Source organism: Anabas testudineus, chromosome 24 (genome assembly GCF_900324465.2).
Source record: "Anabas testudineus chromosome 24, fAnaTes1.2, whole genome shotgun sequence".
NCBI classification, from domain to species: Eukaryota; Metazoa; Chordata; class Actinopteri; order Anabantiformes; family Anabantidae; genus Anabas; species Anabas testudineus.
Window position 1 is genome coordinate 7634800 of NC_046632.1, and position 130201 is coordinate 7765000.

Genomic DNA, 130201 nt, shown 5'->3' on the forward strand with positions numbered 1-130201 from the left:
AACAGAGACAGTACACATTGTACTGTGCGCCGTTTGTAACTATGAAGCCAATGAATAGGGAGGTCTCCTGTAGTAGATGATCATATACCATATGTACTCTGTGTCTATGGGTAAACAACAATGACCCCGTCGTCCAGTAACATGTACAACATTTAGTGGTTTTGTTCAGTGTGCTCTCTTGTGCTCTTGTGCATTAAAATGCAGGTACTGGAGGACTGACAGGAGAAACTGGGCCAGCAGCAGCCTGAAGACCAGAGGAACAGACGTGTGACTAAATCGTCTGAAAAGTCACAACTTTCTGGGAAAATCTAGAGAGGGTAAGATGGATGACGGATTCTCTTCCATCTTTAATTCATTTCACTGAGCAGATCAGGGTGCCTCAGCGGTGCCTCTCTGTGCGAGTGTGCCTACGCGCCGCATGTGGCTGGAAATGAGAAGAGTCGCCTCATCAAAATGAATAAGTATTAAAAAAAAGATACTCTAAAATGTCAAAACTCAACAAAGCTCACTTAATATAATGAAGCCAAATTTGATAAAGTAAAGTTAAAAGCACTAAAGCTTCACAAATGTCTTGAGATATTGACAGATATTCAACGAGCCTTTGGATAAAGTTGAATTAGTTTAATGTAATTGTACAGTGTGTTAGTGAATCATGTCACATAAACTATTCAAAATTACTTTTTTTTGGCTGCTAATTACAACATCTGCAGATCGTATGGAGTAATACAGTATAGGTGGAGCTGCACCAGGTGAGACCTCTTGTTAAAATATACACCTACAGTAGAATATTATAATTATAGGTGTGGGAGAAACAGAGGACTCTCCCATTCCCACAGTCAGTGTGACCGTTGTGGTGCAGTCCTGATGAAATACAATTTAAAATCAGAATAAAAAAAAAAAACGTTCTGCTATAAGAGCAGCAGTGGTTCCATCCAACAACACCTAAAACGCTTCGCAAGCTCCAACTCCAACTGCCTAAATAAGTATTTAAGTTACACAATTCTCTGATACATTATCTGTGGAGGTTTCTCAGTAACTTCCTCTATGCTGCTGTTTGGAAACCACGGACATGCAAAAGTGTGGCTCAGAAACTCTCCACACTCCATCCACTGTGTCGCCCAACCGGTGTAGCCGTAACGCGCTCGTAAAAATAGTCCAGCAAAGTAGATGTTAGATAGATGTTAGATGAGTCCGACATGTGCGAAACCCACAAGCAGTGAGAGCAGCGGGATGGCGGCCGCCTGTAATGAAGTGTCAGACTGGAGGGAAGGCTGGCTTGACTTGGCTGCTATCGGTCGGGTGAAGATGTAGGGGTGCTCCTGCAGATGGCAAAGGGGAAAAAGAGAATCTGGGCACTCTAGATGATGCATTTTGAGCTCATTAGTTACACATTACTGGAAACAAACTTTTTCAAAGCTGGAGTTTTGGTTATTTGTATATAGATTTTGTTTTTCTATGATTTTACATTCATTCTCTACACTCAGTATTATATTCTTATATCACACTTAACACTGAATGCCATTTGGTTTTTGTTTGTGTTTCACTAACAACACATGATACCTTTCGGGTTACTAATGGCTGCTCTGGACTCGACTTACCATAGGTGGACAAATGAGACTAATGGGATCAGAGAAGCTGCTTACGATCATCTTTCCTCCCTCAGGCTGAAACTGTGCGCATGAGACAGAGGACACGGTTGAGATTAGAGGGACTTGTTTTGGGATCACCCCAAATCATTTTTGTGTGTACTACACCTTAAAACCTTAAAATACACTTTGTCTTTCAAATCATGTTTGCTTTTCAAACACTAACACCCCTCATTTATCTATTTTGAGTTTTCTATCAGGTTATTTCAGGACATTTTTTCACATAATCGCTCTGGAAGCCAATGTGCTCAAAGTTGACTCTTGCACCATTCAGTCAAATAAAAGCAGTGTAAGTCATTGTTCACCATGTTGTTCCACAGTCCCTTAGCCAGCTCCTCGTGTCCCTTTATGGTGAAATGGAAGCAGTCGTGAGTGAAGAAGGTCATATCTACCTTCCCGTTCTGAAGAGAGAGACAAAACAAGCATGAGATTTAGTCAGTGAAGCACGACTTCTCTCCAATGTTATACAAGAAAACCAAAAGCTACAAATGAAAACTATACTCAGGATCCTAATGATTCCATCAATACTTGTGTGGAGTTTAGCACTGGTTTCTCTCCTGAAAGTAGAAACTTAAGCCATGTTAAAAATCGCTGGGGCCTTGGAGGATGAGGGAAGATTACCGGGAGGCGGGGAGGGTCAGCGTGTTTGAGAAAGGGCTGAAGAACAACAGCGAAGTCATCTCTGAAGAAACGGTCGCTGTACAGCAGCTCCTCGAGTCTTCTCTAGGAAGCAACGGGAACATGAAAATCTATTTATCTGCCAAATATTTCTGACGCTGGTCCATGGCTTGAGAGGTTCTGTATAAAGTTCACCTGGAACTCCAGATTGACCTGCACCAGCTCCCGTAGTTCAGGAGACTTTGCTACTGGCTCTATCAGGCACGAACAAAAAGACCTGCCAGGGTGTGAGAGTGCCAAATAACATAAGACAATAGAGGCAGGATCCTGTTCTGACAGAAAAATCAGGTGCAAAATAAAAACCACAGCAACTAGTTACTAAAACAGAGGCTGAATGAATGTACAGTTGTAAATCCACCAGCTGCACGGTTGGATCTCCTCCTGTTCATGTGTGCACAGATAAACGATGAACACCAACTCAGCTATACACCCTTTTTTTCCCACAGTCAGGGTCAAACTGAAGAACAAATAGTGAAGCATATTTTTGAGTGGATGGGATCACACATGTACACGCTCACCGCTGCAGCAGGCACCCTGGGGTGGGCTTTTGCACCTCCCTCAGAGTCTGCATGGGAAGGATCTGGACGACGTTGACGATCATACGAGGAACCTTTAACACAAGATGACATCCAGCCTGTGGTGAAATCCGGCACCACATTATGAACCCTAACTAACGCAGTATCAATGCAAATGTGCTTCCTTTACTTTGACTTTACCTCATTCATTAGCATTTCCAAGGAGAGAGTCACATAGTGAATGAAGTTATCCACTGAAAAAAGAGCCTAGAGACAAGATGGAGACTCTGCAGAGGTTAATAACACTGTATAAAGAATTGTTTCAATTACATTTTCTATCTATCTATTTCTATCTATTGCATAAAAAAAAGAAAGAAACAAGACAGACTTTATCTTTGCAGTAGTCACAGATGTCATTCATCCCCATGAGAATGGTCAAAAGCTTCCAGTCCTCCTCGAAGTTCAGACCCTGGAGGAAAAGGAGCAGCTTGATAGATTGACATGAAGACAGCTTGTCTAGATGTTTATAATAAAGTCATTACCGTACCTCATAACCTCTCAGTGTGTCAATCAGATGTCTTGTCTGGCTGGGGAGATTGCTAAAAAGGAAACACCAACAACACGCTCAAGCACAGTTGTTGTGTGCGAGACATTGTCTGTTTTAAATGAAGCATCATATTTGAAGGTCGAAAACAGTGCACATCACGTTAATGAGCCCTCACAAGGTGTTGTGTCCAGTCACAGCCAGGTTGAAGCCCGTTTCGCTGATGTGAGCCTGCATCCCGTGGACAGTCTTGCCGGGAGAAGCACCGAGCAGATTGGGATTGAACAACTTGATAATATCTACGGCACAGAATAATGAAACAGATGAGTGAGTATGTTGACTGTGGTTTATATGAAACAATGATGAGGTAAGAGAAATATCATCAGATTGAAACATCTTACTTGCCAAAGTAATGACATCCTGAAATGACCCGTAGCCTCCGATGCTGCAAGATGAAGTGGAGGAGAGAAAATATCAGCAACAGAAAAGAAAAGTGTCTATTCAAGCTGAATACACGAGAGAACAGAGCAAACCCCAAAGATCCATTACTGGTTTCACACATGATATCTGTCACCTCCATGACACATGACGAAACTCAATGGGAATCCCGAGGACAGTGGTGGCGTTGGCACCGATTGCCGTCTGCAAAGGAAAGACACAGCACCCGGTGAGGGTGTGCTGTCACTGCAGCATGTGTATTTATCCATCCTGCCCCTGGGCTACATCTTCAAATCCACTAATAACTGTATGTAACTGCTCAGTGGGATATAGCATGTATGCAAAGTGGATGAACGAATGGATATTTTTGCTTGATGTTACATACAACAACAAATAACACCTACTGTCAGAGAATCACCCAGGGCAGCGATGACTTTGATATCAGCCGCCTTCACAAATTCAACTACAGCAAAGAACGAAAGGAGAGATGGTGGAGAGGGAAAAGAAGCAGAGATGAGATCGGTTGAATCTAGAGAACAGATCAGTTTTGGGGCCGATCTGGATGTTGACAGACCTGAAGAGGGGACAGAGGGAGAGGGACTCATGTCTGGACACTGGAAGTCAGGATGCTTGAAGCTCACGGGTCGAGTTTTCTCTGGAAACTCCTGAAGATGTAACGAGAGAAGTCAGATCACGAACACTGCATCTTTTATTCACTCGTACTGATTAAACCCATCTACTGTCTCTTGATTTTATTATTTCCACATTAGGACGTCACTTTACCAACTTCTTGTATCATTTTTAACAGGCTTTTAAAGTGTTTCGCTTTATGTCTGTGTTGATCTTGTTGATATTGTTGTCCGCAGGTCTTGCTTGAAAATGAGATTTGGAATCTCTTGTCATGTGGTTTGGTCCGTGTTCAACCCTCCTCGCATCCTAGGTTATCCACTAGTACGTGCACCGTTTCCCTGTTTTCAATGTCTTCAGTTGTGTTTCTTTACACCAAATCTTCACTGAGGGTCGTTCGGTCTTAGTCATAAGTTCTCAGGACTGTTCACACACTAAGTAAAATCTGCTAACAAAATGATGCTCTGTCAAGGAATACATGTAAACAATGATATTTTGTGTTCAGTGATACAACCAGGTGTCAACAGTACCTTGTTGAGGGCCTCCTTGCTGTAGTGTCGTATTCCCTCTTCATACTCCCACCACCAGTCGTTGCCTTCGAGGGCAGAAGAATTGTTTCCGTTTCCATTTCAGATGTTTTAATTGGCCCAATAAGTCGCCTCTTAACACGTTTATCATGTAACAAGTTCTCATTTACACACAGAGTAGGATCCCGGCTAGCTTATATAGACTAAAAATGATTAACTTAGATCTTTATTTGTAACTGTATGTTAATTTTATATGAACCACAAACATTCTGCCTGAAAAAAAAACAGGCGTTTCAGAGGCTGCTGGAACAATAAATACAGACACACAGCCTCACGTGTCCTCTGCCCTCCTGCTTATTCCAGCACTTACCTTTGACAGAGCCGCACACGAGCACACATGTTGCCACGGTGATCCAAAGCCACTCCATAGTAGTGCGTATAGGCCAGTCAATGGGTCGCCCCTACAGCCTGCACAATGTGATGCTTCGTTTTTCCAGCACTGTCACTTTGTGTCGCCCTCCCTCTAAAGCGGAGTGGCAACCTGCAGGGCCAGTGAGCACGTCAGCAACACAATACAACAGGTTACATCTGATTTTTAAGGGACACTGGTCTAAAAATCCTACACTGAAATGGTAACAGTAGCATGTCTCGTCATGTTTTCAACATCATAAGGCATCACCAACAAATAACAGTCATTATTTAGATGTTAATAGCAGCAAAGTCTAAAAGTCAAATGACCTGAAAATCATTAAATATTCATCTGTCGTTTATTCATTTCTTTACAAACTCGTATTTGTGATGGTAAAAATGCAATCAACAATCTCGACCATGTTTCGTTACAGACAAAATGTGAGCTGTGTGGGCAACAATATGTGGATGCAGGAAACAAGTTTGTAAAAAAACATTTTTCTTTCCATTTTTTGTTTTTAACTTACTTCTCTTCATGCAGATTTATTAGCAGACGAATTCTCTCAGTCTAACAACAAGCACATATTGTGGAATCGAACAAATGGACCTTCAGGAATAAAACCGCAAGTGGCAAAAACTGAAGTGCTCACGTCAAATCCTCAGTAGCTTCATACAAAGCCCAGATTTAGGTCCATCTGAGCTGAGACGTCTAACCAGGCCTCTGCCTCGGACTTTTGGTGAGGGGACAGAAATTCTCACAACAGCTGAAGTTGTGCAACTATAAACATAAATAGCTCACTTTAATGTGAAAACAACCCAGAGTTGAGGTGCTGCTATCTTTAAGGCTGCTCCACTTTCAACCTCAGCCAAAACTAGGCTTAAGAGGAGGGGAAAAAAAAAATCTAAACTACTAAATTATCTTCCAAAAACAACTCCCTAGAATGAAGAATTACTGATGTTTTTTATATTAATGTACAGCAAACCTTCAAAAACTGTTCTCTACTTCCTTTCAGTGGCCTGTATGCATCCATTTTTGCTCTTTAAAATGAACGTTTAAAAAAAAAAAAAAAAAAAAAAAAAAAAAAAAAAAAAGGCTGTGCTCTCTGCTTTGACCATGGTTGGATGGTGAAAGACGTTTCTGTGTCAGGGATTTTTGTGACAGCTCTGTTTTGCCCGACTTCAGCAGCTTTCCATTCTTTCTAGGTGTCCGTCACGTTTATAACATGGTTTGTAATGTTATCAACCTGTGTCCTCCATCTTTTCTATCATTTAAAGTTTATTTATCAGGTCTCTTTTTCTTATACTAACAGCATAACATGCCTTAATGCACACCATTGCTTAACTGTCTTCCTCAGTGAATTGCAAATATGCAGTGGGAACATGTCAATTAAACAAATTACTAATGGAAACTTAAATGCAACATTTGTCCACTCAAGTATCTGGAAAACTTAAATTCTGCAAAATAATCTGAGAAAACATGCAAAAAATGACTCAGCAGGGCTAAGGTTAAGAAAAGAAAATTACTTAAGTTCACATTTTCCTGTCTCAATCTTTTTTCTAAATACTGAGCAAAATTAAGATTTAAGCAATTCAGTTAAGGGAAAATGGAAAAACTCTAATTTGCATATCAGATTCCAACTATTCTGACTTGCTGATTAGTCGAGTCTAAAACACCTTTGATCAGGCAACCGCAGGGATATTTCCATGGAGTGGATGTGGGTGCTTCTGGCAGCTTCCTGAGTCACAGACTAACAAGTCCTGAGTCTGTGTTATCCTCTTAACACTCGTTCTGTAGCACTGTCCACAAACACCCCCACTGTCTTGCTCTCAGCATTGGACCAGCATATTTTAAATAGAGGAAGGGAGTTGAGAGACTGAACCATCTTAGTCCTTTTTTTTAGCATTTGGAGGAGAGCAGGGAGAGTGGGAGTGGTGCTCACACCAGCAAGTCCTCAGCGAGGAAGCAGCAGCTGCTCCTTGCAGCACGCTGGCAGCCTCTGTCTTTCTTTTACTGCCCTCGCTCCATCTGATTTATTTTACTGCTGTTCCTCTTCCTCCTGGGCCGCACCCTGGGCTACTGTTTCTTCCTGTTCCTGTGGCTCGGCCTGCGGTTGCGGCTGGTCCTGAGGTGGTCTGGTAGGGGGAGCTGGGGCGGGGGCAGGAGGACGAGGGGGTACTATGATTTGGTGCTGGCGCTGTCTGTAGGCAATGACTGTGCCCAGCAGCAGGGCAATGACAGTCATGAGGTAGAGGTCCCACTCTGGCCCAAGAAGCTGGTCGAGGTCCACTTGAGAAATCAGCTCCTTCAACTGGCAGAATTCAAATCCAGACAGGGTGGAAGACAGAGTGATTAATTTAGGTTGCCACTAAGGAAGAAGTTTTTATCTAGCTTCAATTACTATTCTGAGTTTCAAAGTCACATTGTCACACACAGTACTCACATTAAAATCCTGCAGGTACTGCAGTGTGTAAATCAGACCCAGCTTGCACAGAGCCAGGAAAACTGGGACCTGGGCATCAGGACTGGCTTCGGCAGCCATGTCATAGAAACGCTTGGCCAGATGGATGTCCTGCAGAAAACAATTCTTTATGACAAGCCTCTCTGTGCCTCGTAGATGTTGAAACCAAAGGATTAACATTAACCATGATGTGCATTTTTTGTATACTGTGTGGTTTAAAAGCACGTGTGTGAAAAAGGCCTGTGACTAAGTGGATATCTGTCTCATCAGTGAAACGTTTGCTCACCTGTTTGATGCCCAGGCCTTTCTCATGCATGTAACCCAGGTTGAACATGGCCTGGGCACTGTGTTGCTGTTCTGATGCCAGTCTGTAGTGGATAACAGCTGTCTCATAGTCCACATCTGTCCCGTAGCCATAGAAGTGGTAATCCCCCAGTTTTATTCTTGCCACAGTGTAACCTGAGAACGAAAACTGTTAATATCAACTTTCATTCTACTCGTAGGTTTGGTTCAAATCAAATTCAACTACTTGCAATTGTAATTGTAATATTGTAATTAAACATGGATTTCTGATAACAAAGAAATGCCAAGATGTAAAATACATGAGGAAGTCACCTTGAGCTGCAGCTCTTGTCCAGTGGAGCAAAGCTCGAGGATATGTCTCATTCTCGCTGATGATCTTTGCTCCTCCTATTTTTTTACAGTGCGTACACACATTCAACAAAAAGAAACATTCAACAGTTAGAATAACGATTAGTTATCATTTCCACCGCTTGTTTGGTGATCGATAGAAAGATCGATATTATATATATTAAATATATAGTTTATAATATATTAAAATTTGTTCCACGAAAGATTAGATAGAAGTGTTTAAAAGGTCAATTTCACAGGTTTTCAACTTGATTCCTATGGTTCTATTTCAGGAGGTATATGTGTATAAATGCTATTAAACTTTTCTCTTCTTTTATCTATATTCAAATATCCCTCTATACTAGCAGAAAACTCCTTCAAGGGCTGTCATCTGGTTGCCTTGTACCTCACATGTTAATTGCTTTGGATAAAAGTGTCTGGCAAATGACTAAATGATAAATGTAGTACTAGTCATTTACATGTGCTCCCTAGACTAGACCCATGAGAGAGAAATTAGTGCAGTGAAAATGAGAAAGGATTTTTTGTTTTTTCCTTTTCTTTTCTTACTTTGGTCCAGAATGAAGGCCACGTTGCTCTGGGCCACTTCATAGCCCTGTTCAGCCAGCAGCAGATACTGAACCAATGCAGCGTCCGTTTCACCCTCCTTAAAGCTACCGTAGGCCGTCATGAGACGCTCTGACCAGCGGCCACGCTCACACACGTTCTTAAAAAGCTAAAAAGGTGAAGATACAGGTACTCAATGAAACATACTAAAAAATGATTCTGCACAGTGGTGTAACAGTAGCTGTTTTACGTTTTGTGTCTTGTATATGATATCACATTCAAACTTGCAATACCCGAGTGTAAAGAAAGATCAATAGGACACTAGAAAGGCTGATAAAGTCATAAGAAGGGATGAGTAATTCCATTCTCCTTATTTTAGATTAAAAATAAACAAGCCGTTCAAGTGGCTCACCTCCACAGCAGTGTGGCAGGAGCGCATCACACCAGTACCAGTTGCATGCATCTGGGCCAAGTTGTAGAAAGCCAGGATGTGGCCTGCCTGTGAGGCCAGGTTGAAGAACTTGAGTGCCTGTTTGTAATCGCGCTTCACACCAATACCATCTGAAGAACAGGAGGTAGAAGAGAACGAGAACAGACACCGAATCAGATGGAGAAGAAGCAAAGTATTCTAGTCATCAAAAGGCAAAATGAATGAGAAGGAGGGCTAGTAAGAGAATTTCATTATACAAACCACCAGACACAGTAACGGGATTTACGCACACGCACTCCTCAACACTCACTGTAATACATGGTGCCCAACTGGAGTTGTCCATCTACCCAGCCCTGCTCTGCTGCCTTCTGGAAGTATTTCAGTGCCAGCTCATAGTTCTGAAAACACAAACGCAAACACATAAGTCTCAAATGCATCTTCTGATCAAGGGTGACACACAATAGAGGTCTTATTCACAAAACTAAAAGATTTATATTTCCCCACATTTCAGCCTGTAATCCTAGAAAGTGTAGCTGCCATGTAAGAAACAGCAATGTGGGTTCATTCTATTGCAATATAGAGATGTTTGATAGGGACTATAAAGTTGTAAAAGTGTTCTTACCACTTGGACACCTCTTCCATACAGGTATGCCATACCTAGGCCACTCTGTCCCACTGGATTACCCTGGATGAAATAGAAGCAAAAAGCTAATGACAACGACAGCATCAAAGCAACCAAGGACAATAAATGGCAGACTTGAGGGGAAAATGATCAGTTCAGAGACAGATGAAGACATAATTCTACAGCTTCAATCTTACCAAGTCTGAAGCCTTCTTGAAGTACTGCAGGGCTGTCTCATTGTTCTGAGGGAGAAACTCACTGCCTTCTGAGTACATCTAAGGGACAGAAGAAGTGACATCAAGTTTTTCAATGCACTGCAACAACTCCAATAGAAATGCACTACCCTCTGTGAAAATAGCAATGCCAAATCATTGGCTTTATTTATTTTGGACTGAATTTAGATGGTCTTGCTGTTTTGCAACTCACTGACTGTTTGTATTACACACTATAGGCTACATAGTCACAATGTTTGCAAACTTTAACAGCTATCAAAAAAGAAAAAACACAGCTCTTCAAGAATGTGAACCTATTGAAAAAGTGAACAAGGTACTTTTAAAGAATATAAAGGAATTGATAAAATTGCTAAAGAAAGACGTGTCACACACCTTGCCGAGGAAAGCCATAGCATGCGTATTTCCTGCATTTGCAGCCTGGGTGAAGTAGTCGTATGCCCTCTGTTGAAGGGGAAGCATGAGATATACATTTAGCAAATCACAATCCCAAGAATACTTTTTCCTTTACTTTTTTTCCTTTTCTTTTCAAGAGTCACCTGATGGTTTTGTTCTACACCACGTCCTCCATGCAGGTGTAGCTGTCCTAGTCCCACCTGTCAGGGGACAAAAAGAGCTCAGTGACACATAATGCAGAAGAAGGAGGAAAACTACAATTACATTTCAGATGAATACATTCACACAATATTTTAATTTAATTATATAAATGCAATATATTTTAAGTGTATAAGAAAAACTGCCTGACAACTTTCCTCTTATGCTGTGTATACCATTAGTTGAATGTACAACTTGACAGAAGTCACAACTACGAGTGACTATAAAGTCTATCAGACCACTAGGTATTTTTCTTTATTGCTAGCTGTCATGACAACCTACTTCTTATACTAAACCTCTACAAATTGATTTTAAAAAAATGATATAGTCACCTGAGCTTGTACATCTCCCTTCTCAGCTAAGAACTGGTAGTACTGGATTAGGTCCTCCTCCAACATCCCACTGGTGGATCCCGGGTTCTCCACCTCTTCTTGGAGCCTGATCCTCTGCACTGCAGAGCCCCCTGTAAGGGACACATCACTGGCCACTAGAAATAGTGAGGGAGAGCAGAGTGTAGGAAAAAATTTTTTTAAAAAGAAAGATGTTCAATCATATTAATTAATAATAATGAAAAACATCACATCTTGATATTAGATTAAAAATCTTCATTAATTGCAGTAAATTCTTACCCTGATTTGCCACAAGCCTGTAGTGTGTTAGTGCTGACTCACAGCTCTGGGGAACACCCACACCTCCCCAGTACCTGTATCCCTAATACCACAGAAACAAAGCATTTTATTATATTACTTCATTTAAAAAAAACAAAACAAACAAAAAAAGAGAATACAATGATTTTGTCATTAAGGCTCTTGTAGACATATCAACGCACCAGAATCATATGAGCTACCAAGTTTCCACCAAGAGCACCAAAGGTGTAGTAAACCAGGGCCTGCAAAGCAAAGTTTGTAGAAAATATAGTATGTGAGCAATGGTTGAGAAAGTTTTTAGGTAGTACATAAACAAAAAATTATTTTTTTGTCAAAAGCAAATTAAAAACAAGTGACATACATACAGAATATAAAAAAAATACCTTAGCTTGACTTGAGTTCACTCCAAGTCCTGCAGCATACAGAAAGCCAAGAGCCTATGAAAAAAGAAGAAATATTACATCTCCTAATTCCAATAAGAGAGTCAAGTTTAGTATAAACCAAAGAGTGGAAGATGTACCGTTTGAGCTTTGGGAGAGCCCTCGATAGCAAGCTTCTCAAACATTTCTCTGGCCTTGGTGACATTCTGGTTCATATAGTCCCCAAACAGCATAGCATATGCCACCTTCTCCATGGCTTTCTGATGGCCCTTCTGTGCCACCTTCAGCAACTTTTCGTATAATCTGAGAGAGTCGTTGGATAAGCAAATATGGCATGGGTAATTGAACTGACGAAGGCATGATAAAATAGCACACACAAATATACTGTGACACCTAAAACAAATAGGGACATACTGAACCAAGTCACATGGTAATAGAGCACACACAAAAATAGATATAGACCAAACTAAATTTATACTCACATCTGATACTATCTGATAGGTAAACAAGGAGATTTAAGCTACACAATAAAAACGATCAACCAAAGGCTAGGTAAGTGACAGACACAAGTTATAATTTGCTCCATATTATAAGAAAGGCTGAGACAACTTTTTCCCAGCTTCTGTGAGCTTGGTGAAAAGAACATCTGTGTGGTTTAACCTGTCATACTGCTTCATTTTCACTTTCTTTTTGAAATAGTAATACTGTTTTCATCTTTGTCAGGTTTCAAATTTCCTCATCTAATCATAGTCTGGGGATAACTTGTACCTAAAGGTAAAACTATCATCATTATCAACTAATTCAAATGCCCCCAACAATCTAAATGTTTTTAAGGTTAGAAACTCACTCTTTCCTCTGGGCTCTCCTTGTGGTGGCATTGAGCATGTGCAGGAGATTCTGATACTGCTCCTCAGCCTGCTCTGCCTGCAGTCTCTGCTGTGCCTGCTCCTCAGCTAAGAAAAAAGAGACAAGAAGTCAGTAAGAGCAAATCTGTTGAAAATGAAACCAGGATGATCTCTAAGAGCACTTTCCATAATCAGTTTCAGGTACTGTAAATAATTGGCAGGAAATAAATTGTATCAACATTTTCTATGTTGACTTTGTGTCTACAGCACCTAAAAATAATCAGCCCACCACTTTAGCAAAGACTTTACTGTTTGCTGCTGCATGTCAGCTTAAAACACCGATACTAATAATAAAACTAATAGTAAATTAAGTTACTCCATAAAAGTTAAACTCCTGAATTGAAAACTTACTCTCACAGAAACCCCACTTTTTCTCTTGATCATAGTCATATGTTGTGGCACACCACAGCCGTCCATCCCCCCGTCCATCAGTGGTACAATCGGAGTACTCCTTTCCCTGGAAAAGGAATGGGAAGATGCAGGGCTCTCCATGGGCTGTACCTCCATTCACCACTGGAACTGAATTATAATAATTAACAAAAAACAACCCAATATTATTATAATTATAATACAAAAAAACTACAATGAGTACTGCAACTAAACAACCAGATATGTTGTTATAATGTATGGAGGAAATTATGTCAACTTCAATTTTTTTTTCTTTGAACCAATAGATTCATAGAAATGTAGACTTCATATTAATTAAAAAATATGTAAATTCAATACAGTTGCAAAAATCTTATAAAGATTTTTTATAACAATTGTGCAGCAAGGCAGTATAAAAAACTAATAATACCCAAGTAAAATGATGTAACTCATTGCAAGAGGAGCCACAGGTGCAAGTCACAGTTAATTTCTCATGGGGTTTAACCTTTTTCCCCAGTCTGGAACTGCACTGAAACCACATATGCCTTTCGCTCAGAGTCAGCAAAGGTGAAAACAGGTTAAAACTCAAAGCTCACAAAATAAAACATGATACGCCTTTTTTGGAAAAAAAGACGCAATTTAAGACAAGATAAAACTTGGGTGTAAAGCTGACAGATTTTGACTGCTGCTAGCCAGAACTGCTAATAAAAAAAGTTTCCATGCTATTGTAAGTTCAGTTTCGGAGAACCAGAAAGATGCCGCCTTTACTCCAGAGCTAAACTCTGTCTTTTCTTTAACCTAAAAATATAAACTTTATACAAGTTTATAACTGCACACATGCCTAGTGGCTCAAGAAAAGCTCGTTATGCACAGCTACAGTCTGTAAATCCTTGTAATGAATAGTGTAGTTTCATAAACAACTGAAATAATCTTCTGTAATAATCATGACACATTACGAGCAAAGCTAACTTTTAACATTAAACCTCTCCCGCTAAGTTGGTGGTGGAGTAGTCTCACAGTCATTGCTTTGCTTCATCAGTTTCTTGCTGTAAATTGGACATGTAAAACACTCAACATTCAACTGAATTCAGCCTGCTTCCACTGACAGAAGGCATGCCAGCTTGTGGCCTATGTCTCACACAGACATTTGGAGTCAGACACCTACATAAGCCAAGAAGACAGACTATGGCTAGAAAAAGCACCAAGTCATTTCAGTAGTTAAAAGAGGGAAGCATAACAACTTATTCTGTAACATTTAACACACTTTAAAAAGAAATAGAAACATGTTTAGGGACTTTTAGGAACCACACTGTACTGTATGCATGCTCAATGACACCAAAACCACACAGTTCCTACTCTAAGGTTCATTAACCGAGCTGCACTATTTAAAGCTGCCGTTTAATTTTCAAATGTTCTCTTTACCCTCTTTAGGTTTCTCCTCAGCAATAGGAGGCTGTTCAGGTAGGTCCTCCTTCTCTTCTCCCTCTAGACCATCTCCAGGTGACTGTTTCTCTTCTTCTGCGTGTGAAACATCATGGCCAGAGATAGCATCTGCCACAACTCCTGATGCAACACGTGCGTCTTCCTCTTCAGAGTCTGGGTCATGATAAGACTAGAGAGATAAGACATTTTTGTAAATGAACAGCTGAAAGGAGGGTTATTAGAAAAAGAAATGTTGTGAATTTTTACTTTTATTTTACTTTTATTTACTTGTTATCTTAACAATAATCTCCCCCCAAAAAACTTACTTTAAACATTCTCAATTACTGTTTTAGACTATTTTATTAAATGACAGAATAAAAACTACCACCACCAAAATGTGATTAATGACTTATGCATCAAGGTAACATATACAGTTTTACAAACAGATTGTATCCAATAGATTAGACCATCTTAAAAATAATCCATATAAACAACATATGCTGGGCAGAATGGGCAGTGATATGATGTTATGTAAAACAAGCCAGTAAAGACACTTTGTTGTAGCATTAGGTACCAACAACCAGCTGTGTTTGTTTACTTTCTAGTTTTGCTATCTATCTCTTGCATTTACAACGTCTAAACTAAATAAAAACATTTTAATTTAATTGATATGCTAACTCTGTGTGAATAGTTAATGGAGTACCTTTAGCTCTGGTCCGTCATTCAGTTGTTCTTCATCTGAAAAGTATCAGTAATGCAGCAGTTATCTAAACATACACAGATAAAATACCTTCTTCCAAAACTTTAACAGTCACTTCTGTCCGTGCAAGTGTTAGCTAATTATACAACAAACTCACATACTTACCAGCTGTTATTCCTTTGATGAAGACTAACAGGATAATGGTCATAAAATAAAATGTTCTTGTCGTCTTTAAACACCTCTTACAGCCCATTGTCACTATTCTGTAGCTAACAATCTGTTAGCTGTAGCTGCTGCAATATCTATCGCCAAACATTCAGATGCAGACGAGTCCCACTATGTCAAATAACATGCATTAACTCACACACATGCCCGTCAAAACAGAACCTGATCAGTCCTGGATACCAGCCTGGTTAATTTTAGCTCCCCTACTGTCACACAAGCTAGCAAATTGCAATGCTAAGCTAGCAGAGTAGGCAGTGTCTGAAATGACGTTCAGCTAACAAGGTCTGGTACCCAGCCACGCAAAAGACCAAACGGCTCAACATAAAAAAAAAAAAGACGCAAATCCTCGGTCTAAAAATTGAGTTGCCGAGTACCTATTGCTAACTGAAAACATACAAGTTTAAGAACGACATACAAAAGCTTCAGCGTTTGATTTATAGTTAGCTACCCATGTTAAGCCCCTACTACTGATCGGCACTTCCTATTCTCACAATTTGACCAATCAGAGAGCCTTTAGTCTGAAAGCAGCCAATGAGCGAGGAGCGCAGACGTGTCGACGAATCAGGTACGTACACAGTTGTGTTTCTGGTTGAAGGGCTTGTCCACGACACCACAACACACAAGTTTGTAGTGATCATCTGCAGGCTGCTGGTGGCTGCTCTACATCAGAGGCACCCCCAAGCATGTTAATTATTAATATGGCATGGATATAAAAGTGATACAGATCACAAAGAACCTATGCAAATTTCAGTACAAGGTCAACATTGCAAGAAATTGTTAAGACCAGAAACCAAGACTAAAAGTACTGGGTGCTGTCTGCATGTGCTTCTGAAGGATTAATGTTTTACTCTGCACTCTGTGACACCAAAGCATGTTGCTGCTATGAAATAAAAAGTGCCTTGAGCCCGGCAAACTTAATCTTTATGCCCTGTGGCTTTGTATAGATTTGCAAATTGCAAGAGCCTACATTGTAAGAGATCTGTCCACACTTAAGGTAAAAGTGTTACTAAAGGTCACAATTTGTCTTAACTATCTAATTCACCAAACTGTTTTGAAAACAAAAGTAGAGTTTGAATTTACTTTAAATTGGCAAACTACAAAAATGTATATTATACAATAAACAACAAGAGACTTGGCATATTACTGTACATGTTTGTTTTCAATATGTTTTAAACAAATATCCTGATCATCTGCCATTAATCTGCAATGGCTTCAGCATCATTATATTAATAGAATAATCATTTAAAATCCTAAACATTGTCACTTCTATGCTGCATTTTGTTTGGTGTCTGTATCACTGATTCCATTAGCACATCTGACCATCTGACTAGCCAGGGTCATTAATAATCACAAGAAATTAGTTTAATGAACCAGCATCAGTGTGGTGCTTTCAGGTGTTATTGGAGAAAATAAAGTTACTGTAAGGACGTGTTGGACGTAATGACAAAAATCTATCCAAATTTTGCAACTCTATAGCAGTCACCAAAATTGTTTTCATTATGCAAGCACTTTGTAACTGACTTTACAAAAGCAGTCATGCTGGCAGATGTGGTAATTAATAACAGTAAGTTTATTTACATGTTTTTTGAGTGGTCATTACAGTCACAGGCATAAGACAAATACATAACTGAATGGGGAGGTAAAAGATAATACAAGGCATGACAGACTCCGTTCAAAAACTGCTCGTACAGCGACACATTTGTTGTTTAATGCTCCAGCTTTCCATACAACAAAAATTCACAATGTTTGAGTTGCAGATATGATCCTCCACAGGCTGTTGAAAGTGTGAGAAACCACACAGAATGAGATTACACTTGTTGAAAGCCAAGAAAAGCACAGAGAAATGCCAAAAAGATAAAATAGAGATTTTATGTTCTTAGCTAAATAAAACTTTTGCCACTGTACTGATAACTAGAGTGAAAACCAAATCAATAAAAGCCAAATGTATTTGTGCCCAGATAGGGCTTCTTTGTGAGAGTGTATCATTTCATCAGGCCATTTATAAAATCAGCAATTTATATCATCAAAATTATCATTGAAGAGGCACCAATCACGGCAGCACAGGAACAAGCTCTAAGTACAAAATGAACAGTTGCTGGGGTCTCCCATCCAGGTGAAGGCTGTGCAAAGACGCCCTTGACACAATCCGGCACATAACAGCAGGGTGTAGGATGCAGGCAGGGCATACATGGAAAGCAATAACTAAGTGGCTGGCGGGTACATGTGTGCTGAGTATGGACTCCCATTCTGGGAGAGCGACTCCAGCAGACTCCAGGAAAAACATCTGAGATCTCTGTCCAGAACAGAACACTCCTAGGAACAGGATATGTCTGGTTATCATGAAAACGTGAGACCTGCAGACGTTTGACCAGTTTGTGCTGTGAAATACTGCATGTTAAAGTAAAGGGCACCACTCACTCCCTACATCGTTCATTCCTTCTTTCTAGTGAAGTGCTTCCATACAGGGACATTACATATTGTAATCATATGGGTTGGAGGAGAAAATAGACATCATGATACAATTTTAATATTCTTCCAAGCTATATTATTTCATCTTATTACTGCGGGCACAACAAAGTGATTAGTGGTAATAAATCACAGTATACAATTGCAATAATTATTCCTTACATTATCCAGAAATATTAAGATTCACAATAATGTGGCTCAAGTGCTGAGAAAAACTATAGGAAATACTATGCTATAGGAAATATTATATTTCCAGTGTTCAAAAGTGGTCTACCAGGATAACAGAAATGATGTGGTCTTGTCAAACAAGTGGTTTTCTTTCACCTGCACAACTGTGCTGTACTTCAGACTAGTCGTACCTGAGGTACAAAATTACAGTAAGAAGCATAAGGCCAGGTGGAAAACATAATGAGAGGGTTGCAATCCAAGGTTATTTTTACACACACTTTGTAATTTTCCTGCCTCAGTAAAATAAATCTATTACCACACCTTTCACCAAATGAATTTTCCTACTATAGGTCCCGTCACTGAAATATTTGCATTCTTTGGTAGAGCTAATTTATAAAACCATCTTACAACATATATATAAAAAAACCAACTGAATGGTTTGTGTGTAAAAAAAACAAAACAAAACAAAACAAAAAAGCAGAGAGAACCAGATGATGTAACTTCTAAGTCCAGTTGGCCGCTGGTGAGAGCAGCATCCCAGGGAGGCATGATGGTAGGAAGGAGTTTATCGCTGCACAGGTTTGATGACCCACTCTGCTGTAGGGTTGAGCTGTAAGAGGGCTTTCATATAGGTTTCCCCATCTAGACATCTCTCCTCTTCGATAGCAGGAGAAACACAGAAAGAAAGGAACAGAGGCATATGAGATACTGTAGTTACTCACTGAGTTGTCTGTATTGAAGTGAAATAAAAAAAATAAATTGTATGAGCACAACTTACTGATGTTTCCACCAATCTCATAGAGACACAGCTCTTCTCGTTTCACTGTCACTGAACTGGGAGGACAAAAAAATAAAAAGAGCAACGGAGAGAGAGATAAGAAAATATGGGTGGATATAGATATAAGAGAGGATAGGGCTTACATTGCCAAGGCAAGATGCTGTATGTATGTATTTAGGCCAATGTATGATGAGCTGTATTTATACCTATCTTGACTGAGGAAGCGTGTTAAGACGTCAGCAGCTTGCAACTCTTCAGTAAGTTGAACTGCCATAGAAATTTTACTAAACTGAGGTGCTTGGACTCGAATAAATCCCTGCGAACCCTCCTGGTTTCCAAGCCAGAGACACATAAACAGAGAGAATGGAAGAGAAACATGTCAATCACGCAGCCATAAAACATACGAAATGAGGTCATCCTCCAAAACACATTCCTCATTAAAACACAAACACTCACAAGAGAAAGAGGCCGAAGAGGACTAAAAAAATGCAGACTTGGATACATTTCTGTTCTTCTGTTTAATAAACTTGAGTCGCTGTCTGGCCTTGTGGCACTTACAGCATACAGGATCAAGTGTGGCTGTAGTTACTCATTCAGCAACAGATCCATATTAATATGCTGCTACAACACAATAGCCTGTCGACCTATAGTAAGGGGGCATTTTGCTGCCTTAAAGCAAAAAGACTTAATGGTAGTGAGAAGGAACAGTAGGCTGGAAAATACATATTGATGAACAATTAATCACACTGTTACACTCAGCACTGGCACCTTAGGGGAGACGAGGCCTTTTACCGATCTGATGTGAATCTTGTTTGATATAAAAAAAGGACTGTGTGAACCCCACAATGATTCTATTAGACATATGTGACATTTTCACACTTTTAGGGCAGATTGGGCCATTACTGTTCACAGTTTCTGAGAACTAATCACTTCACATCTTATAAAATGATCTGCCTTTAATGTCTCAATGAGTGTTTACACAGAAACGTCATTCTTATATGGCACCACTAGGTGTCGCTGTCTTAATAGACTCTATATGTCCAGTGATCTGTGCATTACCATGGCCACAAAAAGATAATTTGACTGTGATAATTTAAGTTATTAATAGGTTTAAAGTGCAGCAAACTTTGCTGTGGCTCTGACCCTTAGTACCCCTACTGGTCGTCATGTCATGAGTATTTTAAAGTAATTCAAGCTGGATATGAAGGCCAGCTAAATGATGAGATTCCCATCATTACATATGGCCTTATTTACACGCTTCTAAACTGGCCTTGTAAACCCAATGTGTAATAAGAGTAGGCATCTGTTTAGGTAAGCAAAAAACTATGACAAAATAAATATATAGTTACACTCTCTTATTACCACATTTCTTCGGAAGGTTATTTCTCCAAATAGCTCTCTGACATAGCTATGAAATTAAATTCCTACCTCAGGAACAGCTTTGTCAGATGGCTTGTCAGTGGTAATCTTCTTCAGCAGCTTTCTTACAGCTCTGTCTTTATTCTGTTTCTTCAGACTTTCCATGTTTTGTTGTCTGACCTGGGTCACAATGAACTTGGGTATCTGGAGAAAAGATACACAAACAAAAGTGAGCTTTGCTGCACTCACTACACACCGTACCATCCTCCACCATCACTCCATGGAAAAGTAACACAGATCCTTTTGTGAATAACTTTGCCTAATAAGGATGGCCTGACATATATTGTTGACACTGACACAAACTCAGTTTTTATAATGATGACTGGAATGGTGGGGAAGCTAAGGGGCTCTTTATGTTTTGGTTTTTTTTTTATTCTTACTGTCCATAGAAGATTCTGGTATCTTATCAACAGCCGGACGATGTTTGCTGTGCTAGTTGCCATGGAGAACTCTTGTTGTTCTGTAATCTTGGAGCGAAAACCTTTGAACATGAAGATGTTGGGTGCCATGACAACAGAGACATTGTTGAGTGTCATTTTATTTTTCTCCTGATGATCAATCACGCGCTTGAAAAACTCCACTAACGCCTGCGAACACAAAATTTAATTAGCAAAAAAAAAAAAAAACAATAAAGAATTTCTCATAAAGTAAACATTTATGGAAGCTGTACGAAGAACCTTTTTAAATTGAGTGCACATCCTACCTTCAAAGTATCCTGATTGGCCTCAGGCAACAAAAGGACCAGCAGGTTTAAAGCTTGCAGCTGTTGCTTCTTTGTAGGGAGCTCTGAAAACACACACAGGAGTGCCAACTTTAATGATGTGGCTGCAGAGTGCGTGTGAATAAGCATATCTCTTTATGATCCAATAGTAGACCTACTGTTGACAGCTAGAAATGCATTGAGGTATTCCACAGTCAGTAACGGATGAGGTAACTCCCTGATGAACAGCTTCAAAAGGCTAGCAGCATCATGCTGTTTCAACTGTTGCCATGGAAACATCCCATCGTAGAAAGAGGACTCAAGCTCCTGGCACAGTGTCTAAATGTGGGACAGACACAGCAACTTCACAAACTAGCGACTGTCAAAAAATCTGTCGTGGCGGTGATGGTGACAGTCGAACATTTTAACCAACCTTGACTCGAGTGGCTGCTCCAGGGATCCGCAGCAGCCCCTCTGTGTCTAATCCTTCCTCCTCTATATGATTAATAAGCTAGGAAAATGACAGCAAGATCAAGGTTAGGTATGAGTAAGTTAGATGTGTTAATATATTGCAGCTAGTTAATCAATTAATACATTTCCTCTCATTACTGCTGTATTGGTACCTTATCCGTGTCTTTGACCTGACAATATCATCGGCTAGAACAGTGCTCACCCTTTGAAGTATGAATGGCACTTTTGTCCCAGGAGCCCGCCTCTGGTCCTGATCCAATAAAGTGGCAAGGGGAACACCAAACAGACCACTTTCTGCACACAAACAGACACATAATTAGTCCTGCCGGAGTCCCTGCTGCACTACACTAAATATACATTCACCTCAAACTTTATCTGACTGTGAATACAACTAACTGCAATCTCTCCTCTTCTCTCTCTTTCCCTCTCTCTTTTCCCTCTTCCTGTCTCTCTGTCGAGCTACACGTCATTCCACCCTTTGCCCTCTGGACCTGTCTGACTCGTCCTGATGCCCAACTTCTGGCTGGAGATCTCGTCGCCTGGATCCACCGTTTGCCCTTTGGGATGCGTTTGGAGACTGGATTGGTCACAAGCTACTATGATGTCGGTCCCGGCCTCGGCGGACGTCGGAAGCTGTTTCTTGGAGGTCTCGACTCAACGCTCGATAGTCAAGGAATGGAACTAGTCTGCCTGCAATAACTAACTGGACTCCATATTAACTTAAAATACTTTAACTGTTATACTGGACTGCTGCCTACACAGCATGTAATCACCCATATGAGGATGGGTTCCCTGTTGAGTCTGGTTCCTCTCAAGGTTTCTTCCTGTTGCCTTCTCAGGGAGTTTTTCCTTGCCACTGTCGCCCTCGGCTTAAAAACAGTAGTATAATATGTTTACCTGGAAGGAATCGTAATTTGTATAGAATTCAGTTGTTTTAATGACTGTGTGTGTGTGTGTGTGTGTGTGTGTGTGTGTACCTTTAGTCTTAACTTTGACAGCTTTGTGCGCCTTGAGATCTATCCCAGCTGTATCAAACAGAGCGGTCATCTCCACAAGCACCAGTCTACGCACCTGACAGAACATTAAAACATTAAATATTATATATCTAAGGCATGGAAATTTAAATAATGACTGCATTTAGCAACAACTGTAATAACTCGTCTCTAATCGTGTGTCTTAAACATTTCTCACTGTAATATAAATATTTACATACGTGCATCCACAGATCAAATAGTATCACTTCCCCCTGTAACATTCACTTTATTTACCTTTTTCATATCCTGGGGAGACAGATCTCCTATTCTGGTCTGACCTGTTTTATCCCGGAGGAGCTTAAAGTTCTAGAGGGAGACAAAGAAACATTGCTGCAGGAGAAAAGTAAGCACTGCACATTGTTGTTTTTAACTGTGTCACCTTTTATATTCAATGATGAATGCGCACTGACTAATAGTGAAGTGTACTTTAGAGAGAAGTGGAAATATTTCATATACCAGCCTCCACCACCAGATGGAAGTACACACCAGCAGTCAAACAGCTCACACACAAGTGAAGCTTTGTACAGATGCTCTCTGCAACACAATGTGCGTATGTACTGTATGTGCATGTCCATGCTCTGTATATATACACACACATAATAATGTAATATATGCTGCTGGATTCTACATATCCTCATCTTACATCACAGGTTCAAATTGTTGAAAAAATAACAAATAGCCTGACTGTTAATAAGTTATTAGTACAAGCTCTAATATAACCCTGTGCTAAGGAACACCCACAACAAGAAAGCAATAAAAATGAGTTTTGCATAGAGGTTTATGACCCTCACCCATGTATCAAATGAGTGCATCCTGTTTCACTATAACTACGACACTGAACACTGGCTCCTCCACAAGTGCAGACATGCTCCGAGTATCAGTAAAGAAATACGCCTTCTGATGAAGCGAATGTACATATAGCCTTTGTGTGCGTGTGTTTGCAGGAATGTGACTCACTGGTAGCTTGTCATCAGGTGAGTTAGGGCTGGCGGTGAGCTTTTGATGGTCGTCCCTATAGGTGAGCGCCTGCTCCGAAAATGCCACTTCTACGTTCAGTTCCGTCTCCGTTTCTGTTATACACACGAAAGGGAAATATAAGATAGGACAGTCTGTATGAAAAGTACAGTCAGAGTCAGAGTGTTAATTTTGTTTTCATTTAGTTTGACCTCACAGTGTTTGAGTCACACTGTAGAAAGAGGAAGACAGGCCTGCTGCTTCTTCAGTACTTTTAAAAACCCCACTGGAGTTTTGCACCCATTTTTAAAGTGATGTAAAAATTATAAATATGTATTTACTGTATGAACCACTATAAATATAATTGTATAAGGCAGAAGTTTATTTGTGTCACAGTTCGCCATTCCCCACGCTGAGTCAAACTTCATGTCAAGAGAGTATTTTACACATACCAGCCAAAGTGCCATCTTTTTGTCCTGTCTCACTTCCTTCTTTGAGTTTATTAGAATCCACATCCTGCAGCACACAGAGACATGTAAGGGTACAACACACAGTCTAATGTTCACCAAGTCACAAATTGACACAGTGCTCCCTCGCAGTGCATTTTTTCATGTTACATATTAGCTTGTCTGTTAATTAGTGGACAAACTAGGTGACTACATAAAAGAAAATACAAGACCTGTCTTTGAAACCACATGCTCATCTGATTGGAGTAACATGGGACAACAGTAGTAATCACATGTTTATCCAAATCGCCCATTATGTTTCCTAGTATCTGTTCAACAGCAATCAACCTCATGTAATCTCAGTATAATGTATTTAAGGGACTTGATTTTGCAGCGATAAAAGGGCTCAACAGAGCTACAGGCAGCTTGGTAATTAGTAACTGATTTTACATAGGGATTGAAGAAGTTGCTACAAATACAAAGTACGCAGAGTTGTGACCACTTCCTCTGTGGTCAAGAAAAAAAATAATAAATCAGAAGTAAATGTCTAATTCATGAACTCTGAGTACCTATAGTACAATATACCTTATTTTCCTGAAGCTTCAGTTTTATAATCTCAAATACGCTTACTCTTCATAAATGTTTGTGTTCATGTGTGTTGGTGTGTGAGAGACCTAACCTCTTTAGGAGGTCTGAATATATCCCTAACATCAGGAACGTGCTGTCGGTTTCGCCGCCGTAGCGTCTGCTGCAGTGACGTCACGCGACGTTCTACAGCCGCCGCCTGAGTTCTGGTCAGTGTGGACAAGAACACGGTGCTGTCTTCTTCCTGTCAGTCCATCCATCCGAATCAAACATCAGTCAATTAGTTTAACGTCCACTTAACAACCTCTTGAGTCTGTTTAATTATATTGTGACCTAAACAACAGGTTTCAATGGTAAATGATCATTCATAGATCTAAACTACAAGGAACCAATAAACTATGACTCAACTTGGACTCAGGTCTCACTAATTAAATATAGGATAAATGATTGACACCTGATCGTGGTCGGCTGCCAGTGAATCATCAAACAGCCGTGCTAGCCCCGCCTCTGTAAGCCACGCCTCCTCCTGCTCTCCTTCTGAAAGAGAAATCATCAAGTTAGAAAGGGAAGATGACAGATGAATTTAATATTGGTTCCTGAGGTGATGTGTCCCTTGTGCCTTTTGGTAGTTTAAAATGAGAAAAAGAGGAGATCAGTATAATAAACAGTGTAGGAAACGGGGACATTGTTAAACTTAAACGATTCTACAGGTACAGGAAAGGGAAAGGAGGGACCATATTACACAGGAAGACAGAAGTAAAGACACATATTACACAGGAAGACTGCGTTTGCCCCAGAGAATAATAGCTTTTCAAAACAGACTGAGTAAGACTCCCAGAAATCACCCAAGAACCACATTTCTCATTTTCATGGCAACACAGGACCAGTCTGCACATGTCTGAGCTGGCAGGAACTGTCACTTCAGACCACTCTACCTCTGATAGGACTCTACTTTGCAGTATATTGTTTGTCAGCCATTTGTTGTTTTACAGTTTTGTGGGCTCACAGACTCACGTCTATTCTTTTTTTGTCTTTACTTTAATATCAGGTTGTTACTGGATGCATACCAGACACACAGGATCAGGGGACCTTAGCCACAGGCTCTGCATGCGATGAAAGTTACAGTTTCTTTTTGAAAAGTCACAAAACAAGTGGACATGCAGATGCTGCAGTCGTTTTTATGTACCACGGGTGTGTCACGTGATGTTCAGGGAGTCTGGAACCAAACTACAAACTAGCTTGTAATCAAACTCTGCCTCTTGTCTAAGCAGAAGGCTCTAAATCAACAAAAAAAATGTCCATGTCCATGTACAGTAGCATATGTTTAGAGAAATATCTCCTTTTCAAGTCAATTCGTCCCACAGTGTATCTACCTTCAGGAATTTTGTGCTGCTCCTCTTCTTGAACTTCCCCTTCTCCTCCACCTTCTCCTCTTCCCGCTGCTACTCCTGAACGAGTGATATTCTCTACCTCCTTCCAATAGTCGTCCATCTGCAGCTCATCCAGGGAGTCCTACAAGACGGGCAGACACGCAAATACTGCATGGGAACTTCCTTATGAAGAGTTTAAAGTTTTCCCTTACACATATCTTGCTACTGTGCAAACAATTTAGAAAATGCTCCTAGGTGCCAGATATGATGCAAAGACATAAGATAAATAAAAGCATGAAACTCAGAGCCAGTCTGAACAAGCCAGAGTAAGATTTCCCAGATGATTCTGCATCATTACAGCACCATGCTGGTGATAAGTGAATGCACACTCTCAGGAAAATCTTCAGAAAGATCCAAATTACATTCTTTCCTAGAACTATAGATCATTTAAAACACAAGGAATCTGAACAATCCTGTCAACCAAACCCCCTGTACAGCTGTTACAGTTTTAGACTGGTGGTTAAGACAGACTTTTTTTAGTTAGAGTCAGTTCAACAGCAGAGAAGGTTGTCGCCTGTGAATCCCCCAGCATGGTGCAGTCATGAGTAACTCATGCCTCGTTTCATGAAGTCTGACCTGTCCCTTTAATTATTTAACCTGACTACAGTTCAAATATGTAATTGTTCCCATCTACCTTGACTTAGTAAGTGTGTCTACAGTCTATAAATGGCAGCTCACAGTGGTAGTGTGGGAGTAGAAAATATTTGAAAGGCAAAATAAAACTGTTCTAATTATAAGATTAGCATTTGCTTCTTGTCTTTCTCACACAATAAAGAACCAAACTGTTGAACTGAACTGATGCTAATTAATTCAGCTTCGGCTGTATGTGCGGCCATTTTCATCACATGAATCACGCGATTACCTGAGAGTTACTGCGCTGACATGCGGCTCGTGGTCTGGACCTGAAGTTGGGACTGTGCCTGGGACTGGAGTTAGGCTTAGGGCTGGAAGGGTGCTGACTTGGGGACCTGGGGGGAGACCTGGGGCAGGCGACAGACGTCGGAGTGGGGACCGACAGTGGTTCAGTGCTACTGGTTTTGGTGCTGTTGGTCATAGTGGCAGGCCCAGATCTGTCTGCATCTTGTGTGTTTTGGCTCTGTTGGATGGTGTATTGGCCTGTTCGGCGGCTACAAGACAGAAAGACAGCGACAGGTGGAGGCGGAGACAGATAAGTCCCACAGTTAGAAAGAAATTTGGCATAACCGTCATAAAACTTGGCTATAATGCCTTTGAAAATAAAATGTGCCAATTATAGGAAAGGTTTCTGACATAACTGTTTCGCTTTTACAGAGCTGTGCACTTTGCACTGTGTTTATCAGTGACATTATGATAGATATCTAACAGCAGCACTTATCGTAAAAAAAAAGTTCTGCGATTGCAAACTGATTGTCTGAGAAACTGTAGCATTTGTTGTGCAGGAAAAAGTTGTGCATGGAAGATTTACTTCATCCGTCATTGAGACATAACTTTTGACACTTGGCCGTCAGTGAGTCAGACACAGAAGTCTGCAAAAGAATCTAACTAGAGCTGAGTCAGCGGCATGTAAAATCTCCAGCCAGTCAACCAATGACAGCAACATCAGCAGGGAATAACAGCAGGAGCTCAACAGAACTCAACACAGTCAGCTCATCTCAGTGCACAGGATACTAAACACACATTGGTGCTTGTAATTGTTGTCACTGAATGACACCAATGTCAGATTATATAATTCAAAACGGCACTATACTATAATTACATGGCATATTAGCACACATATTTAAATTTCTACTTGTGTATGTGTCCACAAATTTGCAAACAACTTGGTTGTACAAGTGTTAAGTAGAAGAAATACTGCTACTAATATTAATAGCACTACTAATATAAGTGGATTCTAAAAGAGGCTAAATGATATTGTACAGTGCATGTTTTTTTGGCTTTGTTGATGTCTGACAGGAAGCACGTTCTCTTTCCGTTCCTCTAACACTAAAGTTTGCAGCCTCTGTACCATTATCGTGCAGCTGACTAATAATCTAGCTGCCTACAGTGTGTCTAATTTCTGTGGCACATGACAATCAAGCTGAAAAGCTGCTTTCAGCTGTGTTGTCATCCATCCCTATACTTATGAATCACCAGTCTAATCTCACCTACCCAAACACGTCACATCATAAAAATACCCATATTTATATTCGTCCGTGGGAGTTGTTTAAAAAGTTGACCCCTGTTAGAAACAACTAAATTAATGTGTCAGTGCAAGCTGACTTGAAATGAAAGCAAACTCTACAGTGAAGACCGGGAAAAAAATAGACAATAACCAGCAATAATGTGGTGAATAATACATAAATAAAGTGACTATGCCAAAAGCATGAAAAGCACCTGCGTATTTCAAAGCGCAAAACAGTTATTAAGTAAAACAATGTGCTACACAACAATGTTGTATTTAAACACACACACACACACACAGACTGGCTTAATAATAATAATAGTGGCTTACTGTAACAGTAATGCTAAGTGACACTAACCTCAATACAAATGGAGTGAATTAAGAAACAATACGGTTTCAGTATGTAACTCTATTATACATCTGTAATCACGCAGCAGAGAAATTCAACTAACCGGGAAGTCGGACTGAACAGAGTGGAACTGATGCTGCAGTGTTAATTAATGTGGAATTATCAGCAGCATATTACTATGAGCTGTCCTACTGAGCTGAGGCCACATACCACAGCAGACTTCCTGCCACACACACACACACACACACACACACACACACACTGATAAAGCCATAAAAAACACTAGTAAATATAGAGCATCAGAGTTGAGCTAGTTTTAGGACAGTTTAGTACTAACAGATGATGTGATCCTAATCCTAACACTGTAAAGTGCCTTGAGATGACTTTTGTTTTGATCTGCCACTTCTTGTCATGCTTTTCCTTTCCTTCTTCCTCTCCTCCTACACATCGCCTGGGTCTTCATGCCATCTCCCTTTCCTCTCCGACACTTTTCTCCCCCCCCCCCCACGCCCTGGTTTTCTTCCCTGTTTTCCTGCATTTGTTCTCTGACGGTCCCATCGCCTCTTTTTTCTCCTCCCTCCTTTCTGACCTTCTCCCAGTAGGATTTAGTCCAAGCTCTGTGTAATAGCACAAACAGAAACATGTTGTCGGACTTCTGTCTATGCCGCGTTGTTGTGATAATAGTAAAACTACCAACTCAGTCCCTTCACACATGGTCATTGCAACCAAACAGTTATCCATATGTTTGGCAAAAGTGTCCTTGTGTCCATTATGATAGAAAGTATGTGTTTACCCTGGAAGCAGATTTAAACATGGCTGACAAACATATGAACTCATTGGATGAGTTAATCATTTACCTTCATCCAGTGGCACACACACACACACACACACGAACAGTTTAGCAGGGTTGGCAGGTCAAATTACTGAAGACATTAAGCAATAGTTTATTTGCTCAGCTGCAGCTCATTAGTTCTTATATTCATATTTGTGTTTTTTTTTTTAAAGTCATGAATTTTGGTCATGTTCTCCACCGGATGAAGATCGTGCCTTTAATTTTTCTTGTGGCATCATCGTGCAGATTTGAGGCTTTGATGCAACGGGCAGCTGAATTATCTGCGCTGCAAGAAAACATATTTACAACCTTGTTAAAAATTAAGCCTGGCACTTCCAAGTACATGCTGAACTCTGACGATTGCAGATTGGAATAACAATAAACAACACTGTTTTTTAATTCAAGCTCATAAATTGTATAAGATGAAGATCAAAATGCACACACCACAATAACTGAAACACATAATTCACAGCTTTACATACAATGGTACACATGACTTCGCTCTGTGTTGCACACACTCCTGCGCTACCCTTGTGAGTAAAACAAACACATTATCTTTGTGGCACACATTCATACATACAGGCACGCATGACCTCTAAAAGAAAAAGGCACTGCAGCTGTGAATGTACCTTTATCCCCACACCTTTTTAATCGGCCGCATATGTGGAGCACATGTGTACAGTATGTGTGCACGGAGGGAAAACAGCCTGTAAAAGTAAAACACAGCAATGGAAGTACACAGCACTGGCCAGTGAAGAGGGCGATCGGCACCAGTCAGCTGAATGTGAGTCAGGGTAGAAGGATGTGAACACAGCCCAACTATCTGAGCTCACATGACCTCAGTGACAAAAATCTGCCAACTCAACTGGGACATTTTTCAGAGCAAAAACAAAATGAAAAAGATGAAAAGTGCATCGCCTAAAATGGTATTTCAACGTAGCTGTGTGGTTTTTAACCAATACTGAAGATAGAGGAGACATGTTTTTTGTGTTCTGGAAGCTGAACATTAAAAAAAGCGAACAATGCACAGCTGGGGAAGTTTTGCAACTAACATAACAAGGAGGAAGAGGATGAGAAGTGCGTGTGTAGCCTGTATTCCCGTTCACGTCAACAGGTGCCAGCTGCCCTCTGTGAAGACAGAGGCTGCTTCTGTTCCCCCTCTCACACAGCTACTGGTCTCAGCAGTGACCCACAGGCTGCATAAATCATCGGCCCTTCAGTTCTGATGCATCTGTGCTTGTCTTTGTGCTGAATGCTAGTGTGTCTTTGTCAATCTGTCTCTCCCCTTTTTTGAGGCCTCTCTGTCTCTGTTGCCATCTCTTTTCTCTAGATGACGTCCATATTTAGGACAATAGTCTGTTGCCAATCCCGCTCATCCCGACAGGCTCCAAATTCAATCAGAGTGACACCTGAGTTGTTTTTTTAATGACAACATTTCACTTGGTGTGATTTTGTTGGAGTCCATGCTTCGTGCTCGCCGTCCTGTATCCCTTCACGACTCGTCTTGCATTCTACAGATGTCATTTCCTGTGCAGCATTGTGTTTCTGCTGGACGTCCGTTGCGTCACACAGTCAATTAGTTTGAACCATGTGTGTCCTCTGGGCACTATTTTTCCAAGTCACACTACAAAGACTTCCAGCAGAGACGTAACCCAAGGCTCCTTAGGTCGGATGTCCACTGCTGGTAAGATGCCAGCAGCTTTCTGTCTGTCTGTCTGTCTGTGTCACTCTGTCTCCCATTTCCTGACTAAAGGAAACAATGACCACAAAACTAAGCCTACATGTCGACCTAGACAGGACACGCACGCACTCTGCTGTGGGAGGTGAGACAAAGAAAGGCTGTAACGTGATGCTGTTTTTTCTTTTCTTAACTCACTGGACGGGCCATCTGGAGCACACGCATATATACCTCCACTGAATATATTCACACACATAGGGGCAGGTGTGTGTCTATCTGATCACCAGCTGTTCTGGGTTGTTTATTTTTACCACACCAGGGGGCTGTTCACAGCAGCCTATCTAAACACATATGGAACAGAGACACACACAGTCAGCTCGGCCAGTATCTGCTGAACAGTGCCCCCCAGGTGACCCCCCGCAACCACTCTCCCCTCTGAAGCTGCAATCTTTTCTACCTACCTACCTGTATTCTTTGGTTCCTAGTGTTCTTTACTGTACCTGGCAATAAACTGATTCAAAACATGAATTGGTTTTAGCCTCTCTAATGTGGTGATGCTGCTTTTTCATTTACATCACTTCCAACTACACCTACACAGACATGTTACACCAGGCTCTGAGAACTTGTGAATGGGAAATTTCCAAAAACCTAAAACCTAAATACACTTCAATTACATTACAAACAGAGCAAAAAGTAGCAAGATCACCTATAAGATCCATTCACTCACTGCTCATTTCAGCTGTGCATGGCCCAGAGACCAGCAGTGACACACATCCAGCTCTTTAACATCACATCTTTTAATGGACAATCAATTATTATCCTTAGAGCTGCAGTGGCACGGAAGGTGTCAGAGTTAGGAAAGGAAAAAAAAAAAAAAAAACCTGAGCAAGTATACCAAAGTCAAGGTTAACCTGCTGATTAGGAGTGTGCTCAAGGAAAAACATAACCAAAGGCCAAGGGTGGAGTAAGCCCCATGGACATAATAAAGTTGCTTTCCTGAGTGCAGTGAACCAGGCTGCTGCTGGGTTACAGCGGTGGGATCATCCCCTCTGCACTGCGGTTAAATTCATAAATGAGGGAAATAACAATGTCACACACACACACACACACACACACACACACTGAGCCGCTGTGCTCTGGCTCCACAACACACTCACTCATGCCTCCCACCTGGGCGCGGCGGACTGCTGGTCCGGGCCTGGCGGACAGCTGGGGGCGCACGGTCCCGTTTTCGGCAGCAGTTCCGTGTTGCTGTGGTACCCCGTTAAAACCACTCCCTGGGACTCCTGCTGCTGCTGCCGACTCATGTTTCTTGTTTCTTCTGCTTTCCACACCGCAGACATCCAAAGCTTCGAGAGGTGAGAGGCGACCTGCGCGCCCACCTGTGCGTCCGCGCGTCGCTTTATCTGGCCGAGCTTCCCATCTCTGGACTGTTGTGATGCCGACTCACTCAAACCCTCCTGCTCCCTGTGCCTCTCTACTTCTCGTCTTTCTCTACAACTTGTGTGTCAGCCCGAGGCAGGACAGGGGCTGGATTACACACTCGGCACAGAGCAGGGATTGGCTGGTTTTGTAGCTGCTAGCGCCCCCTGCTGTTTGTGGACAAGAGGCTCCAGTGTTTCCTCTTCTTTCATTTTCTCTATCAACAAAGTTCCCACTTCAGTGATATTTTAGTATGTGAAGGTTCCACATGTGTAAATATGTAAAAAAAATATTTTATTTTTGAGAAGTCTGATTCAAGATTCAAAGAACTTGATTGATCCTAGAAGAAAATGACTTTGCCTTGTTACAGCTGGTGATGGGGAAAGAACCACAACCAAAAAAAGAACCACACGTCCACACAAAGAGTCAAATATGTCACACTGAGGTCAAATGCAGGAGGGAGGTCAGATGTAACGCATAACAAAAAACAATTCAAAGATATTACGAGCATTATTACAGAAAGGATATTCCAAACTTACACAATTTTAACTAAGCAAAATGATTTATAGTTGTAGGACTTAGTGGTCAAAATCATGTAGGGTCATCACATTTGACCCCGCTGTCCATTATCAACAGATAACATACAGTAACTTGCAAATGCCGTCTGTGCTGTATTTTGATGTGTACTGAAACAGTTAGAGAGGTTTCTGTTGGTCAGTGGGTCACAGACATCAGACGATGACTGACCAAAGTTGATATGCAACTAAATCTTAAATATGATTTAATATTAATTTATTTTATATTCATTTTGCTCTTCATTGGTGACTGCAGTATTTTCCCACCAGACTCATCAATCGATCTTCATAATACAGTATGTTTTAAAGGAATCAAGATAATTTCAGTGCAACAATAACAGCTGCTCTGAAATTGCAAATACAAACGTAGTAATACTGCATTCAAATATCGAGCATTATTAGCAGCAATACTAATTTAATGTGTAAACATTAAATATCCACAAATATACAAACTCACATGTACAGATTCTCAGTCTGGCTCTCATTCACATTCCCCTTACCTGAGATGAAGGTAATAAACAAGTCTGGAGACCATTGTGTCCATGTCCACTCACACAGACCATGACCTACTGACCATGTGCAGCGACGTGATGGTGAAACACACACAGTGTCAAGTGGATTAACTAAAGAGGTCAATCTGATTTTTCTGTTTCTCCATCTGCCCCTCACCACTTGATTCCCTTTTCATCACACCCCCGCCCACCTTCTCGTCTTTCTTACCTTTATTTATAGCAGACTTCACAGTTCAGCAGCATGTTTGGTGTATGTGGTAAAGGCTGGTAACAGGACAGCGGTGCAGATCTCAATCTAAATAAAGAGTGGGGGATCTGGCTAATTTAAGAGAGAATAAAATAGAGAGAATATCCAAGGAAGTCACTTGACATGCAACATGTTCTAAATTTTTGCTAATGATGGCCCCTAGTGTTTGTTGACAACACAGCAACTGATGATTCTGGCAAATGATCCTCCAACTTGTTCCCCTAGTGTCACTGTGGCTGCATTACACGCTCTCTGGCCAGTTTTACTGGTGCTGTAATGTCACTTTACTCTCAGCCCCCCTCTCTAGCCTCAGCCCCCAAACCATCTGCTGCTAATCAGATTAAACGACTTTTGTCATCTGCAGCAGTTCTTACAGTGTCTCCTATCCGGTTACACCTTTACTCTTTCATGTTAAATGGGAAAATGCTGCCAAAATTCACATCACTTAGTCTCCAGGCATACCTCCATGCTGCTGATATGTGTAACAATCACCATTAAACTTTTTTAAACTAGTTTTTATACAACTTCATCAAAATACCTTTTTATGCAGAAACTTTTTTGACATCAAACCTATTCTGATTTTGGAAATAATACATTATGGTGACCTTCTGATATTTCTATCTCTTCTATCTCTATGTCTAAAATAGCAATTTCAAATGTCTGCATGTACAAAAAGTATCAATTCCTGCTGAGACAGACTTAAAGTTTGTTCAACTCTCACCAATCCAGCAAAAACTATAGCAACAAATCAGCATTAGCACCAGCAGTAATTCAAGAATCTAAATCAAAAAGCAGCCTAATGTTAATATAGTACAACAGAGGTCAGCACAGGAAATGTTTGACACTGGAGCTCGATTCAAATGTCATATTTAACATACAGTTTATAGTTCATCTACAACAAAACTACCTTAGAAGTGAAAGCATTTTTATTTTTCATTATTGAATCAAGTGTGATCAGACTTCAAGAAAAACATCCTGTGTGAACAGTATTTATTAAGAGAATGAAAGACAAATTCAAAGAAAGTGCAGCTTCTCAAGAATCTTTGATACTATTTATGTACTGTTGCTCCATAATATTTGGCCATTTGAAGTGAAAACAAATTCTGCAAAACATATTTTAAACAGAAGAAGGCGTGTTGAGCTACATTATTAAACAACAACTCAGTTGTCAAGTTATTCTTAAGAAATTAACAATACATCTGTATGATATTATTACATTTATCATAATAGGCAAAAACACAAAGTGGAACTTTCAAAGTTAGCAGTACTGAAGAGAAAATGTGTTGCTGAACACTGATGTTTGCTCTTACTCCATCGGCCACCTGCAACAAACAACTTAAGTCATCAGAAGAGTCTTAAGACATCATACTGTGTGTGATATTGGCCTTTTCTATACACATATTCAAACACTTTAGGTCCTGCAAAGCTTTAATTATTTGCCTCTTACTAAGACTCTTAAGAGCTATTGTTGCTGCATTTATGTCAAACAAAAGAATTAATTGACAGCAGAAGCGAGCTAATTGGGCCTTTTTATATTATATCGTTTAAGTTACATTACACATGTCACAGTAGTGTTAGTGTAGTGATGTTGATGCAGTTTTAAAATCGCTCTCACCTTTAACCCACTACAGAGAACACACATTAGCCCGAGGAGGGGGTTTAATGGACACAACTTCTCACCTTTTCCCCTCATATTTACATCTTTATCGGGCTGCGCCAGTCTCGAAACATCTTTGTGTACACGTCTTTCTGTTTGTCCAAGCTGTCTTTATATAATCTGAAAAAAAGAAAAAAAGATTTACACATACCTTCTTAGCTTGTAGCTGGTTTTGTAAACAGAAAAGACAATTTATACATAACAGGAATATGTAAAGATGTGCATGATATATTCAAGTAAAACATACAATGAAAATTGGTCCAGTGACTACTTTTTAAATTAATATTAAAAACCAGACTTCAAATCGGACCTGACCATCATTATTAAACATACAGTATAACCATACAGAATATGCCAACTTACATTGCCACCCTCCTCAGAAGATTGTTAATGTCACTGTCAAAGGGCTTCTTTGCCTGAGCAGTTATGAGGCAACTCTGAGCGCTCTCGTACTCGTGCAGTTCCAGGTACGCCTGACAGAAATTACATTACCATGAAGACCCTATAACTGTTTTGTTATTTTCCTTAATCATTGTCAACTTCCTCAAATAAAACATCTACTGCATCTAATCTTGGCATCAGAACTATTTCAAACCTCTTTGGCAAAGATCTAAACATTTAGTCTCATGCTCTTAGAGCTCTCTGAGAATTTTTATCTGAAAAAGCAAACAAACAAAAGCCCTGTCTGACCTGTCCACAGCGGAAAAGAGCCTTTGTGTTGGCTGAGTCTATCTCCAAGGCTTTGTTGCCATATTTCAGGGCTTTGTGGGGGCTGTCCAGACGGAGCTCAGTGAGAGAAAGGTTCAAATAGACAGGAAGAAGAGCGGTCTTGATCCTTTCCTTCTCTGCACTGCTTTGTGCTTCCCTGTTTCCCAAGAGCATCAATGCCTGTTGGCAGACACCCCACAAAATACATTTTTACCCTCAACAGTACACATATAAACAGAAGTGTGGCATACCAGTTACAAGTGAATGTAATAAAAAATAAAACCAATTAGTATATTTAAAAAAAAAAAAAAAAGCACATTGTTTCTTTTGCAAACTTCATAGACTGGCCTGTTTATAGCGATCTTTGGCATTGTCATAGCGGCTCTGCTTGAAGCAACGATTGCCAAAGCTGCGTAGTGTGTGGACAACTTCAAGAAGCGTGGACAGAGGAACAGTATTCTGCTCCTCCTGAAGACAGAAAATACCAAATGATATTGTGAGGCAGGAAAAGTCACTGAGAAATCCTCCAGAGGTAGTGCAATTTCTGTTGGGCCTATTATTGGTTATTTAAAAGAACTCAATTATAAAATACTGCAATGTATCATAGGCAACTAAGCACATGTAGAATATCAAACTTTAATGTACATTACAAGATGTGCAAAAACGTTAAAGAATAAATAATTCACTTCTTTTTCTAATATGCCAAAAGTGAAAAAGACTTCAATATACCATACATCAACCGGTATCGACCAGACACATGAAAGCTCCCTACCAGACTCAGTGCCATAAAGTCATCCACTTGTCCAGAGTCGAGAAAGTCGAGGATCTGAACCTCGTACAGAACCACAGCAGCAGCGGGAATGAATGGAGGACAACCCAGTTCTCCGTATGCATACTGGGGCTGTAACAGAAAACGAGAGAACTCTCCCTTCTGCATTGTCAGAAGACCCATCTCCAGACCGGCCAATGTCACATCTGTTGTAAAATATAATTCACATAAGTGCCGTTTTTTTCATTTAAATTGGACTGTTAAACATCTTACTAACATCAAAAGCTGCAATTATTTTTTATTACTGATGCTTTTTAAAGTGATTATTTTTTTAGGATTTCTTTGTCTACTGAACATTTAACAAAATGTCAATGAAATCTGTTGAACTGAAGGTGACGAATGCTTCACTTTGTTCAACCAAAAAAGTCTAAAACTCCCAAAACCTGAACAAGCAACTGTGCTGACCTCTCCCTAACTTCATCATCCGGGGGTGTTTGAGGTTGGTGGTAGTTTCAAAAGGTCGGTCAGAATATTCCAGGAAACCGGAGTAATGCACTGTGCACAGAAAAAGAGCAGATGCCGTAACAATCAAACTATTTATTTAACACTTTTAATAAAGAAGCCTGCCTTGACTTACTTAATACTGAAGCATTTTGGGGTACAGGTGGGCCCTGTCCAGGCTGGACCACCTCCTTCAGGATCCCACCATCCCCCAGGACATCATCCATGTGCCGGTGCAGATATTCAAAAGGGCTCTAAAGAAAAGCAAAGAAAAAGCCTGGACTGAACTACAAACTATTTAAACAATCAAGTCAATAAACCATCAAACCATCAGTAAAATTTAGTTTTACAGTCTCTGTTTACTGCGTCTGTCACATTCACACAGCAGCATGTTTTTATTCCGCTTTTAACAAAGCAAAAGCTGCAATGATTTCAGAAGAAGAGATTAGTTTTCAACATTTACTTGCACAGTGTTTACACATGAGCAGATTCATAAGACCTTCATATAACTATTGAAAGATTTTATCTGTAACAGTATGTTCATTGACTCCTAACAATTTAATATTGACGCATTACATTAACTGCACTAAACTACAACTTCATTGTTTTAGGGGATATTTTAAAAGAAAAACACTTTCTATTAACCATGTTACATGTATAGGTTAATTATAATCTGTTTAATTTCGCTGTTCAATTCTAATGTTTTTCCTACGACATATCCATTAGCATACTAGCAGCTAGCTAGCTAGCGTTAGCCGTGCAGAGCCACTTAAACAAGTTGGATTACGGGATTGTTGATCCTGAGCTGCTCCTCGGTGTTTAATCTCCTCCGGATACTGGATATCAACCCGTTCCCGTTCATTTAGTTGGTCGATAATGGGCAATTCCCATGAAAAGTGTAGCTGCTAACTTGGTTTTAGCTCAGTTTGGGTCACTCAGGTGATGCCGATGAGTGAACACGTGATAGAGCTGCTCCCTGTGACATGTACAGGTAAATGTGCATTATTTGTGTATTTCTAGCTGGTCAAAACTGGAATTCACGATATCACAACTACATTTGGACTAGTCTCAATTCAATTCAAAGATATCTATCAGTTTAAGGTATCTACAGTTCAGTTTTGCCTAAAGTGAATTCCAGATATCTTTAATTACATTTTGACTGGTCATAAATACATTACAGTTACTGTAATGGTCCAAAAAATGCTAAATGATATTAATGATGCCATTTCTGATATCTGCAAAGGAATTGTGACTGATAAAAATAAGTTTAGCTATCTTAAAATGTCATTCTTACTGGTTATAATGCAATCATTTTACATGTTAAGTTTTCTTTGTTCATCACACAGGGGTGTGTGCAGGCCCCACTGATCTTTGTCACTCTCCTGTTTCCCCTGCATCACTGACACACACAAGAAAACGGCAAAGTCAACATTTGAATCTGTTTTCTTGGGCTTCAGGGATCATTTATTAATAATGATGGATCTATTAGACTTAATATTGCCCTTAATTATCAAATTAGCATTCAATATAGTTCACACTCATTACCCCAAATCGCACATGGATACATACATAAAACAATGTTTTAAAAGTCTTAAATGTAAATTTAATAGATTTGAATTAATATATACAACCAGTATTAAAATGAAACTTGTCAAGTAGATGCAACCATTTCATAGAACTGAAACATGACAACAACAAAAACACTCATATTTACAGAGGAGCCATCAGCCTACAAGTGATTTGGATTAGTTTCTGCTATTTGTTTCTACTGTATGAAAATTTGAATGGATTTCTTTTTTGCATTCGGAATAGGTAATATTTCATCATACTCTACAGATCTGGCATAAAACACATTCTACATATTCTACATATTACACTTACATTATAACTGAAAAATAGCTGTCATCTCCTTTTATTACAATTTACTTACATTTACAAGGTAGTAGTTTGTAATGAAACAATACAAAACAATATTTAACATGCATATTTAACATGTTATATAGACAAACTCAGGCCATTTGTACAAGGAGGGATATTTTAGCTAATCAAGAAAGTTATCTGCTATATGAACAAAATCTGTCTTGTGGATACACTTTATTGAACAAATGTACACATTCTTGATGGACGTAGCTTTCTGTTAGTTACTTGCATCAGTATAAATTTAAGGTAGCAGGCTTTCCATATTGTACTCATTAGAAGTTCTGCAGTTCAGCTGGATAGACGAAGTTGCTTCGGAAGAGTTTATAGGCCAGAAGCTGTCCTCCAAATATCATCATCACCAGGCCTGAACCTGCAGAGAGGGATTAAATAATGGAGAAAATTGGATTAATTAAAGGAAGGTTTAGATACCAACAGCAGCCGCTGTCCTCAAAAACCCTTAATCTGAAGGAACCTAGGAAGTGAGTCTGGAAACAGGAAAAGTAATATCTAGAACAGACAGAAAGGAGATAGTGAAAAATAGGAAGTTTAGTTTTCATTTTCTGCAGGTGGGGTTGGAGACAGATAACAGAGGAAATATAAATCTCACCTAGAGCTATCCACCAGTGCTCAGCTGAAGGGAAGTCTGACATCACTGTGAACATACAGCACAAATGTTTAAAATGCAAAATGCAAACATTTAGCATTAGAAAATGATCTTTTTAATCTAATTTACATATACAAATGTATAGTTCCTGTGTATGTCTTTGAACGATTACAGCCAGTTACATAACTAGGTCTCCGATCCTATAAGCTGCTCTGCTCTATTGAGCCACTTAGCGTTTGTTAGTGTGCATGTGTGTGTTTACCTGCTACAGTCATCGCAACATGCAGCAGAGTGACAGTTATGGCGTAATCCCAAACCCACTCCTCTACAATCCAGGCGAACACCAGCCCCCCCAAAACATAGGTCACTTCTGTGGAAATTACACCAACTGGAAGGCAGAAGAAACAACGCATAGAAGTTGTACTTAGTTTTAATTCTGTCTCATCTTTTACTTTTATAATATTAGAAACCAAAAAGTATCATTGCTACTGCTATTGACAGACTGAAAGTCTTGACCAGTTGTAGTATTTAAATTCCATACAATGAAAAATGTAAAGATCTGTACATGGAGAGGCCAAACAACAGCTTCACAAACACATGGCACAACACAGTAGCGGCAGCTCCTCAGGACAGGACTCAGCAGTCCATCTGCACCTGAAAAAGAAGGGTCACTCCCTTAAAGACAGCAGCGTTTATATTCTGGACAGGGAAGACAAAGGGTCCAAACGATGGTGTGAGGGAAGCTGTTTAATGCAAGATTGAACGACATTTGTTGAACAGAGGAAGTAGTCTGCTGGCGTGCTCTGCCTAGCACAGGCAGTTGTCATCGTGAAATTACAATAAATAGGAATGCTCCAAAACATATTAATCAAGCAGAACATTTCTGTCTGGTTAGAAGGCCAAGCCTTTTAGAGGTGAATATCTCTGGACTGCTGGCAATACCGTTAATGAGTTTGGGTCACGGGAGGCTTTGAGAGCACCGCTCCACATTAAGATAATTTTGGGAGTATTTTTCTAGCGCATTTTAAAAAAATATACATATAAAAACAAAGTAAAAACACACACTTGTTAAAATGTACTTTGAGTCCCAAATTTAAAAGTAATGACAATGCAGCATAATGGTCCTCATTAGCACTGCATAATAATCCACATTATCTAATAGGATTACTAAAGGATTAATGTGTAAACAGCCTTCTCATGCTGTAGCTGGTGTAGGCGAAGCGATAACTATTGTATACAGGTATACTGTCAAGTAGCTTCACACAGTGTGTCACACTTACTCGAGACAAGTACACTGATCGTATGTATTAAACCTAAATCTGCAAAGTACAAACTGTGAAATTAATCTAACAGAGGTAAGGTACATTAGATATATGATCTAGAGTAGATAAACATTAAAATTGTAATGAGGCGTAGTAGTTAAATCCCCCCAGCTCTACTCACCAAGGTATTTGGGGTTCTGCCATGATGGTTGTGTTGTGTAGTCGAATGGGGCCAACAAGCTGTTGATCTCATGAACCCTAGCCAGACAAGCAGGCATTAAAACATTAGAGACACAAGACATTAACTTCGTTTCGGAGCAGAAACATACAGCTAGTTTCTGCACAAGTCTCTGTACATGCATTTAGATTACGTGTGAGTGTACCTGAGCAGTCCAATGCAGAGACTGACAACGATGTAGTAGAGAGAGTAGAAGCACACCATGCACATCAATAGATTTTGCAGGACGACCTGCGGAGCAGAGGAGCCAGTTATATTATACCTGCTGACTGATGAAGCCCTGTGGGTGTGAGCAGTAAGACCTGCTGTGTTTTTGAAATGAGCAGGTTTCCTGTGGTTAAAGGATTTATGTACAGAGGCAGAGTGAGGAGCAGTTACAGACACTGAATAACTCTAGAATCAATCTCAAACCCTTTTTTAATATTTTCATATCAGGTACAGATAAGGTTTTAGTCAGTGGTTGTTTTTGGCTCTTGAAACGCTTTTCGTTAACGGTCTGCAGATGTAAAAAAACAAGACTAGAAATACCAGGAGAGGCAGCTGTAATGACAGTTATTTAAATCTCTCTAGAGAACATGACATTTGGAAACATGTCATCATTACTTGAACTCTCGTCTGTGTCCAAAAGACGACAGCAAAACCCTGCTTCTCTCTTCATTTATGACACAAAAACGCAACGTTCATGATTACAGATAGCAGCAGACACTCTGTGCTTGGCTGCTAAACTACCTGTCATTGATGATTAACTGCAGCCTTTGCTTGAAATGAGTTACATGACACCATCAGAGAGCAAGAGATAAAGACCTTTTCCCACAGCTGACATTTGGGCTTGTCAAACACAGGTGTAACTAAAGACATTAATAATGGGGTTACGTTCCAGTCAGGTGTACCGGTGCCAGGTCCGATGCATGCTGGCTCACTGGCTTACTGGCACACCTTAACAGAATAGAGTCATTGTTAATCTTATTACTTTGACCTGTGCTTTACCTGCTGGGACAAATTAGTGAATTGCCATAAAATGTGGTTTCTATATATTAATAGTGCCCCCAACCATATATTCCCATTACTTTGATTATTCCAACTTTTCCATCTACCACTACGATTTGATCATTTCAATATGCCCAGTACTTGTTTTTTGATCAACATCAGCTGTAATCTGCTTTGTGTTCAGTGCTAATTAGCAAATGATAGCAATGCTAACACACAAAATTAAATGGTGAACATAATAAACATGAAACATCAACATTAATGTTATAATTTATTTCAAAGCACCATTCTGCCTAATTACAGTTTCTCTGTTGGCTGTTCCTAGTGTTGTTGTTCTGTTGTACTTCTTTAATATTCCTAGTTCATATACTCCAGGTTACACATGGAAATGACCATTAGTGAGAAGTAGAAGAATCGGATTAGTTTCTCATGAAAACTGTTATAGGTAGGTGTGACCCCCAGTTAATTTTGCTGTGGCCACCTCTGCTAGGAACCACATCCCTACTGAGACAGCCATGAGATGATGTTTTTCTGAAGGCAGGAATATAGGGAAGCTCATGTTACTGCGACTGTCACTGTGACACACTCTCTGTTGTTTGTCATCATCAGACTTGACTGTACTTCCAAAAAAAAAAAAAAAAAAAGCTGCTCTAGACAGGAGCTTTGACACTTGAAATTCAACCTTCAAGCTTGGTGAGCTTTGTCTGGACTCCAAAGCATGCTTGAAAAGGAGAAACATCACTCTCATTAATTCTAAAATCATATTTTGACATAAGCCTCACACAATGATCAGTTAAATGTCGATTATGATTAGGATGACATAATTAAAACAAACTTTACAGAATGTAGCAATGAATTAATGCTTGAACAAGAACAACTAATCAGCTGATCTTACATAGTGGTCTAATCCAAATGGTTATATTTCTAATAATATAATGTGTAAGATGTATCTATCCAGCCCTGGTGGTGCCATAAACTGTTTACATTGTCAGCTTAGAACACCTCTGTGCTTTTTGTACCAACAATAAAGCTGGTATTAAAATCTCTGAAAACAGACAGTAGGGGTGATTAGAAGCACAGTGTAACTCTATTAGAGATAATGATAAACACCTTGCTGTGCACTGAATCTCTACCGCCTCACAGACAATTCCTAAATCTCTACTCTAACACATTTACTACATCGCACCGTCTCCTTACCCAGGTATCACTGGGTGTAGTCTTGAGGGAAAAGGGTCCATGGCGTTTTATCAGTGTGAATCCACAACAACGACAGCAGTAGTCCAGCAACATGAATGGCTGCTGGTCTAAATGAGGAACGTAAGCTACATGTGTTTATTTGTGTGTGTGTGTGTGTGTGTGTGAGTGAGAGAGAGAGAGAGAGAGAGAGAGCATACTGGGAGGAGGCAATGCAGGTTGGATTAGAAGAAATGGGATTACTACTAAGAAGTCTGAGTAAATCCTGAAAGAGATAAAGGTGAACATACTCGAATATTAAGTGTGTGCACATACACATTACCAAAAATGATAAAGTTAGTTTGGAGACTACAAGAAGCACTACATGTTTGGACTTATAGCCTCAAAGGATTTTTATTATTTTCATTCACATGAGGTCTTTCTCTCTTTTCTCTTTTGGTTTTTTTTTTTATTTTATCCCCATGCCTCTACTATTTCCATCAAGAGGTTCCATTTTTGCTTTACCCTGACTGTGGTGCTTCTCTGTACCATTGTCCTTTCCTTCTTTTTCATTTCAACAATCTTGTTTTCTTTCTGCCTCCCTCAACTGCCTTGGTGCTGCTTCCCCTCATTCAGACCTTTTCTCTACTGTTTCTTGTCCTTCAGATAAAAATACAAAATAAAAGCAGGAAGCAGAATAGGAATAGGAACATTTCTCACACTCACATCACGCCAACACAAAAACTGATATCAGTCCAGTTTGTGACAAATCTAACAAAACCTCAACGCAGACATGATTACGATCTTGTCAGATAGTTCCCAATGTGACCACAAGATGGTAGCATGATCTCTCAAGCAAAAGGACAAAAGACATACTCGGTAAGACACAGCATAACACAAGAATAAGCATGCAAACAACCACACAAGTAGCACTGAAAGATAAAAAGCTTCCTGCCGCACCGAACGTATGATTATTGATTAACAAACAGATTTCTAGTACCACTGACACAAATAATTTAAACACAAATAAGACACAGCGAATTACAGTGATGCTGGATGATTGTGCTCATCAGGTCATAAAGAGAATATAACAAAAGAAAAAAACTGCACAATAAAATGACTTAGCAGTGGGTAAAGTGATGTGGACAAGGTAAATGGCGAAATGACGACAGTTCAACATCCCCTTCTATTTTCCAGAAATAACCCAGGAAACTCTATATTCTATTCCTCAGCGTCACAATCTGCGTATGTCTCTGTGTTTGGGGTAAAGCTCTTGCACGTGTGCCTTTGTATCCGTGAGTGTGGGGTTTACTTGGCTGCCACGGTAACCTGCATCATTGTGTAACCATAGTGATGGTGGGCAGGGAGCTGGAAGGGGGGCGCATCATGTAGAGCAATGCAGGCATTAGAACTATTCAGCCCCCTAATGTGAGTGTGTGTGTGTGTGTGTAGCTCTGGATGTTTAATTGCTGAAGTCAGATAAGAATGGCAGAAATTGCATGTATTATTTTTTATTAATTATTAATATAGCCTTTCTGGCGGCAGCATTTTCTCTTTGTCTATAAAACTGCTGCAATCAATCCGAGTTCAGTCATATGGGTTAAAGGAATAAAAACTTTTCATTCATTCACTTTTGATCCATACCACCCTCGCCAATGCACAGTTCTAGCTATAGAAATGTTTTCCACAGCTTCAAGTGATTCTTGTTTTTCTGCTAAGATAACGTTATCCTAGCCTCAGCTTTCTATTTACCGTATAGACATAAGAGTCTATCTCTGAGTAAGACTGCAAGGGTCTTTCCCACAATGTCAAAATTTTGCATCAGCAGCAGGTGCTGTTACGTGTGTGGTTGTGAAAATAAGTGTCACCGCTTTAAGTCCAGTTTTAACTTGACTTTAGATGCATATCAACGTATTTATGAATTATTAAACCCTCACTAAACCTTAAATGACAGACACAAGAGGTAAATTCTGCAAGGAGCATAGTGGAAATACAACTAATTATAAAGGCTTTTTATCAAATAGCAGTACATTCAGCTATCAGTCTGAGGCATTTTACCAGTTCAAGGCTTAATACTAGAATGACAAATGGGACTGATAGAGACACTTCACCGGAGAGCTCCTGTGTCTAGAGAGAATGTTTACACCACATGAGTGAGTTTAAACCATCTGTGTTGTATCCACAGAGGCAGAGAAATGAACACACTGTATCACTGCCGTTCTCCTGATGTCTTTTTAAGTTCTTTGAAAGCCAATTCAATACTCAGAGAGGGAGAGAGCTACTCATGAAAAGACTGACCTACATGTTAACATGGCGGGTCATAGGAACCGAGAGACTGCAATTAGCATTCAGTGTGTGCATGTGTGTGTGTGAGCGTGTGTGGTAAGGTTTTGACGTCACATGAACACGCACTGTGATACATCATAATTCATTCAAGATAGACAAAAATAGGCAACAGTAACTAGGAGGAAAGAGGATGGCAATCGCATGACACTTGAGAGAAGAAGCGGAAAAAGCGAAACAAATAAACACAGACAGAACAAAAAGGGGAATATGAAAATCACTTTCAAGCAAAAAGAGCATATTTTCATATATTTCTAATAATTAAATATATTTACTATTTGCTATGGTGGCTCTCAGGTGCAGCTCTAATGTAGATGTGGTCCAATAGAAAAATAAATAGAGACACAGGTTTTAAACCTTGCTTTTAAACAAACAATACAATTGAAAACTGGTGCACTTCCTTCTCTACTCGAGTAGTGAGACAGTCAATCTTCTGACATTTTACAGAATGAATGATTAATATAGACAATTGAAAAAAACTGCAGCGGAAACCAGGTCTTCGTATTTCTTCCTCTTTCAGACAATTATCCAATCACTAAGCCTGAAATAACCCTTGTACATCTCATTGGTTTTCACTTGGCCTGTCAATCATCCTTTGATCCACGGAGATATTTGCATATCAAATAAAAAAAAGCCTCCCTACCTCGTCCACTTTCCCTCTCCTCACTCCTCTGTTCTTTTCACCTCTTATCTCCTTCCTTCCCCATCTTTCCCCGTTTCCCCTATCCTATCCTAAAGCTCCCCCATTTTATCTCTTCCTCCTCTTTCCAATGATCCTTTGCTCCTGGTTCCAGCTTACGTTTAATTATTTAGCTGCAGACTTCTGTCCACAGCTGCTTACAATAAGTATAACACAAAACATCAACACATTTAGTAAATCCCAGAAACCCAAGTGGGCTCGTAAATGGGAAATGCAACAGTCAACAATATAGGGCTTTGTTTTTCCTCCTGTTTTTCTTTTCCCACACTCTCTCCACTTCTTGGTCCTCGTCGTCTTCCTCCTGTTCTCTTTCTCTCTTGCCCTTCTACAGTATGTTTTCATTTGGATCCTTTATGGAATGTAAATACAGCAACTGACTGACCACTGCACCAGGGATGTGACTTCCACATGAATCTCTACTGGCTGTCTCATGGCTGTGGGGTTGAAATAATAAGGATTTCTATGATGATTTCAAGCTCCTGATTTATTAAAGATCTGTAAAAAGGTGTGTGGAGTTTGGGGTTTACATCAGATGATGGTAGTCGTCATCTTAGCGAATGCAGTGTCTTAATCATTGTGTCCAAGTGTGTATATTCAGTGTGCTTGTTCAGCTGTACCACTAACCCTCAGGGTGTTTCATTTCTTGCCAAATGAATCTCATGCTTTTCAACAAATAATGATCTTGGTCTCTGTCTATGTCCTTCTCTCACACACACAGTGGTATCCCATTGTTCCACATACTGTATGTGGAACAATGTCTGTTTTACAGGCTTTTAACTTCACCCCATCTGTTTTTTTTTTTTTTTTTTTTGACTGCATTCCAGCATGTAAATACAGGAAATGACATACATGCCAACATCTGCAACGTTTTTGCTGCCCTCTCCTTCTCCGTGTGTACACAGAGACAGCAAAAGTTGAAAAGTTGAGCAAAAACACAGCACTCTGTGATACTCTGTGATACAGAGTATTTAACATTACAAGCTGATCCATTGTTCCTAATGCTGTGCACCACCAATGCCACTTTCTCCCTATTTTTCCTTACAGCCAGTCACGGACGCATCATCTGCGCCCTACACATGCAAGAAAGCAAGGCACGAAGCCTCGTTCCCCTCCATAAATATGCGCGCACTCATCACATACATGCATGCATGCATCCAGAAATACTACCTTCCCAGAGCGCATACCATTCACCCCCATCTCTCGCGTTTTCTCACTCCCTCCTCTCACATACACCTCTGTGAAAGCCTCTCACATTCCCACAAGCGTAGAAGCGCTTTGAGGGACCGGATGGAGCTGCCGCGTTTTACTCCGGCTCAGAGGAGTGAAAAACACGCTCTGTTCGCTGGTGTTCACTGTTTACTATCTTTTTCTACTGCTGCTGAGGTTTTCTAAAGAGAAATAACATCCTTTTTCTGTTTTTTTTTTTTTTCTGATGTGAAATCAGGATTTGGGACACGGAAACGAGGAATAGCGAGTTTTACGCATACACAACCTCCTAACATCTGTTACACGAGCGGCTAAGAAGACATTTTTTCGGTTGGGGAATTACAGTCTGAGCATTTAGGACTTCCAACAGGCGGAATGTGTTGAAGGATTTTCCTTCAGTCGTGATTAGGAGCTTGTTTCACCGCCGTCATTGTCCGGAGCGCACGAACGCTCCACATGGCGTAAAACGTAAAGTCACCAGAATTTACAGTCTGAAACCTCTCAAGGCAAATCTGACCTAGACAAACTGTAGTAATATCAATATATCGCCTCCACTGAGGAACTTGGATGTTTGTAAAAGACTGTGCTGTTGTTTCCCAAATGCTGCACGGACGCGGTCTCCTGTCATCTTCATTTTCTCCGGCATTTCAGTGGAAGTAGTCTTCAAAGTGGAAGATGGCTTTATGCTCTCCCTGAGGTTACAGCTTAACCCCCCTGCATGCCTAATGGCATAGTGGCAGTGATAAGTCAGCATTTGTAAAGGTAAGAACTCAGCTGTCTCTGACCTCTCCAACTCGGACTTTTTAAGCACTTGCGATGAAACAATTCAAGTTGACGGCTCGACGGTCTTTCTTTTTAATCCCATATATATTTAATGGCAGCTTGATTCATATTTGATGAACAGGGAAGTTTACCATCAGCCAGCAGCCCTAACAGTAGTGGCCACATCTATTCGACTGAAATGGATGAGTTTTATGAGCTGTTATCCACGATAGTCCAGCATATTCCATGTTAGTGCGTTTTTATTTATTAAGGAAGGAATCCTACAAAAATGATCACTTCTCTGTGAGCTTGCTGTTTTTTTGTTTGCTGATTTAAAGTGATCCCAAAGAAACCTCTTGAATGTGGACACAGCCTTGTCATGTCAACATCAGAAGTGAGCAAAATTCTGATGAAACAGATGGTCTGTCACTGTTTTGCATGTGTGTCTTCAGTGTTACTGCACTAATGCTGGTGAATTAGGAGGACCTCTTATCTTGAGAGCTGTCTGAAGAAGTAGGGCGACTGACTGAGCCAAATGGATCATAGTGAGACACTGCTTGCCAAAGACTTTACGCAGAAATGCGTCTGAGTTTTTAATCTGAGAATCATTAAGCTGCATGCACCATATTAAATCCTTCTTCACTGGAGAACAATTATCACGCTAACTGGATAATCATGTTTAAATGCCCCTCTGGAAGATCAGCAGATCCTTCACATTGTCACTCCGAAGATCCCCATGGAGAGGTGTGCGCGCTGTGTTGAAGGCCACATTAAATAAGAACAGTACGTTTATGGAAAGCATTAGTGTGGTGTTATTATCTATTCATCTAGGGAGAGAAAGCTTCAAGAATCCCAGCATGGACCCTACAATGGTCCCAGGATTCCAGTTTGGGCACAAGTGATGCTGGGCAGTTGGAGACAGCTCATGCCTAGGGATGAGTGTGGGTGACAATTGGGACTGAGGAAGACAGAATGAGTCATTTTCCTGGAATCAGCAGGGGCCTCACTCCAGCACGCAGGCTCGTGCCTGGCAGGAGCATCTGATGATTCAATTCAAAACTTAATTCAATTGAGTAGAGCTGAATTTACCACTGGATGTAATGACACTGATTCAGTGTGAAGCATGTGAGACTGGAAAAAAAAAAAAAAAGAGCAGTATGGATCATCGAAATAATGAGGAAAAATAAACATCTTGGTAAAGGGTACAATGGATTTGACACTTCAGTGCTTGCATCAGAACATGTGCTGGCAAAAGGTCAGCAGGAAAACACAAAGTGACATATTCTCCAGACAGATGACTCACCCTTGACCACGAGTCGGCAGGAGAAGAGTAATTCACAAACACATACTCGCTATCTGTTTATCCTTTGCTCATTCATTTTCCTCCGATACTCCCCTGCCTTCCTCTATCTGCTCAGAGCTTTCTGTGCTCTTTGCATCCCCTGTGTCTTCTCTAATGACAGCTAATTTCCCAGGGAACGTGCGATCAAATAAAATGGCCATCAAACACCTTTTAATCCCATAAACCAAATGGCAGTCTGCTTCCCTGGCGAGCTACAAGCCCAAAAAGGACAGAGACTTGAGTCAGGATGTGAGGTTCATGCAGAGGTCTGATTACTCATAGCCAGAACCAGCCAGACCCGGACTTAAAAGCATGAGCTAGCCGATTCTTTGACTCAATTATAAATCACCCTAATGGTAGAAAACAACACACTGAATGGTGCAAGGTTAGAGATCATCTTTATATGATGCAAAATTATAAAAATGTTTGTTCTTTTTTAAGTCTACCTGCTGATGAGACCTCTTCTCAGGGCTTTGTGGGTGCATACCAACTGAGCATTACGAAAGATCTAATACAACAACAAACACGTCTTTCATTCAATTCAATTTAATTCCATTTTATTTGTATAGAGCCAAATCACAAGTCTTCTCAAGGCACTTTACAGTGTTTCAGGTTTAAAACCTTACAACTGTATACAGAGTTATATAGAAAACCAAACAAGCATTAGCCAACAGTGGAGAGGAAAGACTCCCTTTAAAGGAAGAAACCTCCAGCAGGACCAGGCTCAGTGTGGGCGGCCATCTGCCTCGACATGTTAGGGTGAGTGGAAAGAGGAGCGAGAAAAGAACAGCAACAACAAGCAGCAAAAGCATTCAGCGGGTTGGTGGATGTACAGTTCCAAGGCCGAGGATACCTGTAGAAAAATAAAGAGAGAGGGAGACAGAGAGGAGAAAGCAGAACTACAGGAGAGAGAAGGCACAAAGTTAACGACATGCAATGGTAGCATTTGAATGGATTGAGGAGAGGATCAGAGGTCGCCCAGCAGACTAACCTATAGCAGAATAATTAAGACATGGTTCAGAGTCATCTGAGCCAGCAACTGCAAGCTTTATCGGATAATGTGAGCACTTGTGTGTCATTAACATGATCATTTTTACCATCTCTACCTATATCATACATGAAAACACTAACTGAAAACACCTGTACGTGCTCGTTCTGGCTTGGCTTAACAGCTTTTTGATTCCAAAATACTATGTTTATCTGATAAAGCAGCACATGCACAGAGTAGAGGAAGTCAGACTGTTTTGTGGAAGCCTTTTTTGTGCTGCTAATATCAAGGCCGTTTCATTAGAAAATGAAAGGAAGACAAGGAGACTTCTATCTAACCACTCACACAGACAGACACCTGAAATATCAACCAATACCAATATCTCAGAAACTCTGCAGAACCAATTATGTTAAAAATCTGGCAGTAAATATAAATAAGGATCTACATTTTAACTGCTTCATTGTAGCTGACACTGGTTCATTAAAATATGCCTGGATCAGCTCTGAAACCAGTCCACAGGATCAACCTGGAACATGGCTGTGTGTGATGGGAGATAGCTATCTTGGCAATTCTTTGTCAATCTATGGTCCAATAGAAAATGACAGTATTGCACAGGATAGAATCCTTGATAACAAGACATACACCAGCTTATAAAGAAAAGAAATGCAACAAAGTCTAAATTTCACCAGGAGATGAAGGGATTTTTGGGACAGCGATGTGATTGAGATTGCCTTGGGCTGCTTTCCTGTAGCTGACTCTGACCTCTGAGTTTTGTGGAAAGAAAAAACAAACAGGGAATTTCACCTCGGGGATAAACACGGCTAATAAGTCAAACGTGTAGCTGTAAAAACCTGCTTGAGCTACGGGGCACATCGTGAGATGTAACCCATGTCACAAATTAGTGTCCTGTGTCATCGCATCTCTCAGTCGCACCTTGCCTGTCACGTCCCGCCTGGTGAAGCAGAAAAATAGTTTTAAAGGTTGATATTGTGATGTGGCATGTTTCAGCCGATCAACATTAATTCTGTTTATGTTGCTGGAGTGTACACAAACACAGGTTCATCGGCAACAAACTCATCTACAGTAATGTGTCCATGGAATATTAACAGACATGTGGGGCTCTGCAAAAACAAAAATTTCCCCCATCCCCTCTAAAAAACTAGGTTGATAAAAAAACTGATGAACTTCATCCCGGCACCTATTTGGTGAAGTGATTACCTACTGATTAAATTAATATAATGTGTACAGGATTTGCACTCAATGGACCAAGACGCTGACTATTAAAATACTCAACTGTCTCCCAGTTTCAGTATATCATGTTAAATGTGGTGTAGAGAACATAGAAGAGTACAGAAGATATTGTTCACTGCAACTTTGCCCTTGACTCGAAGGAGTATTTTCATCTGGCTCTGCAAAAGAAAAAAATAGTTACAAGTAGTAATATATGACTTTTGATATCTCAAACATTTGCTAAAACTCCAAATTAGCCATAACAATAAAGAAATAAAAAAAACCCACTGGAGAGACAGAAATAGTGCTTACTAGTGCTGCTGAGGGTAATGTTACATGTTTCCATGAGAGCCATTGACACAGTATTCGTTTTCACATTTATTAGAGCAATTTAGCCTCGGTTAACCTTACTAGAGCAGTTTATGACACAGAAACAAAAACACATGGCTATAATTGGAGACATACTGTACTGTTTATTTTTTCTTCCTGGCCAGCTCCATTTTTATCTCTCTGCTCATTCCTCGCTCATTGCCGCTCTCCTGGCTGCTTTCATTTCTTACCTCATCTGCGTCCGTGCTAGATGTCTTTCTCCATGACGTGTAAGCGTACGGTTCTCTGAAGTGAGTCACACCAACTTTTCCCCAGCATGCTTCAAGAGTTAAAAGCATCTCTGAAGTTTGTAACATGTAGATCAAACCTCCTCCGTTTCCTTCCTCCCTGTTTTTCCCCTCTGGCTGTCTTCTCCTGATCCTGATGTCTTGCATCTTCGTCCCCCCCCCCCCAACTGGGGTTGTTCTTCTTCTCCTCTTCACCTTCTTGCTTACCTTGCCTGTTCTGTTTATTCTTTAATGTGTGTGCAATCAGAGACACGACTGGAGAGCTTTAGCACATGTAGCATGTACAAGATGAAATTAACACCTTGAATTCAAATGCTGACAGTGCAAAAAAACAAGATGGGATTGTCAGGGAGCTTTCGTGCTAAAGTCACTCTCCCTATATGTTCTCATCCCTGGTGTCTCCATTTCACTACTGTATCCCCTGCTCTAATTTCATCCCTCTGGCCAAATGCATTACGTCTCCATATCCACCCCACCCCCATAATATCCACACACAGAAATATAAATATAACTAAAAAGGATATATGGGAAATACCCTTGACAAGATATAGGCTTAACGATATACCTGTCATTAACTGTGCGTGCAGCTGGTAGTTGCTATAGAAACATGTCACCTAGCAGCAGGGCATGTAGTTGCTATAGGGACAATACATCATGTGACATATATAGATAACTTCCTGTTACACTACAAAAGGCATCTCCCTGCACACAGGCGCAGCACACGCAGAGGAATCAGAAAGTGTCACAAAATCTCTGAGCACGTGATGTAGTGGAGACAGACTGGGACTGTTTCCTGAAGGTGAGACATAATAAATAGTAAGTGTTTCACCATACATGGATTATTCAGTCATTAATAAGCTGATCGCATGGAAACTAATTCATTATTTATTCATTTAGAAATGGAAAATGGAGCAAGTAATTTTTGCCTTATTTATAAGTTTTATCAAATAGGAAGTAAAAAAACAGTTGTGGTCATTGCACACTGTGTAGAAAGCCTAGCTGTATCAGAACCTGAGCAGTTGTCTCATTAGACTGCTGCTGTGTCTGTTTGACAGCATTTCGTTGTCTATGCTCCACTTGTTTCTCACTTCAGTCTTGTTAAAACTACAGATGCACTTGGATTGTTTTCTGCCTCTGTCCTGACATCACTGAAAAGAAAAGCACTTCCCTCTGTCCTCCTGTTATTGTTTTTGTCCTCTTTCTATCAGCTCATCACCCCTACTTTGTCTCCTCAAAACACTTTCTACCACAGTTTTACTGTGCAAGGTTTTAAGTTTCCACCCAAAACCCTGTTGCACCCTTGTAGATGCTGCGACTTGTGTTACTGTAGCCTCCTTTACACAGAAACACTGCAATATTGGCGAGAAGGTTTTACCCTCTTGAAGCCCCATATCTATTTACACTGCACTTTAAAGAAGCAGGCACCCTGGCTTTAGTTGTGTGGCATTTAATGCTACATATTACATGCACATTGGATGATCGTTAACATTACCGGTGTGCTTTTGCAAATTTTGCACATTTTAGAAAATATTTCACCAAATTTTCACACATCTTCTATTTAAGCCCCGATGCCGCCTCGGCCCTTTCGCACAGGTGGTGGGGTGAACTCACCACGCCTCTGACGCTACCTCTCGAGGTGGCTTGGTACCTCTTATACAGCACAGCGAGGTGGCTTATTGGCACTGTAAAGCGTCCTTGTGTAAAAGGGGCTTCTATCTCAGTCCTCTGTGCTTGTCCTGCCCTCCCATCCGTCCCTTTTCTCCACTTTCAGTAAGCTGAGGAAATCTCTCCTCCTGCTCATGAAACATTGTGTGGGATCCTGCCTGACGCACACTAAGGAGCAAAACGAAAGAATGAAATAGAGAGACAGAGTGAGAGGGAGTGCAGAAAAACCTGAGAACCCAGACTTGTGTGATTCACCATCTGTGGCAAAGCACTTTCCTACACCAGTTTTACCAAAATGATGATTGGCATAAAAAATGTATTAAAATGTGAGAAGGAGAAAAGAGGGTGGGAGGAGAGAACGTCTGGTCTTTTGTGAGATTCACAGTTATTTTGAATACTGAAAGCATTGTCCGACTTTGATTCTTAAGACAGACTTTATTGCTTTGAGATATGTGCAAAAAAAAAAAGGAGTGAGAAAAGAGGAAAGTGACGAAATAAAATTAAAATTAGAAACATTTTAAAATAGATCCAAGAGGACAGAGGATAGGGGAGGAGAAAGACAAACACAGTCGAGAGAGATAAGAGGAGAGACTGGAGGAAAAGGAAGTATAAGAGAGAGAAATTACTCAGGGTCACAACCAGAATCTATTAGCACGCAGGGTGAGGATGGAAGGAAACGGGAGAGATTTCCAGATACAGACAGGAGGAAGAAGGAGACGGAGAGGGATGTGAAGCAAGGAGGCTGAGAAGAGACAGACGAAGGTCACGGGTGTATTCTTGTTCCCATGCTAAATCTGCTTCATCCTCTTACATACACAGACACACACACCCACACAATAACAAACAGGCACAGGAAAAAAACTAAACAAATAACGACACCTATTATAAAAATTATACCTCACAGTTATTTTGTGATAGACAAATAAAGTAATACCATAGACACAACTTGATAATAATACCGTAACCCCCTTCACCCCACGGCCTAATGTCATAATCGTGCTTTGCCGCAGCAGCAGTACTAGTGGGGCTATAGCTGAAGCATCTGATATTACACATGAAACACCCTTATCGTGCCCTTTAGATGATCTATGGCAGCTTTCTCCAGCTTTCTTCACTCTGGAAGGCTTTCTACTCTATGGCTGTTTAATGGAGATGCCATGGCAGCTGACCCTCACCAGCTGTGGATCACTGTGATGCCGTCAACTGGTTTAAACCTTTAGTTAAAACTTGGAGCAGACATCCCACCTAATAGAAGCAGCCACTTCACCTGTATACTTAACCTAATACTTGATGTTTTCATATAATTTCTAAACTTTTGTTATGATTCAACGTCAACTGTAGTCTATTTGATGCTCTTAGTGCTCGACAGGACAATGCTAATGTTTATGTGAGCCCAGATTAACAGGCATTTAAAGCCAAATGAGGGCTCCTGAAATAAGCCTGTGTTTGTTTTAAACCCTCTTCCTTTTAGTAACTATTAATAGACATGTGAGCAGCTGGTGAGCAAAGACTATGATTCATTTGAATAATATATCAGAATTGCTGCTCGGTATTTCCAATTTTATAGCTGCAATGGCAACGTAAATATTGACAATAAACACAACAATAAAAATGCAAATGCTGTAAATACAGGATGAGTAAACTACAAGCCAAGAAAGCATGCATTGTATGTCGCTGTCTTGCTTCTGTCTATATCTCTAATAATGCTGTAAACAAGCATAATGCAGGGATGAATATTGTATTTGACACACACACACACACACAAACAACTGGCCATGTTTTCCTAAATGCTGACATCACCAGTAAACAGAAGAGGTGGCTCTACTGAGTGTGTGCTGTTTTGTATGATGACACCCGCATCACTGTTAAAATCTAAACTTCTTTCCTTGAACTTAGGATGACACCTAAAGTCTGACACACTTTCCCAGTAAACCGTGTGTAAAAAAAGCAGCTGTGCAAAGTGACTGTGCTGTATGTGATGCAGCACTTTGGATATTGAGTATTTTATATCTATATTTAGAGCATCTGGGAGACTTTGGCTACTACTAAAATACATACATGAATACTTAGACATGTTTCTAATCATGAATGTTGATAATGCTTTTTCCTGTGTTTGTGCTTCCACCAGATGAACTTTTTTCAGTTGCATCAGCTCTTTTACTGACCTGTAAACACACTCACATGTTGCAGATACGCCAAATCACATATTAAATTAATTATTAATGTGTGTGCTCGTCTGCATGTGCAGGATAAGTATGACTGCAGCAGCAGGTGTGCTAACAGGCTTGGCCAAGCTAAAACGTCAAGACTCTGCCCGCTCTCAGCATCGGTCCATACCAGCTGGATCCCAAGGTCTGGGAAATGCCGCCCCAGAGGCTGCCCCTAGGTGATTACCTAAGCTTTACTATCATAAATTTTAATACAACATGGACTGGAAAACATTGCACAAATATTTCTTGCAGACTCTGTGCAAGGTAGACGCTGGTTTTGTATCGCTACCTGTCTCTAAAAGCAATTTGAGCTTATTTTAATTTTTCTTTTTTTAATCCAGAAGGAGGAAGCGACGCACTGATGTCGTGGTGGTACGTGGAAGGCTCCGCCTCTACTCTGCATCTGGGTTTTTCCTTCTTCTGGGACTGATTATTTTGGCAATAGGGATCGGCATGGCAATGCTGGGTTACTGGCCGCACAGTCCCTCGGCAAAAACACTGACTGGGGGAGGATCTCAGGCAACGACACCAGGAGGGCACAGCACAACTCCTACAAGTGAGGGAAATAGAACCAAGATGGCCGTCACAGAGGGGGGTGTAGCCAACTCCAGTACAACTCATAATGTGCAAGGTAAGGAAATAGCAGGGTGATTACAATATTAAACTTGTCTTAACAGTTAATAAAAAATGTCTCATACCATAAACGTGTTCTCTGTGTCTTGTAGGAGCATCCGCCAAGCAGACTGGGAGTCGTCTGACGCGGTTCCTGGAACAGAATCTTCACTCAGAGAGGATGAAGATGCTCGGGCCCTTCACCATGGGAATTGGGATTTTCATCTTTATCTGTGCTAACGCCATACTGCATGAAAACAGAGACAGAGAAACAAAGGTAGGGTGGAAATCCACAGATCCACACACATCCTGGAACATGCGCTCGCGCCTATAGTGCCTGAAGCTGGAGAAGTCATACAATAGAATTACAATTTGAATTTCTGGGTTACATAACTGCATTTTGTTCTCCGGAAAAGGTGCTGAGGGAAAAATTCAGACATTTCAATTCCAAAACACAAAAGCTAAGTCACTAAATATTCATGACTAATATTCTTTCCTTTATTCTTATTTTTAGTCCTACAATATCTACAAAGTGAAGGACATGCACACTGCAGTCAGTCCTATTCATCACCTCTACATTACTAACATGCAGATCAGATTTCTTCCCGACCTCCTTCCACCCTTATCTCTGCAATGTTCCTCAAATCACATTACCCTTATTCGTACACTCTCTCACTCCCAGCCTTGATTCATTTAATCGTTCCCAACTCCCTTCCCCCCTTTCAGTAAGTGCATGTGAAAAACATGAGCTCCAAGGTCACAAAATCTAATTCACTAATAAAATAAGATTATATTAAAACATTGTCGGATACAACGCTCTTACTCGTGCTAATAATAATAATATATTTATCTTCTTCACTAGATAATCCATATGAGAGACATGTACTCCACAGTCATTGACATCCATCGTCTTAGGCAGAAAGAGCAAAGACAGCACCATCACCGCAACAGCACCTATGCAAGAGAAGCTGGGGATCTTCGAGCCTTTGGAGGTGACAGTGCATTGCGGCTAGCCAGCAACTCGCTCCTGGCCTTCTCTTCTCGGGCTGGAGGCAGTTCTGGAGGGGGTGGTGGATCTACAGAAGAGGAGGAGGTGCTGTTAGGGCATGAGGACTTTCACAGACACAGAGAGCAGGCCAAGTTCGACTGTAGCTTTGTGGGGCTTATAGCGCCGCTCTACCGTGATCGCTCCTTCTGTGGCCCAGGGCTCGGTTTGGCTCACTCAGATTCAACGCGCCACCAGTGGTCAGTGGATAGAGATGGGGAAAAAGGAGGACACCATGCACGATCTATTGTCTCCTCCTCTATCTCAGCATTTACACTGCCTGTTATAAAACTCAACAACTGCGTAATTGATGAACCAGAGATGGAGGCCATTACTGAGGAGGACAGAAGAGAAGAGAGACGAGACGGAGAGAGGTCTCAGCCTCTGAGTTCAATGGAGTCTCTGGCCGTTCCTGTAGCATCTGTTGCCAAGGCCTCCAAACCACCAGGCTTACACCGGAGTAATTCTGCCTCCTCCTCGTCCCACTGCTCCTCTATCTCCTCTTCCTCCCTCTCTCCCAGTCCTTCATCTACCTCAGGCTGCTGGCTGTCTCCAGGAGCAGCAAGGAGTGACTTTGGCTCCAACTCCTCCCTGCACATGCTCAGCAGCCACTCCAAGTCTCTGGACCTGGAGCGTGGAACGAGCATGCTCAGCGTGCACCCAGAGCAGAGGAAGCACCCCAGCTGGCCGCGCCTGGACCGTAGCAACAGCAGCCGCTGTAACAGTGGCAACCGGGGCAGCAGTAAAGGCTACACGCGCCTGGAAAACAGGGAAGAGCAAGGAGAGCTGCTGCCATCGTCTGTGACAGTGAGACGTGACTACAGTAAGCGTGAAAAGCTGCTAATGATATCAAGGTCACATAATAATCTGAGCTTTGAGCATGATGAGTTTAAAAGCAGCACACTGAAGAGAGGATGTTCTGAGACTCGATTCTGATGCCAGTGAACTAAAGGTTGGGAAGACATTTCTGTCTTTTTTCTGTAAATTGCTCTCTAGACAGTTTGAGTCTGTTTGTGTCAGATGGAAACTGACAAGTTTAACAGCTGTAACCTGTAGGGAACTCAAATGTGGTATCAAAGACACTTGTTTGAGAAAACGGCTGGAGAGTAGTGAGTAATGGACCATCTTATAATAGAGCGGTGAGGCCTCAGGGTGGCAAGACTGCCAAGAGGTCCAGAGGTACGTGTAGCCCGTCCTGACGGGTGACATCTGTGGTGGTAGAGAAATAAAAGCAGACTTTTCTCAACAGGGATCGATGCCAGCGGGGCTCTTTGTTGGCAGCTGGGATTCATAGAAACTCATCACACTACATCACGAGCCCAGTATTTACAAAAATAGGATCGGAACCCTAAGACAAGGTTTTACGACTAATGTTGGTTCATTATAACATTATAAAGTTACATTTTCTTAAATCCAGGATCTGCTGGTAAAATATAGAACAGGTAGCTCAGGTAGCAGTGACATAAAGGCAAAGCGTTTTTACCAAGAACAAACCAACATGACCATTTGAAAGGATAAGTTCATTTTCTGTATTAATGGTATCTTCAACAATGACCATAAAGAACAATGAATTCCCTCTACACACGATTACTGTGTGTCTTTCTCAGACTTGGATTTGCTTATTCGAAGACCTCCACTGTTGTTCAAAAAATTAAAAACACATCACTGAGTCAATGTTTCTCCAGTATGAAAGATGTGACCTGATTTTTTTCCTGTCCTCATGGACAACTGTAAACACACAACTAGCTTTGGCCACAGCACACACCTTAACCATGAGCAGAGGGAAGCCATCGTCTCTGTATTGGGGTTGTTGAAAATGATGCTATTAAAATAGAAAATGTCTGTTATCATCCATTAATGTCAGAGGAGATGAAGCTCTGAGACAATAGAAATAAAAAAAACAAGGTTGCACCAGCGCTTATAGGTTTGTATAGAAAGACTGAGGAATATATAATAATATTCAACCTATCTATCTAAGTCAGAAGACAAAAATAAAAATGTAAGTGATCCAGAACCAGCTGCCTGGTATAAACCAGCATAAGAACTTCCACACTGCAGCAGCAGTGTATAAGATGTGTTGAAGATAAAGATATTAAAGGTGAGCAGTTTGTTGAAAAGGTGGTTTTTGTATGTTTGTGTTCATCTGATCGTCAGATTGTTGTAGATGTAGAGATTGGATCACTAGAATGGCCCTTTGCCATAGAAATATAATAAGAAGTAACAAGCTCTGTCTATGGCTCTTATTTCTTACTAGAAAAGAGTTTACTCAGGATATTCAGTATATTGTTTTGTTGTACATAGTGGTCTTTTTGTCTGTTCATGAACCTATTCAGTATTATAGAAACCCTAATACTTCAATTCTTAATACTTGAGTTCATTCACAAAGGTTATTATTGGAGTTACAAGTAAGAATCATTTTCATCACAGATTGTTTCCAGTGATTTAATGCAAAAACAAATAATGACAAATGCTAATCACATACTTAGCAGTGATGCCTCAAAATTGTGTATTAATTCAAAGTTGTTTTAATGAATTCTAAGAAACAGACATACATTTGAGGCACTTAGCCATGCTGTTTCATGCCACAGTTCATGTTTTACGACACATCCTATGTTGGCTTTTAACTTTCAACACACATTTCACCTTTTAATGAAGGATTGGTCAGGACTGAATTGAGCAACATGGAAATAATGCTTGAAAGTATTTGGTTTCACTTACTACGTGCTGAAAAGGAGTGCTGTCTTAAACCCTGACAAGTGCAACCACTGCAGCAAATATGATGCCTCCATATTGCTCATCAGCTTTGTTTGGCTGCATTTGTCAGCTGCCTTACTGATGCTGTCAAAGTGAACATGTTTGTAAATGATATAAGGGACGTTTTCTCGTCTACTTTTAACGCAACATGTGGAAAGGATTACACATGTTGTTTTTAGATCTAACATCTTATGTGTGTCCCTACTAAACACCATGTGTGTTGAGAAATGTGGCCTCTTTAAAGAGTGCAGGAATCCTGCCAGTGAGCTTCTTTAAGCAATTCCCAGCAGTTTATGGGTCAGTGTCCAATTTTATCCTCTCTCAAAATAAACTGCATTTTCAACGAAACGTGATTTGTCCTAATGACTATTCGACGTATCCCTACACACGGATTCAGGGAAAGACATAGAGTCTGTATGTTTTGGGTATTTATGCACAGTGCATACACAGGCAATACATGTATAAACACACTTAGGTGGGACCCACACCTCAACAGAACTTCTCATATCACTGATGCTTTTTTTCCCTTCTTGTCTCTTACTGCTTCTAAGCAAATGTCCGAAAATCGCTCACACATGGTGAAGGAGCAAAAAAAAAAAAAAAGCATACAAACTCTCTCTCTCACACATACACACATGCACAAATACATGTTTGCAATGTGATTCAACAGCAGAAGGCAGAACATGTCTCATCCCTTGTGTCTGTGTTTTTGAGGTAACAAATGATAATCCTAATCCTTGCTGAAGGCAGGAAACATATTTGGGCAGTAGAAACAAATGTTGTTGCCTCCAGTTCATTTTAAGGAGGTAAAGTAAAATGAATTCACTCTGCTGAGGGTTTTTGTCCCTCTCTTAGTTTTTTCCTGTTTAGGATTTCAGCCTGAAAATCTACTAAAACAACAGTTTTACTTTCGGTATTTGACTGGTGTTGTTTTATTTACAAAATTTTGGCCCATTTCATTGTTTTTACAAGACATTAGGAAACAAAATTGACCCTTAAATTTGACTTTTCTACAGTCTATCATATAAAAAACCAAGCCAAGACGATCATGACTCTACAGCCCAAAAAACAGTTCAGAGTGAAGTTTCATCAAAGTCAAAATATCAGGGACTCTTGGGATGCAAAACTTCCTGTGACTACGCTTTGGTTGCTAAGCGCATCTCTTCTCTTGACCCAGTAAGACAGATTGCAGAAAGCTACTGAATCAAATGTTCCAAATGTTTCACTGTGTGTTGGGAAGAAATCCAGGGAATCTAAATGCAAAGTGCTTTTTTCTCAGTAATCCTTGCTGCTTCGACAGGTGGTGCATCTAAATCTCAATTTCCACTTTCCGAGGGACACTGTGACCAAGCACGGCACACACTCGCTCGGCACCATCTCTGTATATGTTCAGTCCCCAGCCAGCTCGCTCCTTCTCACCTCTTTCGGCTGTGTCACACACTTCAGCTAGCTGAGGGGCTGAGAGTCTGTTCTGAAGAGGCTCGCAGCCTTATAATATTCTCTAAGGTTTTCTTTTTGTCAGCGGGATAAAAACAAAGCCGACAATTAATCTGTTCTATGACAGCAGTATATACCTTTGTCCTCCTCCTTCCTGTGTTATTTATCTTTATCTGCATTTGAACACTCTTTCACTGGGTTTCCTTTATTACAGTTTGCAGTTTAATTTCACTCAATCCCACATATTCTACTCTCTACTGCTCCTTCAACTCCTCACTACTGAAGTAAATGTGTATAATCTGTGGATGAAAGTCTCCAACAATAACCACAGATAAGAAGGGATTCTGAACGGTCCGAGGACTAAGGACTTAGCGTGTTAGCATCTCTGTGAGGTTACACAACTGTGCTTTGCACTTTGCATCATAACATCTTCCAAATGACAATGTTAACATGTTCATGCTTAGCAGGAATAACATTTACCGGTACCTCATTCACCATCTTTGTTCAGTGCGTTCAGCATGAACAATAATAAGTGATAACATTAATTATCAGGTGATGGTGGCGCCAGAGCTAAAGTCAGGTGTTACCGAAACAAAGGGCACTTTGTAAACCTTTCGTTTCAGACATACCATATACATAAAGCAATTATTTATTATTATTATGTAAGTGAATACAGTTCAGTAATCTGGTCCCTATGAATATCAATATGATATTTTGTACTAATTGATCCAATCATTTTTTAACCATTGTAATAAAATTCAAAAATATCAAACTCATGGTGGCACTAGAGGAAAGGTTTAGGGATCACTAAACGTATCACAGTCATCATCATGACAATCCATTCAAATAAGAGAAGAACACTAACCTTATCCTTGAACTGAGAAAGATTTACTTTACTCATTTATACTCTGGGCTTTAAAAGTACTAATGTTTTCATACTATTTTATAGAAACCCGACTTTAAGTTTGTCCAAGTCGTGGAGTATAGAAAGGGATGCTTTACGCACGTCCTGCAGCAGTAGCAGCAGATACAGGAATGAATAAAAAAAAAAGATCAGAGTTGTACACTGAGCAGTGAAAGCCAGGAAGGCTGCACAAACAAAGAAGAGTGACGGCTACAGAAACACACTGCATATCAGTCTGGACAGACAGGACACACGGTTCCGGAAGATGAAAATCATCCAAAAACACTGTTTTATGTTGAAATGAACATAAACCCATCGATGTGGCTCACGTGTTGCACAAACATATACAGGCACAAAGACGTCATGACTAAATCCAGCTAGATTACATATTTATATCCACATCAATAGAAAGGAATGACTTTGAAGACCTGAGGCCCAGGTGAGCTCTTCCTGGAGAGGGGACAGAGAGGGGATTGATTTTTCATACATTTGTTCATTTCTTTCTTCTCTACCTTTAATAACAGGGTTTCATGCTAGTGTGGAAAACAGAAACATCCACGTGCGTGCTTGTTGGGAACTACACGGCCTTGTTTTTTGCCAATAACAACAGCAGTGATGTGGGCAGTTTACTGACATAATCAACTAATAAACAGAATAATTAGTGCAACACATCTGGAGGGTAAATTGAGCGGTTTGCAGATTAGCTGAGGAGAATCGCTGCCAGGCTGCTGAACTGCATCAGCACAGCTGCCGCGGATAATAGCAACACATCAGGATTTGGGATGAGCGGTGGCGAATTAGTAAAGGATGTGAGTCATCCAGTCAGGAACATATTGGTTTCTAGAGTGGTGTCTGCTCTGTCATTTATAATTTCTGACAGCAAATGTGGATTTTATTGAACTGGATCTCTCATCCCTTTCAAAAATGTTCAGAAAGTCTTGCTGATTTAAAAGTATCAAAAGGAACACATTTTAGGGAGCACATTATTCTAAGTGAGTTTCCATAATGATTATTACACAATAGAGGGGAAAATCTGGGGTTAAAGGACACTTTTATCTCAAAAGTAGTCACAGGCCAGCAAACAGAAGTTTTGTTTTTTTAATTTAACCCTGTTGCCATGTTGTCATTATGTCACGTTGACCCCTCTTCTAGTTGCTCCACCTCCCTTTGCACTTTGAATTTTGTGTAATTAAGCAGAAAGCTGAGTTTCCCTGCCTGCGTGTGAAAGAGTCCCGTGTCACTGAAAGAGTTCCAGTGTGCGAGTGCGTGTTCATGCGTCTATCTGTGTTTGTGCACTTGCCATGAGGCAGCCGTGGGGGTGCCAGCCTAGTTGCCATAGCAGCCCGAGATGTGCTCTGGACCCCTGCCTGAGCAGTAAACGCACTCGCTCACACTCGCACATACACACACAAAGTGAGCTTTTAAATATAATATAACCCCTAACTGCCAGCCATTAAATAAAGCCAACAAAAAATCAAAACCGTACCATAGATCTGCAGTCCTGGGGTTAATCCAATTGGCTGCTGTCCCACAGTGATAATGGACAGATCGGTTAAGGCCAGCACAATTTATCTGATGCACTTGACCTGGATTTGTCCAGTCACTGCTGGCAGGGAGTAAAAATGATTTAGCATACGGAATAATATACAAATGAAATGCTCTCTCCCAAATCTGCTCCGTGGCTGCTTTGCTCTCTGAAGAAACTGCTTTGAAAAGCTGCAGCAGTAAAGAAGGATACAGTGCAGGCTGCAGTAACAGTGTAAGACACACTGTAGGCAAGGAGACTCCATAACACTGGTTTTGACCTATTCAGGTTCATCTTCAAGGTCTGCCTGAATGTAAAAAAGGCCTTGTTACATTGTTTGTGGTTTATGTGCCACACATAAAGCAACTTTCTGACAAAAATGCCGGCTCTCTGATGGAGGAATCCTGACCTTTCAGGGGGGATTTCAGACACACAGACAGCCCACATACACATATCCACTCTATGTTTTTGTTGCATTCAAAGTCGAACCATGTTTGCGTTCAGTGATGGGTAATTAATGGCGAGCTAGTTAAACAGTTGATGTTGTATGATATCAACTAAACTGTTGTGAAACATTTGAGAAACTTCAAATGACAAATGGGGAAAAAATGGCAATTAACTTCTGAGGAGTGGGCAATTAATGCCTTGTCTTGTCATAGGCTATATTTATTTAATTATTTTCTTTCATGCTGTGTATAAAATGAACAGAAGTTAAAAAAGTTCTTCTCATCAACTTTATTCTGTAAAGCTCAGAAATATCAATACCTGTCTGCCTGTATAATCATTCTCATCAATATCCATCCCAACAAAATGTTCTCTCTTTGAAGTTTGAGTCCCTTGAGTCCTAAACTACAGTTTAAAATCAAGATAAAGTGTGAGATTATTTTGTTTCACTGTGCAACTAAAATCTTTTTTTTTATGGTTTATAAGATTTTAAATCGTCTTTTCAATCCCCTGCATTTGCTAAAAAAGAATTACTGGATTGCTTTATGGTACCAAACTGGACCAAGGACACTCTTCTGTCTGTGCAGATAAGCTGTGGTTTTCAGAGATCGCAGATGCTGTATTAAGTGAAATGCCAGAAGAAAACAAATATATCACAACCAGCATGTTTGTCCTTTTCTGTAAAAACAAAACAAAACATGTGATCATTAAAAAAAACCCTTTGCATCACGACTTGAATATGTAAAACAATTAACCACTTGAATGAGAGTCTAGCAACTGTTTAATGGTCTTTGATATCACAGTAGTTATGTCAGAGTATCAAATTAACTTTACAGTGAGGCAGGGATATTTAAATGGCTTCAGCGGTGCTTAGTGGAAAACCGAAGGCTTCTGCATCGATGCTCATGATGCTCATTAAACGCACGCACACACACAGTGCCAGCAGCAGGTGAGTCACCAGTGGGCTTTTCATCTCCCTTGCTAAATACGGTCTCTGTGGTTCTATTTCTCCATCCATCTGTTTCCTTTCTCGATTGTGGTTTCCTATGTCTTTTCCTTTTCATTTCCACCACCCTCAGTCACCACCATCATACTAACTCCACTCTTCCTCTTAGTCTTTCAATGACTTCCTCTCCCCCTGTACTGTCTTACGTCTTGCAGTTTCTGTCTTCTCTCTCTACTGTACATCTCTGATGCCCTGCTTCATTCCCACTTGTACCCACGTCTCTTTCCGTGTCTCTCTGTCTGTAAGTACAGAGCAGTAGGAACTAGTAGAGAGCGCCAACATGAACTGAGAGCTAAGAGGCCGACAGTGTTAATATTTCACACACTCTTCAGTGAGTGCGGCTCTCACACACAGGTGGAGAGAGCAGCTAATGAGAGAACTATTAAAAGTGTATAATAGTACAAATGACAGAAAAAGAGACAGTACATCTATTGGAGCAGAGCCAGCAAAGTGATTTGTTGTTGATTAAAGAGCTGTTTTAATTGTTCTGTAAATGATGTGATCAGCATTATCTAATAAAATGACAGTCCCCCATCCCCCAAGACATGCATCTGATCACATGTGAACAGCTTGAAAAGAACAAATGAGCTTTGAAGGAGTACTCCAGCCATTTAGTACTTTATCAAATCTGTAACAGACTCTTATTCCTGACTTTTAGCCTCTTGTATGGGTGAAGATCAAAACTGTTCAGACCTTTATTGTCTGTTAAGTGTTCATGTAATTCAGACTCCACGGGTCCCATAAAGTGCCTTTATTTGACGGTAAAGTAGTGATCCAGGCAGAGAGAATAGCATGGCATGCAGGCAAACTGATTTGCCTTCACTGTGGGATTAATAAAGTCAAATCAAGATTCAAACAACTATTAATCTGAGAGTCAAAGCACTTACTGTACAAGATTATTCAGATTATGTATCCAGATACTGATTCTATGGGACAAAATAGCATGAATCACCACAAGTAGTCAGGCATACCCCTACACTTTCCCTGTGACGTCATTATTTGACAATTAACTTCATCATGGTGTATTCGCTTTTATTAATTTCAACACTAATTAGCTTGGTGGCTTCAGTTTTAGATGACAGATGTTTCGTATGATATTCCACTTTAGGCCTAATCAGAACAGAATTAATAGGGTTTCTGTGCTAGAGAGAAAAGTCTGGGTGCAATGATGAACACACACACACTATAAACAACACTTATTTCACGAGGCTTGAAGCAGATTGTGTAAACTAGTTTTAATTAAGCATGCGTGAGTACCAACATGAAATGAGTAAAGAGTGAAATAGAAATACATATAATTGAATTAGACGTTCAAGTGTCTGCAGAGGAGGACTGGGTGAGCAGAGAGGCGGACAGAGTGAGAGAGACCCGAGGGAAATTAGACATCCTGGAGGTTTGGGGATGGACATTTAGGTAGAGAACAAGTGAGCGTGGGTAGATTGACAGAGAGGTCGCACAACTGCTGTGTGTGTGTGTGTGTCTATTTGTGCTTTGTGTGCCTGTTTGTGGTCTCAAAGTGGGACTTGAGTGACTTTTGAGAGTCAGCAAACAACGACGCACTTTTGTGTCTGCATTCCTTTAACACGCACAGCGCACACGCGTACTGTACGCTGTGTGTGTGTGTGTTCTGTGCACTGCGGTGTAACAGCACACACAGACATACTCACACAGCTGACGGTACAGTCGCTGCAGGAGCATGTTTGGTCTCTGTCCTCATTAATAAACTACCACGCACGCACGAATGAGCTGGACTGTATGTGTGTGTGTGAGTTAAAAATAAATTGTACATTCATGTTGTGTGATTTGTCTTAAACTGTGTCCTAATACACACCGTATATGAGGCGTGAACAAACACTACTTTATCTCCAATATGAACAAGTACAGCAAAATTATCCCCACATGTGTGACTCTGGGTTTGTGTGTGTGTTAAAGCTGAAACGCCCCCTCCTGTATTTCCCATTGCTGTGGGCCTCATCTGCCTACTCAACCAATCAAGAAGAAGCATCCAAGAACTCTCTTAATGAGCCAATTAAATTAGTGCTGCTGAAAAGAATGACCTCGGGGCTCTAAACCTCCTCCTCCTCGTCCTACAGCTTCTCCCTTTCTATCCTTCTCTCAATCTCCAATTACCATTCACCCTCTCTCTATCAACTTCCCATCTGTGGCTCAATTGCTGTTTGTCTCTCGTGCCTTTCTGCATGTCTCCCTCTGTCCTTGATGCTTTTGACTATGTCCCTCTGTGTACATGTCCGACCCGCCAGATGTTTCTCCGCTTTCCTCTCTAACTAATCTTCCTTTGTGTCCTAATCCTTCTTACGTCGACCAACCTAGTTTTGCTTGTTACAGAGCTCTTCTCACAGCTCCTCACCTGTAAGTCTCTTTGGATAAAGGCGTCTGCCAAATGACTAAATGTAAATGTAGATTACCAATGAGAGATACAAACACATCATTTACATAGTGTACGAGGCCCCATTTGTCACACATTGGTAATAACAGTTTAAAGGCTGCTTTATCCAAAATTTTTAACTAGTATTAGATCGTGACTAGCGTGAAAGGAGTCTCTGGTTAAGATAACCTAGAAAGAACTATGACCACATGCTGCAGTTTCCTTAACCGCTACACTTTTTAGGTGTCCTGCTGCTCTGCTTGCTTTGCTTCACTCTTACCACGCAGTAGTTTTCAGCAAAAGAGCTGTAAAAGCTTTTGCCCACTATATCCTACCTACAGTACAACTCTACCAAGACAAATCCCAGTTCAAATCTGATGCCATTTTAAATGCCACAATCACTCGGGATACAGGATATCAATTATTTGTGGTAGTTGGCTCTCTGTGCACATATTCCTCATACTGTTTTGCAAATGAAAACGACTGTCTCTCATCATTTCGTGTTAATCAATCCATTTATTCACTGCCTTTAATGGAAGCATCTGCATTCTGTATCTTTCCTTTGATGGCATTTACATATAAAATATAGGCGATTGCACACTGAATAAGGTTTACCATATTGTTGGTATGACACATTGGTTCAAGCATCTAAGAGACGTTTGATCTGGAGTTCTGACTGTCTGACTGGAGAGCACCATCAGAACAAACATCTCCTCACATGTTGAAGCAGATGGACGACAGTAGAAGACCGAGCCTGACAGCTAAGAATAAGATGATATTACAACAACAAACATGTGATTATCATGACTTTAAGTCCCCACTGACTAGCGGCTCCTGGTTTCTGTTCTAACATGCTGATAGTGGGTTGAGAAATTGGCATAAATAACATGAATCCATGACTTTACCATGACTCGTGTTAACCGTACAAGCTGGGACTCATGGTCACGGTGCGGCATATTATATAATTCGTTTCCATTCTACTTGCAAGAAAACATCTGTTGTGTTTCTCGCGGTCTGGATTTAACTGGCCAGAAACCACACAGCATCTGATTGTGTCACCAGGCATCCAGATCAAACTCTGAGCCCCAGATCTGAGACGAGTGTTATATATATTTCAACAGGACGTGTCTAAACCATCAAGGCGACTGCTAGAGGCTGTACTGCTTCTTAGACCCAACTGGTCTGCTGTGAAGTGTTGGAAAATGAAAACTATCACTGACTCAGGGCTACGACAATCATAGAAAAGGGTACATCATAAAACAAAATGCCAAATAAAGATGGGTCAGCTGTAAACGAATGACTTTTTGCTAGGCTATTGAAGGAAAATAAGGAACAAAAATCAATAATAAACGAACTCCATTACAAAAATGTGGACTAGTTTTTCTCTTACAACGAGTGAAGTTCAATGTAACTCCATTACAGAGCAACAAAAACAACTGTTCGCTGCAGAATAGATGGTCTGATTTAGCACGGCTGCAGAACCTGAGTTTGTCTTTGCACTGACAGAAAAAAGGCAGTAAGAGTTAGTGAAGTGGATTGAATTTATCCCAATTAGTCAAACAGTGAGTGAGAGAGAGAGAGAGAGAGAGAGAGAGGGAGACACCAGTAATGTCTGTTACTGTCTGCAATAATTGGTTCACTGGGACAATGAGTGTTCAATACGGCTCCACACACAAAGACACACTCACACTGCAATCCTCATAACTGCCTCTTAATGTTAACACAGAAGTCATAAAGTTAAAAGCTTTGTGAAACATACACATACACATTCTCACACCACATGTCTGTTTGCTCAATAGTCAGTCTGCCGCATTAATTACTGCTGCTACAATTTTATACACAGATGACCATAATACACACACAGGAATTTCAAGTGTTAACAATAAGAGATGGAATCAAAGCTCTTCAGAGCTGCAACAAACTAAGGCCAGATGTCGAACAGAAAAATAAATATAAAGCACATGGAGAACACAGATAAAGACAAAGACGGACACACACTTACTATACAAGAGCCTTTAGAAATGTTTAAAATCACATGACTGGAACAGACAGACATACGGACATAGTTACCACTTCAATCATAGAAAATAGAAGAATATAGTTTAGGATGGATTGTACTGTACAGTATGACGTGTGGAGTGAGACTTTAATGTGACAACAGCAGATCACACGATCTACAAGTGAGGATGAACTTGATAAGAATAGTTCATTTGTACACATAGAAAAATATCCCAAAGGGTGAAGGTAGGAATTTGAAACATTTGTAAAATTTAAAGTAATAAAAATAAAACATATCTTTCCTTATTGGAAATCCCCGGCTTACAGTACAACCCCCCCATTAGCTGCCTCTGAAACCCAATAACAAGAAAGTGAGTTAACTAGCTGATAATGATAAGACAAACTGACCAAACGTGAACGGTGAATAAAGCAGCCTTGAGCAAAATATTCTTCAATAAAATTCAATGTGAGACGAGTGAAAGCTCTTCGTACACAGAGAATAAGATTCTGGCAACACACTGATATTATTAACCACCGTGATGAAATAGATTCTGCAGCGGATTTAGGCAATAAAGACAGAATGCAATGACAAAGTTGGTAATATTTCTATCTGGATGGAAGTGTAGAGGTGTGGCAAAACAAATGAAGACAAATAACACATGAGAAGTAATTTACTATCTGAACTTGGTCTAATATCCTAGTGTAGGAGCTGTAGTGTAGTGTTGGTCTGTAGTCCAAACAGTAGCCCAGACAAAAGATATTTCTACAGTTTGTGGATCAGAACTGGAGAAGTCATACCTCATAACACAAGTCCAATTCATTTTAAGACAGGCCAACGCACATGTTATTACTATTGACTTTAATGATGCTTGCTGCTGTGACTACGAATATTTCCGTTGTTACGTTTGTTGCTGTTGTTGCTCTAACATCTGCTTCTGTTAGGGTTAGGAACCTAAATGTCTGGATACTGGTGTTGATGAATTCATTAATCAAAAAAACATCATCACCTCCTCCTGAGAGACCAACGTGTATCCCGGTGAGTGAGTCTCTAATGTTTAATGTAGCTGTAAACAAGCATTCAGTGATAATTTGAATAGATTCCATTGACAGCTTTGATCAGTGAATAATAATAATGATTACTTTCATACTTACATCGTCTCTCAGGGACCTGAAGATCAGACGCACCTCTGTTCATTGTTGCAATCTGGGACACATACTACAAAACTAAACATAAGTTTAACACAAGGATGAAACAATTAAAAATTAAACAATTTATCACATGTAACTGTAAAACTGAACTGTAATTATATTAGTGGCTACGATCTTCCCATCCTAAAAACAGAAAAATCTGTGCTGTTAATAAGTATTAGTGTTACTGGCAGTAGAAACAGTAGAGTAGTAACTGTACTAATCTTACGCAACACACTGTTTTATTTTACATTTACATATTTGCTTGTTTTCCGTAAATCTCAGTGGCCCTGCAGAAAGCACTTGAAATGTTTCATTACTTCAGTGACTCATGCAGGTTTTAATTCTAACCAGTGGGCTTAAAAGGTAATCACTTAATCTTAAAATGTAATCTTCATCCTCTATCCCCCACCATCTCCCTCACATCTGCCTCGGTTCCATCCACTTAAACGTTTTCTTGGTCTTTCTTCCCCACAGATTCCCTTTCAAGTCATTCCTTTATGCTTTCTGCTTCTCTTCTTTTCACTCACATTAGCTCTTTTTTCGACTCGGCCTGCTCACGTCTCCTCTGCATTTAATCATCCTTTCCTTCTGCCCCTCATCTCTTTCCTTCCTCTACCCTCGGTCACTCCTCTGCAAATCCTCTCCCAAATTAGTAATAAATAAAACAGAGGATTAGAGACACTGTGATCCTCTGTTTAATCCTCAATTCCTTCTTAAAGGGATACCTTCATTAAGAGATATCTTTTCGTGTCAAGGAGAAACAAGGACAACTGTCAATTTGTCACTGTATGTGTGTGTTTGCGTCTGATGATCCTTAAATTCACAGTTTTCATTTCCACTGGATCATTGGTGAGACAAAAGTAACTGTTTATTTCAAATAGCAGCAAAATACTTGGAAAAGCTGTCTGGTCTGTGGTGATTTAAAGATTACAAAGGGATAGCAGATAACAAGGTGACATTCATACATATAAAGAATGAATGTGCACTTTGGACACACAAACTTTATTCATGTGAATAATGGGCCATTAAAACGTGTTTTGAGTTTGGCTGACATTTTATTCTGAGCCTTTTCGGCACACCAGAGGTCTCAACAGCGTCACTAGGGAACACTGGCCTTAACATTTCATTCCACCGTGAGTAGAAGAATGCTTCGTCTGCTGCAGCGGAGGACAGCAACAGACCACATCTGGTTTACATCCAGACGGAGTGAAAGTGAATAAGAGGAGAAAATGAAATAAGTGTGGAAATGAGACAGGCGAGAACTAATCCCATTCTTCCCACTCCTCCTCTTTATCTTCGCCCTCTTTCATTGTGACCTCCTCAGCTCAGCCACCAAACCCTTCCTCGCTGTCCCATTTCGACCCCCTTCTCTCTTAACACCCCCAACTCGTCGCTTTTGTCTGAGGCTATATGACCCCACTCACTACAAGAGCATCATCGGGGGGAGATGAGATAGCCCTTTACTCCATCCTTTTAATCTCTCTCACACACACACACACACACGTTCTCTCTTTGTGTTTCTGCCTCCCTTTTCTCCATCAGTGGTTCTACTCTCCGTGTGAATGTGTGTGTGCAGCAGACTTAAAATTTAACCAAACTAACAGAGGAGACTTACAATTACAAGCCACCCTCCCCGCCTCTGCTCTCTGCCTCTCAGAGACAAATTAATGTTTGTGAATATTGCATTAAACTTGTAAGTAAAAGCTTTTTTCCTTTCCCTCCTCTCCCCACGTTTTCCCTCTCCTCTGCGAAAAAGGCTGTGTCAGAAAAATATTGTGATTCTTGTTGAAGCTCATAATCAGTTCGTCTGCTTTGGACGACTGCGGCCGTGTTGCCAAAGTGTTGGTGCAGCTCCCCGGTGTGAGTGAGTGTGTTGTGCATACAGTTCATCCCCCCCCTCTCCCTGATGGACATACACACTCATTCATGCAGCACGTTGTTCTCATGCAACTACTTTCCTGTTAACAACTGATATAAAAATGAAATGTAACTGCACCTGCGTGACTAAGTCATACAAACTGTATGAGATGAAAAAGAGACGTTTCTCAGAAACTGCCAGATGTGTCTGTTCTGTTTCCACTCAGGGAGCTTTGATATCTCTGTATGACAACACTGGATTTATAGGGAGGTTGCATTAATGTGATGAGGTCAAGTATTTAATCCAGTAGATTAACAACAAATAAACTGTTTTATCTATAAATGGGTCCTGTGATTAATTACATTAAATATTATTTAGAAAAACACTACACCACTTTCTTTTCTGTTCCAACTTTTCTGAAACACGTTGGCATCAAATTGAAAAATTCTCAACAAAGAGTTCATTTTTGGAAACACTGCAGTAGCGCTCGTTTGTTTCTACTGCAGATAAAGTGTCCAGTCTAGTAGATATTAAAACCAATTCCAATGGGCAACTTAGCCAGTACTTACTCTATATTGTGCACACTGTGGGGGATTTTCCTGGAGCAGCATGAGTAATGCACCTGTTACCAATAAAGAAAAGTGAGTCACTGGGTAAATACTCGTTGGGCGATGTTTACGTGACAAATGCCTTCTGTCCTGCATCATGTCACCAGCAGGCTTTAAAGCAAAACCACTTTTAATCAAATTTGTGTTTCTCACATCAGCCCGTGTCGATCCATTCAAGGAAGTGGTTCATCCACATCTCTGATGAGGGCATGTGTTTTCAAATGTTTCACATTTCCAGCTGGAACATGTGATTACTCACAGGGATTACAGCGGCAGCTCTGTGTCTAGGAACCGGAGATTATAGATGAAACCCGAGTTATGAAATTTTAACTTCATCTCGGCAGCGACAGAGCCTGTGAGCACAGTGTGCTGCTGGTTCCCACTGCACGCGTCAGCGGACCCTCGCTGTGTGCATGTTTCATGCGTGTAATCAAGGATGCTACTGGACACTGTTATGTAACAACCCTGCCGGCCGTGATGCCAAATTGTCGCCATGGCAACAGAATTAGTTGCTGCAAAGCTTTTCTTCCTTCTGTGTGTCGGTCTCTCTCGGCCCTTCCCTCCGTGTGCTTTACTATGCACCGTCCTCACCTTTGTTTGCTCTCCATCCTCCCGCTCTCTTAGTTTTAATTCAGTCTGAATGACCTTCACTGGAATAAAAGACGGCCGTGCATTCTCCCTCTTTTTTCTCCTCCAACCCACTTTTCAACTGTTTTTCTCCCTCCTCTCCCCTCCACCCCCATGTCTCATTCCCTCAGGTCTTTTCCTTCACATCTCTCTCGCTCCCATCCACCCACCAAGTCTATGTACCACTCATATTCTCCGTTCCCTTCTCACTGTCTGGTCTTCCCTTTCTTTATGCCTCATCTCTCTCCTCCCTGTCAATCCCTTTCTCTTTCAACAATAGCTTAATTAATAGATTAATGATTACTAACAGTTTCTCCCCTCTCTTTCCCCCCCGTCCCTGTCAATCCCGATCTCAATCACCCTGACAATGTGATAAATTAAATTAACAGGAGATAAAATGCCAAAGATTTGCATGCCTGTTTTCCTTTCTTTCTATCTTCATTTCCATCACTTTTCCCACTCCCTCTGTCTCACACTTCCACCCACCATGCTTTCTCATTTTGTCTTGCTATTAGTCTCTGAGCAGTTTCTCATTCTTCTTTCCCATCACCAGAACACATTACTAAAAAAGTATTGATTTGCTTCTTTTCTTTGAGCTTGTTTTGCGTTCCTCTTTACCTCGTCCTCTGAGCTGTCGGTCTCTTGTCTCACTAACTAAAGGCTAATTACCATTACATTTAATTTCTCATTAGCTCACAGTCTCTTGTCTCTTTCCTTGATGTCAGTCTCACCTTCATGCATCAGCATGTGAACATCTGTCACAGAGAGCTGGAACGAACAGTATGTACTATATGCATTAGGAGGAAAAACTGAGAATCTGAGAAAAACCACCAGCTTTTTTCATCTAATCATTCTCCACCACGTTCCTCTCACTGCTTGTCCTTGTCTGACCGCTGAGTCTCTTCAGTGTGCTTTTTACATTTTGCTCTTTTTAGTCCTGGAATTTATTCCGCTCACAAATTCGCTTCCCATTTCAACAAAGGCTCCCTATGTACACTTCCTGGTAACTTAATCACACATTCATATATGGACATACAGTATAATACAATTAAGGATGCAACACGTTCTACTTTTACATTAGAAACAGTCGAGCTCAACACAAACTACAGGCTCAGTAAAAAACCTAAATTAATACCTCTCTGACAATATTAATAATGTGGTGTAGTGTATGCTACTGTATCATAAAGACCACTTTTAAAGATGTAATTCTGATTACTACACATGCACATACACTAACAGTATCATTGCAGCAAATTGTTGTTATGAGATGCTACTGCAGTATGATTTGAGCGATGTGATTTAATCTCTTTGCAGCAGCTAAAAACTCTCGCTGCTGGATGTTTACCAGGTTTGGAATAAAAGGGACTTTGGAGTTACAGCTGGATCAAAGAATCAACGACTGCCTCCAGATTGTTTATTGTATGGTGTTACAAAAAAAGGCTCTTCATAAGTGAAAGAAGCAAGTCAGCTCAAATATATTACAATAAATAGATGTTTAGTTACCAACATGGCCTCTATCAGCAGCTGAACACAAAAACAACGCAACACTAAGGTCTATTTTATTCGGTGATCTGCCTCATTAGAGATTAACAGACATCTCAAAAGAGCATTGTAACGACTCTAAGTACTACACAGGTAGTAGTTTTTGATGCCAGTAGAGCTTGTTGATGGGAAACATAACATAGAGCACGAAGAGTACATGATATGCGTAGTCTAAAAATCTATATCCTTCACAGCATTCTTATATTGCAACACTGGGAAAGGAGAAAACGAATGCAATAATTTATACAAATGATGACTGGATGTCAATTACTGCAGTAGTTTGACAATTAACAGGTTAAATCCCACAGTGAGCTATGAATCAATTCCTTTGCCAGAGGTTAGTGACACCACGTTGACAATAGCAAGTCCCTGAAGCATTTACTGACAGCAGCAATACTGCAGGTATCTGGAGTCAGAGAGGTTGACGTCTTCAAACCCCCCCCCCCAGCTCTCCTCTGTGTATCGACACCCATCACTATCTTAGTTAATGCACAGCGTAGCGTCAGTGATTGGAGGTAAATGTCACACATCTTACATAATGCTGGAAGCACCAAATCTCATTAACAAAGCCCCAGTAACTATGGCAATGAGCATCACTGGCAACCCCCAGTGTAACTTATGCTAAAAAGGCCAAGAGGTTGCTATGACAACAGGAGAAAAAACAAGCGAGAGAGAGAGAGAGAGAGAGAGAAAGTTAGAGCTGTTTCCTTAAGGCTTGCATATATTCATATACACACTGAAAAACAAAACAACAGACAGACATTTTTTTTCTGACAAATATATAAATACAATAACAAATGGCTAAGTAGATTTTCTCTTTCCTGTCACTTTGTATCATCATCATCATTCTGTGCTTCGGGTCCATCCCTAGCATGTGTAAAGCCCCTCTCTCATACACACAGGGAGAAAGGAGGAACAGCCTGACAGCAGCACGTTAGGGCAAACTCACACACGGTGAATAGGAATAATACTGTATTTCATCTAAAGCATTATATTTATGTTTTATATTGGAGAGAAACAACCTTATGCATCACAGAAACCTGTCTCTGCCGTTTCCTCATCACTCCATCTCTAACAACAGCTTTATAGCTGATGTTTTACTGTTGTCTACTTGTGTCTCGACCTGTGCTCTCTATCTGTTTCTATACTGATGTACAGTATCACAGACAATCTGACAGCCGGCTGCCAAATGTTCGTGCTAATTAGAATATGAAGTATTGAGTGAAGAGTCTCCCCTCATCTTTTAATAAGGGGCTGTAAAGCAAGAGCAACAAAAACTCATTAAAAGTAAAAACACTCACTCGTTGACACGTGATGCATTTAAACAACAAAATGCATGCATGTATGTATGCGTACATGCACACAAGAATTACACTGACAGACACAACGGATGGATGAATAGTTGAATATAGGCCTGCAGCTACATGATGGTTATTTTAATTATTTATTACTCTACCAGTTATTTTCTCTATGAGTTATAACTGTGCAGGACCCAAGCTGATGCCTTTAAATTGAGTTTATCCAGACATTTAACATTAAAAAGAAATAAACAGGGAATCTGTAACGCTACTGTAACAAATATTCTGCTTGATAAAAACTATTTTCACATTTTCACATTAATAATTGCTCCACTACTGTGTCATGATTAAAACTATCTATTTAAGAGCACATTAAATTACTTTACTAAAGCTGGTAAATATTAAACTTATTTGCAATTTAAAAGGAAATCCATATATTTTTTTCCAGAGTGTACGGTCAACGGTGGTGGGATTATGCAAAAGGTCTACGTTATTCTATATAGACTAATCTGCGAGTAGAGATACAGGCTAATTCGTGGGGATCAGGTAGGTATACTATATTATATATTATATATCAGGTATACCTATAAGTGGCATTCTTGGGACTTATGAGAGAGGTGGGGGTGTTTCCTAAATGCTTTTTATTCTCATTCAGCTTAGGGCACTCTGCAAAAATAGTGTTCCTATGCTGATCTTCTCTACCGTCTGTGCTCACAGTGGAACTTTGATTTCTATCTCACTAAGAAGTCACAACACTGTTATCTGCTCCCTTGAAAATTTCCTCTTTGTTACATAAGGACAAGTATAACTTTCTGAACCCAAACTTGCTCTTTATCCAGAACAGAAACTTCAGAGAGTCAGTGTGGGGAATCCTTTCCAGCCTATAAAAGCAAGCTTGCCTTAGAAACAAAGAATGTTTTCTAATGTGCTAAAAGAAAAAAGCAGAAGAGAGAGAGAGAGAGAGAGAGAGAGAGAGAGAGAGAGAGAGACATTTCTCATGTGATTAAATGGGATTCCCAGCACATAATAAACAACTACATGTGCACATGAGGATATTAAAATTACAACACAGACACAACTCTGCTCCATATCATAACAGATTTAGTGTATAGTACATATTCACAATGTACATGGTAGATATAGGGAAGAGAATTTAAAACATGTTACTTGCAAATTTATTTATGGCCTTCTGTTAATGAATGAAGATCAAGACATCCCCTGGGTGCACCAGGATTCCTATTATTAGTTTATATTTTTGTTTCCTACCAATTAAACTGCCTTGTAGCAAGAGACAGAGAGAGATGAGTTTGTTTCATCTCACTGTACAATCAATGAAACACAGGACCTGTTTCCTGTTCCCACAGTATTGAAGACCTGCACAGAACCAGCCTCCCACACACACAGACAACTACACTTATCAAAGTGGGTGCTGCCTCATAACTAAACCAGCAGACAGAAAGATGAGAGAGACTTTCAGATTCAGGGAACGAACACAAACGTTACTGAAGATATAGTAGAGGACATTATGAAGGGATGGGAGGATTTCTGGGATTAACACTGATGAGAAACTTTAATAATACACCTAATATCCACAAGTGCATATGAGAGAAACGTACTACCCAAAGGGCTTGTTCGCTTTGATAGTGCTGGTGCTGTAAAGAACCCAAAAATAATATTTGTCTTTTGTTTTTTTGTTTTCATCCCAGGCTAAAAGAAGTTTGCAAAATGACTTCCAGACTTCCTCTAAAGTATCAGGGGAGCAGTTTAATCTGATATGGAGGAAATATTTAGCCATGGAGGAAACATTTAGTCTGTTTCAAACATATTTGAAACTAGTGTCTCACGTCCTCTCTCTACAAGAACGATCTACAAGTGCATCTCAAAAAACAGAATATCGTGAAAAAGCTGGCATGCATATGATAATGTCACACACACACACACACACACACACACACACACACACACACGCACACACACGCACACGCACACGCACACACACACCAAGCAGAAACATACATACTTTTTACTCGCGCATCTGAGTGTGACTTGGCAGAAAGAAATCAAAAACCCACGCACATAAACTCACACACATCCACTTCTTCTCCAGAAAATAATCCCATTATCTCCTGATCAATTAGAGAAACAACAAAGCCGATCAGTTGTATTGATCTCGATGACTGCATGACTCTATTAGCCGTTCTCACTGATCTGATCAAAATTACTCCTGTGATCACCGGCATGTTTCCCCCCCACTAGAGAAAAGAAATTACTTTAGTAGTGAGTTTAACTTTAATTCAAAGTAGCCTCACTCACAGTTGATCTCGTTGCACTAAAGCATCTTATTTACATATGCACGCAGGGCCTTTCAGCATGGGGGAGGGTGGGGGAACACTACGGTCAAGGTTGATACTGCTGTTTACTTTTCAACTGAATCAATGCACAGAACAGAGTGAGAGTGAATTAACAGAAGAAGACGATGAGATAGAAGAAGACAGATCACAAATGTATTTCCACCTGCAGTGGGACCAGTTGAAACAATGGCTGCACATGTCAGTGGGTGTGTTTTATGACGGGGCGAAAGCACAAGTCTGAGGTTCAACAACACACACACACACACACACACACACACACACACACACACACACAGGTCAGGCCGGCTATAGCTAATCTGCTTAGTAGTCACAAGTTTGACTGTTTGAACAGAACAAAGTTCACTTTGTCAACAACAACAGAGGTGGTACTTCTACCAATGACAAAGAGAGAGGGAGAAAACGAGACCAATAAGAAAGATGAAGAAACACGGACATGACAGGAAAGACAGGGCAACATTAATTCAACCACAACTTTTACCTCTGGACTGAAACATCATTACTCTTTGGCTTTTTCCACTCCTCTTTACACTGAAACCACATTTTTACAAACTCTTTACGTTTTGTGAGTACGGCTACCAAAGCGTTACCTTTGACCTACTGGAGACAATTTAAAACCAGCAAGGACAACTGTCAAGATAACTATGCATTAGCTCATAATATTTTTCGTATAATTTCAACCTGCATTGATTCAAATTTGCCATTTGGAAAACCTGGAAACGGTGAGTGGACATTTTGTAATACATAAATATCTAAATCTGATGAATTACTGTGTTTTTGATAAATCCAAATCTCTTGTAGGTTTCTTGTAGGTAACTTGTGTAAAGAGGTTTAGTGGGTCAGTTAATTTTCTAGCTGGTTGCTGCAGGAATTAGTGTGTAGTCTGAATACTAGTTAGGTTTACCCTAATGTTGAGGGGAAGCTGTGGCTTAACAAGAAACTATTTCACATGCAGAAAAGAAAAATAACCTTTAATACACAAATCCAACAGGCTGACACGCTGTTAGAATTTCACTCGGGTGATGTGGTTAAAATAAATATAGTGTTCACCACCTATATTCACAATAAAGAAGAAAATATGTTTGTTGCAAGTGCAACTTTAAGTACAAGCTGCTTGTACCTCTCGAGTATCACATCCGTTGCTCCCCACAGATTGCACCAACTGCATCACAAAAACAAGAGAAGAGAAGAGGCTGCAGCAGGATGCGCTAATTTGGGAAGCAAACACCATAAAACGTCTGCATTTCTGGAGGGTTTATGAATAAAATATGTTTATCACCACCTGTTTAAATCACCACTGTAGCATCATAATTTGATTCGGTGAAAACTAGCAATCCATCCACTGTAACTGAATCATTTTCCACTTTCACATCACCAGTAAATATTAGCTACTACTCAATGTCGCCTGTCTCACCATGAATAAACTTCTTATTAGAACCTGAAAATAACCACTTAGTGGATTTAAAGGTCCTGTGTTAGACTGTTGTCCTGTCTAGTGTGCATCCCACACTTCGCCCAATCACAGCTGGATCCACTATGACTGGCATCAGGAAAAGCAGTTAGGATAAAAGTAATAATGTAGTCTTACTTAACTAACCGTGTGTTCTCACTAATGTTTACTATACAGAACCTGAACATGTTGTCTGGACTGGCTTCACACTGGAATCTAGTGTAGTTTTTAAACCTAACTTTATCCTGTGCAGGAGCAATATGGCGGTTCTGTATGGCCCGTGGGCTGATCTGGCTCTGCTCCTGCGACAGGCAGTCACCCAGACAGACAGAGAGACAGACAGCTTTCTTCCTCTCTGGCTCTTCGGCCTCCTGTTGTTCCTGTCTGTGTGTCTGCTGCTCGTGCAGCTGATCATCTACCTCAGTTGGAAACTCAGACAAGGTAAGCATGATAATAACTTCTCATGTCCAGACTGCATGCAATGTTATATTTACACCACTGCTGTGTAGTTAAATGGATACTGGGTGGTGAAGTCTTTCACACACGTAATATATTTACATTTATATTTTATCCAAAGCGAGTTACAAGTAAGATACAAGGTACAAGGCAAATGCAGGGTAAGCGATCTTACCACTACAACATCCAGCCGCCTATATCATATATACACTCATCCCCACGCTGAAAGAATTTCTGTATTAAAAAAGAACTGGCCTTTGCAAAGTCAAGAGCAAAACAAAACATACGTCTTTCCAACAATACCCGACAGCTCCTGTCAGTCCTGGGTTGAAAAATAAAAGCAGTGTATGGGTCCTGAATCCAGACTACCATCTAAATAATGAAAAATATCCAAGAGAAGAACATGGCAAGGTCACATTTTTAGAATAAATTAAACTATCCTGATGTTTTGTGTGTAAGGATGCACTGTTCTTCTGAGCAGATCACCAAATGCACATGTACTTCACTAATGTCTGCTAAAAACTACAATGCCCAGGATATTTTACCAAATTACCTAGGATAAAAAACAATATATATATGTTTATATATATACTTTTGTGTTTTGTTTGTAAAGATGTACGTATTATGTATTTACTATTTGTGACAGATGTGTAACTACCACTGTAAGTCACTTTTAACATAAACTCACTCGGCAAGGTGATGTCACTCCCGTTTTCAATTGGTAACTGAATTTAGGTTTGACTATGGTCTTCTGAATCATTCCTAGTCATTGCAGGTTCATTTATTAGCAAAAGTGAGATATACCTTTGTTGATTCCATGTTGCCTGTTATTCAAGTATAATAATAGTATAATTAGAAATTTAAGACCCAGCTGATCAGTTTTACTCTGCTTTTTTTCATTCGCCCTCCCACCAGTTGAGGCTGCCCTGGCGGAGTTTCCGCAGGACAGAAGCGCCATCTACAGGCAGACATACGGACGTGAGCACCTGAGGAGGAGGAGCGTTGGGTCCCACTCTCACACCTGAGAAGAAACTGAAAGACTGACGACACCCGGCTCCTCCTGACAGAACAGACACAGACGACCCGTCAGTCAACATGCGCTCCGACTGTTTGTGTGGAGTAATGTGAGGAACACCAGCAGCTACCCGGAGGGACATATTTCAGGCATAATGATAACACCTCAAGGAGATGACTGCAATTTAAAGAAAATAACTAGCTGTCATAGAACGTCTGTGAAAGCCACTTGTCTGACTGATACTCAGGGAAAAGCTGGAAGGCATCAAGGCAGCCGCCTCTACTCTTCTGACATCTGATCTTCACAAAACTAAAAGCAACTTTCACACGTTAGATATATTTGATTTTCATCTTCGTGTTTGGCCAACAAAGTGAATGAAGAAACGAAACAGGACTTCTGATTATAACAATCCTTTATTTAAACAGTGTTACACGGGTGGAGTAGGAGGAGTGGCTGTGTGTGGGGAGACACGAGACAAATAAAGCTGCTAGATAGAAAAAAAAAAAAAAGAAGCCTACTGGTGATCATTGGTGCATTGGAGCAATGAGGCAGCTGTGGTTTGTTTTCCCAAAATGTGTGTGTGTGTGTGTGTGTGTGTGTGTTTGTGACTTTGTTAGATAAAATACAAAACTGTGCTGGTTTTCACTGAACTTACATGGTCCAATCTGACCAAACTAGAACAAAGCCTGAGCTGGAACAGTGGAGGATTGTGGTCCCATTGTCATTTACCTTCTTAAAAAAATTCAGAAAGTCACGGCACGGTGTGGATGAAATGAATATAATGATGTCCTCAATGTTGTCCTGTTCATATCCCTGACAGGTGTATAATCAGCTGGCGTAGAATCAGTTCCTTAACCATGGAGCGACATTAGGGAGTTGCCATGGTAACAGTCCAACTCAGTCCATGCTGCTTTTTGATCTTTCATTTGATCGTTCATTTGTAGAGTTGTTGGGTTTTTTTTTTTGTTTTGTTTTGTTTATTTTTTCTGTCCATTGGGTAAAAGCTCTACCATGACGGAACATTTTGGAAAACCACAGCTCAGCACAGAACCCCAAAAGCTCCTGTGAACGGTTAAAAGCGATACCCCCCCCCCAACGATAAGAGGGTGAACCTGCGACTAAAAGTGTAAATGCAGAGAATTTCATCTGAAGCGGGGGTCCCTTCAACGTGAGGAAAAAAAACAAAACAAACACTGTAACAATATTACAAATATCCGAGAGGGGGAAACAAAGAATCCCACCTTTCACCAACGAGATCAGTTTGTCACAGAGAAAAGACGACGAAATGTGAGAAACACTACACATATAGCTGTTGTGATATTACTGATGCTGCTTTTTTTTTTATGTTTTTGGAACAGTGAAAGTTTCTAAAGCTGCCTAGTTTTGCATGGTTTGTTTTTATTCCCGTTTTATTGCCGCTTCGTCTCTTTGTAAGAGGGTTCGAGGTTAAAGCTTCCCCCTCGTCTGGAATGTCGTCGTTAAACTGCATAGTAGAGATTAGACCAGTGTTTCCCAATAAAAAGAGTTAGATGATGGTGTCAAATTCAGAGGTACAGTCACCGTTTGAGTCCAATTCAAATTAACTCTGTCCAGCTGGAATGGTTTTTTTAAATTCATCGGTGGCACTTATTTGCTTACAATCAGTTAAATTGCAGGAAAAAAATGTGTTTTTGCTTTTTCCACTGCTTCCACTGAAAATCTGTGTCGACTAAATGCAGTAGATGTATACAGTCACAAATTCTGCTGAACATATTGATAAAAGGACACAGGAAAAACGAATAAAACATCAGAAAGATCCCGTTTAGGGTTTTCAAGAGCACTTTAAACTTCCCTTATAGCTGCATTTTACTGTTGTGTTGTAACTGCTTCCGTGTCTGTAGTGAGTGTTAAGAGCAACGAGGCTCTTGTTGTGGGAAAAAAAAAAAAAGTCTAATTCCCAGCAAATGTTGTGATATATGTATGTTAGTGAAGCCCATATTTATGGAATGCTTTTTATTTTGAACCATGCACTTGAGTGAAATTTTCCACCCACTGATGATTCAAAATGACAAATTACTGTAATTTTAAAATGGTAAAAAAAAAAAAAAAGACAGAAAGAAAAATCACAGTAACGCAGCAGAATATTTGGTTGCAGTGAAACGGCTACAACACAGCCAGCGTCCTGTCAAAGACAACATCACCTAGACGTAGCGTCTGAGCTGAGATAATCTGTAACCTACACACTCTCAAGCCAATTGACACAGAAGCCTTCTACCTAGACTCACTCGAAATATGTTCTTGCAGGATGAAAATGTGCGAAGACGTGCCAAATTCAAACCCGGGTCTTGTTACAGCGAGCAAGGTTTTGTGGGGCGTGGAAAGAAGCTGGGAGTGAACTAAAACAGGCGCTAATGCAGAGTTGGCAGAAATGGCATTGTCGTGAATTTGAGACAGAAGTGGTTTCAAGTTGGTTCCAACTCTAGCTCCTCGTTTTGCCTCGTACCTCGCGTTGGCCGTAGCACAAAACTCATCTTGAATAACTTAAATTCAGATTACATCTTAATTTTCAACATTGATTTAGCTCATGGCACGATGCAAAAAGACCATGAATGAAACTTGCGAGCATGCATCGATGTTCAAAGCTGTTGTTACTCCCAACTGGCTGCTGCACAGCGCCACCGCTATCTCCCAGTTATCTTTCAGGTTACTCGTCTACTCTCCCAGTCAGAAAGTCAGTTTACTGCTCCCTCGCTCCCCCCGCGGCCCAGTAGGAATGATTAGTGTCGTACAGTGGGAGGGGGCCCAGGGGGAGCGTCTGGTTAATGGAAAGCTGCATTACGGCTCCCATCTATAATAACCTTCTTCTTCTTTTTTTTTTTTTACTGTACAGAACGTTGTATAAACTAGCTTTAAAATCAGTTCATTTTCAGTTCAAATTCATTTATATTTAGTAAAAGTGTCTTCTAAAAAGGAAATCCCAATCACGATCCCTTCCATTCCCACCTAACGTAGAACTCACAACTGTATCTTAACATTTAGAGGTGAACTGTACTGAAAAGGAACTCACTCGGACACTAGTCAACACACAAGGAATGTGGATGAATAATAACTATACGTACAGGGAAAAGAAGACAGAATCTTTTAACTGTGATATTTCAAGTCACAGCTCTCTGGAATTACTTATAACAAAATGTGATAAAAGTCAAACTGGTCTGCCTGGAAATGTATCGACGAGCGAGACTGCAGGAGTTCATTCCTTCATTACTTTAAGATAGCTTCATATTTTCTGCAGTCCCACTTGTTTCTGTTGGTGTTTTAAGTCTGTTGCTTTCCAGAGAGCTGTAATTTAATAAATTTAACAAAATAACTTTTTCTTTGTGCATCCCTAAAAGTTCAATCTTTGAAATATATGACAAACACACTAACTTCTCTCTTCTTGTAAAACAAAACAGTTAAAAAAAAAACTATAAAAAAAAAATAAAATCATGCTACAAATGTTAACAGAGTGGTTCTACTTTGTTCCCTCAGAAAGAGCGAGGATATTATTTTTCTTTTTTTTCTTGGTTTTGGAGTGAGGGATTTAGATGCACCACAGACACGAAAGAAAGAGCGTCTGGAAAGAGATTGGCAGCTTCTCTGCAATCCGCCGACTCTACTTCCTGCTCTTCAGCGCCTCTTCTTCTCCTCCTCTTCAGTCAGTCAAGGTCGGTAGTCACAAGGTGATGAAGGTCGTTTAGCGTCAGAGAAAACAGTCAGGGTGGGCCCTTCAACTCTGGATTTGGTGGAGGGGAAAGGAAGAGGAAGGAAGTCAGCCTGAGTGGTGTGATTGATTGATTGGAAATCATTGCCTTTGTAGTCTACAGACAGACCTGTGGAAGTCAGTGCCTAAGTATAAAATTCCCTTCCTAAAACTCTTTCTGTCTGTGTGATGACGGCTGATGGTTTTAACAGCTCTCTGTGTGTGGGAGTTTTGTTCCAACCCACAGATTTTCAGTTCTTCAGCAAACATACCAGGTAATAAAGATTTTACTTTCACTGTGAATAATAATAATAATAATGACGAGTTACTATTATTATTATTACCTGAGTTCAGTCAATCCTCCTCCTCAGCCAGTTCAGTTTCTTTATGAACCACCACTCTGGTAACAGACATGTCAGGATGTTGCTCTTTGGCCTCCTTAATGGCCTGGGCCAGAGCCTGCAGTACCGAGGGGCAGCCACACAGTGGCAGCACAGAGCACAGCAGGCAGTGGAGGAGGGGGGGAGAGGGAGAGGAGGGCAAAACGGTGGAGTTAAATGAAAAATTAAATAAGAAGCATAAAGAAAATGACAAGAATGCTGGATTTAGGTTAAAGTGTGACGTGTACCATTTTACTTCTTTGGGTGGAACTGAATTTTAAACGGGGTGAGGCAAGTCAGAGGAAGTAAAATGGCTCCAGATGGAGTGGTGACATCAGGTGGAAAGAAATCGATGAAAATAAATTTCATTTCCAACTCGAATGTCTGTTTGTGAGTAAATCCAGCAAATCAAGACAGACAAGCAACTTAAACCAGTGGACAAGGGATCATGCAGATCCTGGCCAGACAAAAACACGTGTTTACTTTTCAAATTCCTGACATATTTTGGGGGCACTATATGGATATTGACAGCAGAATCTTCTAGTGTCACATGACATAGACTTTGTGGCACAAATAAGTCACTTATTTTCCTATTAAAAATTAATCTCCCATCACCTTCAGATTTTAAGTTACATTAACATGATGTCAATCAAAGACAGGCGCACGTCAGGATTTGTTTGTTCTAAATTTGCAGAGAGAATTTGGATGTATGTGGACAGTGAGACATTTTATATTGAGTGTTTACTTCCATATAGGAGAATAGAGGAACTTATGTACACATTTCAGAGCAAACACAACTGAAATGTCACAGTCACTGCCCGAATAGATCTGCACTAAAAGTAAAACATTTGACTTGATTTGTTTTGCATCGTAAAAATTTGACAAAGACAAACACAGCACACTAACTAACTAAAATGAGCAACAAAATCAGACACAGCATGATGTGAAAGGGTTAAGGCACCTTTTCTTTAGATGTATGGATGAATATGTGAAACGACAGATGAGGATCCAAGCTAACAAGTAGAGTCAGAGTGGGACTGAAAGCTTAAATTCTGCACGCAACACGATTGACATGTCGCCACATCTATTTGCTCCTTGAGTTTTTCAATTAGGGCACATTCGATGAGAATAAAGCAGCCCGTCAACCAAGCTCCCAGTAGGACGGAGAGAGCATAAGTGCGGCTGAAAACTGACCTGGTCGTGGTCGATGTCACAGTCTCCAGTGATGACGATGCGTTTCTCAATCCTCGTCTCTGATAGGCCGCCCTTCAATGTCTGGAACAAATGTTACAACGATGCTTTCATGCACATCACCACTGGTTCATTATGCTGTTCATTAATATGGCTCACTTTATGGGATACAGCTGAGTGGCGAACATTATAATGACATGTCATTATGAAGCATCATAATATGTTGTGTGTGTGTATGTGTGTGCACCTTGGTAATGTGCGTGGTTGTAGTAGTACACAGAGATTCTGAGGTGATTGTCTGAGCAGTCATCAGCACTCCGGGCTCGCCATCACCATTACCATCCAACTGATAACAGAGAGAGATAATGAGTAGTAAATCACCACTAGAACATTGCCGTTAGATGTGTGATGTCTACGATAAATAAAGGGCTTAGTGTGGCTAAACACTCTTTCCCTGCAGGAGATTGAATGAATGATGGTGGCATGCACTGCTAGAAAAGAAACACTTTGGAGCATTGGCATCGATCTTTTCATTACTTTACAGAAAAGTGCTTCACACAAACACAATAGGAACCCTGAATGCTAACACACAAAAAGGACAACATAAAATAAAAGCTCCCTGTGTCTTCTAGGTGTGCACCTGTGCAGCTTCGTATGTGATGGTCTTGGTTTCCGTATGTACGATGGGCACTTCCTTTGTAGCTATCTCAGTTTTCTGGGCTGCAAACGTGTCAGATATAGTCACCATTTCTGTCTTTACCACAGGTGGCTAGGGAGGGAGGAGAGAGAGAAGTGAGGGAGGAGGGAAGATGGTTAGTGTATTACACCTGAGACAGTTAGGGAAACAAAGAAATGTGTAGAAATATATATGTGTATCTATCCACTCTTTGGTATTAAATTCACGTGCAAGTCAATGTGTATATAAATATCCTTAGTTTAGCTATCAGATCAATTGAAAACAGTATATGTATAATAAACACATGCACACGAACGCAGCAACTTCATGCAAAAGCTCCCAAACTCATGCAAGTCAACATCATGAAACACAGAGTGTAACGTCTACTTAATGCAACGTAAGAGCAACAACTGCAGCAGCAACAACCTCTGCGGAGATCTCTTCAGTGTCGATATGCAGCAGCTCAACGTACGACACAGCACAAACATGCAGAAAACACTATCCAATCAAACAAGCAGTGCTCCAACGGCTGGCAAACACAAGGGCAACGTGAACATAAACAACGTGCAAAGATGACATTCAGATGAGCGGGGTTGCATTTCCAAAGTGGTTGGCAATGATGATTTCTACAATGCTGTTACCATAGTGACAGTGACCAATTAAACACACAAGACTGAGAACCATCACTGCCAAACACATGGAATATGACACAGACCCACAAACACACACACATACACCAGAGGTGAAAAGCAAATATACACCTAAAAGCAGCATGCATTTCCCGCTTAGGCCCCATTTACTTCTTAACACCAAATACAATGTAGGAGGCTGTGACATCAACACACCACACACGAGTGGACTAGCCATGGTATGATTGTGATGATAGTACATAACAGAGAAGTTAAAATATATGTAATGATGAAAGTAAAGACTGAAATGAATCATGTGGGGGGGGGTGGTAAGTTGACACCAACACACCAAAACAATGATGGGGAATTGTGTCCTTAAAGGAGTCTTCTGTCAGGTTGAAAAACAGAGTTTTCAAAAGCGAGTGTGAGGATGTACATGGGGCTTAAATATTCACGCAAGCGGGAAAAAGGGAAAACCGGCACTGTCATAAGCAGGAAGGAAAAAATGTAGGTGTTTCTACAGTTGGTAGGAGGGATCAAAGCCCAGGGAAGCTCCACAGTCGGCCCAGTGAAGACTTTACCTCAGAGCAACAAATAACCTGTGGTCGTAGTTCTGCTTCAACCAGAGAGGATTCTCCATTCACTTTAGGTTCCTCCTCTTCGTCCTCCGCTGGAGATGCCAACCCGGTCACAGCCTCCTCTGGCTCGGTGAGACCGTTAGGGGCTTCTTCAGGCGTCATCATCGGTTCCTCTGTGCTTCCCTCCGTCTCATGCTCACCATCCTTCTCGTCATCTGCAGTCTTCTTCTCTGCATTTGTGTCCTCTGTCCTGGACTCCTCTAACACTCGATGGGTTTCTTCTGCAGGTTCGCTGACTTCAGCTGGAAGGGAAGAAGTATCTGGAGCAGAGGTGTCCTGCTCCACTGGCTCATTCTCCTCTTTTGTCTCCTGCACTTCCTCCTCTTCATTCTCCTCTGGTATTTGTGTATGAGAAATGGAGACGGGGACATTTGGGTGGTACTCTGCTTCTTCTTCGCTCTCACTGTCAGACGAAATGCTCTCCTGCTTTGCCGTTTTCGCCTCCTCCGCTACCACTACTTCCTCTTCAAACTCCACTTTCTGTTCTTTTGTTTCAGGCTCAGCAGGTGCGTCAGCCAGAGGACTGGTTGCAACTTGGACAGATTCAGGTTTGGTTGCTTTGGAAACTTCTTGGATGACAACCGTTTCTTCAATTTCAACTTCGGTGGTCTATACACACGCACATTCACAGACAAACACACACACACACACAAAGTGCACACACAGACACAATGAGGTGCACACACATACACAACAAACGCATGGGGGCAAAAACAAAAAAACAGAACATGATCATTGAACATAAATAAAATTAAATTAAATTACCTCAACTGAAAGTAAATTCACACCAAATCAAACTGAGGAGTAAAAACAACATGAATATGTTCAACTGTGGATGCAAAGACAAGTTGAAGTGAGAAGAACAAGTAGGAAGAAATGAATAGACTAAGAATGAGTGGCTGTAGTAAGAAAAAGAAATGTCATGCTGCGGAGTGGAGTGGAGGGAAGTGAAGGCGTGAAGGAAACAATGGATAAAAGGCATCATGGATGGCAGGTTGAATAGATTAATAGAGGAAAGTGGGTCCACCTTTGCAGGTTCTTTGGTATCAGAGATCGTGTTATCAGCTGCAGATGCTTCCGCTTCAGGCTCAATCACCTGCGTGACAGAGAGGTTACCAAGACATCATCACTGTTAGCAATTAGCGATAACTGTGGTGTTTGTTATCACAGCATGCAGAATAGGCTATGTCTCCGTTCTTTATCTCTTTTATTCTCGTTTTTTTCTAGCTCCCTCGCTGTTATCGTGCACACTCAAAGTAATGTCCATACAGTGTCAAGTTCACTGCAGCAGACACTGAAATAGCAGGGGGATAAAAGAGCTTAAAGGAGAACAGAAAATGAGAAGACTATCCTGTCTATAAACACAGACGCTCATCCTTACGACAAAAGAAACTATTAGGGATAGGTATTGGAGTGTGCAGTGTCAACACATTTAGGTCTTGTGGGACATTTTAAAAGCTTATTAGAAGACGTAGATGGAAATGTGGTTATAACAACATCTGGTGTTGGTTCTAATGTACTACAGGCAGCCACAGCAGCCAAATAAAAGCCTGTGCCAGAGTTTCTACCACAAAGCCTCTGCAAGGCTTTACAGCAAACCCACAGAAAAAACGACACAGAGAAGAAGACAAACAACAACAACAACAACAACAACAACAAGAGGTTAGGCAAGAAATAAAAGGACAATAAAAGAGATGACTCTGAGCAGATGAACAGCAAGAACACAACTCATAAAAACACATTATGTGAAACCACAAACATACAGAGGAAGATGTGGATCAAATTAAATAAAGTTCAGCCATGTTTTTTACCCATGTGTCTTATAATAACATAAAGAAGAAGAGAGAAACTGTTTAGTAGAGCAGAGGCAGGCGACCAGAACCAGACCAGAACACTGCAGATGCTCTGTAAAAATTACTGACAATGGATGAATAGTAGGTGACAGTAGCAGATAGGTCAGCATTTCTACAGAATAAGAAAAACCTAAGAAGCTCATTAAGCAATGAGTGACCTATAAACAACAGGTGAAAAGCATCCTATTAAAACAGCCACTAAAAAAGAAGAGAAAGAAACTAAGGACCAATGTTTGAAGATAATAAGGAGACAGTGGATGCACAAAGATCGAGGAGAGAAGACGACTTTTAGTTTTCCATCATGGCGTGTATGACCACAACATACTAAAATCTGCATTTTTTATGCAGGACACCATGAAAAACACTTGGGAAGCTTTGCAATCCTCTGTCAAATGGCATTTCAGCTTCACAGTCAGGAAAAATACTTGGTCATTCACTTGCCGAGACAGAAACACCCAGACACACGTACCACTTGTTGCTGTTGCTGTTGAATACGTATCGTTGTGACAGGAGAGGAGGTGAGGCGTTTCTCCCACTGGTTGGGCTGTGGAGGAGAGGGAGGTGGCGCCTCCATAAAGGAGCGTTTTAGCTGGCTAATGCTAGCCTGGTGTTTCAGAACCTCGTCTTGGGTCTTATCATGGTCCTAATAGGGGGAGTGGAGGAGAGGAATAGAGGGGGAAGTGGGGTAAGGGGGATGAGGAAGGGGTAGAGAGTGAATGACATATGTATGGTTTAATGAGGGAAGGTTGGTTTTCAGAATAAGAGGGGCGGGATGACAATTGTAGGGCAGAGGTGGGAAGTAAGGTAAGGCAGTTAGAAAGGGGTGGTAGGAAAAAGAAAAGGGTGAGGAAAGAACAGGAAATAAAAAAAAAGAAAGGAAAGGATTCAGAAAAAGAGTGAGAAAGAAAGGCCAGAGTGAAAAAGTAGGTTGATAGTAAGGATGGCAGCAGAGAACAGAGAGAATGAAGTGCAACGGGAAGAAGAAGGAAACAGGAGGGAGGTAGGGAACCAGAAAAGTGAGAAAAGGGTAAGGAGAAGGGGATGGGGGAACAGGGAAGGAGGAGGGGGGGAAATTAAGGTCACAGGAACATTAGTCTGTCAATCAGGAAAGCCATGTCTCACTGGAGCCTTGTTTTATGATTCTTGAATCAATTCTTCAAATGTGTCTTATTGCCTGTATTTTGCTGCATGTGTGCATTTGTCCCGGCTGCACTGAGACAGGGCTTCTCCATCTTATTAAGACGTTTTTCCTTCAGTCAGGAACAGCACGGCACACAGCAGGGCACGGAGCTGATAGTGATGATCAAGGTAGCCCTAACCTGCTCTCCTTCTCTTTCCTCCTGTCCCTTTTCTTAATTTATTTGTCATCTGCCATTATTCATCATTGTTTCACAGTGTCCCTCTCTCCTCATCCATTATCTATGGATCTCTTGTGCTCATATTATCTTCCCTATTCATGTCTCGATAGGACAGCAATATGCAAGCTGATTCTTGTAAACTGACTGGATTTTTCCTGATCTATTTTTTATTCTTCTCTCTTAAGGGTCTGTCACCGCCTCAACTCGAGTACTCTGTGTGATTTAGACCACTGCACTCCTACACAGACTAACTGGTGATGCATCACTATCAGTCGCATGTGGCAAAATAACACGTGTTGTTTTAGTATTAGTTATCACTCCACAGTGGCAGCCAATCACCAGAAAACAGGAAGAGAGCTCCTCGTATGGGTTAGGGAGGCAGGATTAGTCAGGTTAGACACATCTGCCTGGCAGTAATCAAACTTTTTAACCAATCGAGGACTGAACAAGGATCAAGATAAAAACGGTCGCAAATCAGCATTCAACATGCACAGAGCATGCATTAAAGTCACGTTCACACACTGCTGAGCCTTTTCACAAAGCAGCCATTGTGAAATCAGTCTGGGGAAAATTCCTGGAAGAGCAAGTCTCCACTGTGTTGGTATGTAACAAGACTGAAATCAAATAAATGTGTTGCAGTTCAGTAACTCGTCTTAGTTCGTCCAAACAAACTAAACGTTTAGCAGGTTTCTGATAAGTAGAAATCTTTGCAGCAATCGGGGAAAATGCTGAATTATATGTGGGGTTGTCACTCCAAGAAACAGTCGTTGTGACCCACTGATGATATAAAAACACTGCTTACTACAGCTTTAAATTACATGTGTTAATTTTGTGACAACATCGCAGTCAAGTTTCCTGGTCCAGCTGTGGAAAATGGCTGCCACGTGAATTAGCATTGCAACCTTCTCATACATTATTAAAAATACTAGGATTACTTAAGAAACAACAATGTGGAAATAACGGACTTTGAGAATAGACTTGATTTACAAACATCCACAAGCAGACATGCACACAGAGCCTGAGAGTGCGAGAGGGCAGCAGTCTTGTACAGTACAAATACAGAGGAAGTTGTAGTTCTGATGGCGTCAGAGTACACGGAAAACATGTAGTTCTTATTTTCAGCCATCAGGTGACACCAGTACCAACCTCCAACATTAAATTACTGTGCCTCACATAAATATTGTCCCCATGCACTCTCATTGGACTCTGGAAGGCAGACATACAGCAAAAAAATAAATAAATAAAAAATTTTAAATCTTTAAATAAGCTGAAATCAATTTGAAATGCAAAACAACAAATGTAAACCAATACAATTTTAAAAAATAATATTTATATATAAAAAATAATAACCATTCAAAAAAGAAAAAAAAGGATCAGCCATTAAATAAATTATCATTTAAAAAAACACAATGGACAAAAAAATAAAAATAGTAAGAACAGGGCGCATGTGGTGACACAACCTCATGTCTCACGCTGTGATGACGGCTGGAGAATGGGTACAAGCACAAATGATATCACTCTGAATATCCGTGTCAAGAACATTCAAAGCATTCAAAACATCACCACACCAACAAACATTTAGGCAAACCAACAAACCCCAATGTGCTTTCAGTGAAACCCAGAAATGATGATGAAACCCGCAGATATGAACCCGAAAGCAAAGTGAAACCGTGAGGTCATAAGCAGCAGCACCACAGCTGATAGTGAGGATTTTGGGTGAAAGTGCCCGTTCGAGATCAGTTTTTACGCTCGTACCCGATCTGCATTCCAGTGTGACTAAAGATATATGTATAACTACATTTAGTTGGTTGTCAATGTGAATATTGTTGTTACAAATTTCAGATCGGGTCCGTTGTAGCTGAAAAAACTAACCTCACACCTTCACATCGGGGCAACTTCACCCTAAACAGTGAACCAAACCCACCAATCAACACAATCAGAGCAAATGACTGAAAATCAAAGTGTGTGAACCTGAGAAAGGCCAAGCTCACTGGCTCCAAGTGACTGTTGGTGAGGTAAGGTCAGGGAGAAAGTAAGGACAGGTTAGGTTTGATACATGAGTTCTCCACTACACCATAAACTATTTCTATTTCCCATTCACAACACATATATTTTTGAAGAATCTGTAAAGCGTGCATGTTAAAAGCAGGCCCTACAGACCTGAGAGGGTGTGGCTTTTGCTTCGCCAGGGCACAAGTCCACCTCCTTAACCTTCAATGTCGCAGTTATGGCAGTGGTAGTCATGAGAAAATGAGGAGGGTAGAGTCGTGAAGACAGAAAAAAAGTGAAATGGATGATGGGAAAAGGATGAAAAAATGGTTTCTTCCCCAGCAACCTGAATGTTAGGGAGTACTGCTGGTCATGTGACCTTTGCACCAAACCCACAGTAGTTTGAGATGCTTAATGAAGAGAGGTGGCAGGTGCAGCTCAGTGCTCTCATACAAAATTAAAAAGAAAAAGAAACTTCACAGTCTGTGTTAAAACTTAATTTCATCATATGAGACAAATACATGTTTTCGCTATACCTTTTATGTAGAGCATTCATTTCTGGAAAACAACATGCAACATGTTAGCTGCACTACTGCTGCTGACGCTATGATACTCTATTTAGAACAGATTCAGAATCACTGAACCTACAACAAATGTTACGATCATTAAGGTTCACGTATGTTTTTAAGATTCAAATATTATTATATTGACCAAAAGGCAGACTTTAAGACTATTCTGTAGGTGCTTTTACTGACATAGACCTCTATTTAGTTACTCTGGCAATGGAAAGAAGTATTTATTCCAACTAGTCCTATGTCTGTTCTGTCTGCACAAACGTCCTAATTCAACTAAGAAAACGCCACGCCACAAATACCATTATATACCATTACATCTATTTAAAGCTGGCAATGGACGGGGCTTCAGGAGAGCCCTGGACCTCAGGGAAGTGTAACACTGCTTACTCTCAACATGACTCAGCAATAATATACAAATCTAATATACATTAAGTGCTATAGATGAGTGGGGGTTACAGTATTTATGTGTATGTACAATTATAACATCGAATCCACAGCTACCCCTTACTTTGTAACACAAAGCTAAAGTGCAACAACTGAAAATATAGCAAAAAAAAAGTGCTTATTTATCTTGCATATTACCAACTAAGAATTTCAAACATCGCCTTAGTAGATTAAATCATCTAACTCTCTGTACAGTATTTAAATCTCTAAATGTATTCTAATGTTGCTCTATATTATAATATTTTAACATAACATTTAACAAGATATATGTAACAATAGTTTCTCTATTTCATCATCATTTTTCAACTCTTAATTGTTCTAATCTTTGTTCTGTATTTTAAACAATACAGTAGGGTTGGCAGAGTGAAGGGATTTTAAAAAAGGAAAAGGAAAGGGTGGTGGGGTGAATGTAGGACTCACTGACATGTAGTTTACACGTTCACACAGAGAGGAGGTCAAAAGAAGAGAACAATGGGAGAGGTTTGATCGGGAGGATTTGGACATATAAATGTGTGTGTTTACGCAGCAGGATCGCACATCTCTTGTGTCCAGGAAGCACTTGTGTGAGTGTGGTGCCTCGTGCGAGGAGGTGTGTGTGTTGGCGTGAGAGGCGACGTTTGCATGTTGAAACCAGAGTTTAAAAGCTCCTCAGGCGGATTATTTGGAGTTTCAGTAACAAACGATGGCAAAACGGCCTTTCGCTGACGAGAGACTGCGTTCTCTAGGTAACACAGCGTCAGGCCGAGGGGTGTGGCTAAAATCAGGGCTAACACCAAAGACTGGCTCGCTGTCAGCATCACAACCAGTAGGAAGACAACCAGCAGGAAAGGCAAGAGGAGAGGAGAAGGATTCAGGAGGGAGCGATGAAGAGATGAGATGAGGTTAGAGTGTGAAAAGGAGGACTGGGTCAAGACACGAAAGACATAAGAGAAAAGGGCCAGAGCAGAAAAAGAGGAATGAGAGGAGGAGGAAGGGACACCTAGAGGACAGGCAGGAGAGGAAATCAAGGGTAACTGTAGCTGTGTTGGGTGCCAAAGAACAGCAGGGGTCAAGCTAAACAATGTAGTAGGCACATAGCGAGTAAAAAAAGTTATAAAATGAGTCCATTTTAATGCCAAACTGTTAAGAATTTGATGTAGTCTGAATGTACTCAAGCTGGAAACTATATATTTGGGGGCACCAACAGTAAGAATCTTTAATTTCCCTGCTGACATGGACATTAGCTTGGCTAAAGTAGGTGTAAAAATGATCAGTTTCTTTGTTAGCTCTGTAAATGACTGGCATCTGTTTCCATTCTTCCCCAACACTGAGAGATAACACATAATGAAAGAAAAATATTTAACCACACTCCTCGGAGAGAACCAGCTCTTCCAATTTGATACTCCGGCTGCTGCTGTGGTTTCAGCCTGGCACTGTTCCTGGGCTTCAAAAAGCCCTGAAGTGCAAGTCTGGGTGCTTGTGATCGGATAAGAGGCTGGAGGGTTTTGTGTGAGGTGTTCAAGATCAGCCGACTGCTCATCAGACATGATGGAAGTGTATGAGGGAGGGGCCCACAGTGAAGTGGCTGTATCATCAATAGGATCGTCATCTTCGGAGATGTCTGAGAGGCCGCGGTCGAACTCGGAGATTGAGTCGAGGGAAGGGGGGATGGAAGAAAGTGAAGATGATGAGGAGAAGGACAGAGGAAACATGAAAATTGACTAATGGAAGATTGAAAGAGAAAAAACACAGGATGGGTAAGAAAAGACAAAAGGACGGGGGAAGGGGAGCACAAGATGGTGGAATAAAATAAAAACAAAAAACAAAAGAAGGAGCAGACAAATACACACACCCCGAAGTGTACAAGCAAGCAGCGAAGAAGTAAAATGAATTAAAAGGAAAATCAAGCATTAAAATCATTTCATTTTCATGAAACAATGGCAAAAATGGCAGCATGCAAGTGGGGAGCGTGAGAAGCAAAACAAAGAGGAGCGTGTGAAGAAAAAAGGGAGAGGGAAAGAGACATAACATTAGTCAGTGAACACCACAGCACGATAGCTTAAAAGTGAAGACAGCAGGATAGGCCGTTGTGCAGAGTACAGTTCTGTGCAGAAACAGTGTCAACAAGGTTATAACAGAGGTCAGTTCCACAATGCCGGGGTATGAGCGAGGACTAGCAGGAGGAAGGGGAGAGTGCAGAGAGGAGGTGCAACAGGAGACATGCATAACATTTAGTAATATAGTAAACTACTCCTGAACTAGGCACACAATGGTTTTGTTTAGCAGTGGATTGTTGTTGCAGTAAAGACTTCTGAGTCAGTGTCACGTTGAATCATGCACATCTGCCTGGACAGCTCAAATTACTGCTCCACTTAAGACAAGATGTGGCTGTAAAACCTATAGAGGTTAGTATAATCACATTAGTAAGGTAAGTATGAGTTGACTACCTTCTCCTGCTCTTTTCTTGTTCACCTGTTTGATTAACACCATCACACATATACACACATAAACAGGGACAAAAGCTCAAATGTTCTTTTCTTTAGTTAGAAGGACTGAAGTATCAAAAATACTTTAATAAACTACCTACAGTTACTATATAAAACCACAGGGCAACTGATACCGTAATCGAATGATGCCCCCAGACTTTTATTTTAGTTCTTGTATCTCTTCTTGTTTAATTGCTGCCTATGCTTTCAGTACTAGGTTTGTGAATCTTTGGCTTTCCCCATTTCATTTTTTCAACACAGGTGTAATAACCAACATGGTTTGGTTGTCTTCATATATAGTATGGTGGTCTTCTAGACTAGCCCCACAGTAAGACCTCTACAGTGTTTCCTCTTGGCGCAACACTCAAAACAGTGTTCGAGGTCCTTCCAGTTTATGTACCACATGTGATTGTGACTGCTACACATGCTAAAATGTACATAGAGACATTGCCGGCTTCAACAGAAAAATACAACAGAAAAATAGAGAAACTGTTCATGTGGAACAATACAGAATCCCAACAATAATGTAATAGCAACATTAACATTAACTAACAAAACACATATCGTCTTTCCAACACACCTTAGAGTCAGACTGGAGCTCCAGACGGTGCTCACGTCCGTTCTCAGCTGTGTCCCTGCCCGCCTCAGTTATATTGATCACTGGTGCTGAAATAATAAGAAAGGAGAAGAGTTAAATGAAAACACTTCTCAACACAATATAACAATAATATAAAAACCGGGACAGCTCTGTCTAGTATCACCACAGTCCAACATAAACTATAGTGGTTTAAATATAATAAATAAATAAATAGTATATATTACATAAACACTTTTATATAATATATGCAATAAAGTGTTTATTGTATAATTTATTCCTTTACTCTGGATGTTGGCTTGCAGTGCTACAATGTGTCCAGCAGGGGACAATGTAAGACAGTGGGACACCCACAACACACAAATGAAAACAGTTGTAGATGACTGCATGAAGTGGGATCTGCTAGCCAAATCCGGAAAACCACAAAAAGAAAAGGATGTACAGTATACTGTTTCCAAAGACAATAACATATGTGTGTGATGTTTGGCTCATTTGAAAATATTCAAATCTGTAGAAATGTGAATATGCTAAGTTTAGTTAGTCATTAGTGCTTTATGAGTCATTGTGTTCATTTTTGAGTGTATAGGATTTTATGATCCGTGCTGCTGTTTCTTATCGTGTTCTCTGTCATGTGACTGACATGGGTATGACTGTTTATACTACATTACTGTAGTCATAACTTTCTTCTGCTGTGAGGGCCTCTTTATTTCACACACACTCAACATTCTTTCTCTTTATCTCTTTTCTTTCTCCTTCTCTCTCTCTCTCTCTCTCCCTCTGTGTGAAAGGAAACATATGCTGCAGCTATTTCCTGTATCTGGTCAGGCACTGAGCACACACACACTCTCACACACACAATCCTTCCATCCATGACCCCACTTCCATCTGCCCATCATTCCTTCCTTTCTCCTTTTGATTAAACATCTAATCTGGAATGCCATCTTTCTGGGTCGTCGCGCGGGTGCGTTACCTCCATCCAGACTGCGGCTGATGCGCTTTGATGAAGTACGCTCAAAGTTGGGTGCAGGCCGGTCTATGAGAGAGCTGGCCATACGAGTCTGGGCCTGAGTTCGCCCGCTGTAACGGAACTTGGAGCCCAGAGTCAAGAAACGGGCCTTGGTAGGAGGCTCGGGTGCATTTAACCTGGAGACACAAACCAGAGATGGACAGAGAGGGGACAGGAAACAGAGACGGGGGAGCATTTAATAGAGGAGCATGAATTTTTAAAACTTAAACAGTGATTTACTGAGTCTTCAGTGGAAGTTATATATCCATGTGCCGTGTTTCTCTCCTTCTCAAATGTAGCAATGGGCACTTCTTTGATATGTGTGTGTGTCTGTTAGCGTGTATGGTTTTTGCTCCAGGCATTCGACTAGTTAAACAACACAGATACATTCTGTCCACTTGTTTTCTGGCAAAAGCCCCAACCCACTGTTCGAGCCTGATATAGCACATTACTTGAACCTATCCTGACAAACTCCAGAAGTACAGTACATGTGTGCTTCACAGTGAGCATCAGAGTGTCTGCATCTACCTGAAGAAGCTGTGATTCTCCACGCAGACTTTCCACAGCTTTTTGGCTGATCGATGATTCTGGAGTTTGAATCCCACCGTGCTCTCAAACTGTTCCGTCTTTCAAAGAAACACACAAGAAAGAAAAATTTGAATGTTTTGTTCTTTTTTGATTAAAGTTTGATTAAATCTCAGTATTTATTGTGGGTGTTATACACGGTTTTATTGCCCATACCTCTCCTGGTCTGATCTTAATGTAGAAGTTGTTCCTCTTGTATGAAATCTTGAGTATTTTAGGCCAAGCAAAGCGATTTATCCGAAGTCTGTCTTTGTAAACCAGGAGTCCGTTGGCACACACGCCTAGCATGATGTCCACGCCCTCAGAATCCTGTAACAGCCAGATACAAAATATACATTAATCTCTGTGAAACATCTATATGTGCCGCCTGTTAGTCGCAATCAGATCATACTGCACATCAATTGACTTCTGAAGTGTTCTTTTTAAGGTCAACAGAAACTCAATTACCACACACAAACACTGCCATTCAGTACAGCTGTAACACAGTTAGCTGGCAGACTAACTCAACAACAAAGCTTTTAAGTCCAAGGCCATCTGGTAATGGTAAGGGGGTATTGATTAGAGTAGTGAATTAACACAGGAAAAATCTGTTGGACTAATGGAGGAGGCAATATGTTGATAATGGACCGTTTTACTGGGGCATACGCACACATGCGTCACATGGCCTTGCCATGCTATTAGGCAGTCATTGATCTCTGTCTTTGTGCTGTGAATACAGTGAGATCACTTTGGCTCAGAAACATCAACAGAATGGATGTATGTAGACTGGAGCTACTATTGCCTCAAGTTTAAATTTCATAATCTAAACAATCACAGAAAAATCTTCACAAACCAAACTCTGTTCATTTTTACTGCTGTTAAACACTGGAAGAGCAATTTGTGTTAGTTAGACATGATTCTTTAATCTGATTATGTTTAAATTTGCCAAAATAGTATCTGAAAGGGTTTATTTGTAGATCTTGGCATTATGAAACTTGCATAACTAAATAAGTGGCACGGGACAGAAATAGGTCTGCTCTTTGGATTACCACAACTTTCATATGCCATAAAAAAAGAGCTGTGATTATCAGCATTTGCTGCTCTCATCCTTTCCCCTGGTCATATTCTCTCTGTGCTGCAAACAAGTGGAGCGTGTCCTCAGAGAAGACTCGCCTCTTTCTCTTCTTCAAGGATGTGTCGCAATCTCACTCTAACCTTATCTCTGTCCCTCATTTCTTTGTCTCCTCTCCATGTCCTCAATCTCACATCCTCTCTTTCTATTTAAAGACACACACACTCTCTCTCTCATGCATATTTCCTAATTTTTTTTTTCTACCCAGCTTGCACAAAGACACACAAACATACTGAGACACACATGGACACATGCACGCACTCTGCCGATGACCTGCTATCCCAGTGAGAAAGCCCCGCTGTTCCCATGGCAATGGCCTCCCTGAGTGTTTGTACAGCTGACAAACACACACACACACACACACACACACAGATGCAGCGACACAAACATGCAGCAACACCAGCACAATTGTCCTACATCAAAGAAACTGTGCTAACCCCCAGTTGTCAACAACAATGGAGAGGGGAGGAGAGGAGAGGAGGGTAGCAAAAGATTTATCTACCTTTGCATGGTGCAGGTCCACTCCATACATGGACAGCTTCTTGGCATTTTCTAGAAACTGGGTGTCAGCCTGTGCTGGCGTCATCCCCCTACACATAAAAACAGCCCACTCAGATTAGGTATAATTTAATGGCATACATTGATACTGTGTGAATTATCCAGTAAATGACTGTACCTGTGTGATTTGTGGAGTTCAAGGATCTTTTCCTCCATCTCTTTGTTCTGATTGGGTGCAAAAGGTCAGCTGACTGATGTATTCCAGAGGTCGAGGTTGGTCAGGCTCATAGTCACCAAATTCTGCCTGTAAACCAATAGAAGAGAGAGGATTCACATACGTACACACACTGAGAGACATAAGCTTAGTCACGTCAGGAAAGTTCGACAGCTTTTTACTTAAGTGCACGACATCGATTACAGAGACATGAAATACTCTACCTGCAATGTGTATGACCCCAGCAGAGCGTGAGTGACAAATGAACAAGGCAGTCGACCAGACGCCACATCTTCACGGAGCTGCAGACACAGCAGGTACCTTCAAGAAAGGGAAACAGAAAGAGAAAAAACAAGGGCCGGTTATTAAAGGTTAAATGTCTTTGTTGGTGCTGTGTTTGTTACATACATATCTTAGTATGCTGCTACATTGGTTTGGTGGGACAACCTTTACTCTATTCTTCAACATGATATACCCTAACTCAGCAGTTAGCAAACTGTCCACTGGTTGTGCGGATTTATGACTATTATATTATTCTCTGCAGTAAATCTTTATGGATGACTTCATTATGTGAATGGGGCTTCTTTCTGAATGACGCATCCAGACACCTCAGGGTGCTGGTAAATGTATTATCCTGACTGAAATTTTCATTTAAAGTCATCTTGGCACCATGGAGACTTGCTGACATGGAGGCTTAAACCCCAGTCATCCAGTTACAGGGCTTCTCTTCACTGGGCCTCTGCATTGCTCCAGGACAATACTGGATTTACCATGTTAATGGGGTAATTGCACAATCAAAATGAATTGACAACATAATAAATGATAGGCATTACTTTCCATGTATGAACATTATAGGTTGTACCTGTGTTAGTGTGTGTGTGTGTGTGTGGACTCAATGCCCCCAATTAGCCTTTAGCTACAACCATCAGAGAAGTTATTCGCTCCATTACACATACACTTCACTCTAAATGCTGTGTGCCTGGAGCATGTGTGTGTGTGTGCGCGTGCATATGTATAAATTCAAATAAACTAACAATGAGCACAATAGAAACGTGTGTGTTTTTATGTATTTCTTTTATTTGGGTTGCCATCATGAGGCATGGCTACAAAGTAATCACACTTAAGTTGCATTCATTAATATTTATCGCCGTGTGGAGCAGGCCGCTCAGTAACAAACCCAATTCACTGTCTGTGTAGGTTTAGGGCTGCAACTTTAATATTCAGGTTCACCCTCAGTGCTCTCATTAACCTCATGCCGAGCAATAGCAAGCTGCTGCTCTCAGCTGAAAAAGCTTTGATGACTCACAATAAGCCACCTTCCCAGCATTAAATTGCTAAATTAGCTTCTAATTGTTGAATACAAAATTTCAGTAAGTCCTCTTACTACAGGCTTATTGCCCCAATATTTTTTTCAAGATTTGGCTGACAGCTAATAGAAAGACGGTTCTCGTACTTATCTGCAAGACAGAAACTCACTATAAATAACCTATAAATAAGCAAATGCTTCTTTTACTACAGTCTTACAAATTTAAAACAGTGATAATATGTCAGTTGCATGTTTACAGCTTGTTTAAACCGACCTAACTGTCTCAACTATACTAATAAAATACAATACTTCAATAAACAATGGGAGATCTCTGACAAGTGTGTTTGCATGTACCTGGTAATGTCTTCAGTGAGCAGTGAGGGTTCAGGAGGGTAGAATTTGACACCGAATACAAACTCCCAGTTGTTACCTAGAGAAAAAGAGACTGTTAGTGATTTACAACACAATAACATTACATAATAATATATAAACAGTGGCAAGAAAAGGTGTGTGAACTTTGAAAATTCATGGTTTTCTGCATTAATTTCTAAAATGTGATCTGATCTTCATCTAAGTGAAGAACATTAACAATGTGAACAACCATTAAAACCTAACTTTTTCTTGCCACTGTATCCTATAGTAAGTATGTAAGTATAAGTATGGGAGAATATGTATAGATCAAAAATAAATAAATAAAAAAGGAAAAAAGTATAAAAAAGGAATTCTTAGAATATTCATATCAGCATTGTGTTCATGTAGAAACTAATGCAGAACAGCTTTTTCGGAAACACCATCTTTCAGAACCTTATTTTCGCTTGACCAAAAATCAAACTGTAATGTTTATCATAGTCAGAAACAAGGACAGGTGCACCATCAACGATATCCCCACTCACTTCTTCCGCACCGTGTCTCATAGTTTCCTTTTGGGAATCACTAATTTGATCTCAATCTCCATTTGGATCCAATTTTCTATTCTCATTTCCAGAGGAGGCCGTGTCACCATGCCTGCCACGCTTTTCGATTTCCACCCCGTATGTACCAACGTGAACACAAGTGCACACATGCACGCACACACACACATCCAATATAAGATGGTGATCATGTTGAATGACCTGTTGCAGCACTAAGTGCACTTAGAGTCTTTTGTGACCATTTGCTCTTCCTTTACAGCCACGTGCCTCCCATCAGTCATCTCCAATTTCCATTGACCACTGGTTCCCAACTCTGGTCCTCAAGGCTCACTGTTGTTTCCAACTAACCCAGCACATACAACTTCTGATTGGCTGAACACACCCAATCAGTCAAATTAAAAATATCTGCTAAATCAGTCTCATCATAGAAATAGAACTGGATTGCCTGCAAACAGACAGACAGTCTACTGACAGCATGAGTGTGGCGAGACAGCCATTACTATAAAGGTTAGTTTGATTATGGAGTGAACACGAGTGAATGTTAAACATTAACAACAGCAACATGCACTGCAGAGCTCTACTGACTGGATTCAATTCAGACTTTACCATCTCACAGCCAGTTTCCACTGTTACTGAGCATGACTTCAAGAGTAAGGGAAAATCTTTATTATCTGTCCAAGTACAATGTGAAAAGGTTGCGTTAGACTTGGGGACATTCCTTACAAAGAGAATCATTTCAATTTCAGACAGCTCGGCTTTTATGTCTAACTTGAAAATTAGCACTCAGTCTTTGTCTGAGCTTACTTGAGCTGCTACAGAATAAATCTTGTTTCACACTTTTTCAGTTTTATCCCCATCTTTTTTACGTCTCATTTATCAACCGTCTTACAGGTTTATCTTCCTCTTCAGAAAGCAGGGATCCCACTTTTTACCATTTCAAAGTGTAAGCAGGATGTCAGAAACACAAAAAGCAGACACACCCAGACTGGGTTGGTCACTGTAACCTACACTGTGGGCAGGAGTGTAACACCAGCACCACTAAACAACAACCACAAGTAAATATGTAGGGCAAACTCGATCTCTGATTTGTACATTTGTGCCAACATTATAAAAGCCTTGTTCCTACAGGTGATAATTGCAACAAACCTATTTCAGATCATCTACTTTATATTACAAGCCCGGTTAGTGAGGCTTAGAGAATAGGCAGTAGCTTTGATCCAAAATAATTCACTGACCCATAAAAACGTTCAGGCGCAAATGTTGAGGTCCCAGCCCAGTATGTAGTGACGCAGAGCTGTGACAGCCAAGTGTAGACTGACGGAAGTTTAGATGTGAAGGGTGTCATTTGCGTGGTACTGTGTCAGCATGCACACATGCACACACAGGCAGGGGCGTGCAACTCGCATGAACCCAGGCATGTGTGATAATAGTCTCTCTCTCTCTCTCTATACATATATATATATATAAACATTAAAACAAATAAAAATCTGCACAAATTGAGCATATGTGGTCAGATGCACGTCGCTCATCCAAGAACCACAAGCAAACACAGCGACAGAGCTGCAAAAATGCAGGCATGAATACGCACACCACAAAGTCTGTGCTGCTCACACATGGAACCACACGCAGTCTGTACGCACAAGACGTGACTACCTCACATGTGCCTAATTCTAAAATAATCTTTATGAGCCGCAACTATAGGTGTTTTCTTTTAGGCTGTTTTAAAGTCTGTTTTCATACACATTGTAAAAAACAGATGCTAGACACAAACAGCAACAGTGTAAGGCTACGTGTATGAGTTTTTGGTACAAGTGCTTATTTAACCCTGAACAAATGAAACTACAAGACTGTAAAAAGAGTAACTTAATTAATCTAAACTCTACACCAACACCTTGCCCCACATTCATAAATGAACAGCAGTTATTGAAGAGATTTATAAATAATGAAGTACAGAGATCACGCTCTGGTAACCTCTTCCATGCTGCCAGGCTGCTGTCATTTAGTTTCAGATGTCTCTGGCTTTGTTTGTGATGCAGTTTGTTTTTATTTGATATGGGGCTAGTTGGCCTATTCTATTAATTCAATTTACTCTATACTATATATTTTATTCATCACCTTTTGTTTGTTGTTATGGGAAACGCCTTTAAATGCTGAGGAAGCATGAAGGAGGCAGAAATGGTGGAAGAATTTATGGATGGAGAGTAGAACTTACTGCGGATCTGTCTCTTGATTTCCTTAGTAGGATCCAACCAACACTGGAGTCAGCAAATGAAAGATGAATGAGAGAGTGAAAGGGTAAGAAGACATTTAACCTCTGTCACCAAACAGTGTGAGACACTCTACAAACATCCATGTCTGCAGTCTTGGTACATCCAGTGTATATTTACATACCTTCTGTTCATGGTGGTCCTTGTATGTCAGACCAAAGTAGTCTTTTTCCAGTAGATTAAGGTGCTCACACACTTTAAAGAACAGGTACTGACCCTTAGCACGTTTCTGTAGAGTGAGAGACAGAAGTCAGGATAAAGAGACAGTGTCCAACTCAAATACTAAAATACCACATACATTTCATTTTTCTCCTTCTCTATCCCGCGGCCTCTCAATTTGTCTCTGAGCAACACATTCCTTCGTAAGCTCAATGGGAGCCATGGCCGTGAAATCCTCCACACTCAACTATGACAATGACATTTAGCACACATCCATGCAAGCATGTACAAGTGTGCAAGCACCCAAACACAGACAGTGGCGCCCTTTGGACAGATAGAAGGTCAGACAGAAGGAGGGTGGGAAAAAAAAAAGACAAGAAAGAATGAAATAATCAAATATGCTCATTTTTTTTCAGTTAGTCAGCGAAGGCTCGGTCAGACAGAGAGTGGCCCTACGCAGGCAGACTTACAGACGGGGCAGAGAAGAGGATGAAAGAGTACATTTTTCCTCTTGTCCTGGGACAGCTGAAAACATCTGCAGTATTTTCCTATTATTGGTCAGACACATAACGCGCAGACACAGTGTAGCTGCATTGTGAATGCCTGAAGAATGTGACCTTTCAGAGTGTCTGTGTCTGTGTGCCTCCAAGCAAGGCACTACTTTAGGACAACAGTCTGGCATCTGTAGGCACACATCTTAGGTGCAACAGTGACCTGAGAGGCTTTTCCAAATGTGGGTCGTTACCCACATCACAGCTACTTGCTGCGATGTGGCATGCTGTTAAGTTAATGGATGTGGGACACAAAAACATGCATCACTATGTACCAACTTGTTATAACTGAAAGAGTCAGGGGAACTAAGTCATATAAATATAATACCAACAGACTATATAATGGTATAAGATAACATGTCTTTGTGTGTATACACAAGGCAGTAAATGCACTGCTGTCTGTGTCCAACATAAAGCAACTACTCCTAATATCAGCAAATACTACTTGACTCATGTCAAGCCCTGAAACCTTATGAATTTCTACCGTGTGACACTGAAATCCTGCTTGAATCAATATTAATGACTTTCTTAGAAACAGCATTAGGACCATGCGACTTTAAGACTTTCCTGTGCAACCCTTATTAAGGAGAGTTAGAAATTGTTTGGTCTAGGCACTACAACTAATAAAACACGTCTTAAGTTATTACATTGGCATAAACTGGATACCATGGGTTAATAAACAGGACAGATGGATGATGGAAGAAAGGACAGGGAGTTGGAATAGAAACTCTAGTGTGTGTGTGTGGTATTGTGTGTGTGTGTGTGTGTGTGTGTGTGTGTGTGTGTGTGTGTGTGTGTGTGTGTGTGTGTGTGTGTGTGTTCGAGGCTTGCTGGGAAAAACAGAAAATGTAATCTCTGGAATGCATTGTGCATCTCTCCCTCTCTCGACCTAACTATGCCAGTGTGTGGAGGGAGGGATAGATGGATGGATATGTATGCGAGTGTGTGTGTGAGCAGTTTAGGACAATAGCAGTTAGCTGCAGTATCAGCGTTATCTGTTTAGGGACAAAGCGTCTACTGTTCAAAGGACCGTAGACACTCACAGGCACGCTGCTGGGCGTTGGCATACAGTAGACCGAGGATGCAGGTTTGCCACGGTAAAGATGCCTGTTTAAATTCCTAAGACCAAATGGGAAGATTCATATCTGGAAAATGCTCACTATTCTGATCCTGGGCCCATGAACCAGACACTGAACTGTTAACAGTTCCACTGGACCTGCACAGTGGCTATTCTGGGTAGCTTCCCACTGGATGCGAGTGTGAGAATGCGAGCGGGGGTACTGCTAAAAATGTGCATGCTACTTGGGAAACACAATTTATTTTGGCCATAAGTTATGGTTATTATGACAAAAAACAAAACAAAACAAAACAAAACATAAATGGACAACTGCGTTACAAAACAACGATGGAAAGAGATTTCTATCCAAATTTTTTAACACTCAATTACTCATTTCTGGTAAACTTCTCAATTACTTCTTTAGGGACTTCAGAAACCACAGATGTTTCATGGAAGAAAACTGTAATATGTTGAAACACCACTCTGACAACAACATCGATGACAATAATGGGACGCTGTGAGTTGCTGCGTGCAGGTCCGAGCATGTGCAGTGTGTCTAGGACACGTGTTTATTAGAGGAGCAGATGCGGAAAACTAATCTGGTGGGACCCCAATAATCTGCTGGGTTTTGGTGTGCGCGTATGTTCGAGTCACCAGACAGGCCCCTGCAGCTTGCTCTGTGCTGCTCCGCATTTATCCCTCTAAACCACGCCCAGCAGGTGCTTCTACCATAACTGCACTTTGAGTCCGAAAGTTCAATACCCACCCCCCAAAACACACACAAAGACACACACACACACCACGTATGATCCTATTAACAATTACATCACTGACACACTGGCACTCACGTGTGGCCTACATGACTGGCAAAAGCACATAAGACGGACACTGCGTCATTCCTCTCTGTCACTTGCTATTTCATTGTGCCCATTTCAACGACATTAAAGTGGAAACCAAGTGTTCTATTAACACAACGGTTTGAGAACTTGTGGGACTTTTTACAGTCAGTGTGTCTCTCTGTCTTACCTCCACCTCGCAGGTGAAGTCAGTCCCATCCAGAAGCGTAACATGACACACCACAAGCTTCATTTTGGTCTTTCTCGCCAGGCGAAGAGGAGATAGGAAAATGGACGCCTGGCCTTCTCCTGCTCCCTCCCCCTCCCCCTCAGCTTCCACCTCTTCCTCCTTCTCCTTCTTGGGCTCCTGTGTTTCTTCTTCCTCTGTTGGCTCCTTGATCTCTTCAGGACTTTTCTCAACACTCTTTTCCACCTTCTCTTCCTTAGCAGGCTGGGTTTGCACAGGGCGAGCAAAAACAAGACAAAATGTCAGACCACAGATGGACACAGGGTTTTTCTTTGAAAGTAAAAACTGATTGTGTTCGTCAGAATGAAGAGAATCACCTAAAATGTTAACAAAGGGGCAACACAGTTTCCCTTCTATCACTCTCCTTTTGTAGGTCCTCTCCTAGCTTCAATTTGTGCTTAGAAACTGCAGGCGTTTCTTTTGGCCTGATTACTAAAATGCTGATGTCACTGGGTGGGCCTGGGTGGCTTAATGTGATCACTGGATGGAACAGTTTATGTGTGTGCATGTGCATGTGTGTGAGGGAGAATGGCTTTCTGTGTGCCTCTTTGTCTCTTGGCTTAGCAGCAGGTTTGCACAGTTTGTGTACCGCTGTGAATTGTCAAAGTTTGTCCGTTGCGAAGAGAAAAGACGCTATCTAACTCCCATCCCTGGAATTCTCTACTTGATGTTGATATTAGTCATTCTTGAAGCGCATGCTCACAACAACATGTGTTTGTCTGGCATAATAGGACGTTTGTTTTGAGCAAAATACAAGCGTCATGTTGGGAAACAGGTTTGGTGGCAGCTTCACATCTGACTAAATTCCCTGCAGCAGGACAAAGCATTAATAGTAATGTGATATAAAATCAACATGCTCTGTGCCGTTCTCATTGTAGTGAGTAGTGTGAGCATTTGTTTTAAGTACACAGTTCATGTAACAGATTCATGTAATCAGAGTAACAAGGCAGGTTGTAAAACAATTGCAGTGTACTCTCACTCTCATTCAGTGACTCTCCTCCTCATATTCAACTGGTTAATACGCCCTTCACTATATTAAAGGCACAGTTCAACATTCAGGAAAGCATGGTTACTGAGGTAAAACGTACCTCAGTGTCAGCACTGGCGTTGGAATGAACTTCTGCCTCTTTTTCCTTCACTTGCTCTGACTTTACTGCCTCCTTCTCATCCACTTCCTCCGCGTGACCGTTCACTTCTGGGGCAGGCCCTTCCTCTTCCTGTGTCACCTTGCTAACAGCTTCCTCTGTGGGTGGGACCTCCTTGGTTGGGGAGGTCTTTGTGGGTTTGGAGAAAAGATAAGCCATCAAAAACCAAATATTGATTAATTTATTACCAACTATACCAATAACATAATAATCATGCTAAATATTTTAACAAATTTCTAATAAGTCCTGACTATATACATAATGATTGTGAATTAACTGCACCTGGCTTTGAGACTTCTGCTTCTTAAGCCATGTTGGCAGGTATCGAGCTATTCCTTTCCCCTCTTTCGCCTCTTTCTCCTTTTCTTTTTCTTTCTCCTCTCCCTCCGTGTTCGCTACTTCCTCGGTTTTTTCCGTTTCCTTCTCCGATTGGTCTGGCTGAGCAGCTGACTCCTCTGCTTTCTCCTTCACCTCTGTCTCAGAGCCTGCTTCTGTTGTCATGGCGACCCGTCAACCTGCAGAATGAGAAAGGGAAAAAGATGGAAATGTTTAAATTTAAAAAAACTTCATGCATGCTTTTTATTTATGTTTTGTCTTATTTGATCATCATCTTGAAGGATATGCTAGTACATAATGACACCTGTTATATGACACAACAATATTCTTCTTTTTTTTTATTACTTAAATGGAGCTACTATTTTGTTCTTTGAGTCCTGGTTCATGGTGAAGAGCTGCAAATAAATCTGCCTGCTCCACTGATTTTGGCACAGGTATAAATGTTTCATGACGTTTGAAGCATCTTTTATAAATGAGCCACATGGTTGCATGGTTTCTGACTCAGTGACAACCAATCACCAATAGGTAAACCTTTTGGGTAACTTGTTGTGTGGGGGGATAAAACACCAAAACTAAATATGTTAAGATGAATAAATGAGCCGGGTCTGGCCCTTTGGCTCGTAGTTAGCACATGAGCTCATAGCTGTTTGAAACATTAGCTTGTGGGCTGGGCTCTTTCTTTCACACAAACACACAAAGCGTTTAGGATGTCATTATGTCATAGAGAAAGTTTCGACTGGGTCAACAGCTCAGCAGCTGGTTACGAGCAGCCGCGCACACACACAAACAAACAAACACGCACGCACGAACACCGGAAAAAAAGGGCAAATTACTCAAGTCTTCATATCTGAGTCACTGGTTTTACCCTGCAGCTGAGGTCAATGCGCACACACACAGGCACAGGCACACACACACACACACTCTTCAACCCAAATATCTTTGGCAGTGCTGTCTACACACACCCAATCAAAGCAACACAGTACGACACTAATTTGCTGATAACACTAGACGACCATAACTCTTGGTTTTGTGGGGTTGTTGAGAGCAGATCGAGCCATGGAGTGTGTACCTGCATGCACAGCCTGTTTTGGTCTGGTTGTGTGTGTTTATAAACACGCAGCTACAGCGAGACTTAGGCATGATTCATAAACTATAGTTATGTCTTGTAAGCAACTGTCCTTTGAGTTGTTCGGAGTCTTGTTGGTTTCCATCCATCACACTGCATCTCTCGTTAGGCTTCGACCTCTGATGCTATTATTCATCACACAGTCTGGATTATAGGTGAAGTGAGTTTCAGCACACCAGCCAGCGAGACACAGAAGAACTTGTCTATACTACCACTGCCTATTCTTCTAAATTCAAACACTGGTTACGGTGCCTTGTTAAAACACTTTACAACTACTGGGTGCTCCAAATTCCAGTCTCCCTAACTTCTGCATCTGCATTTTACATTCTGTCTGTCTCACCAGTTCTCTCACTGTCTCGGCGCTGCCACCTTTAACGAGAGATGACACGCACGTCCACAGTGCAGCAGCGGTGTAGAGGGAGGGTGTAAAAATAGAACAGGTCTCCTTACGCATGACTGGCTAATGAGGGAGGGAGGGGAGGAGGAGAGATATTTGGAGAGAGGTGTGTATGTAGGTGTGTGTAAATGTTACAGAGGCTACGTGCACTGTGTAGATAAAGAGAACTATACAAATACTACTGATTTCCTCTCTTATTGAGAGGGAATACCACACAGACTCTGTCTTCAAAATAAAAGACAGATTTAGTAACTTCCTAAAGCAGCATCTCCAATGTTGGAGTGGTTAGTAAGGGTGGAAGAAGTGGGTCAGCATAAACTATAATATAAAGACATGCTGAGGGCTTGCCATCTTTACATGGACGGTCCAAATACATTTTAAATCAGACATGAGGAAATGGGTTTGGTGTATTCTCAGTAAAGTCATCAACAGGTTTCCTACTTAGTGCAGCTCCCACTCTTCTGAGACAATGTGTTTCTCACCGTACTAGCTCACAGTGTGTGTGTGTGTGTGTTTAAGAGAGAGAGTTGGCATCAGAGTGCAGCTTTTTGCAAGATGTTCGTCACGGCCACTTAGGCCTGCTTTAATCGGGCCCACTCTTCCACAACTATTTCTACTTTTCTCACAACTTTCTAACCCACCTCTACTCATCTCTTTCTTTCTCTCCATCCCTTTGCATCTTCCTCTCTTTTTTTTTTTTAATCCCATCTCCTCTCCTCTCCTCTCCTCTCACATTCCCTTTCTTCGGGGCCCACTTTCAATCCCCTCCAATTGCCCACTCGCATTATCTCCCCTTGAAATCCCTCCTCTTTCTCTCTTCTTCCCACAGTCCATATAAACAATAGCTCTGACATTATTACAAGCCTCTCTTCAGATAGACTCATATACACAGAATTCCTGTGTGTAACTGATCTACAAACATCACAGCAGTTTCATATAAATGCATGTCAACATGCTTTAGGCAGACCTGAAGCATAAACCCATCTCCTGTATGAAAGGGGCTGAACTATCGCCACATGCTTTGTGTTTTGTTCGTTCACCAACAAACTATCTCCTCATGCGCAATTTGTCTCAAGCCAGCCCTGTACATCTAAAGTGGTGTGTTGCTTTTTATCAAACATATTTCACAGCCAATTAGCTGTGTTTAAATATCCCACATGTCCAAAAGGGAAAAGAGAAAAGCCTGCGGATTCGTGATAAACACAAATCGTACAGCTAATCCTGCCAGCTGAGTTGGGCGTCTGTGTATGTTTTCCTAATTCAATTCCACTGATCTCTCTTTCTCTCTCTCTCTGTCTGTTTCTGTACAACACTCATTAAACATAACTCAATTCAATCCCTATCTAATGATTAAATTAATGGTTAAATGAATGATGGTTACTACTCACTAACAGCCTTACCTTCTCTGTCTGTTGCTCTGTAGCACTTTTCCTTTACTTCTTTCTCACCTCCTCTTTTCCTTCGTTTATTCACTTTCTTTCTGCTCTTTAATCGCCCTTTTACTTATCCCAGTGTGTCTCCTTTTGTTTTCCCCTTTCTTCCCTTGACTTTCGCTTCCCACCTTCTAGCAAATTCCTGCCCTACAAACTGTCATTGCCAAACCGTCTCCTCCATCCTCTCCCCTCTCCTTTCGCAGCTCTGTGCCTGCTTCCCCCGGGGACGATTGCTCAGAGAAACGAGGGCAGAAAACGAGAGAGAACATGGGAGCTTGGAGGGGGGTGCAGATGGCGAAGACGACAGTGTGGGAGAGAAGAGCAGTGCTAGATTAGTAATGGACACCAGCAAAACAATGACACTTCCTGGTAGCCATTCATTTTTTGCTCCAAGGTGCACTAGTATGGGAATCACCACCTTTTTATAATCGTCCAATCAATCCTTTCACTTCATTCATTCAGAATATTCCATCTATCAGAAAAGTGTTATAAAAAGGAAGCATATTCCTTTTGTTCCCAGGAGATTTACTTTTTTAAACATCATTTACTACTAAAACAAATGGCTCTTGTTTTCCCCCCCCCTCACAATCCCCCATGAGAATCTCTCCAAAATCAAGATATGACTTCATGTCCCTGGACTGTATTGTACATCCTACAGGAAAGAATAAAATATATATGTAAATACAATAAGCAGTTAGACATAAAAAGTCCTGTTAATAACACCAGGGAAGACGTTCCACCCACCACATCTTCCTATTTGCCGTTTTTCTCCCTCACACTGTGACAAACACCAGATCGCAGTTGCATAAGTCAAACAAGCCCACATTTGACGGGCCCTTCACTTGCAACTTTATTGCTGTCTGTCTGGGTTTTAGGGTCAGTCGTCATAGCAACAACTACTTCCTGACCTGGCCTGTGGCAGAGAGATAAAATTTTATGAGAGAAAGACACAAGAGGGAGTGCAAAAGTAAAAAAAAAAAAAAAAAAAGTGGAGACTGTGTTACTTTACTGGCTTCACATTTTTGTTAATTCACTATCTGATAAAGCACTTATGACAACTCTCAGTCTAATATGAAAACATATACATACTCTCCCACACCACTCTTATCAGCCAGAGTGGGGGCAAAGAGGAGAGGGACGTGTTTCCATAGCAACAACAAATCCCCCTGGAGACAAGAGATTACAGCAGCAAAAATACAGATTAGTGGACAAGCATAGAAGTGACAATAGAGATTATAACCGTGCCTAAACCCATTTCAAACCACATTAGATTTACTGCACATATTATGTGGTGGACCTACAGGAACCGCAACAGCTACTTTTTATTCCCTCCTCTTGTAAACAGAGATTGCTTGGTGTGCAAGAGATTTACAGTATATGTGTGTGTGTGTGTGTGTCTCAATGTGTCAAGCACTGATTGTTCAGTGTTTTTGCGAAACACCATAAGATGAATGAACATAAAAAAACATTTAGACAATATATTAGAAAGAATGGAAAAAAAAAAAATGATGACAAGATGACAAAAAGTGAGCGGTGGCTTGATTTCTGTCTGAAACATAAGCTGACAACAGGAATGACCGGCCAATCAACAATCAGTGTTCGGACAAACAATTGAGTGGTGTGTGACAGGCGCTCATCACAGAGCCGTTGAAACCAATGATGGCCTCCTTCGCTTGGACTGAGATCTTCTTGGACTTTACATTGATAGTTTCAGTCAAACAGCTGCCGCGTGCCACCTCAATACCTGACATCAACTCCAGACTTTTCATCTGCTTAAACTGAGGACGGTAGTTACAACCACCAACTCGGATACACAAGTTGCAAGCCATCATACAAATAAATAATAAAAATTATTAAAATAAATGTATGTCTTCATGTCTCTCTCTCTCTCTCACGCACACACATTTTTGTAAGGCAATCAGTGTGAGGACCCTCATTGACATAATTCATTCCCTGGCCCCCTACTGTCGCCTAGTACACTCTCACAAGTACTTCCTTACCCTAAACTTTACCCCTAAACCTTAACCCTAAAACCACTTAACCACCTTAAGCCCGAAATTGCTCTTTAAACACTCTTCCCTTTGTGAGGAGCGGCTACAATGTCCTCACTTTTTAAAAATGTCCTCAGTCCAATGGTTAAAAATTCATGCAGGTCCACACAATAATACCCATACACACAAACACGCACGCACAGAAGATAAACTGTATCATATCTCAATCTCTTCTAACAAACTCACACTATCAGAATCAGCATAGCTTTCATTTCAATTTAGCAAAGTAATGCTGAATAAATATGGGTGGGACTCCTGATGATTAAATGTTAACAGTCAAAATGTCTGCAAGTGCTGTGTTGGATCACTTTTTTTTTTTTTTTTTTTTTTTTATTTAGAAAGCTACACGTTTCAAATTTAAACACTACCCAATCGAGGCAGGGCGCCTGGAACTATAATTATTTGTACAAAATGTTAAACCAATCAACCAAAAAGATGTTAATTCATGAGATAACTGAACATTTGGGTCCATCAGTGGTTCATTATGCTGTGGTTTAACAAACAGTTGCAGTGTGTAATAGGTTAAATTAAATATTAGAATTATATTATAATATATTATAATATAATATTAGCATTTATACAGCTAAGATTAATGAATGAATGACCCTGCAGATCATGACATCCCAAATGTTGATGCAACAAGCTAAAAGCTTCTCAAACTATCCTGCCGCAGTCCATCAGTTGACAGTTACTGAGCCACAGTTTGGTTTTGAAATAACCACACACACACACACACACACACACACACACACACACACACACACACACACACACACACACACACACACACACACACACACACTCACACACACTCACACACACTCACACACACTCACACACACACACACACAAAAAAGCCTAATCTGCGCAGTTCTCATGTATGAACCGTCCATCTGTCACGCGACCACACACGCATGCACAAACAGGTATACCAAACACACAGACACGTAAAGACGTTCTAAAACATATGTAACACATATTCACACTCCATGTTCTCACACACAAAGAGTACTGGTGTGAAAACTCTGAACATGTCTGTCTCTTTACACTGCACTCTGACCCTAAAACGGAGGATTACATGAGGGATAATCCGTGTGTATGTTTGTGTGTCTGTTTATCCATTCATTCCTTCATCTTGCTCTCTGTCTCTACCTCATATCAACCGTCCACTGCACGCGAACAACACAAACACTGACATGACTGCTCTCTCTAATGGCTCTTCGCAGCCTTTGGTTTGAGCCTGGCAAACCAAAGTTCAGCTTATGAGCAATAATGTCTTTATTTCTGTTACTCTGTTCTTACTGTCAGCTCATAGCTGCCGCTGCTGTTTCATTCCTCCCTGATTCCAGATGCAACATTGAGGCGATAAAATCTGGACAAAGTGCACGACACTGATGCCTGCACAGAGTGTCTGCGTTTTTATGTTTTGCACTGTAGCAGGCGAACATCGTCACAGTGCCTAGAGCTCTGTGTTGTGTTCATTTACAGTCATTTCCTGCACCTCAGATCCTAATGGGGGAGTATAGTACGCCTCCAGGTCAATAGCCTGGTTCATTTGGCTTGGGCCTGGATTTTCGGCAAGACGGAGACATTTGGCCACAGTAGTGTGTGGATAACTTACACGCTTGGCTGTTGTAGATCAAAGAACATCAAAGAGAGGCTGAAGATTGGCTGCGATGTGCGGGCGGCTTACACATCATGCACGTGATTCTGTTTACATTACAACCCGACCTGTGCAGGACGCATCGAGACATGTTCACTTTGTTTACTACTACACCGCAGTCAGGAAGGAATCAAACAGAAGTACAATGGTTACCTGCTTGAATCGCCTTTTCAGCTATTAAAGCAGTCAAGCAGTCAAGCAGTCCTGTGTGTGTGTGTGTGTGTGTGTGTGTGTGTGTGTGTGTGTGTGTGCATGTGAGACAATGAATGAAAACATGGGTGGATCGTACTAGTGTGCATGAGAAGGGGAGATACACTTTATTGTGTGTGTGTGTGTGTGTGTGCGTGTGTGTGTGTGTGTGTGTGTGTGTGTGTGCGTGTGTGTGTGAAAAAGATGTTAAAGAGAAGAATAAAGCAGGCATTAACTGGGAGGAGAGAAAGAGCGAGTGAGTGAAAAGAAAAGAGAGACGGCGAAACTCGTGGTGAAAGCGCACAGCCCGACACAGTCTCTCCCGAGGAGCAGTGGGTGTGGTGTTACTGTGGCAACGCACATCCCATAGAGGGCGGTGACAACAGGTGCTTTGGCAAAACAAATGACTTCATGGGCATCGGAGCTCATTATTACGGCGGCTTTGTGTGGCAAGTTATTGCAGCGGAGTGAAAAACATCCCAGTCCTCTGGCACGGCACCGACAGTCGATGTGTGGGTCATCAAGTATTGATGAGAGCAAGTTCAGAGCTTTATAAGCTGTTAGCAAACTGTCAAAACATGGTATTTATGAAACATAACAGCAAATCCAATGCCAGTGTCACCATTTGCTGTCCTAATATATATGAACTGCAGCACAGTTCATTTTCACTGTGTGAAAAGAATTAAAGCTGAGCAGCCTAACCGCATTCTAACTCATAAGTAACCTTAACCCCTAACTCTAAATTTAGACGTCCTCCTTATGAACTCCACACGATGACCTTGATTTTTGAACTTCATCCTGTTTTCTCACATACTGCTCCCCACCAGACACACACTCGCGCATCATTATGTGCAAAAAAATCTGCAGTCACCAGCTCTTCTTAGTTAGGCCAATGACATGCCCAGACAGATTATTTAGCTGCCTAGTATCAGTTAATCCCAGAGCAATGACCTCTGACCTCAGGAAGTGTGGCGATAGGGCAACTTCTAAAGCTCCTCCTATTTCCCCTGTTTAACCTCTCGTCTCTCCATATTTACCTCATCTATTTATCTGTTCTGATTTTTTGTGTTCTCTGGCTGACCACAAGAAGTGTTTCCCACATATGAATGGCAGGCCGACCAAATCACACAGAGATGAACTCTGTCCTACTCTACTTACCAGCCTTTGTTTGACTAATGTGTGTAATTTAATAGGTTTTCTTATAAAGCCTTTCTTTATTCAGTCTTTGTGAAAGGTTGCAATGTGTTCCTGATGTTTTCTACCCCTTCTACGAGCTAGAAACTCAGCTTCTAACCCTGTGCTGTATTGCAAAAATAAAAACTCATTCATTCAATCCCTTTAGGCTTCATATTCATGAAAGGCGGCTGCATGTTGTCTTGTTTGCACTTAAAAAAAAGTACTAATTATATTTCTATTACGAGAAAACAAGGCACCTGTCACAAAATAAAGAAGAAAGAAATTGAAACAAGCTAATAAAACAGAGGAAAACGTCTTTAACAACTTATTGGTGTTAAAGGGAAAAATAAATAGATTACATTTTGTACGCACTGTGCAATATGACCATTTGTAATTTTGTGTTTTTATCTTTTTTATGTATTCATACCACTTCTTCTCCTGTATATAGCTGACCTGTGGGAAAGCCTGACTGTCTCGATTTCCCCCTCTACCCACATACACACACAGTTCACAGGGTCCTAACATGTCATATAAACCTCAGCTTCTCAAAAGCAGCTACACTCACTCTCAACCTTCAGACTCTCCAATCAGAAACTCCTCTACTCTCACTTCCTTTTCCTCCCCTCATCCTTTCCCCTTGGAATTCCTCTCTTCCCTTCTTCCAGAGCCCTTTTGACTTTTTTGATATACTGATATTAACGATTGAATAAATAAATAATTTAAAACAGAAAATTAGTTTTTTTTTATAGCTAATCAGACCATAAATTCTCCGAAATAAATCACCATCAGGATAGGTGAGATGCATCTTTTTTGTAGATTTAACCTTTGTGCCAACTTTTCTGCATGTTGCTCTCTAAAATGTGACCTTGAAAAGATGAAGGCTCTACCCCGTCCCGCCCTCTCTCTGTGAGAATGTGACCCTATGCTGATTAATCTGTTTTTAACTGTGTCTGGCTCCCTGCCACGGGCCCACTCTCTCTCCCTGTTTTTTTTATTCTGTCATTTCTTTCAGTAAGGGATCCTACTGGGGAGGGCAGTTTGCCCTCTGTTTTCCCCTGTCTGATTGAAAATGTTACCCTTTATCCCAGTGATTTTCTATTCTCCTCTAGCAGACCCTATCATTTGTCCAAAAGAAATATGACTCCACTACTGTCCTATAATAAAATATACTATAAAACTGCTCAGTATAGGTACATAATTAGAATAACTGTGTATTCTTCCCATTTAGCTGGTCCCCTCCCTTTCATCCCCTCAATTACACACATATCTTACATCTCTATCCTGCTTCTGTTTCGCCCCTACCTCACCCTCCCACCCGCCATCCTCATCTCACCGTCTTTGTGGCGGTAATAAGCTGAACATTGCATTACAGCGTCTTTTCAGTGATGCCTCTCTGATCTTCTCTGTGTAAATTTGAATCCTGCTGGCCAAGCCGCCCTGAAAACTAGAGGCTAATAGTCAGTCGTCACAGTTGACTGCTACACTGTGGAATATGTCCACCTCAATAATTGTTGTGATCGTCCCTTTGTTGGAGATGAGAGCCTTGAAAAAATGCAGCCAACTTTATTTTTGATTAAATTTTCTCTGTACATGTTTTCTGCAAAATCTGTCACCACTGATTTAAAACCAATGTGGGACAGTAGGTCTATCTAAGTGTGTCTGAGTTGATGTGACGTGTCATGTTCCTGTTGAACCCACAAGGTCGGGATGAAAACACACACACACACACACACACACACACACACACACACACACACACACACACACACACAGAGAGATGTTCCCATAGCCTTTCCGAATGGTTAAGCAATATCTCTCACTCTCTCTGTCGTCCTCACTCAGTCTCTTTTTCGTCTCTTGTGTCTGAATCTCACTCACTTCCTCTCTGTTTCCTTGCCTCTTTTTCGCTTTTAGTCCCTGCATCTCTTAGCTCCTATTTCCTATTTTTCCTGCTTGTGTCGCCCCACCTTGCCTTTCTAACCATCACAAGTAGACAACAAGGAAAACGCACAAGCGAAGTAAAGTATGCAACTGTGCACATGCAAGTAAGGCACCTTTAAGAGACCTATTCCTAATAATCAATACACCTATCCTATCCTCAGCTCAGACGTAGTACCGCTACAACTGTGATCCTGTTTTGCTTCATTCTACCATTTCACATTAAATTACAGAGCTTGCACACTCACATTTCTTTTTAAACTGAAAACAACTAAGCCAAGCCACTAAAAACCCATTCAACAACAACATTTCACTAAATACACAGACTCAGAATGACAGGAAATGCAGTGGTTTTGCCTGACAACAACAATATTGAGTAGGGAAATCATGTGCTCATTCGAACTAGCTCAAGCAGAGTTCCAGGCACCTTTAATGAGGAGAATCTCCCACCAGAACAACCAATTAAGGCTTCTCATTAGTGGCTTTGACAGAGCCGCTACTGTTCTAAACATCCTGAGAGGCTGAGAATGAACATGGCACTGATGATTATAGATAAACTATACGCATAGCGAGGGGCCTGACAGGAAAACATACCAGAGTGACAGATATGCTTATTGCTGGCTTCAGCTTATGGCTTTCCAAACAAAGAAGAATCCTGCTTACACAAAGTTTCAGTAGAGTCAAAAAATCTTCCAATGATTCCTTGTAGCTATATGTCGTCAACGTTTTACCTGAGAAGATTTCATTTTGTTTGACTGTAAGTGCGCCTGCATTTGCTTCTGTACCAAATAACTGGAAAACCTGTAACACAATATAGCAAAATACACTAGCCCTGCAGGAAATATTGCATTGCTCAGGTGTATAATGTTCCACTTCTGACAAGAGTAGCGCTCTACTAAACTCTTTATTCCAATTTACTGGTAAATCTGTGAGCATTTTTGCCTCCATGGTCAAGATTTCTAAAGACGATGAAATCAAGAAATACCCCCAGCAACTCAAAATACCAGCTGTTTAAAAGGTAGCATTGAGGTAGGCTTTTGTCTGGGAGGTTAGACATAACCTCTTCTCCAATTGTAGAAGGCACTCAAGGAGAAATATGTCTTGGCGATCGTGAGATGGTGTATCATTGTTCACGGAAAAACAATGACATTGCCCCTGCACTCATGTCCTCCATTAATATCTAACCTACTTTCCTTTCCCTCAGAGGAGTAAGGACAACAAGGAGAAAGGCTCCTAAGCTGATCTGTGCTGATTAAGGTGATGAAAAGTGTGCATGATGCAGAAGACGTGCAGTTAAGAACTACAATTAAGGGTGAATGTTGGTAGCAAAGGTGCCCAGCGAGGGGCCTTTGTAGTCGTCGGCTCCTTCTCAGCCATGCTGCGCATACATCAAAACCCTGAACTGCAATAGGAACATGTCAGGTAGTTAGTGACGAAGCCTGATGTGTGACTAATAAAGGCTGACGATGAACAGTCGTGAACCACGACTCACCTCAACTGGATGACTGAGAATCTCTACTCGCTGCTCGAGAGGTTGCAAAGTGCAGCAGGTCTGACTGTGCACGTAATGTAATGTAATATATGTTTGTAACCGACTGAGCACCATCCCAGCTCCACATCCAGCAGTTTGTACTATCTATGACCGAGCTGAGCCCCTCACCATCTGTCAGTGGATGACTTGTATGGGTTTGTGTGGGAAAATACACACACACACACACACACACACACACAGAAAGTAGTGTATGTTAATGCAGCCTGCAGGCAAGAAAGTAAGACATGTTTAAGACTCAAAGCAAATAAATCATATTGTCTTCTCGTGAAAAGTCCTGAGCAGCTTTGAATCCACTTCCATCCATCACTTGTTGGGGAACAAGCGTCACCGACTGTGGGCACAGTACGATCCCACGGTCTTTGAACGTAGCGTTAGCTCGGTTTGCACCGCTAACGTAACGGTAGGATGCACCTCCACCACCAGGAAACACATCCACCGCCGGGGCTCTGTTCATTTCACAGTGACTTAGCAGTTAAGGGCTTCTACGAAACCTTTGATGCTAACCACATGAACCCACCCCCACCCCCTCCCGAGCGGGACGCGGCGGGACACGAAGGTGGTTTAGGTGCTGATAACAGGGATAACACGGGAGCAGATGGGCGCCATGAAGCGCGGTGACTGGTTCACTGCACCGAAGGCATGGCTTCAACTCTGCAGAACGGATTTGTCTGGGGAAGCGTGGTGTCTGCGTGACTGTTTCGGAAAAAATCATTTGAGCTGCTCTATTTTACCGCAACGAAACCGACTGAGGTTACAGTAAACGCTAAATACACAGCAAACACTGAACGAGCCGCAGCCGCAGATGTATGAATCACGTGATTTTAAGTGGAATAAAATGGCACGTTACCTGTTGTGATTATCAGCGATCTGTATGGGGGACTTTTCCAAACGTGGCCTCTCTCTCTCTCTCTCTCTCTCGGTTCTCCTCGACAAATAACGCCCGTCCCACTATCTCAGCCTCCAAAAATCTTCACTACAGTCCGCACCGAAAATCTGGACACAGATCCGCGCTGACGTGCTCGTCAACATCATCAAGGCCCGCCCCATTACAGTGAAAAAAAAACATCTTTTCGCCGCCTCTCATTGGCTCAGACGGATTACTGTATCAGATCCTGAGACACGATTGGTCGCTCGCCCTGTCCGTTCCCGTTGGAGGGACGGTCGCTGCAGATGTGTGGGTGCTAGTGCGGCGAGGCAGCTCCCTCTAGAGGACAGGGTGAGTCACCGCAACACGTTGCAGCCGTATTTCACTGTTTGCCCTACATTTCCTGATCTATTGCACATTTCTGTTACAGTTGTAAACAAAACCTTACAAAACAGCACTGTTACTAATAGCTTTAGCAAAGGTGCTTCCCCATCCATGTTGGTAACGTTTCTAATTATGATTTACCTTTATAAATCAATAAACTTGCATTAGGAAACATAACATGCAGTTCAAACATCATAATAATAATTTTTGCTGATTATAGGCCTCTATGCGCTTATGGAAATGCTCCTTTAAACGTATATTTACAATATTAACAATGTCTACATTGTACACCTGTTCAATTTGATGTTATACAATCTGCTTTTTGCTACCTAAATTCTGAGATTATGTTGATCATTATTCCACACTCAGTGATCATGTGTCTTTTTAACTCTATTCTTAACAGACACACACAAAGGAACACTGGTCATTGCATAATGCAATAAGACACAGCTAATGCCCCTGTACACACACACGCACACATAGAGACACACCCACACCTCTTACATATATACCCACACCCAGATTACAGAAGCTCAACTAATTGGCTTATAGTGTAAGACATCTACAAAAGAGGAAGAGTAAACAGCCACATAATTGCATCATTAACAGTAAAATAATAAAACATCATGTACTAGAACATTTTATTAATGAAATGCTAATTGCAAAATGTGTTGTGACATAAAGTGACAAAAGAAAAGAGCATTTATAACAGCAAATAGGGGAGACTGACATTCAATCATCCCATTTTGCTGTGTAGTGTGGGCCAAAAGACATCAATTATGTAACTAGGACATGTGTTTCAGTGAACTCACCGTGAGTAGAGAATCATGGATCCAGCAGAGAAGCAGATCAGGGCAGGTCAGAAGAGCGTGCACAAACAAGCACATTGGGGGAACATAAGTAAAAGAAATGGATTTTGAATCCTGACTTTTATTTGACATCACATCAACATGTTGATCTAATGAGTTGACACTGCATCATTGTGTTGAAAAGGTCACAGTGAGGTAACTAGGGATTGTAATATCACTTCATGCAATTACACTGCATAGACAAAATACATTTTGATGGCTGTCTGGTTACTGTTTCATCATCACTACAGTACAATGAACATGACAGTGAGCTACATATGCAAATAAATACAAAGAGTGGTGTTTTCTTTTTTATCCTGTCAGTTCATTAAATGGCGCAGCTGATTCATGTCCACCCATGACATAACCAGAGCAGTCATGACAAAAAGACAGTATACAGCACATGTTGTCTCTGGTGCGACAGCAAACAGTCTTGTATCAGTTAAATTATATTGACATAATAAGCACTTGTTAGCAGAAGGAAAGGAAGCACACCTACACTGGAACATTTAATCACTCATATAATACAGGGTTAAGTGAATTAAAGTCACCTCCCTCTGTGCTTGAAGTCTTCAACACATTCAGTTCAGCAGCCCTTAAACTGAATTGCAGCCTGCTGAGGAGGATGTGCCCAGAACAGCATGACCTTTATCAGCCTCAGTCTCGATCATAACAAAAACAATACCGAGTGCAGCAGGTAGAGTATCACTTGATTATTCCAAAATATCCCCGTGAAGTAGGACAATTCAATCGCTGTTTTCAAGAGAAAAGGGCAAGCTGACCAACAATGAAACTTGGGATGATCAAAAAGTAAACTCTTCTCCATAAAAGAGAAATGACAGGCTGCTTATTTTACTAGTATTGTCGTCTGTTACAAGTACTGTGTTGCTGAGACAACAAGAGTACAATCAAAAAATATGGAATTTGCAATTGTCTACTGTTCAATACTTTTCTAATTATCAAAGATTACACAAAAAAATCAAGAAAGTCAGAGAAGTGTACCTGTTTGTCAAAGGTTCCTTAATGCAGAAATAGTTCCCACACTGAGATTAGGACAGTCTTGACTCTGCACCTAATCAGCCTGACCTGACCTAAGGTCTCTCAACCTCTCGGTCCTCGCTCTCTTACTCTCTCCCGCTCCTTTACCATGTCTGTCCAAATCTTCGCCTCCCGTTTCGCCCACAGAAACCACTTAGTGCACTACGCTGCATGTTGCTTGAGTCTCAGAGCAGTTGTCCCTTTGCCCCCTGTGCTCACAGAGTGAAACTGATCAACCAGGCTCCCAGTGTCCTGGCTGTAAGAGCTGCTGCTAATGTTGATGAGCTAACAGAGAGCTCTATGTGCAGGCATTAGGCCAAGCTAGTGCAGAGTCTCTGGAGGATTACTAGTGAGTCCCTTTAAGGGGAATTACCCTGACACAGCCATCTGGACAGAAAAACATCGCCCATTGGACCAACTATCATTCTGTCAGATCTGTGAGATCAGTCACCTATGGCCCTGTCATCTTACCTGAGAAACAGTCACTTCAACTATGAATTCCGCAGGTACACAGGGAAAGAATGCTTTAATGCAGCGTTTGGAAGCTGTATTTTAAAGATTTTAGAGAATAAAGATTAGAGAGCCCATTCCAGATGCCGCCTTGCAAATCCCAAGCCATGACACTGCCGCTACCAGGCTTCACAGATGAGCTCGTATGGTTTTAATAAGCAGCAGATGCTTTATTCCACCACACTTTGGCTTTTCCATTATTTTGATATAGGTTAAGATTGGTCTTGTCAGTCCATAAAACATTGTTCTGGAAGTTTTTGGCTCATGTTGTTTTTTTGCAAATTCCCGGAATTACATTCTTTACTTTTCATAAAGGGTCGTAAGGGTAATAGTAAGATATTCTAAATTGTTGTATTAGCTAATTGCAATACTTTTGCCTGGTTTTCATGGTGATTTAACCAGTTTTAACAACAATATTTTCTGTAGGTGCTCTGCCAAGCACAAACATAAATAGTGTAATAGTATGACAGGTGTATCTTCAGCTGTCCCTAATACTCTGCAAACATCTCCTAAATCCCCTGCACTCCAAATATTTGTACACTGACAACCTATACACTAATGAATCTACTTTTTCTCTAACATGTTGTGTTATAATACTGCACACTGAGGTCAGTGCCAAAACCCTGAATACACTGAAAATCTTACCACATACCTCAGTATTCATCACACAAACCACCATCTGTGGTCAGCAGAGAAAGAGATTGCTCATTCCCTTTTCAGTAAACCTCATAATGTTGTAAGTGAAGTAGTATTTAGTAATCTCGTGGACATCGTTTGCCATCGTTTGTGCCTGTGTTTCTAAACGCATTTTAGAAATAAATATCATGTCAGACTTTTGCCTACAGTATAGATAAACACATATTCATGAATGCATGCACAGATATACCTGCACAGCCTGATGACATGCTATACCTTTTAACACCTGCACAGAAAACATGATAGCACAGCACAATACACACACACACACACTTATTTTACCTGGCAGCCAGTTGATAATCAGCTGGAACAAGGTGCTTGATTAGACGACTATCTTCCCACATGTTAAACAAATACCAAGACAAATACTTTTCTCTCGGTTCGCACCTGTTTGTTTAATGTAATGCCAGCCGCCAGCTCTCTACATCAGTTTGTGTGTGTGGTAACTCTAAACTCCAGGATCAGGTGTCAGACAGGGAAGGGCGGAAGTGAGAGAAAGAAGTAATGCAAGAGAAACAAGTGGATGGATAGATAAAGACAGGTTGATAAAAAGATAAAGAGTGCAGTGTTTTGAGTGTAAGCATAAGCAAGAAACAGGGAGAGTAGGCATTTTATCAGGGTGCACCCATGGGTGGCACCATTACAATATCACTGGCACTAAAGCGGATGGGATAAAAAAGATGTTTACTTGTTCTTGTGCATGCGCATGAGTATCTATTTTCAATGGGTGATCGGGTTCCCAGTCATGGCATGGTGTCTTGAATTAAGAAAGCGTAACCAGGTAAATATACCAGGTTTGTGTTTGTTTTGTGTGCGAGCATGGCAACTGTCTAGCATTTTCTCACATGCACAAACTGTCCACAGCCACAAGAAAAAAAACAACAACGTTTAGTGCTCACTGATCTTAATTAACCCACATGTTACAGTACAACACTATCTTAACACATGCCCTGGTACCTGAATGCACCACAACAGACAGGTTTGCATTAAATGACTGATAAACTTCACTGAAAGTCTAAAAGCTCAGAGCCAATTTTGTCTTCACTTTAAGAATAGTATTTCTGTGTAACATGCAAACTATCTCTACCAAACGGGCTCAGGTTATCTTTAATCTCGTCACATTTATGACACGTCTCAGGGATGTGTTATAGTGATATATATTAACATATACAGTATATTACTGTCCACTCTATGTAGCATGTTTAATTGATTTGTACACCATTTATTTCTGTTTCCTTATACAGCTGTTTCCAAAGTGCTGGTGCAGTGTTAAGGAAGAGTGATGGTACTGCCTCAGCAGTGGGACTAATACTGAGAGACCACTAGAGGACAGCAGCTGCTCTTTACATCACCAGAGTCTCATCTGAATCCAAACAGATCAGAGCAAACTATGAACCTCAGCCCCACTGCACTTTGGTCAAGTCTGACAAAAACACGGTCCTTTATGTGAGAAAGAAGAAGAGCCCTCTCTCCTCAAGAACTCACGAGTACTCACAAGTACTGTCTGTGGTATATATCACTGCATCACATTGTGAGAAGATAAAAACAAGCCATCATCTATTATAATGAAATACTTTATATTTATATTTAGTGTTATTGTGAGTTATTGTAATAAATGATGTAAATTTCAGTTTGATATCAGTTCCACCGTGACTGCGTTGCTTATTTCCTGCCAGCAAAAGCAACACTACTTCTTTAAAAATGTCTTTTTCCTCCAGCTCTTTTACTTTGATGCTGTTAATCTGTGATGCTGCCACTACAAATCTTTTCACAAGATGTATCTGGACCTTTCCAGCTGCCACCTGTTGTCCAGACTCTGCCCACATATCTCAGACAAACTTGATGCGAGTGTTTCCTGTCTCATGTGGAAACAAATCTCGTCCTCGAGTATCCATGGTAACAAGCTGATCCACTGTTGCGATTTCACCAACCAAGGCTGAAGCTTAACTCTGGGACTTTTTAATATCTGTTGCAGTTGCTCGAGGAAGTGCACTTACTTGGCCTTTTTAAAAATGTTGGCCCTTCTACCAACCACTATCGCCAGAGTACTGGATGTAACACCTGATCTGGCAATAAACCAGCCAATAAACACATCCACCAACGTGGTCGACATCTTCATTCCTGATTTTAAAGGATACTCTAGACAAACTGAGTTATCGGATGGTTTTCCAGAACGTCCTCCTTCTGAGATCCCTTCACATTTCTGATTTTGTAAATGCACAAGTCGCCCTATGGCTTTTCTAGGAGTTCTAGTAAGTTTAAACAAGGCGTGATCCTCTAAACACAGTTACTGTCGAAGTCACTCTGCCCAGTGTGATGTCGTGAGATGCCCTTATTACTCTCTGTGGATGGAGACATCATTTTACTACTCTTCCGTCACCGACCACATTCAAATCGACAGTTTCCAACAGAACTCTCCATCCCG

General features: G+C 40.9%; 7 protein-coding genes and 2 long non-coding RNA genes across 10 annotated transcripts in view; 3 read left to right on the plus strand and 6 right to left on the minus strand.

Moving 5' to 3' along the window:
- Positions 1-691: 691 nt before the first annotated feature.
- On the minus strand, positions 692-5403 carry LOC113149614 (phospholipase B1, membrane-associated-like). Its single transcript, XM_026341824.1, has 16 exons — positions 5346-5403; positions 4979-5043; positions 4396-4486; positions 4226-4284; positions 3958-4025; positions 3785-3828; positions 3562-3682; positions 3387-3438; positions 3228-3308; positions 3041-3106; positions 2843-2934; positions 2460-2541; positions 2268-2369; positions 1952-2047; positions 1599-1670; positions 692-1319 (listed from the first exon to the last, which is right to left on the minus strand). The coding sequence occupies exons 1-16, from the start codon at positions 5401-5403 to the stop codon at positions 1182-1184; spliced, it is 1287 nt and encodes a 428-aa protein (XP_026197609.1). The 3' UTR covers positions 692-1181.
- A 320-nt stretch (positions 5404-5723) lies between these two features.
- On the minus strand, positions 5724-16032 carry sel1l (SEL1L adaptor subunit of ERAD E3 ubiquitin ligase). Its single transcript, XM_026341632.1, has 21 exons — positions 15498-16032; positions 15336-15370; positions 14633-14822; positions 13196-13363; positions 12787-12892; positions 12080-12242; positions 11943-11996; positions 11742-11801; positions 11542-11623; positions 11245-11399; positions 10858-10914; positions 10694-10762; positions 10286-10363; positions 10089-10151; positions 9777-9864; positions 9449-9597; positions 9040-9205; positions 8458-8532; positions 8129-8301; positions 7825-7953; positions 5724-7692 (listed from the first exon to the last, which is right to left on the minus strand). Exons 1-21 carry the CDS (start codon positions 15583-15585, stop codon positions 7420-7422), a joined length of 2421 nt encoding a protein of 806 aa, XP_026197417.1. The 5' UTR covers positions 15586-16032; the 3' UTR covers positions 5724-7419.
- Positions 16033-17104: 1072 nt separating this feature from the next.
- On the minus strand, positions 17105-32515 carry arhgap18 (Rho GTPase activating protein 18). The gene is made up of 18 exons (XM_026341568.2): positions 32178-32515; positions 26871-27135; positions 25952-26090; positions 25033-25115; positions 24673-24822; positions 24000-24063; positions 23551-23663; positions 22828-22899; positions 22537-22630; positions 21762-21853; positions 21522-21599; positions 21268-21427; positions 21092-21174; positions 20769-20975; positions 20398-20532; positions 19176-19297; positions 18970-19025; positions 17105-18848 (listed from the first exon to the last, which is right to left on the minus strand). Exons 1-18 carry the CDS (start codon positions 32348-32350, stop codon positions 18757-18759), a joined length of 2178 nt encoding a protein of 725 aa, XP_026197353.1. The 5' UTR covers positions 32351-32515; the 3' UTR covers positions 17105-18756.
- Positions 32516-34746: 2231 nt separating this feature from the next.
- On the minus strand, positions 34747-38355 carry fkbp6 (FKBP prolyl isomerase 6). The gene is made up of 9 exons (XM_026341656.1): positions 38186-38355; positions 37535-37652; positions 37363-37452; positions 36901-37103; positions 36477-36596; positions 36111-36308; positions 35784-35893; positions 35444-35540; positions 34747-35085 (listed from the first exon to the last, which is right to left on the minus strand). The coding sequence occupies exons 1-8, from the start codon at positions 38258-38260 to the stop codon at positions 35459-35461; spliced, it is 996 nt and encodes a 331-aa protein (XP_026197441.1). The 5' UTR covers positions 38261-38355; the 3' UTR covers positions 34747-35085; positions 35444-35458.
- A 1235-nt stretch (positions 38356-39590) lies between these two features.
- On the minus strand, positions 39591-43699 carry tmem244 (transmembrane protein 244). The gene is made up of 6 exons (XM_026342008.1): positions 43607-43699; positions 41568-41653; positions 41366-41442; positions 40185-40310; positions 39926-39970; positions 39591-39688 (listed from the first exon to the last, which is right to left on the minus strand). The coding sequence occupies exons 1-6, from the start codon at positions 43697-43699 to the stop codon at positions 39591-39593; spliced, it is 525 nt and encodes a 174-aa protein (XP_026197793.1).
- A 4202-nt stretch (positions 43700-47901) lies between these two features.
- Positions 47902-61496, plus strand: tmem200a (transmembrane protein 200A). 2 transcript variants are annotated; one of them, XM_026342033.1, is made up of 5 exons: positions 47902-48593; positions 56684-56821; positions 56987-57276; positions 57371-57534; positions 58120-61496. In XM_026342033.1, the coding sequence occupies exons 2-5, from the start codon at positions 56691-56693 to the stop codon at positions 59236-59238; spliced, it is 1704 nt and encodes a 567-aa protein (XP_026197818.1). In that variant the 5' UTR covers positions 47902-48593; positions 56684-56690; the 3' UTR covers positions 59239-61496. The 2 variants fall into 2 exon arrangements, with proteins under 2 accessions (XP_026197818.1, XP_026197819.1); XM_026342034.1 differs by lacking the exon at positions 47902-48593 and adding an exon at positions 49239-49923.
- Positions 61497-80687: 19191 nt separating this feature from the next.
- On the plus strand, positions 80688-85097 carry LOC113149844. The gene is made up of 3 exons (XR_003297596.1): positions 80688-80971; positions 81953-82140; positions 83071-85097. It is a non-coding gene; the product is annotated as an uncharacterized LOC113149844 (long non-coding RNA).
- On the minus strand, positions 83565-124432 carry epb41l2 (erythrocyte membrane protein band 4.1 like 2). Its single transcript, XM_026342179.1, is given in 26 exon segments — positions 83565-86921; positions 87233-87347; positions 88463-88543; positions 88707-88805; positions 89100-89228; positions 90346-91011; positions 91430-91498; positions 92725-92898; positions 94760-94819; positions 95585-95617; positions 95774-95824; positions 99667-99752; positions 100652-100824; positions 101216-101313; positions 101429-101581; positions 102886-102973; positions 103060-103121; positions 103123-103185; positions 103320-103416; positions 104756-104831; positions 107525-107567; positions 107704-107808; positions 110373-110633; positions 111518-111703; positions 111857-112089; positions 124283-124432. Coding segments are annotated over 24 exon segments (3177 nt in total). The 5' UTR covers positions 112076-112089; positions 124283-124432; the 3' UTR covers positions 83565-86921; positions 87233-87242.
- A 145-nt stretch (positions 124433-124577) lies between these two features.
- LOC113149845 overlaps positions 124578-130201 on the plus strand; it is a 5656-nt gene continuing 32 nt past the window's right edge. The window contains exons 1-3 of the long non-coding RNA XR_003297597.1: positions 124578-124651; positions 129021-129285; positions 129495-130201. The exon at positions 129495-130201 is cut by the window's right edge and continues 32 nt beyond it. This is a non-coding gene — a long non-coding RNA (uncharacterized LOC113149845). The remainder of the gene's footprint in view (positions 124652-129020; positions 129286-129494) is intronic.

What these genes read in the sequence shown, in the direction of transcription:
- LOC113149614 (XM_026341824.1), bottom strand. Translation starts at nt 5,403, where the DNA reads ATGGAGTGGCTTTGGATCACCGTGGCAACATGTGTGCTCGTGTGCGGC. An exon ending in GTGACTGGACACAACACCTT is followed by an intron (nt 3,439 to 3,561) that starts GTGAGGGCTCAT and finishes TTTCCTTTTTAG; the next exon opens with CAATCTCCCCAGCCAGACAA. An exon ending in CTGACCCTCCCCGCCTCCCG is followed by an intron (nt 2,048 to 2,267) that starts GTAATCTTCCCT and finishes CTCTCTCTTCAG; the next exon opens with AACGGGAAGGTAGATATGAC.
- fkbp6 (XM_026341656.1), bottom strand. Translation starts at nt 38,260, where the DNA reads ATGAACGGGAACGGGTTGATATCCAGTATCCGGAGGAGATTAAACACC. An exon ending in AGCTCAGGATCAACAATCCC is followed by an intron (nt 37,653 to 38,185) that starts GTAATCCAACTT and finishes GCTTTTCTTTAG; the next exon opens with AGCCCTTTTGAATATCTGCA. An exon ending in CCAAAGATCGCTATAAACAG is followed by an intron (nt 36,309 to 36,476) that starts GCCAGTCTATGA and finishes GTCTGCCAACAG; the next exon opens with GCATTGATGCTCTTGGGAAA.
- arhgap18 (XM_026341568.2), bottom strand. Translation starts at nt 32,350, where the DNA reads ATGTCTGCGGTGTGGAAAGCAGAAGAAACAAGAAACATGAGTCGGCAG. An exon ending in CAGCAGTCCGCCGCGCCCAG is followed by an intron (nt 27,136 to 32,177) that starts GTGGGAGGCATG and finishes TCTGTCTTGTAG; the next exon opens with CCGCCGAACAGGCCAATACA. An exon ending in TGGCAGCCGACCACGATCAG is followed by an intron (nt 24,823 to 25,032) that starts GTGTCAATCATT and finishes ATGGACTGACAG; the next exon opens with GAAGAAGACAGCACCGTGTT.
- tmem244 (XM_026342008.1), bottom strand. Translation starts at nt 43,699, where the DNA reads ATGTTGCTGGACTACTGCTGTCGTTGTTGTGGATTCACACTGATAAAA. An exon ending in GCAGAACCCCAAATACCTTG is followed by an intron (nt 40,311 to 41,365) that starts GTGAGTAGAGCT and finishes TCTGCCTTCCAG; the next exon opens with TTGGTGTAATTTCCACAGAA. An exon ending in GCACTGGTGGATAGCTCTAG is followed by an intron (nt 39,689 to 39,925) that starts GTGAGATTTATA and finishes CCCTCTCTGCAG; the next exon opens with GTTCAGGCCTGGTGATGATG.
- sel1l (XM_026341632.1), bottom strand. Translation starts at nt 15,585, where the DNA reads ATGGGCTGTAAGAGGTGTTTAAAGACGACAAGAACATTTTATTTTATG. An exon ending in CATCAAAGGAATAACAGCTG is followed by an intron (nt 15,371 to 15,497) that starts GTAAGTATGTGA and finishes GATACTTTTCAG; the next exon opens with ATGAAGAACAACTGAATGAC. An exon ending in CAGGCTTGTGGCAAATCAGG is followed by an intron (nt 11,400 to 11,541) that starts GTAAGAATTTAC and finishes CACTATTTCTAG; the next exon opens with TGGCCAGTGATGTGTCCCTT.
- tmem200a (XM_026342033.1), top strand. Translation starts at nt 56,691, where the DNA reads ATGACTGCAGCAGCAGGTGTGCTAACAGGCTTGGCCAAGCTAAAACGT. An exon ending in GCCCCAGAGGCTGCCCCTAG is followed by an intron (nt 56,822 to 56,986) that starts GTGATTACCTAA and finishes TTTTTAATCCAG; the next exon opens with AAGGAGGAAGCGACGCACTG. An exon ending in ACAGAGACAGAGAAACAAAG is followed by an intron (nt 57,535 to 58,119) that starts GTAGGGTGGAAA and finishes CTTCTTCACTAG; the next exon opens with ATAATCCATATGAGAGACAT.